This window comes from Tribolium madens, unplaced genomic scaffold (assembly GCF_015345945.1).
Source record: "Tribolium madens isolate multiple individuals breed KSU strain unplaced genomic scaffold, Tmad_KSU_1.1 Scaffold_91;HRSCAF=231;Tcas5.2_LG7, whole genome shotgun sequence".
NCBI classification, from domain to species: domain Eukaryota; kingdom Metazoa; phylum Arthropoda; class Insecta; order Coleoptera; family Tenebrionidae; genus Tribolium; species Tribolium madens.
In genome coordinates this window covers 7,004,502-7,148,680 of record NW_025401063.1, presented here as the reverse complement: position 1 = coordinate 7,148,680, position 144,179 = coordinate 7,004,502, and the positions used below count along the sequence as shown (strand labels likewise).

General features: G+C 32.6%; 2 protein-coding genes and 1 long non-coding RNA gene across 11 annotated transcripts in view; 1 reads left to right on the top strand and 2 right to left on the bottom strand.

Annotated features, from left to right (window-relative positions):
• LOC123012081 (protein doublesex) overlaps positions 1 to 24,254 on the bottom strand; it is a 49,320-nt gene extending 25,066 nt beyond the window's left edge. For all 3 annotated transcript variants that reach the window (XR_006413186.1, XM_044409864.1, XM_044409865.1), the window contains exon 1: positions 23,681 to 24,254. Coding sequence is in view for 2 of the 3 variants with exons in the window: in XM_044409864.1 (XP_044265799.1) it covers positions 23,681 to 24,131 (451 nt within the window). In the remaining variant the exon portion in view is untranslated. The remainder of the gene's footprint in view (positions 1 to 23,680) is intronic.
• Positions 24,255 to 33,312: 9,058 nt separating this feature from the next.
• On the bottom strand, positions 33,313 to 106,090 carry LOC123010786 (homeobox protein prospero). Of its 7 annotated transcripts, XM_044407905.1 has the most exons (8): positions 72,333 to 72,418; positions 66,992 to 67,045; positions 45,463 to 46,589; positions 44,446 to 45,393; positions 44,114 to 44,386; positions 43,346 to 43,527; positions 38,470 to 38,629; positions 33,313 to 38,249 (listed from the first exon to the last, which is right to left on the bottom strand). In XM_044407905.1, exons 3-8 carry the CDS (start codon positions 46,507 to 46,509, stop codon positions 38,070 to 38,072), a joined length of 2,790 nt encoding a protein of 929 aa, XP_044263840.1. In that variant the 5' UTR covers positions 46,510 to 46,589; positions 66,992 to 67,045; positions 72,333 to 72,418; the 3' UTR covers positions 33,313 to 38,069. The 7 variants fall into 7 exon arrangements, with proteins under 7 accessions (XP_044263840.1, XP_044263838.1, XP_044263836.1 ...); XM_044407903.1 differs by lacking the exon at positions 72,333 to 72,418 and adding an exon at positions 106,072 to 106,090 and having other exon boundaries at positions 44,446 to 46,589; XM_044407901.1 differs by having other exon boundaries at positions 44,446 to 46,589.
• LOC123010788 lies at positions 70,763 to 72,063 on the top strand. Its single transcript, XR_006413111.1, has 3 exons — positions 70,763 to 70,896; positions 70,956 to 71,053; positions 71,129 to 72,063. It is a non-coding gene; the product is annotated as an uncharacterized LOC123010788 (long non-coding RNA).
• Positions 106,091 to 144,179: the final 38,089 nt, after the last annotated feature.

The window sequence follows — 144,179 nt, the reverse complement described above, 5'->3', positions numbered from 1 at the left end:
GCGTAATAAACATTTCCTGCGAAATCTTAACTCAATTTTAAATTTCACAATCTACACGAGCATTCAATAGTGAAAATGGAAACAATGGAACAATTAACAAAATAGAGGTCTTGTTTTACCATTAGTCAACATTGTATTGTGAGTGTGGTGGGCAGGTAGAAGGAAATATTTTTTCTGTTGAGTGCCACTTTCAATAATGCGTGTATCCAATGAGAATGTTAGAATGATATTCGCCCCACCTTTAACTGCTATCTAAAATTCTATTGGTTATGGTCGGCGGTATGAACACATGTCCGACAGATACAAGGAAGTGATTAATTGTTGTTGCCTCAATTCCCTCAAATGTAAGGCGTTATGTGTAAGCTTGGAGTGAAAAGTGGGGACTGACACACGGTTTACTCAAACAAACCAGTTTTGCAGACGCATCAATGAAAGCGGCCGTCGGAATAGAATAACTAGGCCAACCAGAACTCACGCATAACATTGACACACTGGTTCCCACAATAATGGTTCAACTAATTTAATTAATAATATAATTTTAAAAATCTGGTTGGTTCCCCATGAAAATTGCAAAATTAATATAAAAAATGTGTCTGCTGCATTATTTTAAAATAACCTGCAATAGACTTTCGTAAAAATAACCGATTCTAATTGAGTCCTTTTTTCCTTTCTCAACTTTTTACCTGATACAAAACTATATACTTGTGGAAATTATTGGTAGATATAGCCAACCAACAGTTTATGGGTTCATAACTTTTCCCTCATAAATAAATAGGATAGTACTATGGTAATTACCTAGTAGTTAAATGTACCTGTATGGAAATTAGAAATTAAACATTGTTTAAAAACCTGTCTACTTATAAATTAATTATCAGAAACATTAAAATAGTAAACGATACAAAAACCTACTTCTTTATAACTGCCATTGCTATGTTTAGATTAACCTGTTCTGCATGGAGTTGTTAAAATAATAATACTTCACTAGACTAGGAATACTGAAAGATGTAACCGTGAGTCATAGAAGTCTTACAATGGACTTGTCGGATTTGAATGACTTTTACAGTTTTCGTACTCTAACTCAAAATATCATCAAAAATTTTAAACTTTTCCAAAAAATACCTATAGGTGTATGTATATACCTAGTACCTACTTATGATATTGTTTAAAACTTGTCCCTGTTAATGCAATGTAGCCCAGTCAAATTAAACAAATCAGTGGAAAAAATCCTGGAGTTGGAATTTTTTTTAAACGCTTTCTTTATACTTGGGTAGACATATATCAAAAATCCCCAAATGTGGTGAGCGAGCTCTTGGAGGGGGAGGGGGTTAAAGGTGTCTTTTTTTGTTTTTTTGCTTATATCTCGGAAACTATCACTCCTATGGGTTTTTATCTTCTTATCAAAATTAAAGCCTACAAAATTTCCTATAAAAACGGTCCTTTGCATTTTTGTTGTATTAAGATTAACCACTCAGCCTTACAAGCGAGTTATAATATAAAACATCATTTAAAAAAATGTGCTTTATCCGCATTTAAAACAGAATTATAGTCTTGTAATTAAAAAAAAACTGACAGTAAATTGAATTTACTGGGTCTAATACTTTATTAAAGGAAGGGAGAGTCACGAGGGTCTATAAATACAAACTCGTCCATAATGTAATTTATGCAGAATTTTCTGTCTATTTCTGACTCAAAATTTCCTACAAAAATGGTTCTATTCATTTTTGTCGTAGGATTAACCGTAGGCTTTTCAAGTTTGGAGTCTACATAAAATTGCATTAAAAATCCTTTCAAACACATTTCATTAGTTTATGGTAAGTACGAGTATTTATATGTGTAGAGCGTTCCCCAACTAAGCTGGTCTGCCTGAAAGATGACTCGGGTGTAAATGTTTAAATGGAGATATAAATAAACATTTTGGAAGAAAGGGAGAATCAATCTCTAAGAGGGTTAAATGGGGGTAAACGTTTAAACAAAAATATAAACATAAATTTTTTTATAGGTGTAAAGGGGCACTAAAATCAGATTTTTAGAAAATTAGTTTTTAAGGGAAAGAAACGGTGTACACATTTAAGACGACACTTTATGAAAATCAACATTTAACATTTATCCATAAACATAGCCCATGCGAAGAACGTGACTACTATAGCTGAATCCCACACAAAACATACCTAGGTAGAGTTACCCAGATTTACAGCATAGCATAGCATAGTTTTGTGAACGGGCTTTATTCCCATTTTATATGCGGACGAAGTCGCAGGCAAATGCTAGTTCAGCATATAAGGATGACCCGGAAGACTTGATAAACCCCCGTGACACCCTCTAATAAACTGTTGGACCCAATACAACCAATTTACTGTAGGTTTTATTCAAATGAACGATATTAAATCATCTATTTATTAATATTGTACTGAACAAGACTGTAATTCGGTTTTCAATGTTTAAGTTGAAGACGAAGATGCAGCATATGAGGACGACTCGGAAGACTTTATAGACACTCTAATGAAGTGTTGCACCCAATAAAATCAATTTACTGTCAATTTTTTCAAATCACAAGATTAATTCTGTTTTAAATGCGGATAAAGCACATTTTTTTAAATAATGTTTTTGTCCTATAACCCTATAACTCGCTTACGGTTAGTCCTACAACAAAAATACAAAGGACCATTTTTGTAGGAAATTTTGTAGGCTTCAATTTTGGTAAGCATGCAAAAACCGTTAGAAGTAATAGTTTCCGAGATATAACCAAAAAAACAAAAAAAGACACCTTTAGCCCCCTCCCCGTCCTCGAGCTCGCCCCCCACCTTCGGGGACTTTTGATATATGTCTACCCAAGAATAAAAAAATAGTATATTATGATACGAGTTTTATAAGAAGCATTTTGTCGCACGCACGTGTTTAGAACACGACGAGAGCAGCGAGGAGTGTCATAAAGCAGTAAGTGCGTCAAAATGCCTTATAAACGAGATATCATACAGTATTTTTTCTACTTTGCACTTTTTTAAATAAAAAAATAAAAATTTTGGAATGTACGGAATTTTGCGGCAGTTGGCGACATTGCGTGGTGGCTAGGTGGCTATGAAATAAATTAATTTGAAACGTCATTATTTTATTCGTAAAAATGAATTTCAAAGGTGTCGAAGACGTTTTGCAATGTACGGCGTTAGAAATACCGACCTTGATGGCAAATACGATGAACAGTTTACTCCCTGTGAGATCACACGCCAATATTATTCAGTAAGTTGACGGCAAAACCTACCTTACCACAAAAGTCTCAAAAGTAACAGTAAGTACCTTTTATTTTACTTTGTCCTATGATCTAAAGGTATGCACCACTGTAATCATGTTCATTCGGAATATTTTTTGCGATGAGTAAACCAAACACAGCAAAAATTTCGTATTTGAATAATTTCATTTGCGTTAGACTGATTGACACTGACAGTTCGATGGAAAAACGGTTAGGTCGCCAACATTATAAGACTAAATTTCCCTCTTTTTAGTAGAATTTTTATGGCACTGTTTTTGTTCATTACGAAACCCAAAACAGTTTCGTAATGGACCTTAATACGAACGCAAAGTAGAAAAACGTATAAAAAAATCCAACTCTCTAGGATTTTTTTCCACCCATAGCCCTATTTTTGTCTAATTTGACTGGACTAACGTTTTCTTCTCCAAATTTATTCTTGTAGAAAAAAGGTTTAAACTGCCTGAGTTTAATTAGGTTATGTGTGAACGGCTAACCACGGGCATTAAAAATAAGGAACGAAAATGCAAAAATTTTAAATTTTGGTGAACGTATTTGGCAGATAGGTACTTATTAAATTTGCAGTTATACTCTTTTTTATATTAATCTACATCAGGTAGATTGTAGAAGTCTAAATACATCTTTAATTTAAAGGCCGATTCACATAAAAAGTGTCATTAATGTCATTCAGAACAAATTTAATCACATCAATAATCTTTATGTTTGCTACCCTTTGTTAATTACGTTTTTAATTTTAATTATTTTTTGCTATCTGGGGTCACATTTATGTGAAAAAATAATTTATGAAAAGGTTAGGATAGTTTGAATTTTTGCATGGTTGCCCCCTTAAAATGATAATTTTCAACGACTACTTCGATGCACATTAATATATGAAAACGAGTAGGTATAATACTACGAAGTGACTGACGAAATTAAAATACTGAAATTTATTTTTATGTTGCGAAATTTGGTTCTTCAACGTTCTTCAAAAATTACTCGTAATTTATCTTTCTTTTTCTTTCCAAATTTGTGTGTCGCTCTTAGAACTTTATTTTCTTTTTTTGAAACCAGGATTATTAGTGACGAAAGATCTTTGTATGTCAAAACGGGTTAAGAGTGTTCTGTTACTCTGTAATTGACAATGAGTACCTTCCAGGCTGGGTGTATTGACTGTAAGGCTTTAATGATTTTTTCCAGAAAAAAAAACACGCAAAAACAAAAAAATAAAAAAAAAAATAAACGTTCAGCTTCGCTACATAAACTATCACTTTTAATTCAAGTAGAGTAAACCAGGGTGATATGGTGATCCGGGTGAAATGGTGAATTACTCTATTTCTTTTTTGGGCAGAGAGATTTCTCTGTAATTCTGTATGACAAACCAGTCCCGTTTTGAAAAGCGTAAGTAATTTGTACAAAACTGTTTCCGATGGTCAATAATTTTTATACGGTGCAGGCGTTTGTAGATGTTGCTTCAGGTAGCCTAGTCCGCGAGGTATTTTTTGATATGTTTTGCCTTTTTAGACTGTTCACACACTACATAAGCTAGACATCGTTGCCTCTAGTATTTTGAACTGCTTGCCGCACTATTCACCGTTTCACCCCTGCCCAATAGAAGAAATGGTGAACTCGGGCATGGGTGATACGGTTAATGACTTTTCTTACATGTACTCGTATTTCTAAGCCTAAGTAAATGTTTTCACTATATCAGCATTGTTCCAGGCTAAGATGCCTACATTTTATAAAATTTTATAAATTTTCATATATTTTTTTTAATTTTACGTTTTATAAAAATTTTGTAAAATAGCACTAAAAGTGGAAGTGGATTGGATAAAATGTATTAGATGCCAACTTTGGTTGCACAAAGACTGTACAAAATATGAGTCTATGTGTGATATTTGGGGTAAACAGCAGAAAATGTATGTTCACCGTTTCGGCTGATATGGTGAATTTGATAAAAACAAATATTGTTTTTTTTTAAATTGTTGTTTTGCCTTTAAGAGGTTATGACACTGTTAAGTTGTTCACTATATATTTTATAAAAGAGTAGTATTTTATTTTATTTTATTTAAATAAACAATTTCTTGTGTTCTACAGGGCTCAATTTTTTTGTTCACCATATCACTCTGGTTTACCCTATATACTTGGTACATCTTATAAATTCCAAGTAGGTAAGTTTGTAGTATACATATTTGACAAATAAAAAACAGCTCTCCTACTCCTACAAACTGTATCTACAGGGTGAATATAAAGTATGGAACCAAGCATCAGTTTTATTTTTAATCATTTGCCCCCAGAAAATAATAATTAATATAAATTAAAGTAATATAAAAAATGTGATCGTATTTTCTGAACAAAATTTTGTTTTGTTTTTGAGTTATGCGATTTTTTGTCAAAATTGCAATTTACGTGAAAAATTTTTTTTGAAAAAATTAAATATAAAGCAGATAGTTGTAATCCTTAGAGTATAGCTTTCATGAGAAAAATGATTTTATAGTGGGTTGCCATTTAAAAAAAAATATTTTTTTGTAGAACTTAAAAACAAAAGGAAATTTCGAAAAATTTTATTCTTCTTAAATCATCACATTTTTATAGTACTTTATGAATCATCAATTAGTTTTTTCAAAAAATAAATAGTTTAAGCAACAAACGATTGGTTCCATACTTTTTATTCACCTGCTATGTACTTAATACACTATATATTCATTTTTTGACCACAAGGAAACCAACATCATAAAATATCATACCACGAGATGAATCAAAACACATTTCGCTCGCATACCTTCCAACGTTATACAACCACAAACATACTTAGCTTCACCTACTCTTGCAAATAAAAGTCGTTTTAAATCATCAGTAGTAAATTGTTAACAACAAATACGCTAAAGAATATGGTAAAATAAATTTAAATGGAACCTGAATTGTACTGTTAGGAAAATAGTAATTCCATTACTTTTGACATGTCGATCACTAAAACTCGGACGACTATAATAATAAAATTTATATAACTTTGTTTGCAATTCTTTGGACAAGTGCCACGGCAATGTGGACGTGATTGGAGTTTCTCATAGAGTTTCCTGTTTAGACTTCATCATATATCACACTGAAGAAATACCATCAACAACTAGTGGCTTCTAACCTAGATATGTATGAAATTAAGAGTTTTTGATATTTGCTTCTTCATAACAAACATTTTGCATCTTATAAATACGAGTAAAAATTATAAAGTAAAAAAACTCCTGTGGATAAAATGTGCAAAACCAGAAAACCACATTAAGAGTATTTTAAAGGATTAATTTTATCGAAATGGCTTATAAAACGTAAAAATATTCAAATTGCAAACGGCAGCCGGGAAATAATTTATGTCCAATACCCGACAGCTTCAGCTTAATAAAATTATGCAAATTTGGATCTGATCCGATGGCAATCATCGGACCTCTTCCGAACGTTGATGGAGTCATGGGGTCAGTGAGCCACCTTGACGTCCCATCTGGTCCCGACCGTCTCACACGGCCATAACAACTAAGTAATCACAGTTTTAGTTAGTTTGGAGTCCCATACGACCAAGTTAACGACAAAGCATTAAAATTTTGCAATCGTAACTACCCGCCGAACGTAAAACTGCATTCTACTTTATTTCTTGGCAGTCCGCGTTGCTCAATCTGAAGTGAGTGTGTTGTGAAGGTAACAATAGAGCAGTCCCGAAATCCATACACTTACACCTCAACGTGGAATGGGATGTCGGGGTCTGCGTTCTGCCGTCGTAAAGATATATTGCCTTTTAATGGGCTCTGTTTCCACCTGAATTCGTGTCGTAGATGTGCATTTTGGATTGCAAGCCAACCTCGTGACTTACAGCCGAGACGAGGGCTTTTTTCATAGTGGAAAGGCGAAGCTAATTGACCATTGGCGTAGTATAGTAACTGAATGTAATTAACGGATCAGACGATATCAGTGTCCAATAAGATGAATGATATTAAATTAGAGACGTTGAAAAAAGAGCAATATCATTAATCAAACCAGCAGCCAATTACTTCGCGTTTGTAAATGATTAAATTAATTTCAACAGAGACATATACCAAGAATAATTGACCACTAACATAACTTAACAATCTTTAAATATAATCACCAGAGAAAATTTATTCATAACTTGTATGGAACAATCAATTACCACCACACGGTTAAAAATTGTTTTGCCAAAGCTGGCATCACCGATTTCGCGACAATTTTTCAAAATAATCAAAATCATATATTTATTTTTTACTAAATATACCTACTTTTTTCGTATGTAAAAATTACTTTTTATTATTTTTTGGAATCTTTTTAGTTGTATGAACACATTTATTCCATTAATTATTATTTATTGTTTACCTATGTATTTGTATCGTTAATAAAATAACCTATTAAGAAAATTAAGTAACAACAAGTGTTCGTGAATGTAATAAACAAAATAATCTGTTTATTTACTGCGACTATAAAAAGTGGTTAATCTTCATTCTTTAGTTGTATGTAGGTGACATAAATGTGTAATTATATAAAGACAGCAATGAAAAATTACCTACAACAAAAAGAGATTTTTTTATTTCTCAATATTTTTATTCCAAAATATTAAACAATTATAACAGAGACGAGTATAAACATGAAAGTATGCATGAGCATAAAGGTATACAAGCTGCTTCACGTAAGATGACGAAATGTAAGAATTTTTTTAACATTTTTTCCATACTCCTGGTATCTTATCTTACTTGGGCATTTACTTCTGAGGTGCAAGTTCTGAAACACTCTGTACACTAATGTATGTATGTGTATACATAAATTATGTTGGGTTGGACTTAATCTTAAATCAACTGGTATATTTGTTCTCACAAAGTAGATGAATTTATGTAGCCATCGATGAGTTAGTTCCTTGAACACTATTTTGACATTATTGAATAGATTGGAACAAAAAAACTTGAAGATAAACAATTGTCTTTTAAACATACGAAACGAACACGAATGACAAGCTTTTATGAAAGATACAAGCACGCAAATTTCAAGAAACAATTTGCTACAAGCATCCAATTTTCATATTAACCGTGTTAAGAATGCTAGTAACACGTGATAATTTAAAGAGCGCCACTGAATTTCGCTATAAGAACAAGCAAAGTACACTCGTGCTTTATAGTTATAGTTGACAACAAAAGGTGGTATTAGACGTGAAAGTCTTAAACAAGAAACTTATCTCCGGTTATGTATTAAATTACGTGTCCTGTGTCTTGCAAGCAAGTTTATGTTCATCTTGTTCGACACGTTGGACAAAACAATCCTTTTGTTGTGATATTTATAACCAAAATTATGCACCTACTATCAGATTGACTTTTTGCTTTGTTGCACAAAGTCAGATCGTAAATGCACTTGATCAATTTCCATTTATATTTGATATTGTGTTATAAAAGGATTTTACGAGCGCTTTTATGCTCATAGCTACGTTTAATTACCTGTATCTTTGGCAACTGCAGCACAAACGACAATAATTAACAAGCCTTAATCAAATCTTGTTAATATGTTTACTTCTTTGAGATTGTTTCTTGCTAAAGTCAGTAATACCAGTAGTCTATTTTTCTGATAAATTTTCTGTTATTTAGGCGAAGAAAAACGTTGGAATAAATTAATACATATTAATTTCAGATTTTTAATCTCATACAGTAGTATAAAATTACATCCATAACCATTTCTACAATCTCCAACTACACAATCACACAACATTAAACATAGCTCCGCGCTATTAAATATAATAAATTTATGATGGGAAAACAATTGTTTACAAAAATATCATTGTCCATTTTTTCCAGAAACTCCAAACTGCGGAAAACAAGTTACATTAATTCGAGAATATAATCGCTAACAAAAAATATTGATGGTTGAATGTTGAGTGTTTAATTGTCTCAAAAATTACAATACAATCGGCAACAGCTCACTTCCTGTATTCAAAATAAAGCCGGGAAGCTAATCTACGAGACAAATTAAAAAAATAAAAATAAAGTAGCCAATCAGACAAAAAGAAAATACTCGTAAACGATTTTTGCAATAATCAATCATCATATAACTTTTTTAAAAGCTCACACATCATTACGTTTCCCTTATAAGTAAGTGGGATGTCTGGTTTTTACTAATGATATCTTAATTACATTAAAAATTTAATTATGTAATTAAAGCAATTATCAAATCAATAATCAAATTAGTATGTCATATTTTCCCGTTTAAGCATAACTAAGCTAAATTTCATTTTTTTCTATTAACTGACAGTGTAAACGAAATAAATCACTTAATCAAAACAAGTGGTTTTCTATGTCAATATAATTATTTAGATCTCACTTCACTCCAAGGAAGACAACCTGTGTCTAAGGCATTTTGTATAATCAGAAGAAAAAATGTTGTCTCCGACTTAAATTAATATAAGACTCGTGACTGATTTTAAAGTTTAAATCAGGAACAAAAAGTTGATTACTGCCAATTTGTGATTAGTGCATAATTGCGACTCAATACACGTAAAGTAAATTAATGTTCTGTATAATGGAAAACATGTTTTCAACTTTTTAAGTACAGGTAGGTTTGTGCTTTATTCAATCAACAAATGAGAAAAGCAATAATAAGACTTACATGACTCTTAATGACCCAATGAGAGGCATACATGTAATTTAATTCATATAATGAAAGACACTTAACTGTTGTAGATATTTTATTACCTTCACAAAACAAATGCATTTTGTCTAGATGCTAGTTGATAATCATGATCATTACCGACAAATAAGGCGGTTTCAGACGTACTCGTCGGTTTTACTACAGCTAATCTTCATAAATATTTGTTTTTACACCTTTAATATGTAGTGTAGTGCCAATAAAAATATACTACTTAAAAGCAACATTCCTACATCTTTTCAAATTGATTTTTTCAATAACATTTAGTGAAAAATACATTATGTAAAATAAAAATCACGATTGACCTAGGTTAGTAATACAATCACTAAAAGCATTGAGCACTTAACAGATGCGCTACCGAGGTGCAGATTAAGAAGCTAATTACCCCTAAACACAAAACCGTCTAGTAAAGCAACCACCCGACCACTGATTACATTACGACAAAAACACTATTTGTTAGCGTAACTGGGCTATAAGCAAGTTCTTACAACAGCTCTAAAATAAACGACACTTTGCGTAATGTTAAAACAACCTTAGTGTTTCACCAGGCACAAGCTACAATAAAACTACATCTAAATAAAAATTAAACAAAATTATAATAAATGTGTTAGCCCTTCAAATAAATTTAGACGTCACAGCTAAACAACATCTGAAGCAAAATAATTAGCTGTGACTGTTGACTGATTAATAAAACAATAAATATTATGTTTCCATAAAATCGATAGCTTTGTTTTTGTAGGTATAACCAATGGTTTATTTACCAGAGCAACAAAAGAATTAAACATTAACTAGTGCATTAACATTAAACTGTTTTAGCAGTCAATAAAAATCTTTCATCACAATGTAATCTCCAACAAAATTAATTGCTACTACAACTTTGAAAAAAAAAATATTGAAAAGTACGATGTTATTATAAGATGAAATGATTCATTCATCAGTCTTATCTCGCGAATAAAATGCGCCCTATTTAATATGTTATTGAAACAATAAAATTAATGAATTGTGGTGTCAAAAGATCAACAGTGTAATTGTTTATTCTTGACAACAACAATGAGACATTGTGTTTATTATGTATGCCCACGTCCTTATCGATATTACACACAATAAATAATTAAAAATTTAATGTTTCCCGTTTTCTTGCAAACCTTATATGCAAAACCGAAAAAATTTAAGCGCTTCCGGTGGCTTCCACTTCACAAGCTCCATTAAATTTTGTGAATAGACCGCAAAATAATACAAGGCTTTAGAAGATTGTCAAATAAACATTACAATTTTTCTATAGCCATTTCAACCCTATACTATACTCAATCTATTTTGATAAAGCTGATTTCTTAGCGATGAGGCAACCGCCTGCTTCTAAAGCTTTCTAGTCGTAAAAAATACATAAAAGTCGATCTAGTAGAACGCATCGTAATGGCAAAGTTATATTGCCAGACTATTGCGCTGAAACTAGCAAGCTTTTCACTATTATCTATTCCATTTTACGTTTTATTTTAATACGCAGTCAACCGAAATATTATTTTGGTATTGAAATTGCTGGACCGACAGTAAAGTTCCTTCCTTTATAAACAAATCGTTGTTGGACGCTGATCAAAATCTCAAAACTAAATCCAGGTAGAAAACTTTTTTTAGTAGAAACAAACTGCAAAATAATTTTTCGTCTTTGATAGAAAAACCTTTACCTTAAGTTTCAGAAGACGATCAAAATCCAGAAACTATTTTTTCATATCACGCCCATAGGAACACAAGGTGAGTTGGTTCTACATTTCTAAAATTAAAATCTTCTCATTATAAAATTCAACATAAAACTTGACGTAATATTTTTAACTTTTGTCGCAACAAGCCAATAACAATTCGTCTTTAATTATTTTAATTTACAAATGAATTTAAACGAACCGTTTTATTATACATTCCTGTATGAGCACAACCACATCATACATCCAGTATATTTTGATTTGGATTTATATTTTCGACGACGCGTAACTTCACGCAACATTAGCTACAATCAAAGTGTTATAAACATCGCACTGTTTCCATCAATTATTATTATTAGAAACTAAAAAGACAAGGTAGAAATTCATTTAATAACCACTTTTCGCACCCAAGCTGAAGAAAAACCAAAAATCTAGATCAAAAAGAAATTATTGGGTTCTAAAGGTTATACCGGGTGTTTGTGGATTGCAAGCAAATATTTTAACCACTAAGAGCATTTGTTATGAAAAGTCGAATTGAATTGAATTCCGTATCCAAATTTTATTTTTGCAATTTCCCCCCTATGATTTTCACGAGCCGTTCAGTGTGTCTGTCCTTGTTAGTTGGAAGTAAAAATATCAATGAAAATAAATTGTATTGAATGTTGACCGTGAAAGTTTTTTACAGAAAAAAGGAAACTTTTTGTCCAAAAAAATTATCACTTGTTTACACGTGTCAGTTTAGTTAGACGTTAATGCGCTTTCGGGTGAATTGTGCACATCGATTTGAAATCAAATTGTCAATCAAGTCATTATGGCCAACTAATCAAACGCCACATATTACCTCAACGTTTAACTAGTGCCGTTTATCTGGATTTTTTGGAAGATGTGTTGTCCGATCTGGTGGAGGACGTGCCCTTGGCGACACATGCGGTATTTACAAGTGGAGCTTTATCAGATTATGCCAAAGTCGTCACCAATGGATTGAACAATCATTTTCCCTAGAGATGGATTGGTCGCCATCAATGACCACCGCGGTCATCAGATTTAAATACGTGTGTTTTTTTGGGAGTTCACATGAAACAATCAGTGAATTAGTGTACGCAGCTCAAATTTATACCTTCGAAGGGCTGTGTGTGCGAACGCAAGCTTCCCTAGCCCGAAGAGTACAAGAAGTGTGTATTGCCAACGAATGACCACATTTCGAGCAATTTTTTATAATAGCAAGTATTGACCCACTAACATTGACACTGATCTACCCTAATGTAGCGATATATTTTTTTTGTCTTTACGCTGTTTACGTTCTAAAGTTTTTTCTTATGAATGAACGCAAACATCGTATTAAGGCATAGGCATAGCCTCAATTTATTTTTAATTTTAACTCAAAAATGACATGCTTTCGACAAAAATTGGAATAACGAAAGTTGCTTCTTTTGCCGAGTTCTATTAGTGGTTAAAATATTTGCTCGCAATCCTCAAACACCCTGTAGATATACTGTTAGAGAACTAAACTGGAATAGTAGAGACATCCTCAAAATGAAATGAACTTACTGGCATGAATTCTGGCATCCGCAACAAAATAACACCAACAAAAAAAAAGTCGTAATAATAATATACAGGCTGATTCACTAAATATGAGTTTCACAAAAGTAAAATGCACCCCATAATACGAGTCCATTTACATACCAAAAATACGTTTTTTTTTTCATCTATATACGTTTTCTTAGTGCCAAATTCACACCAACTAAGACCATAAACATTGAAATAATTTTACGATCTGTTTTTTGTACAAACGAATGACGCTTGTTAATGATGTCGTTAACTATCGAGATTCCCTGCGGTTTTAACTTTCAAATTTTATGTTTTTCAAAATAAATACATTTTTGTTTGCGCTAGACGCGTGATGGTTAAGCACCAGATTACAAGATCGTTAATAAATATATCAAAGGATACCGAATAGTAAAGTATTTTACAAATGAATAAAATGTTGACAACTTCAAAGGAAAAACATTTAAACAGGAACTAATCAAATTATGATAATTTCCGAAACTAATTCTGATTTATGGTTATTGGAAGTTTTAATAAGCAATTTTTTTATATCTTCCTATACGTCCATGTCGTCCAGTCGTGGAGAACTTACTAGGTTATTAAGAATAGAATAAAGCATCTTTTTGGTGGCATTAAATCCTAAACGCCAGCCATCAATTCAACGATCGTGTATTACAAGACGACAAACACATTAGAACAAGCGTGATACTTTTGTTATGTTTTATTTTGTGTTTTACGACCTCGTCTAAGGGTGGAGTAGGGGAGAAGTTGAGTTTCCTTAGTACAAACCATGAAAAGATATTAACGATCATAACTCACAGTTTCGACTAGTAATTCTTGATTCATGTATGCGAGACTTTTATGGTTGCATTTTTTCAAGTGTCTTTAGTCCCGTGACGTCATTTTATAGTCAGTAGGGTGAGAACCGGTCGTAAAAGATCGACCGAACTCGCCGAATGAGGGATGAACGAAAATAAAGCGAACCTGATGTCGACAAAGACGCCCAAAATATTATCACTTTATTCTTATGGACGATAAAAGTTTATGACAAGTGTCAAAGTTTACGAAAAAAAATAGGGCCAAAAAACGTCTTTAGATAATTTTATTGCTTGTCATGATCATGACTTCATAAAATTAAGCAAAAAATCGAGAAGGTAAAAGAGGAGCAGCGTTGTGGAGGACGATTAACCTGAGCCAATTTGTAATTTCCCAACAAAGAGTTTAACGCAATTTCAAAGCTCAGCTGATGAAATAAAATAGATAAATGAAGAGGAATTTAAAGTAACTTCTGTAATACAACATATAACTTGTTGTGGATTTTTCGGAGAAGGTCAAAATCTAACGAGGAGCACGGAAGTCGCGAGAAACGGTCCTGGTGAAGTATCGGGAAACGAGCAGTCGATGGGATTGGTCAAAAAGAAAACTTTTGGAACGAATACAATCCGCTCTGTACTTACTTACAATATAAACTATTTTTCCTAAGGATTACGGTTTTTCATATTATTTAAAAACAATATACAAATTAATGAATAAATAAATAAAAAAAAATAATGCAAAAGAATCAAAAGTTAAATAAACCTTTATCTAATGCTATTCCGGTTGAGCAACAGAGCTTACTATATTATATATTTAACAAATTAAATGCATAATATTTTAAATTAAATTAAAATTTATATCTCTTCTCCTTACTAGACAGTCACTTTCATAGTTGAAAATTCCTTCTTCACTGAAGAATCAAAAGTCAAGAAAAGAAAGCTTACGTAATTTTCTACACTAATTTTTGTAATTTAAATAGCAATACTATTGCTATTGAATCTTTTATATAGCAAGAACTTGCAAATCGATTATTTTATAAACTTGTAGAAAAAAATAAAGTACATGTTGTCAGAAGAAAAAATCTGCCACTAAGTTCATATTGGTTACTACACTGAGGAGTGATGACTGATGACCCCACATTAATAAGACTTGAGATTCGGATATCAACAACAATTGATTCAATACTGTAGATAAGAGTCATCGATCAAATGTTAACTGTTGTAACGTGTGAAACTGTTTCAATGGTAGGCAATGATATGTGATATACTCGTAAGGAACTTGGCCAACAATTTGCGATCAAATTTCTGAATTGGTTGTTAACATCATTACAATTTATGTTTTTTTTTATTTAATTTAAATCATTTTCATATCATAAGAATTTTAGTTCATTTCCCGAAAGACCTTCCCCAGAAAGAAAAAAAATAACTTGATTAATGAATAGTCGCTACAAGTTTACTAATATGCACTGCTATCCAAGAATTTGAAATTAATAATAGCACAAGGCGCCTTTCACTAGATATGCAACGATGTGATACTAACAACCTCTCAAGTGCGGGAATGTGTAAGACAACCAAATTGGTGTGGAATCTTAATAAAAATTGTTAAATTAATTACTGGACAATCAAAATTATCTTTGATACTTGACGAACCAGATAAATTGTCCTTCAATGAAATTTCCATTACACTACTCCACGACGTTAACTCTGCATTTTACTGTTTAAATGAATTTTCATTTGGTATAATACCACCATTTGTAAGCACAGCATCTGCGTGAAGGTAAAAGTTTTTATTACAAATTGAAGATTCCTTGACTCTGCACTTCTTATAGTACTTATAACATATTTATCGACATATTCTACTTAAGACAAACTAACCAACAATTGTTAGCGCAGTTATTTTAAATCATTAAAAGTATCATTCCATTGTGATATCCACAACTGATACTGACATCCATATTTAATTCAGCATAGTGTTTATGAGAGTATTTTATTACTAAAACTTTATAGTATCAATAATATTAAAGCAATTTCTGACATAAACGAATGTTGTACACGTATTATGAATATCAAATTAAACATATTGGCATAAAAATTTAACGAGTATTTTTTCCCACTATTGAAAAAAAAAAACATTTAAACGTGCAAAATTAAATGTGTGCCCTTTAGTAAAAATTGATTTAACGCCAAAATAGTCACAAACAAACTTATCGACTTTTAAACTCAACTTCAGTTTATGAATCATAAGCAATTTGAACTAAAATTAACCGACTTGTTATATTCTTTTTAAATAAGTGATTTGAGTTCAGTTTTCTCTACCCATTCATACGTTTATAAACAAGTGGTTTAAAATTCGAGATAATCTTTAAATAATAGGTATAATAGTGAGTGCATTAAAATACTAAATTGAGATAACTCCGAGATACGCCATAAACAAACTCAAAGTAATTCCATAAACATTATACATAAATTATTTAATTTTTATGCTAAAAAGCCATTCATTATAGCATTGATGACCTCAATTAAAAAATAATCTTTGATTTTCTAAATGGCACTATAAATTGTGCAGTTATGATGACAAAAATACATACGTACAAAGATAAGATTTTCTTATGTACTGAATGCGAAATAGAAAACAGTTTCGCCAAATCCCCGTAGCCAAATCCATTTCTATTTTTATTAATCCATTTAAAAATAAAAACATTGAACTTAATAGACTATTGTATAATAGTATACTAAAGTATAATACGAGTACAGTTAATTTGGATAAATTTTATCAACCAGAAATCAATAATTATATCACTTAAAAAGCTATCGGTGTTACGAAATTAGTTATTACGATTAAATACAGAGATATTTATTTAGCATCCACAATTTATGTTCTTAATGTTGATACACCTTACCAGAAGTAAGTTAATACACCCCTTGAGCACACCTGTATAATTTATTCGATAAAGAAGAATTGATTTCCAAATTTTTGTATTAAAAACCGAAATTATATTCCTAACAAACTAAAATTCGAGACATGATCACATAAGCGAAATAACCACTCATTGTCATATAATTTGCGTGCAACTTATGTAGCGTGACCTTTCAATGTAATAGTCGACTATTTTTTGCAACAAACCCAATAATTTTTCACAATTTACATACTTTTAATTTTGATTAAAATCCTAAAATTGCTCTATTAATTTTTCCATTACAGATTACTCGAGCTTTACAAAATTTTTCTCATAATTTAAATAACGAAAAATTTAAATTCACATTATTCTTCGGCCTGGTGGGTGGCTAGTTACCCCTGCAATGCCGTAAACATGGCTAAAATACAAGACCAAATTACTTTTGATCAATCACATCGTAATACAATAAGTTATTTACATCACGTTTAGTATGTTTCCAACCATGCACCCAAGTTAGTTTTAGTGGATATGCGTGAGAAAAATGTCGCTAGACTAAATAATATCAATGTTGGCACAAGGTGACTTATCTCAACGCCAGCGAATTTATGTTGCATAAATATTTATCCAACAAAAGCAATGTGGTGTAGGTATAATCTCTTTAAAAATTAAATATTCGAAGAGAAATTGCAGAACTAGATAAGTTGTAATTTGGTAAGACTGAATTTGTTTCAGGAACAATAAAGGAAGTTTAGAAACGTTTTTGTGACGTAAAAAGTTTAAGAAGTGTCGCTTAAGGTTATTTATATATTATTAAGTCTTGATTAAAGATTATGAACGTAGGTTAATAGACACTAAGGTGAATTTAAACGTGGTTATGGTAATTTTAATAGCCGCTGCAGGTGGTCATGTAGTCAAAAAAAGTGGTAAACTTTAAAAACAACTTCTTCAACACCATTACCTCTTCCTCTGTTTATAGAAAAGACATTTACAATGAATATTTAAATTATGTTACGCCAGGTAGTGACGTATTAAAAATATAATAACTTTTTCCAGTTATTATAAGTCTCTGCTGTAACTCAAAAATAAGTATTAAATAACCCATAAATTGAATTCTAATACAAGAATCAATTAAGAATTATAAGAGAAGCAATGGCTGCGGCTTTCATTAACATATTTGTCACACTTTAGACAATAGAAATGTAATTTTGCTCATTTTGTATGGAGAATTAATCATTTACTGATTAGTCTAGTTTTACTTTTGGACAAAGCGTTGCTTATTGCGGCCGTTTTATGCAGTTCTTCGAATGCTTACTAAAGCAACAACCAAAATATCGCAAATGGCGCCAGATAATAACTTCTCAGAAACAAAACATTCAAATAATATACACATAATAACAAGAAGTAATAAATACGTATTCCTGGACAAGGCCAAAGCTGTAACAAAGTGGAGAAAATCCATTCATTGATAATGCTCTACAATTTGGGTTTCAATACTTATTACTCAGTATCAACATCACATTTGTTTCAATGAATCAGGCACGCCTAAATAAAATGAGATAAATCCTGGCGAACAGTTTACATTAGTTTGGTCTTTATTTTTTACGTTTGAGGAAAATACCTTATAGAAAAAGAATGTTATTTTTAGTCTGTGGAAACTACAACATCCATAAAAATAACTGCCCAAAACCTTAGGGTAGTTTCAATATCCCATGTAACTCAATTAATGCTTATCTTAGCCCAAGTCAAACTCGATTACGTGCGATCAGTTAGCTTTAATTTCAATTAGACGGCTGAAACAACGAAGAGTGCATCTAACTGAATAGAACACAAGTAGTAATGATTAAACCAAAAAAATTAAATTGCGACCACTTGTTCGTAAAGTTACAAACTAGCAATTTTTATGACAAAATTATTGAGCAGATTGTAAAATCCATATAAATTGGAATAAAATCGTTTATAAAACGTTGAAGATTCAATGAAACATGTCATATATTTACCTTAAAGTCCTGCTTCCCGAGAAAACAAACTAAACATGTAATTTTGTTTTAAATAATTGGATACACTTGACGAAATTAATTTCCTTAAAAATGCACCATGAATTGTAGGGATACAAATGTACGAGTGAGTAATTAAAAAGACCGTTAGTATAAAAGAAAAAAGTACAAGGTCTGTCTAAAAGTCAGACAACACCGTTAGAACAACTTTCTTGAATAACGTTTCGCAAATAAATACGATAACATGAAAAAATAAAAATTTAGAAAAGTATAAACACAAACCATATTTTCATTTGTATCATTTATACAATTGTATAAAATATGAAAAACTAATTAGACATATGACTTCTTAATAACTTGTCAACTTTTTAGTAAGAAAATGCAGTAATCATAAAAAACATAATTGTTACATGTACTGCAATATTCATCAGGTTTTCTTTCCCTTCAAAGAAATATCAAAATATATATTCCATATATTATCATCAGCAATGTCACGTCACATTCATTCGGCAAACACGTTAACAGCTACGAGCTACGGATTGCTATACTTTTATTAATATTTATTTAAGACAAGTTGTACAAGTACTAGTAACAACTGTAGAATTAGAACTTTGAAAAATTATAATAAATACATCCAAACATGTGTGTGAAAAAAGAGAGCTTTTAAAACCACTAAGATAAATCTGTTTTCACAAACAGCTTTTTAGCAATTCTAAGTGCATTATTTCAATAAATCTGTCATAATGGTGACACTTTAGGTGAAAATGTTTACAAGAATAAGTTGTTCAACTTGACTTTTATATTAACAGTGGGAACCGCCGCGCCGCCTAACACTTCGTTAACCTCACTTTCTGTTTCTGTAGTAGACGAAAAAAATGAGCCTCAGATACTTGTTATCTACCTTTTGATCTTTTGTGGCAAATGGTTTGAATATTGTGAAGGAAATAAAGAAAACTATGCTAGGTCTCATTATCAACATAGACTTAAACGAGCTTTTAATTATAAGGGGTTTCTCAGTCGTCAACAAGCTATAAGCATTACATTTTCATAAAATTATGAAGACTAATTATGGTATCAATTTCATATATTAAATAATTAACGATATATTTAATTACCTCTTGAATAAAAGCACAAAAAAAAACGATGGCGTCGTCTGATTTTATTTAATAGTGGCATCTTTAATATCAACTTTTTCTTCTCCAGTTTTGTTTAAACGGTTTATTAAATGTTAGATAAGAAAGTTGGTTTCCCACATAAAAAATTGTCTTATTTTATTAATAAAAATCATACTTGTTTTTTTATTCATGTTTTGACTTAGCATCGTTTCCAATGAAACTATTTACTAATAGCAATAAAGATATTTTGAATTACGAGTATCATTGTATACAATGTTTAGTTTAAATATATTATTGTTAGACATAAAAAAATACCCATTTTGCTTATATTCACCATGTATTTGTTAGACAACTACTTATTAAATATAGAAATTAAATGGAAAATTACAAGCTATGTGTACGAGAAAATTCATAAACCTCAAATGTTGGTAGCATAAGTTAAAAACACAAATCAAATTTTTTCATTGTCACAAAAAATTAAACTTTCAAATAACCACATATGTGAAGTACTATTGTTATAAACATTAAATACAATGTGAATAAGCACAATTCACAAACGTAATTTTGATCGCCCACAAATAGTTTCAAAGAATACAATGCAAAATGTTTTAATTATGCACATTTATTTAGTTTATGGCTTTAATATGCAGTAAAAATATAATCTTAATGGCAAATGCAACAACTATTTGCGATTTTTTACAATCTCTAAATATTGATGCAACTATTGAGACGAATTTAGATACAGGAAACAACAACTGTGCATTAATGTCAAAAGATCAGAACACTTAGAACACAAATTAGATTATTTGAGATAATAAAATCTTTATACATAATTATAAAATATATGTATATGTAAACAATGAAAGGAATGTGCATTTACATACAAAGATAAGAATATCCATATTTTGATATTGCTAACTTTAAGGTAAAAATAAAAAAGAGTCTGAACATTGTTAAAAAATAGTGACACTACACGTGCAGAAAAAAATAGTCAAATGACCCGTCATAAATATGTATTTGAATATTTAAATATTTTAATTTAGAATTGATCATGTTTGTAATTGTAATTACCCAGTTTTAAACGTCGAAAAAGTACATCATTATTCATTTTTATTACTGTGTTATAAAAGTTACCAAAATAATTAATAATTCGCGATGCCCTCCTAACATATAACCTTATTAAGATAGGAAATATCAGACTTTTAATTTTTACAGTAAAACTAAATGTATACAATTAAACTAACTTGTATACAAAACTTTCCTTATATTCAAGAATAAATATAAAACAGCATCCAAATTTAATTCTATATTTTTTTCCAGAAAGAAAAATTATAGTCGTCATTTTTATAACAGATATTACATATTAATTTTTTTATAAAGTTTTATCTAAGTATTAATTCTGTTCATCCATAGAGATAAAACATTTTCTAATATCAGTAGTCAAAACCTTATCCACACGTGGCAGTTTAATTCTAAGCAATTTAGTTTCTTGATAAATTAATACATTCATAGATAGTAACTTTGTGTTAATTATTGCTATGTATTCAAACTATTTCAGCAAAAGAATATTTTTAGGTAGTTTCCTTCAGCACCGACTTTTGGTATAAATAAAATCCAATATTTATTTCATATTTTAGTAAACTCGGCTCAACGAAAGATAAACATGTTGAAACAAAATCTACCGAAAGACGTTCAAATGTAGAAAATTCATTTAGTTGTTTAGAAAAAATTAAATATGTGGAATTTATATTTATTAAAAACTACTGACAATTAAGATTAAAATAAAAAACAAATAATGAAAATAAAAAATAAAAACAAAATAAATAATTAATAGTTATTTATTCGACGAGTTTCAGTGTAAATCGGACTCTTTATTTGACTGAGTGGATTTTTAAACCACGAGTGTAACGAGTGGTTTACCATCCACGACGTGGAATAAAGCGTCCGATTTACACTCAAACGAGTGGAATACAACATTTTATTTTTCGAATTAGAGCCAACAAGGCTTGAACTTGCTTTAAATCTGTTAAAAATAATTTGACGTTTTGTATTGAGAAATGCCAAACAGTTGTCAAAACTTCCTTACACGGGAGAAAAACCGTAAATTTTGACAGTGTCGAAGAATAAAATTATTTTATGTTTTAAATTACGCATTGTGGAGCTCTTATCGACATTATGTTCAGAAATCTTTATACATTAGTGAAACAAATATCTATTTTAACTATTTATTTATTATCATTATATCATATCATTAAAAAAAATTCCAACAGCTCCTTCTATAAACCTCCGCCGCTGATAAGTTATCATCCCCTAAATCTGAAAATAGGCAAGACCGTACTCAGGTTCGTCTTCAGGGCAACTTTATTATTGTGTTTATCTTTCGTTGAGCCGAAACTAATTTATTTTGAAAAAAAATAGTTCTTGCGTTTTTGTGAAGAAATTTGACTTTACTTGTAAATAATTCTATAGACAAAAATTTAATTATGGTTTAGCTTCGTTTAAGTCAGAGACGCACCCAGAAAAAAATTGGAAGTGGGCAAAAAGCCTACATAACATAATAATTATCTAATTGGCAAAATACGAGTATGTACAATTTAAAGATTTTTGTTTCTTTATGAATGTTGTAAACGTATGAATATGTATGCGTAAAAAATGATAGTTTTCATTTTATATTAATATGTAGTTTTATAATAGTCTCGGGTGCGCCACTGGTTTGGGTGGATGGTTATAGCTCCACATATTTTCTATTGAAATCTTGTTACATACATATTTATAAATTATAACTAGAATTCTAAATTCGGATTCTCAAATAATAAGCATTATCCCTCATAAACTACGAGTATTTGTATAGAAAGCACAGACAAAAAACACCACTTCATGTATAAACTACCTACAACAGTATCTCCCCAATTAAAAAGTATTGCAAATAACTTGATATTCTTTAAAAAGTCGGATAGAAAAATTGTAGCAAAAGACATTTAATTAGATATTTTGAATTTATTCTGTATTCTCTCATATTTAGTTAAGATTTGGCAAACTTAATAATACTAATAATACTATTTTGTAGCTAAAAATAACTAAAACTCTTGGAGACCATTTAATTACAACAAATTGCACGCCTATTTATCAACGCCCAACTGTTACAAAATGAGACAATTATAACTAAAAATGTATTGTATTATTTTGTTAATGATATTTTTAACCAACATTATGTCTATTTTGTTGCAACTAAATAATTTTTTTAACAAAAGCAGAAATTCCTAAGTGCGTGATATCTGCACTCAAACAAATTAAGATATGATAAAGAAAGAGCTGAAAAAGAAGAGACCACCTATATTTTAACCAATAATAAAAATGAATAAATCAATAGCTAATTTTATAGCCCAGCGGCATAATCACGTTGACCGGTTACTGCAATATTCCCAAAACCGGTACACTTTAATTAACAAAAGCTCGAAAAGCGAATCTTTCAGTTACAACAGCATTCCTGCAAAGGATTCTGACTTGCCTGAATGTATCTTAAAATAATAAGTTAGGTGAGCATCTCGTTGCAAATTAGCACGTGGTAAGTATTTATGCGCGCCTGCTTCTGCATGTAAAGTGTCAAGCGGGACGATTTAATCTCGTTTATCTCCCTCGCACGCAGCTCGGAATAAACTTCCCACTCAAATCATCCAAATCGCTCAACTTTGCATATCACTCACCGATCGTCCCAATGTTGACGGAAGTACTCGAGGGCACAGCAGGAACCGGAGTCATCTTTCGGATGATGGGCGGCGGATTGGAGCATTGCGAGGAGGCCGAGGAGTCGCAGTCCAAGCTCCTCTCGATGGTGTGGATGGGCGAGGGACTCTTCTGGGGCACCTGCATGATGGTGGGGTCGAGGGCGCTGCCGTTCCTGAGCATGGCCTCGTCCTGGGCCTGGGCCCTTCGGAGAGCCGTCTGCATGGCCATCACCCTCTGGCGCTCAGTGGTCAAGCGGCATTTTTCACACTTGCAAGTGCGGTACTTGCAGTACCGCTTGTGGCCCTTGAGGGCGATCTTGAGCCGGTGGTTGCGACAGCGGGCGCAGTTGGGGGGCGTCCTGGGGGAGGCGGACGTGCTGGAAGCGTTGACGTCCATCTTCGAGTCAAAATCTTGGCTGTCAGAGGACATGTTACTCCATAAGGGGGCACTCACAGCACACCACTGGGAGAGCGCAACAGGTCCTCTTCGCGCGGGACGTTTCGAGTGCGTTTACATATGCGTTATAGTGCAACCTTATCGCGGACTGTCAGTCTTGCATCGGCCAAGTGAAGTGAGTTGCATTGGCATGGCTTGGAGGGGGCAAAGGGTATATCATTTACGACTTGGGCGGTGGGGGAAATGCATGTGCGGAGTGCAGTTTAGAGCCGTGTTTTATGCCGTAATAACTCCGGGAAGTGAGTTTTGATGGCAGGTATTGCCAAGTAGTTTTGTTGCAATTTGGCGAATGCCATGCCGGTTATATTAGCCGTTTATGATATGATACTGTGTTCTATTTGTTATATTCGCGTGCATTGTTGTTTATGAGCAATGTTACGGCCGTGTTGCAGTCTAGTTGTGCCACCATTAAATCCTATATTGTCTTATTTAGATATTAAATTTTCGGAATTTAATATGTGACCTCACTCATTATTTTACAAGAAGATTTTACTCTTGACGCCATTACGTCTTTAATTAAGAAGAAATTTGTCATATTTACTACTCATTAATTTTATCATGCGTGACTTGATATGAAGATGAATGGTTGATAAATGCCGAGCACAGAACTGCTGATTTTTTTGACACTGACTTTCTACTATGTACCTACACTACCTACTGCGCATTTGTTATTACTCCAACTCAACAACACTTTATTGGAACAACATTCGAAGTTTTCATTGATATTGTGTGTACATAGAACTTAATCTACTGTTACAACATATACCTTTGTCATTCATTATAGTTATTTGCGTATTATATGGCTGTTAACAAGACCATAATGATCGAGGTCGTTATGGTCTTTAACAGCACGTGGTAGATACAACGTTTTTCAACGTATTAAATTACCATATTTATAAAAAAATGAATTTTCTAATTTTGAAAATGTCAACATTTGAGGGTTGAAACTGTCAAAAATGTCAAAAGTCGGACGTTAAAAGAAAATCGTATCATTTAATTTACATAAAAAAAATCAGTTTTAAGTAGGTAATGTAAAATACGCCAAAAATAAATAAAAAAAAATTTCGTACAGTTTTTGTATAAGAAAATAAAATAGTAAATAGGATTTTAAACGACACGGACAAAAAATTTCATATTAATATATCGTCCCTTTACAACAACTAAAAAACTTGAAATTTATGGTTTTGAGTAATTGCAGTTTAAAAATTTCAAAAACAAAAAACTACCATCACCCTGAAAGTAATCAATAGTACATTACAAGCGAGGTTTGTACGCTATTTTATTCACAATCACATTATTTTCAGTCAAATTTGAGTAAAATAAAATTCTAACAAAGTTGAGGTCCATCCAAATGGGGTTTAATTTTTGACATTTCAGAAATGTCAAAGAAAATATTGAAATAATGTGTGAATCTGACTTAAAATCGTCGAAATGGGTCAGTGTATTCCCCCAGAAGTAAGAGAAACTGCTACAAAAGCAATTTAGCAAAATATTATGCGTAACTTGACAATTTGAAAGAAAAAATTCCCTATATTTTTTTTAATGTTGGCTATCCTGCATATTACCGCCCAAGAGAAGCAATATTATTACTCCTCATGAGATTTAATGATGTGTTTCCCAACCTTCAATAGGCTAGTAATCGTCATATTACATTAGTGATTGTGAATAAAATTGTTGAAATGGAGCAGTGTAGTCCCCTAGACGTAATTGAATATTAAGTTAGCAAAATATTGTGCGTAATATTACCGCCCAATGGATAAAATGATATTACTGCTCACGGGACTTAATTATGCGTTTCCCAACCTTTAGAAGGTTAGTAATCGGCATATTACATTAGTGATTATGAATAAAGAAAATTACAGTTGTTTTAATCTGATTATATTGCTTTTTTATTATCTAATACATACAGGTTTCGTTTGAATTGTAATGTCTTTTTTTCTGTAAGTCCTCCCCTAAAATTTTATTTGCCTTCCTTGAGCTACATTTTTGGCTAGGGACCTGTTGTGCCAAACTGTACTTCGTAGTTGCAAGAAAGTTTTGCCTACCTATACTTTGTAAAACATGATAAACTTCGGTATTGTTATATTTAGGCGCCACATATCCTTTATTTTCTTCCGTCAGTGGTACTGTTTACTTAACTCGTATTCGCTTTATTTTTTCTCATTACAAACAGTATTAATTAAAGTTTTTTTTTCATAAAAATAAAACTGGCGTTATTTATCTCACTTTCGCAGAAATTATGATTCAATACAAAAATTGACCCTTACATAACTAAATTTTAATCAGGCAAATTAGTTTTACTATTTTATCGTACACAAATTTAACACTTGTGGCGTGTGGTCCATTTACTCCAGACAATTTCGCTTCTTTTGAAATCAATAATTTTACGTGATGAAATCGCCGCTGAAATTGCTACAATTAGACCGCTACCGGCATTTTGATACATTACAAGAACCCGTTTTTCAATGTTCAATAAAAAAATAATTAGGGGCGGGTTAAATAATAGTTAGGTAAATTAGTCACGTGCTTAGAACTTCATGTCATTTATTATGCATACAAAAATTCGTCTTACCTACCAGAAACAAACTAAATATCTGATTGTCGTGAGCATCTGGTTAATTACTCCGGAACCAGCATACGTGGCTAATAACTATTTAGTCAATTTAAAAAAAATTAAACAAAAGAGGAAACCGATCTATATTCTATACAGAATAAGAGATAATAGTTGCGTTTAAAAATACTGTTTAATATATTTTTCTACAGAACAAAAAACAGATAATAAGTAATTTGTGTACCAGTGTACCACCTACTTTAAAAAACAAAGCGGATGCTATCGAAAACGAAACATGCAATTACTTAATATTTCTAATTTTATCTGTTTTGAAAATAGACTTAAACTTATCAATGTAATTGTGTAATTTGTACACTCAAAAAGGATACAAAAATTAAATAAAAATGACAATTGTGAAAAAATGTATCACTAATTTCACAAACACCTTAAATCACATAGAATCAAACTGTAGGTACTATCTGAAATCAGTGCTCAGTATAAAAATTAATATTCTTAAATAATATGTATTATGCAGCAAGAGTTATATATAAACTTATAAATGACACTTCAGTCACATGTTTTATATTAGGCACGAGCGAGGCGAGTATTTAATAAACGAGTGTCTAAGAAGTTTATAAAAAGTTGAATTCTCAGTACCTACTAGATATCAAGCGACATGCTATGAATACAAAATTTCCTAAATAGCAAGGTTTTTCAATTTTATCTTTTTTTTTTACTTGAAAAAATGAAGACAGATATAAGACTTATTGCCGCACTCTTTCGTGCGACAATAGGTTCTCTTATTAAACTTGTTTAATAATAATATACTATTTTCTGTAATTGTGTTCTTTAAAATTTTTAAAAACAAGGTAATATCAAAATATTTTTGTAAATACCTACTGCGATAATTTGAACAAGCCTATTAGACTGTACAAATTTAGTGTTATTTGATTTTGGTTACATACCACACAATTTACTATTTCTACATGGTGAATGTTTTTTTTAATAGAAACTTGGGTTTTTTATTGACTACTGAAACAACAAATATTGTGACAAGTTGAAGAATTGTCGGGGAAGTAAACTAAACGTTGATGATGAATAAAATATGATTGTGAAGAGAAAGAAGAAATTTATGATTGTATTTGTTGTGATGAAACATGCAAATTACTTATTCTTATTACTTTAAAAAAAATTAAAGGAAACGAAAGTTATTATTGAAACATGCATGTAAATTTAATCGCACATCGACTTTAAAACATTGAAAAGAATAAAATTGCCAGGATGGTTAATTGAACATTTAACAATCGATGCATATGACAGATGCGTAAACACATTTGAATAAATGCCATTTGCGGTTATGTTATAATTTATTACACCAGTTGTAAAGTATTGAATTTAAACTTTTATGAGTTTTATGTTTTGTGGATGGATAGTGGATTTTTTAATACATTGCGTTAAAAATAATTACTTAGTTGGCTACGTTTTTTAAAACTTTTTATTTTATTTGATTCTAGAGAAAACGAACAGGTAACTTCATATTTTATAAACTTACGTGTAATGTATTAAACATACAAATGTTAGTGCTACAAATCAGAAAATCAACCAATTAAATCACTATTGCTAATAATAATTTTTATTTAAGCAAATTACCAGGACAATTATAAGCCACTTATTTACAGTTAACCACATTAATACGACTAATTACACAGTTTTATTTTACAATTTTTTAAATAATAACTGTCGTAATTAAAAAAAAATGCAAGTACAAGTAGGTATGTACAGAATTATCGAATTGCTAAACACTTTGTTCGATTTACTTAGGTTTTAGATACTTAAAACTGGTTTTTGAATGCACTAATTAAATCTTAATATAAACCTCATTAAGCAAAATACTAAATTAAATTCAAAGTCTTCCCTTTGTTATGTCATCAAGCATATGTAAGGACAAATTTTTATTTCAATAGTTTTCCTATTTGCCGTTTTTCGATTTTTTGTTATTGCTTGTATCGTAGATCTAAAAATATTTGGAAACAAAGTTATGAGTGTCATCAACTTCTGATCAACCACAAGTAGCCTGCTACCGAGCTGAATCATCATAAAAAGATCCTAAACAATTTTTTTCTCAATACAATGAAGTGTAGAATTTTGACCTGCGGTGGTGGGTTATGGTATTGTATGGGTATGGGTCAATGTTTCTGATTTTCGTAAATTTGAGATATGTTATAGAACGTGTAAAAATATTCCACTGTTTTTTTATTTTTTCAATGTTGAAAAAACAGGGATGTACAAAATTAAGCTCTATGTAAAAAAAATATTTGTATCTAAAGAACAAAAAGACACATTGAAACGATTTTTTTTAATAATTGATATAAGTAGCTACACTACGGACGTGATAATACATGTATTCTAAAAAAATGTTATTAACAAATAATTTAAAAATATATTGTTTAAACAAAAAAATAAACAATTACGGAGGTTTTTAAAATTCTTTAAAAAATTATGTAAAAACTTTCTTATTTTTACTATATCTTCACATAAGTTTCAAGACGGACGTTTTAACAATGGCTGAAAAAAAATATTTTTTTGAGGGCGCTGCATATTGCATGATCCCCTAAGATCGCCTGAAAGTAGCGTTTCCTTGGAAATTAAATACAAAAATTACCAATTACTATCACTAATAAAACTGAAAACACATAATATGCAATAACTTATTAACATTTATTTTTCAAAAAATATCAATAATAAATACAAATTCTTCGGTCGAGGAAGAGCACTCTCTATATTTTTTTATTCTATTTACTGATATTAGAATAAAAGTGTGTAGATTTTGCGTACTTTTTATGAGCTTCGCTCGACTAATCATTAAAAAATCGCAAAGTCTTTCAACTTGTCGATTATATATACAGGATGTATCAAAAGTCCCGGACCAACGTGACATGCCATGTAAGGTAAGATACTAGGAGCATGGAGCAAATGTAAAAAAAATATCTATAAAAGTTTCGAAGTTATGAGATTTTAAATTTTGCACTTTGACTTTATTTGTTTCTGTTGGAAAAATTATTTTCTATGTTTTTTTACTACAGGCTATTAGAAGAGGAAACAAGGAAGCTGTATCCTAAATTGTAACTCTGTCTAATGTTATTTGTGGCTTTTATTGGCAAAATTATTGTACCTATACATATGTCAAATTTCGTAAAAAAAAATTGACATTGAATTTTTTTAACATTTTTTTCATGTTTCTGGTATCTTACCTTACATGCCATGTCACGTTGGTCCGGGAATTTTGGCACACCTGTATAGCAAAACGTAATATGTGAAATATTTGTCAAATATTTACTCAACCGAGAAATTTGTTTTTATTATTGATATTTTTTGAAAAATAAATGTTAATAAGTTATTGGAAATTGTGTTTTTTTTAGAATAGTTTATTATTGACGGTTATTGGCAATTGTTCTATTTAGTTTCTAAGGAAACGTTACTTTCAGGCGATCTTAAGCGACCATACACTATGCAACGCTCTCAAAAAAAATTTTTTTTTCGCCATTTTTAAAACGTTCTTCTTGAAATTTATGTGAAGACATAGTAAAAATGTGATAGTTTTTACATAAATTTTTTGAGAATTTTAAAATCCTGCGTAATTGTTTATTTTTCTTGTTTAGACAATATATTTTTAAACTATTTATTAATAACAATTTTTTAGAATACATGTATTATCACGTCCGTAATGTACCTAACCTTAAATCTATTATTTAAGATAAATCGTTTCAATATGTTGATATGTTCTTTAGATAAAAATTCTTTTTGGTCCGAGATACTTAATTTTGTACATTCCTGTTTTTTCAACATTCATTGAAAAAATTAAAAACTGTGAAATGCGTATCACTTATTTTTACACATTCTATAACATATCTTAAATTTACGAAAATCAGAAACAATGAGTTTTAAAAGTGATCGTTTTGGCTTAGAATTACTCTATTTACGTTCCGCTGTGGGAGCAAATATGTATTTCTAGATGTACTAACTATACCTATGGTAAATTTGAAACTAGTGCTGTATAATTTGGCCGACCAAACTGGCCATAAAATTTAAACAGGTTAATTAGTTTATCAGCCAAATAATTAATCCAAATTAATCGGTTAAAGCAATTCGATAAATAGTTAATAGTTAAATTAGTTAAACAGTTAATCTAAAAAAATTCATATCTTCGTTATTATAGAAGACACAGATTTGTAATAAAGACATTATGCAGGCACTTTTTATGTAGAATTTAATAATGTAGTTAACATTTTTTTCAGTTGTTTGTTTATCCGTAATAAAATAAACTTGTATTTTTTCAAATGGGAATCATAGATGGCTATGTCATTTTTAAAACGCTTGTTTTTTTCTTATCTAAAAAATATATATTTGTAACAAATTATTATATTACATTTTTAGCAAAAAATTATCTTTAATTTTTGTTCGCAGTTGGCCATGAAAAAATGTTGCATCTTCAACTAAAAGGATTTAAACTATATTATTCAACCAGTGTCACTAATGAAACAGTTTTCTAAGTACTAAGTAATGAAAAAAATGCAAAATAAATCGTAAATCAACTTATTGGCGACTAATACCATTTCTTTGTTTTTAAACAAGCTAACATTACCATTGTAACTTCTAGTGATACATAGTGTTGTAAAAAAAGGCTGCTTTAATTCCTCCATAAAATATATTTTATATGACACAAAAATGACGATATGACTATTCAAATACCCAAATTCCGTCTATGTGGAACGTTATCCTACCTCCATTAGATCATCAAAAAAATGTTTTTTTCTAATTGTGTTGACTGTTGACACATTTGTTTTTCCTATTTTTGGATTTTTTAAAAATATGTGATAATTTTGATCTGAGGCGCTCGCATATTTGTTCAATACTTCTAACGCATCGTATTTTTTAAATATTTATAATTTTATCAATTTTTTCATCTATTTTAACAGTTCACAAAACTCTTATTAATTATTATTTACACATTTGGAGTGATATAGTTTTTTCATGGTCAACTATTATCAAACAAAATATGTATTTCACTTTTTAAGTATAATTATAAAAAAATATTCTGTTACAAATTTATATTTTTTAGATCAGAAAAATAAGCTTTTCAAAATTTCCTTAGCCGCCTATGATTCCCATTTAAAAAAATATAAGTTTATTTTATTACGGCTAAACCAATAACTGAAAAACACATCTTAGTTTCGGAGATTCCCTATTCGGACATCCAAAATGCAGCGCCCTGTACAGCACTGTTTGAAACAATTTAAATTTGGATGACTTTTATGTAACGCTTTATTTTCTTTTTCACTTCTTTGTAATATTACGCACCTAATTTTTACGAAGAATATCAATATGTTCCTAAAATTTGACTGTTACATTTGTTTTTCTTTTTTTTCCAATTAGAAAAGATTTATTTGAACTTGAATAAAATAAGTTTGTGATGTCTAGAGCTTTTATTGAAGTTGGAAACATACTCCCATCTGACCAGGAGTAGCACAAGCTTTCAACAGCTGAATTAACCATCAAACTGAATGTGGTGGCGTCCTCTGTTAGGCGCTTGAAAATCTATCATACAAAGACTCCAAAAGTAAACGGACACCTGTTATACACTTGCGAATTTCTAGTTGCCTATACAAAACTCTAACGTTAGTAAATACAGGAAACAACAGTCATTTTATAGGTATAGAAAATATAGTTAGTTACCTATGTTTTTTAATTTTTTAGTTCAAAATATTTTTTTTTATTATATATCTATAATATCTTTAATATCTTTGAGTCTTGATCATCTTTCTTTTTCTGTATGTATAAAAATTGTGCTTGTATCGAGAGATCATCATAATTTGTAATAGAGTCAACTTTGGATCCGAAAATGTATGTCTGTTTTTGAACTAACTGCACGTGAAACGTTAAATAAAATGACAAGTCGAAAGGTAAATCGGCAAAAAGGGCTGAATTATTCGCTGACTTATAATAATAGGACCGGTCTTTTTTGAAGGTAAATCATAAATTTAGTTAATAAAATCATTTTATATTAAAAAAATATATTTATTTTTCGATACTGTCAAAATTTACAGTTTTTCTCCCGTGTAAAGTAGTTTTGAGAACTATTTGACATTTCTCAATACGAAACGTCAAATTATTTTTAACAGATTTAAAGCAAGTTTAAGTCTTGTTGAGTCTAATTCGAAGAATAAAATGTTGTATTCAACTCGGTTGAGTGTAAATCGGACGCTTTACTCCACCTCGTTACACTCGTAGTTTAAAAATTCACTCTGTGAAATAATGCGTCCGATTTACACTCAAACTCGTAGAATAAGTAACTATTTTGATTATACCGTTTCATCTTTCGACTTATCATTTTTATTTGACCTTTCACAGACATACATTTTCGAAGGCAAAGATGACTCGATTACAAATTGTCTTGATCTTTCAATACTTATTTGCTACATTTTAAATAAATTTGTGTTTAGTTTTTTTATTTTAATACTGTAGAATATTGATCATATTTAATAACCGACAGTGTATATTTGGATTGGGACATTACTGTACCAGAGGGATAAATAATAGTCAATATTTCCAAATAAATGTATATATTTATTATACTGCTCAATGAAAACACAGTCACAACATCTCGACTGTCCCATGGGGCCATGGCCCTTCTGGGGGTCGAAACAATTGCTGTACACCAAATAGTAAAATTGTCTAATGTAACATGGATACGGCACACGCTAAATAAACAAAAGCAACGTAGGAAAGTGCTATCATCGCACACTATGAGTACTTTGTACGTATATAGTATAGTATACGTCGCCACGTCCCCATGCAAACGCATATACCGACATAGCACCCATCTCTGAAGCATCCCTCTATATATTATATATAAATTTTTATATACAAATTCATTTAAAAATTCCTAAATCTTAATTTTATTAAATTTTATCAACCTAAAATCTCTACAATAATTTTGTCAATACCAAATTTTGATTTACACCAATATAAATATAAAAATACTCTTAAATTTTTACACATATAAACCATCGGATCGGATCAGAGATGGGAGCGGGAAATTAAATTTTGAGCTATCTCGATTTTTTTCACATTTTTGTACTAAATATACAATCTTATTCGATTCTCTATCGACGCAATGCCTAACCTTATAATTATACTGTAGTTCGGAGCCTCGTGGCGCTTAACACCAGTGACTGTGACCCATCTCGACAACCCGCCACTTTTTCAATCCGAGATTACGCCCGACTGACCAGACCCAAACCGAGTTGGGCAACGAGAATTCGAGTCGGGCTATAAATTTAAACCTAAAATTATTTGTGAATAATAGCCAAATGAGTGGTAAATTCGATTTAAAGTATCTATGCGACTTGGACAGTCGCATTTCCAGAAATTTAGTTGCCAAAATTTGACATATCAGTGGCTTGAACATGACGATTGTCACATAGAGTCGTTGTCGAGTATTAACAAGGAAGACCAAAGAGTCATCTGGTGACGTGAAATTAAACTTAATAGGGATGGCGAGCGCAACCACAGCGGCATTCCTTCGTATTGCACGTGTAAAGTGGAAACCTTTGCATTGTGGCTACTTGCGGTATCACAATTTCGAATTTAGCGTGAATTGCCTCGACTGGAAGGGTGGTGTATGCCTAAACGGAATGCTGTCTCGCACTGTGTGTATGTACAGAGTGTGGCAGTTTCCAAAAATCCGGTGGTCGAAGGAGGCGTTACAGCTGCGCTTGCCTTAACAAATAACAATAACAGCTAACGTAATCTGTGTAACATGGGTAACTGAAACCATTGAATCTGTATGTTTATTATCTACTTCTAATCATCAAAGTTACTATATACCACAAATAGTATAGCCTGGGCGAGAGAGTACCTCGTTTCGGCCACCTTAGCATAACAATATAATATTTATGAAATAATCTTATGTTTATGTAACCGAGTGTCTCTGATGGAAACCGAGTAAAAGTACAGTCGGCAGGGCAAGTCTCCGGGAGAGTTTTGGTTGGGCGTTGTGTCTATTTAGGGCCCTTATTTTGTAATTTTTTCGTAAAAACAACTTTGAAGGCACTTTTTGAACGGACGAATTGGCCCAGTGGAATTTTTGAATGAGTAAGTATCCGGTTTAGAAAATTTCGATAAACTGTATTTTTTGGTTGGTTGCCTTCATTTGCTATTGTTTCAGTTTCAGTGTGGCTTTTTTATGACTATTTCAGATTGAGAACGCTCCCGAGGACCGGCTCTGCCGCAACCCAACGTTTGCTACAAAACCAAATGAGTGTGTTGGAGGTGCTGTTGTTAAGGGATGTCGTGCGTCGCGACGCCTTCGTCCCCCGAATACTACGGTTAATTGGGCGCAGGGGCGAAGGTTGGGAGTCGCGACGCGACCGGACACGGTAAATCAAGACGTCGACGACTAGTGACTACGCTGTAACGCAACGATAACGGTAACGCAACAGAGCTCGCAAAGAAAGCGGGAACTGAGGCGAAGTTAACGGAGACACCCGGCGGTTTACCAACAATTGTACATGTATACTACAACCCACACAAAATTCTATGTATTACATATTGGACTAGATTAGTTGATAATTAATTTTATGGAAACGGTTAAAAATCGTCAGTGTCAGGTGATGAAGAACGATACACACTAGCAAATTAATAGCGCTATAACGGTAGGAGATTTTCGTCATAAGAAAATAGAATAAGGCAGATTTTGGTTATACACACTCATATCATTTTTGCTTCGAAATTTAATTTTAAGGCGCAGAGGTGCTTAAAAATAAGCTTGTACTTTTTTCGTGATATTTTTATGTATCATTTTTGAACCGGTGACCTAAACGTTTTTTCCGAACAGTGTTTTTGAACCTGTAAAGCAGAATCCTCCTGTAACCAAATCAGAAGAAAAACGACCTCCACACGCATACCGTGGCCTCCGCGGAGATGACCCCCCGTGCCAAGATGTCATCCGAATGTGTGTGCATATGGAACCAAACGATGCAAACTTAAAATTCAACACAAAAGATCCTCGAAATGGCCAAAAGTTGCAATACTCAGAATTGAAAACCGAATCGGAATCATGTTGGGGTCCTACCTAAGGAAGGGATACTACACTACCACCCCCAATGGGGCTCTTGGAGCGACCTCAAAAATTACTTAGACAGTCTCATCCAGAAAGCAATGTAATTCCTCCGGGACCTTATTCAGGCCTTTTCTGAATTCATCTGTTGGATTTGTCTTCAACAATTCGGACAGCCCTGGGCTTCTCGCGAATTGAAGTGAGCCGACTAGCTCAATTATTATCATATTTTTTGTGTTATTACAATTATAATCATCATCAGTGGTAAATGCTGTGATTTTTATATCAAAGTTAAAGTTGGGTGAATTGTTAAAACCAACAGTAACTTTTTGAGGTCTTCATTGTCAAGTATACGGACTGATGGCGGAATCATAAACAAGAAGAGAACCCATCAGCTACCACCAAGACAAAACACCGTGTAATCCTATCATTCCTTCTTGCCCATCATTACCACCAGCCCGCCGCCAAGTAAAAATCTGCAGGATTTGTTCTAAACAACAATTTAAATTAAAGCACTTAGGTCTCTTCATTATCCCTTTGTCACACGCCAACGGTTTACAAACTTTTGTACTTGGAGAATACTCGGCTCGCTATTTCTTAATATATTTAAAAATTAACACCGAATATGTGCATCAACTACCAGACAAACATTTATTGAATTGGAGAGAAGCTTATTTACAACCATTTTATATGTTTAATAATAACCATTATTTGGATTTGAAGAGCCGAGCGTTTGCTTGTTTGAAAACCATCAGCATTTACGGGTACTTTACAGTCGACAACGTTATATACTTTAAATCTTAATAAATAACTATTTAGATTAATCTAATTTTTAAATTTTGTTTTTTATTTTTCTTATGTAATGTACCGATATAGGTCCCGAGAACAAACCAAAAAATCAACACAACTTCACAAACATCCAAACGATTAATTTTGAAACGCAAATAAACCCGTAACGACAACAAAACTGCTAAATCAATCTTAAGTGAATGGCAGTCTTACAATTTCGGCAGTATATCGAATATAGGATTTTAGGAACAGCGAAATCACGACCTCCTAGCCTCACCATAAAGGCTAAGTTAAGGGCTCTCGGGACCTTCGATTGTGTATGTGACCTCAACTATTGCGGGATGTGAAGGAAACCATGAGCTCCAAATTTATGTACAATTTACGATTTATGGCTCAAAATTATTGTACTCGAATCATCACACTGTAAACTGTCTTCAAACCAAAAATAAATAAACAAAAATAAAACAAAATAAAGTTAATACATTTTATTTTTACTGACTAGTTGCCTCACACTGTATTTGCCATCGTGTAGAACCTACACTATTTGATTGTGCAAGTGATTAAAATAAACTAAAATATAAAATAAAATTGGTAATTAGGTAGGTATGCTAACAAAAATAAAGAAAGAAAAATAGCAACTAGTCTAAAACTAAATAAAATAAACAGATTAAGGAGTTGTCGGGGTACAAAATAATAAATACAAAACAAGGCATACCTACTTAATACCGAATAAATCACAGGAATTAGACTTCCGAGTTGTATTTGATACAAAGTGGAAGAATAATTGCTGCAATAAATCTTTTTTTCAGTGCGAAACTTTGAAATGTTGTATTGTTGTGTTCAAAGTTTGGTACTGACAGTTTACGTAAAATTATTCAAAAGGGAATAATTTTATGTGGGACTAGTAAAATAAAAACTTTGGTTGAGATAATAATAATAATACAAGGTATAAATAAAATTAAGTGATAAATACTATGTACAAGTCGCTTTATATACAAGGAGGAAAAAGGGGGCAGTTTACAGTGGCACCGAACATAATAATGCCAGAAGTAACGCAATGAGAGTGCAGATTTTGAACTTGATGACTGCTGGTTGAAAAGAAACGAAAGACTTGACGTCATAAAATTCTATCCGGTAAATATTCAGGTAATCACTGGAAAATTGATTGATTTGTGTTCACTGTTCGTTTGAACGAACATAAAGCCTGAGGCGATAAAATTGTCTTTCTGTCAACTAAACACAACTATTTAACAAGAGTGTCCGGAACAAGTTTCGAAGATGGCGTCATAGCGGCGTCCTCCAAGCTCATTCCCGGCAAAACAACATATAAACTGTTGACAGTTTTGTCACGTGTCACCGATTCTCTCTGGTGTTTTTGCCGTGTCTAACGGATGGTACCGCACGGTAACCACTGGCTACCGCTGGATACCGGCTTTTCGGTTCGGCCAACCGGTCACTCCAATTGCTCCAAGAAATTCGGGGATTTGAAGTATTCCGGGACCGGATCGTCCAACCGCGAGATGATCTTGTAGATGGACTTTTTCCACGACTGCTCCGCATCCCGGCCCTCCTGGATGGCCTTGAAAAACTCCCGAAGCGTCTGCTCAACGACGAACCGGAAGTTAGAAGGAACCTGGAACAGGACACGGCGATTAGTCTACTTTGCTTTGTGTCTAAATGGAAACATCAGGAGAAGGAGACTATCAAAATAAAAGAAAACACGGCAGATACGTGACATTGCCGAAGACATCTGCGCTAAAAGCAAACAAAAAATTTTTTGACTAGGAACGATTGTTTGATTGATGGATTGTGTCGGGTTTTGGCACTTTGATGTCTCGGTTAAAATCACGAACCTGAGGTCCCCATACCTCGATGTGATTGTTTCTGTTGTAGTGCAAATTGAGCACCCGGTATAATTCGGAATCACCACCGACATGCAGATCTTCAGCGTTTTTCACACCTTCGGAAACTGCTTGTCTGGCATACTTCTCCATCTGGATGTAATAGAACTCCCTGGAACAATTAAGACGACATTTTAATCAATTATCCTCCTACAAAAATTATTACAATGTACAGAGCCACAATTTTTTTAAACAACAAACAACTTCATAATGTTTAGTTTATTATTTTTTTAAGTATTTAAAATTTAAGTAAAATGTATTGTTACTTTCAAATCCTTTTCTTTTTCTTTGTTCTTGGTTAAAAGCATTTAATAACTCAGATATCTGTCTTTATGTCCAACAACGTATAAAATAGGTAAAAAACTAAAAACAGTCTTGAAAATCACTTTGTTTTATTTTGTTTCTCCCATTGCAATTCCGTAATAGGTTACGCTACTTTTTTATCTATTCTGTTTTTAATTATAGACTTCATTCTTTAGCTAATTAATTTCAGACAGTAAATAAAAATCATTAATTACCAGAATTTTTAACTATTTACTTATCTGTAAGTTTTTTTCTTAAAACATGTTACTTTTTCGATTCACTGATGTAAAGAATATTGAAGATGAGCAATAGATCGATTGTGCAGTCAGTAATAAACAAGACATTTGAAAGTATTGTCAAGAAAAATATTTTTAAAATATGTAATTTTGTAAATGCTCGTCTCGTCTTACGTTAAGTACCGATTATAGTATTTAACATGCCACCTGTGAGCTATGCATACCACCTACGTAATGGAATGTAGATCGATGAATTAAATGGCAATTACAGCAATCATGGTGATGCCATTTGATTCAATTGTGTCACTTCAACGGGCGTCTCCTAGATTGCAGTCCGAATTCAGTTTTCCAAAACTAAAAGACTTGCAAATGACCAAATGATAGCAGTCAAAAGAGGCGTCACCGCATCGGTTAAAGCAATTAGCACTTTGCTTATAATAATAATAGAAATGTTTGTGTTTAAACGGTATTAATATTGCCTAAACATGGTAGTGTCATGTCATTGAATCCGAACGCCAATTATAGGCCAATTGGGCATACATAATTAATATGGTTGTATTAGCCATGTTATATTATTAACGCTAACAACTGTTGCTTTCGATTAAACACATTCGCGGTTTGCACCGTTTCAGAATGGTTTTCGAAAGTGTTTTTACCTAAATCTCTCTGACCTGTAGTGAGTTCAAGCCCGCATCAAATATTTGTTTTGCATTCAAAGAACATCATTCTATTGAAAAATCACCTGCTGCTAGCGTTACTCAAGAAATGCAGGTATGCTCTAAGCTGGTTTTTGTATAGAAGGTGCGCTAAAGACCCCCTAATTGTTGAGGGAAATCTTGCAAGGACTTACTTTCCCACCGAGTAAGTCACACGGCAACGGTTTCTTCAAGGCAAAAGACGTTACGACTTGACAAAAGATTTAACAGCTGCTTTTTGATTTACCCTCCCCAAGTCGATTCGAAGGGTCCCGAAGACCCTTCAAGACGTTCCCGCAGCGTCTTGAGACGCGTGCCTTTAACGTTTGCAAGAAACTACACAGGGATGACCAAAATTCAACACCCGGAGTTTACGAAAAAAATAATTAAAAAAGTCATGAAGAAGGATTTATCAAGGCCATAAAAAAACAAAAACCAACCATAACAATTATACATGTAATATCGATTATTACATATTTCATACATATTGCGGGGTTTGTATGGAAGCTGTTAATTTTAAGAGGTTTTTAAAATTTGTTGTTATAGGAACATCCCATCACCTTTTTTATTTCTTTTTTTTTTGGAAATTACAACTTGTTAAAATTTAAGAGTTTTTTTTTAAAGTTACAGATTAAGGCCCATTACTATTGATGTAATTGTGTCTGTATTTAATTAATTTTATTGTTCTATTATCGCAATGTTAATAAACTCAACACTATTTTATTAGATGATAAAAGAAAATTAAATAGTAATTAATTTACAAAAAAAAAATTGTGAAGCAATCTTTGTGAATTTGGACATCCCTGCTTGGAAAAGAAGTTAACGAAAAGGGCGCGCACATGGTATTTGAACAATACTGGTATAGGTGAGCTTCAGGCAGATGTTCAAATTGAGTGCATAAAACCGTTAGGAGTAGCTATCCCAATGTTTTCATTTTATATTTTGCAAGGTTTGTGTATTGTTCTCTTTACTTTCCAAAGAAAAAATGGAAGCTGCACATTTTCTATTTTTAGTTTTTAATTTTTAGCTTTACTACGGGGAAATGCTTAAGTCAATATTTATTATTATGTTGGTATATTTAGGTTTATCTGATTATTTATTTAAAAAGAAAATATAAACAAGCAAACAGCTTCTTATTTTTTAACAAATATTTGTTATTTATTGTTTTATTTTAAATAAATCACTAATAAAATAAAAAGTATCAAGTATTTTCTTTGTTTTTACCTGAATTGGGAAAAAAAAATTACTTTGAATTTTTTACTGTAAAAAACAAGCTCAAAAATTTCTCAAAATTTTTAATTAAACTGAAAATTCAGAATTGTATCCGGTAGTTTAATTCATTTTTGTAAAAATATATTTTTAGATTGATTTTTCTCGAGATTTTTCTTAATTCAGAATAAATACTTTTTTTTTTACTTCGTAATCACTAAAACAAACTATTGAATTATTGGCTACTTATACATGTATTATTCAAATTACACATAAATTTCACCAAACAATTGTTTCATAACAAGTTGTTTGTACCAATTAACTAATTAACGTGTCATCGATGCTACGGTGAAAGTGATTACCGAAATTACAAATGATGATCTGAAGCTTTTGTGCGCTTTCTTGAAATTACATTATTATTACATTATTATTTTGTGAAAATCTCAGTCAATTTTTAGTGAAATAAACTCGCAATTATTATGAAATTTCAAATTGGATCAAAGTCTGTAATACATTTTGTGAGGATAATAATAAAATAAAATTAATAATGTTTTGTGTAAAAAGTTACACGAAATATTTAAATTTGTTACGTTTTAAATTTTATAACTAATCCTACTCCAACATCAGTTTGGATTTGAAAGCGCGAAATCCTGATGTATTTGCTCATTATTTGGTAGGCGAGGGTATTGATGGTGCTTAGGAGAAAAGTGTCCCATGATACTTGATTGCTAAACTACCTGATAAGTGGTCGAGTGGGGAATTAAAATGAATTATACACTTCTTACTTTTTTCAGTTTGCCATAACACCTTGAAAAGTTAGGTTTATCCCAATGTGTATCGGTATAAAATTTTCACATTAATCAGCCAACCATAAATATCAGATGCATTCTTTGTAAAGTATGACTTGTTAAAAACTTGTTCAATACAGTGTTTTTTAATTAGCAATGACTAATTAGCGTAAACAAACTTAGAGGCATATTCCTGGAATCTACTTAACAATGCAGAATTGTCGTTATTGTTTGGAACGTCGCCCTCTAGAGTTCTTTTCGTAATCCGAGATGTATTATGAAATTGAAAAATTAGACGCAGAAGACGGGAATTTGCTCCTTAGGTGAATGTTCATATTGAGGGGTAAATTGGCCTAAAGTGACCGGAAATGGGGTTTAATGGGTTCGGACCCTGCGTTTTTCACGCCCGTTCCGTTCCCGTCTTACCACATAATTATATCGCAAATTAATTATCTTAATTGGTAATTGATTGCACTGATTGATCTTCAATTACGAACTCACTTACATTAGTGTTATCTTGAAGTAAAGATCTGTTATTTTGTGGAAGGCTTCCATCATTAAGTAAATTACAAGTAATTAATAAATAAATTGTTGTTTGAAGCTTGAAAGCTCGGGCTGCAACTTACGTATGTTTTAGAGGTTGAGAAAAATTAATGTACGATTTACTTCGCTAATGACTAATTTGATGTCAAAGCTAACGAGACTGAGAAAGACGGAACTACATCCCAAAAGAAAAATGCCTACCCTACTAATTAGTCTCAAGACCTTAATTAAGTTATTTTTAATTGAGCAGCCCGCTAATGCTGTAGGGATTTTTTCATTTAAGGCTGCATACTCCGTTGCATAAAGTTTCACAAAGACAGAATGCAGCTAATTAAAAAAAAGTTTAACTATGAATTGAGCATTCTGTAGCGGAGAAGCTTCTTCAGGTTTTAAGGTCTCGTCAAAAATTTTCACTGTTTACTACAGAGTAATTAGAGTGCTTCGCTTTATCATCGATCGATTACTGAAGTAACTTTCAATGTTTTTATGTAAATTCAACGATATCTGATAAACCTATCAAACGCAAGGCAATTTTCATATTCTTTTATTACTAAATTGGATAGATTAAAGCGTGCGATATTGAATTTCTTATCTTATCACTTGAGGTCCATCTGTTTAAACATACAACAATAACTTATTTCTGCTAAGCTTTTGTCGAAGCTTTTGTCCGTATATTTCGAACATTACCGACGAGGTTTATAATAAATTTTATTAAAACTTTAATGTATACCTACTGGATTTTTTTATAATTTAGTACCACTGACACACGAATGCTCCTTTCGCCCTCGAGCTTACATACATGCAGCAGTTCTTTCAACAAAGCGTTGCCGTTTCATTTACTAGTTGGCATGTATTCGTTTCGTTGCTGCTTTTAAATCAAAACCCTCGGAAAAGTTTTTTATCGTCGTGTAATGCGTGGGTTCTTTTTAGAGAAAAGTTTCGTCCCACATAATATTCACCTCGAAGATATTATATTATCAACTCGAAGATGACAACCGAATCTTCTAGCGACAATTAAAACAAAAAATTAAACTAAGTAATAACAATTACTTACCGGAAGTTGGAGAACCATTTGACCAGCTGGGCAGTGTTGTTCTTGTTGAACTTGATATCGGGGAAATACATTTTTAGTACTGCTGAGCTCGGATACCGAACCCAGAAGAACATTAATTTGGCTTTCCTGAGATGCATCGGTGTCAGTGTTGACGAGTGCTCAGGAGTTAAGGAAATATTTGTCTATAGGTGGGAAAGAGAAAAAGTCCACGTAGTACGATAATCAAAAAAATTGATTTTTATCATTTGTATCATTTTTTATTCGAGTCCGTACAATTTAATTCATTTCATTCATTATTCGTTTAAATTGCAGTATTTATTTTAGAAAAAATTGAGATCTCTGCAGAAATAATTGATAAGTAAAAGAGCAAACTAGTAATTTCAGCATGTGTAGTTATAACTTATTCTTTTTCTTAACCACATGTTAGAGAACACGATACTCTCATACACTAAGACGAAGATATCAAGTATTCATAAAGTGATCTAACTCGCCGTTACAAAGCGACTAATAATAGATATCGCGGCGAACGAATCAATTTGATAGAAACTTTTCTGTATTATATAAAATTTAGTTCAAAAATAAGCGTAGCCATCTATGTACTGAATTCTTCCGTTCTGATTTCGATCAAGAATAAAATGGATTAAATCATAGGGATTCTCGTAGTATTTAATCGCGAGTGTTATTATACTTGAGTCGGAGGGGAAAGGTCTAAAAGAAGACCTTCAAAAACCCATACGATTTAAATTACGAGAATAAAAAAATACGTACATGGTGGTTACTAAGATTTTTACTAAAATCTTTGCATAAAAAGGATATAGTAGGCTGCATTCCATCATAGGTGATGTCCCCTGAGTTACAATCTGAATTTCTATCGCCGTTGTCCATGTTCATGCCCCCGGACGGCGCCCTTAGCTGTCCGTAGTCGGGAGAGCCCCCATGTTGGGCCGCAGCCAGGAGAGCGGGGTGCAAAAGCGTCGGGGGGTGGTGAATTGGAGGCGATTCTCGCTCGATTTTGTGCATGCGAGGTGGTGATGACGATGCCTGCAACCCCAAGTAATAATCACATTGTTCCTGAAATGAAAACAAATTCAATCACAAACCTGCATCGCCATGTGGTGTCCGTGACTTGGTCCATGAAAGAAGGGGCTATAGGGCGAGAAGACCTGAGATTCGTGCAATCCGGGGTTGGGAATCGCCACCGAGGTCGGAAGGGAGACGGGCAACATCGGCGGCGGCTGGTGATATGGGGGCGGTCGTGGAGAACTGCACGTGTTGGGCTCCATGGCGGCGGGAGACATGCCGATGCCGTCCTGGCCGAGGATGCGACTGACCGTTCTGGGCGTGATCCTCGTGTCCGTCACCTTGTGCCTCTTTTTCTTAGGAGTTACTACGAGGCTGAGTGCTTCGTTCTGCTCGGGGTTTTCTTGCTTGGAAACACAAAATGGATGTGACATTCCAAAAAGAGGAGCTTGGCTTATTGCCGGGGGTTTCGGGGGCTGGAACATCGGAGGCCTTATTTGGAGGTCGTTGGGTTTCTGCATGTTGTTCATATGAACGGGCATCATCTGAGGGCAACCGCTCGTGCCGTTCACCATCTGGCTGTTGGGTGGCGGCGGCGGCGCTTGTGGCCGTTCTACTACTTTGGTCCGCGGCGATTTCCTGTCAAGTAATTGCGAGGCCATCATCAAGTCTTTGTTGAGTTGTTCGGCGGCAGTCGCCGCCTCCGTCTGTTTACATCTCCGTTGATGAACGAACCTTGATAGTATCGAGTCAATCAAATTTGAAAGAGATGATGTGATTTCGGATTTAAGAGCGTCGGCGAGGCCTTCCAAGTCCGTACCGGTCGGTGTCATGTTTCTCATAATATGTAGTCTGTCTGCTATATTTTCGGGTTTTTGCGATGGATGATGAGACTGATGTTGGGATTGTTGGATTGATGATTCGCTGTTCATTGCTGCTACCGCTGCTTCTTTAGCCAAACGGGCTTCCTGCTCCATTAGGAATTTGTGGCTCACGCCCAAGTACATGGCGGCGGCACTGCTCATGTGCTGGTGATCATGATGTAACATGCCATTATGGAAAGGAGGTCCTTGAGGGCTTATTTTAAGTTTGCTCACCTGTTGTGCTAAGCTTGGCGTCGATTGATTAGGGGTATTACTTGTGGTTATGGGCGAAGGAGGCGCTGATCGTTTACTGTTTTCACTATCACTGGGTATTTCTTCAATTTCTTGACTTTCTTCAGACCCTTGTTCAACGCGCGTACACAATTGCATGTATTTTTGCTGCATTTCTGCCAACTGTTCTTGCATCGTTCTTAGCTGTGATTTGAGTAGATTTTTTTCGACGCGTTTTTGTCTGATTGGTTCCGCACTTTCATCTTCTTCGTCATCAATATACCGTTCAGCGTTACTGTCATGTTGTTGGGGTTGGTAGAGCTTTCGTTTTTTGCAGCCGTTAACTTGTGGAGGCGCCGGACTTGACCGCATACCTGAGACAATATTTTCGACTCGAGCTTTCTTAGCATCTTCTGGTTTGGCCGGACTCGAGGGTTCTACCTTGGGCGAGGGCAGCGACTCGGTCTCCATGCCATTGAGGGCCTCTTCCATGAGTTCGGCCTGCTGTCGGTCGCCGACTCCCGCCTCGGCGAGGCACTCTTTCATCGCGGCAGCGGCTTCGACGTCGTTGCGTTCTGGTTCCGCCTTGGGTTCGTTGTTGTTGTTGTTTATGATGTGGTCCTGGCCGTTGCGCATGTCGTGTTCCAAGGCCAAAAGCTCGTGCTTTCGGCCCTGCAGGATGTCCCGGAGCATGTGATGGGCCAGTTGTTCACCCGAGGGCGGGCTGCCGTCGCACCGGATCACCGAGTCGAACTTGCCCTCTTCGCCACTTTCGCCGCTCTCGGCCTTCTGCCGTCCCAGCAGCTCGTTGAGCATCTTTGCGGGTGCAAACCCCGGTCCGAACAGACCGAACTGCTGCTGTTGGGTGAAAATTGCGCCGTACAGATTGTTACCGCCACCGAGAAAAGTCGGACGCGAACTGAAATTCGGAATCGACGAGTAGGAGTTACGCGGCTCACCGGCGTCTACACGCTGTCTAGTTCTTTTGGTTTTCTTCAGGAGCTTATCTGTGTACAAACCGAATTCAGTCTCCTCCTCCGATGACATCATAAGTTCCAGCGTTATTGGTCGTTCTGTGCCCCCCTCCAGATAGTCGTCCCCACTTTAAGAATAGTCGCCCATGTCAATACCTGCAAGGGAGAAATCGACCTCAGTAAAGCTTCACGGTTGCTCGAGAAAGAGGGGCTCTAGCACCTGCGGACGCGGAACAACTGTTGATCTGCCACCGATGAGCACGAGCCCGTCTTCCACAGCTGCACGATTTGCTTCCACATTAAAATTGACCAAATAAACATTCCTTTCTTTTTCCAATCATAATAATTTTATACTTTCAAAGCATACCGTTATTCCAATATCAATACTACCTAATCTAAATTTCCACAAAAAAGCGGCCTGGTTATTTCATTTTTGCCATTATTCGAATTTAATTAACGTCATTATTTTCAACCTGTAAAAAGAACTCTGCTTATACATCTCCCATTTTGCTATTTTAATTATTTATTATGATTAACCTTTCAGGGTTTAGAAGCAAACAATAGCCTTTGAAGCCGAACAAAGATTGAAACTGTTGGCGTAAACATCATTATTACGTATGTATATGTATATAATTTTTTTAGATAAGGATATAATTTAGCCTGATAAGACAACGAAGCGACAGATGGTAAAATATTGTGAGAATTTCCAGTAAAGTACACTCCAAGGGCCATATGGCACCGCCTATGCGTTCTCGACGTAAAGACGAGCAGCAGATAACAATAGTGAAAAGCACCGGGGTGTCCTGTCAGATAATCGTCCTCATTCCCCACACTCAAACGAATTATTCAAAAGCTAATGGTTTTATACGAATGGTATAAAGTGTTAGCAAACATTGTTAAAATGACTAAAATTGAAAAACAATTCAATCTTCAAAAACAGTAAAAACAATAAAATTCAAATCTCTAATACGCTTTGCCAACATTTAAAAATTTGAATATATTATAACAGAGCAAAATGATCAACAAACGCTCTTCATTTTGCATAATAGATCAAGTAACAGTATAGTCATGTACTATAAATAGATTAACTTAAAGTTTCATTCAAGAGGTAAAGAAACACTTACCGAAAATAATAAAAAAATAAAATGCCACACCAACGGTGTGTCATTTTTAAATGCAATATTTAAACAGTTATTGAGATAATAAAACCCACATTTATTACAATGTTATATTTAAAATCAATTGCTAAATGCATCAGATAATGAAAGCCCAGTAGTGTTGTTAATTGTTTAGTTTTATTGGAGTTTTAGTGTACACGCTAATTAATTTGAAGAAATAGAAATAAAATGTTTATTATTTTAAACACCAATATAAAATTTTGTTTTGAAAAAATGGTAAAATAGCAAAATGGAAACTAATTCAAAATTGTAACGGGCTTTACAAACATCACATGCAGCGTTCGTATAGCTGCACCGCTGATGAAATCACCCAAGGCACGGTACTCTATACATTTTCATCCATCAGTTTTTTCTTCGATTGATTTTAATCTACAATTTTTAATTTGCGTTTTTGCATTTACCATGATGATTATTGATGACTTTAAATGTGGAAAAGAATCCGATGTACATATATTTAAAAAAAAAACGTTTTTGCCTGTTTTTAACTAATGTCAGTTTCAGGCCCTAGTCTTGATGATGATTTTGGTTTCAATTAGCTCTTGCATTTCATTTAAAGCGGCAGTGTCAATTTTTTGAAACCTGTCATTGTTTACTGAAAGCACTTACCTCTCTTCGTTTCATTAATTTAAAATATAAACCCTGCAGTGAGTTCATATTAATTAAGAAAAGGCGCAATGAAACCGTGAAGTAGGTATTCGTATTCTTACAAATAGAAACTCGGGGTTAGTTCGTATTTGCGTCTCGTCCCCCTATTCAAACGCATCATCTTAGAGGGCAAAAACAAAAGACCAGACTGCTCAAGTGGGTACTCTCACCGCCCTACTTATTAATATCTAAATATATGTCGTTACTTTCTTGAAAAGGGATGTGTCATTAACACCGCGATGAACGGAACCGGAAACCAATGGACGATCATCGAGCCCATCTCCGGGTTGAAACAACAATGTGGTTACTTGAAGTGTAGTGATTTTTTATTGAATCGGATGTTGGTATAATTTGAACAAAATTCGCTTTTTCTACTTCCGAATGGGTTCGGCCGTTACGACTCAGATGAGGCACGCTTCCAAAGCGTGACAGGAAATTAATGTGGAGCCTCAAAAAAATTAGACGGCTAAGTGGTGTTAACACAATTTGAATTGGTGCCAACCTTACAACGGTATTTGTCACGATAAGCACGTAGGGATACACTACACAAATTAAGGAGTCTTGCTTGTCTTATCGAATTATAACTCGGATTCAGTTTCCGGTTAACATAACTGCTACTTAAGATAATGGCTTTTCTAGAACTCTGGCAACACTGATAATGTTTAGAAGAAAACCTACACGTCTATAACTAACAGTGAACTGTCATCGCCAATTTTCGAGGGAAAACTAGAGACAGGTGGTGCGATACAATTACTAGACAAAAAGTCGAAAGGCAAACCGAATTAAAATATGTAAACAATAAGGTGGCATATGGCGAACTAAGATGAATTTCCGGTCTTGACGTCACAGTCATGTAACGCGACTGCATGAGTATTTCCGGCCGGTCACGCGAAATGAACACCCATCAAGGGAAATTGTTCCCACCGGTGATATACTCTTAATGAATAAGACACATCAGGTGGTGCTCTATGGATTCCAATGAGGAAGTCACCAGTTACATATTTAAATTATCTTATGACTCACACGAATTTCTCACGATCTTACTTTGCGATAGATAGATAGAAAGCTCCCCTCAAATTCATTTTTGACCTAAATAATATTTCTGGAGTTTTTGCCCGAAAACAGAGACCTCAAATATCACAGCAAATGCATTGTATGGTCTAATTTTTATTATTTTTGTAGTAACTACCTACATAATATGCATCTTTTTTCATTCTATATTTTCTTTTGTATGCAAAAGGTAGAAGTTAAGCGTATTTTTCTTAATTTTTCAGTTAAAAACTTATTAAGATTTAATTTAGTATTTAGTCTTTCGTAGTTGGAGTATACAGGCGCCCTAGAAAAAAAATCAAGTAAGATAAGGTACCAGGAACATGGAATAAATGTTCAAAAAATTCTATCTGTCAAAAAATTTTGACATTTATTTTTTGAGTTTTTAGATTTTATTGTCTATTTAATGGTACTGATGATCTTCTATATATTTTTTTTATAATTCTTTAGTAAAGGTACAAAAGTTTTCCAATAAAAGCCACAAATAAAATTAAAAACAGCCCTACAATTTAGGATACAGCTTTCTTGTTTTCTCTTCTAATAGCCTGTAATAAAAAAACTTGGGAAAATAATTTTTACAACAGTAATAAATAGAGTCAAAGTGCAAAATTTAAACACTCATATTTTTAAAGATAGAATTTTTTTTAACATTTTTTCTATGTTCTTGGTACCCCACCTTATATGACGTTTTTCTCTGAGGCGCGAGTTCTGGCGCATCCTGTATAGTTCTCAGTAAACTTGGAATTAAATAAGATGGTATATTTTATTTTTTATTTTTCTTCTTTAAATGCTTATTATATTAATCGTATTTTAAAGTTTCAGATACAATTTTAAAATTATAAAGAATTTTTTATAACTTTGTTTATTTTATAAATATAGGGTTTTCAAATAATTTAATTGTTGGAAGTTGGAAGGAGTTAGAAGTCTGTAATTATTATTATCCTAATGTTTTTTTTGACGCAACAGCTTTTTAAATTTACTACACTTTTACTAGTTCAGATACTACATTTTCTTGTTTTGTATTTTAATTTTTCTCAAAACAGTAGCAAAAAAAAAACTGGTATTTTACCACAAAATCCAGATATGGTTTTAACGAGAATTTCATAAAAACAAGCATCTTTTGTAGTTAGATAGAACACATGACCAACAGCCGTTGTTTACACAAATATATCCGCCTTAGTTTAATTTACATTATAAGAATACCACAACCGCCTTTCTTATCAAATTTCTTTAATTTTCAGCTACTGTCAGTAGTGTGGATTTTCCTCTTCTTTGCAATGTTGAAATTCACGAGATAAGTAGTTATCCGTGTCCTGTTCCATGAATCACGCTGAACTTTCCGTGTAAATCAATTTTAATTCGATGCGTTTAAATATTTTAAAAGTTAAAGTGGACATAATTGTCGTTCGAAATGCTCATTTAATATCCTGCTCGGCTCCGTATGAGAAAGGAACAAATCAAAGTAAACCCTTGCTGAGAAAATAGTGCCTAAAGGAAGTACATAATGAGGAAACTAGGGAGCGAAATAAGGCGGGATTGTGACGAAGACGGAATGATTGTAAGGTTAATTGGTGCTTAAATGTTGAATTAAAATTGGTAATTTGTGCGCTTATAATAAAATGATTACAGCCACAGCTAGGATATTGTTGATTCAGAACCTTGTGATATGTGGGAACCACCCAGATTTTGATATTTTCCAGCGCAAGTGATTATCTAAAAAATGCAAACCGCTGCAGTTATCAAGTCACATGAACCGCATTTACTTAATTAATCAAAAGAATTTTTTTGAGCAGAAAAACACTAAAAGATTGTTTTTGTTGGACATACCTAGGTGTGTAAAGTAAGAATAGTTGTTAGTACCTACAATGTATAGTAGAAATAATTTTTATTTGGATTTAATTACCTTTTTTGATAATATGGCAAACATAAAGGATTTGTGAAAAATATTTGGGTGATAAACTGCAGACACTGACCGGACAAATGGAAAACGTCAACAATGCTTTGTAAATGAAATTAAAAGCAAATTTTCAAAACAATGCAAGCGCATAGTTCAAAAAACATACCAAAAATTGATTTATACACAGTGCAAGAGATTCAGGATAAAAATAGGATTAAAATTTTACGCAACACATATACTAGATCTAATGATTCCTTGTTAATTATGTAGAGAAGTTGATGGACCAGCATATCAGTGTGATTAACTTGATGCATTTCCGGATTGCAATAGTAATTTTTTTATGCATGAGCCCTACAGGGAGGGGAAGTATGTACACCACCAACTCAATAATTCAAAGTGGACGAAGATATGTAAATAGGTGGCATAATAGCGCGATGAACGTGTCGTCGAGGTACGGAAGGAAGGAAACCCTATCTCCGACATTTCTCTAGGAGACATGGTGGTTAAGAGGATGAGGGAACTTGGATATCTCACGGCGATCAAACTCTACTTGAAACTCAACCGTTTCAGCCTTTCGAATGATCATTAAGGTACACAATTCGATATTATAGTGACTCGTTTTTATTCCATCTCCGTTCAATTAAAATTGAATATATCAATGTCACCCAAACTAGAAAAAAATTTATAAAGCAAAACAATAATCCACTTAATATCGGTGAATTAAATAGATCAATACCGACTTCATTTCTTCACGTGCGTATTATAAACTTATTACTTACACATTTGTTTACCAAGCGTTTATATGTAGTTGTCAAACTACTTTGCGTAATGTTAAGTGACTTAAGTTTTGAAATACAAGCGGGAGCGAAATTTACTACGTGACATCGATAAAATGTCTTTGGGTAGAAGGCGTAAATTTGAAATTACCTTGAGGGCCCATAACCACAAGAATATAATAAACATCAAATGTTTTTAAAGCATTTCTTTTTAAAAGTCATTCTAGCACCCCGCTTCAGATTATAAAACGGGCTAATAAAAAAGACACCTCAATACAATAAAAAAGATCACTTCTCTGATATATTACCTACTTGACATTTGTTCGCTGTTATGACACCTCTATAAAGTGGATGAAATCGTCAAAAGTTTACCCCCGATGAAAGCCAAGAAACTCATCCACAAGACACTAATTTAGAAGCACTTTGAGATTGTGGGTATTTTAACAAATGGATTTTACAACAGCCTTGGCATATTTTTTCGTCTTGTTAGTGCGCCTTGGCTATTCACTTTGCATTTAAAAAGAATTCGAGGAGATATGATTAAAAGCCTCAGAAGACGTTAAATACATCCCAGTCTCCCATCCGTGGTGTCGATATCGACAATGAGTTTGTTATCCTGAATAAATCCCTGCTCCACAACTATCATTTTTCCTGCGCCGAAGCGAGAGATGAAGAAATCACATTTTCCACTCGAGATGGTGTACTCTTTACCCCTCGAGCCCCGAAGACCACTCACAACCCTTGCCTTACAGTCTTAACTACGTGATGCAAAGATGTATTGCAATGAAGCTTTCTATACTTTTCGTATTCATAACGGACTTTAAAAAGATGCTGCGGGATCCTTAAATCAAAGACTTTACGTGTGCACAATAAAGTATCCCCACAAGGGGTGATTTAATGGTATTGATATGCAGGGAAACACCCTCCGGGTAAATCAGATGCGTTGCCACCATAAACGCTGTTTCTTTTTGCTCGTCTGCATTTACTGTGGACATTGTTCCCTCCGAAATAGTCACAATTCTGACGGCCACTTAATAAAATGATCTAATAATGGCCCAGTTAGCGTGATGACTTCGCGTCACACATTCACACTTGTCGTTAACTAAACACATCCGCTCTCAGTGGTGAAGAAAACGGAAGAAGCATTTAAGTTTATGTGAATTATTACGCATCGAGTTTCGGGTGGAAATTCTCTAAAGCCGCGACCAGACCTAATTAGTTTTGATGAGTCGAAAGAGATACACACAAACAATTTTCGCAGGAAATTAAATGATAAGTGCTATTATTAATAGACTGGACTCTTTTGTGATTATGGGAGAGTGATGACAAAATCACTGTTCTAAATATAAGCTCGATTTTAAAAGACCCTCAAATGATACAGTGAACACGAAAGAAAATTACAGAATTGTTAACGTCTGATACAAGTTAAGTGAAATGTAACGACCAAATTGTAGGTTTAGAAGGTAGCATTTGATTTTTTTGTCGCTTTATTCATTTAAGCTTGTAAGAAACCTCTAATTTTAGACACGGAACAAGGCGGTTAGGAAATGTGGAAGTATACAGTTTGATTGTATAAAGGTGGAGCGATTAACGGATTAACTTTTTATGGCCCAAAGCTTGTTTCTCTTATTGATTATTTGTAAGTAAACTTTAACTGCTTTAACACAAAACACATTATCACAGAACATGCAAAGATGTTTCTCCGTTTCTACCATAAGTATGATTTGAAAACTAGATTAACCATAAGTCCAAAATAGAATTTTCTTTTAGTAGACACGCAGATAAAATAAATATTATTTTATTAGTAATGATTATTTGAGACACATCCATCGTTGACGATACATATGAATGGTTATTTTGTGGAGTTCTGACTTATACATATCCGTTTTAATGTAAATGTAGTCAATCGCAATGAAATTCTTTTGTGTAGAAAATGTATGTTTTTTTGTTTTTTTCTGACTGTGTAAATGACAGATTCTATTGACGCCATCTAGCAATAATATTGCAGTATACTTTTTCTGTGATTAAAGGTTTAAAAGTGTAAGTTTTGACACTTACAGAGAACAAAAAAAAATGTATATTCTTTATTATTGTATGATTTTACTGCTTATCTTATTAATACTTATTTATAGTTGATATTGAAAAATAAATAATATACTTATTTTATTCCCTATTTTAACAAGTGTTTTGTTCTATAAAATTAGTTATTTAAAATAAAAAACTTTTAAAATAGCACTTTTACGTAAACATCACTTAATTTTTATAATTAAGGAAGTCAGATATTGATTTTTTTTCTGCAGAAATTGAAACTAGATATGTATCTCTAATCAAGTACATACATGGTGGCACAAAATCACAAAAAATCAGTTTAATAACTTCAGATAAACATATCAGCATTTTAAAGGTCTACACATTTCTTATGGAATAAAAAATGTTTATGTTAATATATCTCTTAATTTTCATTTTAGTACTTTGATCCCTCATTTGCTTCTGACCAGATGGTCAGATGACCCCCTCTTACTTTTTGAGTTGCCTATTTTGTCTAATTTAGTAATTGTGGTTGGTACCCAACAATATATGTTCGAGCGTTTACCTTGAAATTTAAGCTACATTTTTTATGAACATTAATTTATCATTTTGACATTGCTTTGATCTATGTAATTCATCCAATTCTTTTTTCTTAATTTTTTTATTGGACACGTTACAGTACTAAAAATGCGAACGGAAAATGTTAGTTGTTATATACAGTGTTTTTCTTTTGGTTTTCCTCTTTTGTCAAATGTATTTCATTATTTCTCAAAACTATTTCTCACCTACGTCGCTTTGACATTAATATACCAAATGAAATAGTTTTGAGTAATAGTAAAATACATTTGACAAATGAGGAAAACCAAAAGAAAAACACTAATAAATAATAGAAAAATGAAAAAATACTACCTACAGGATTTTTGATAATCCAAAAATGTTTAATTTAGATATATTTAAATTTAGCTACAAATGTATGAAATACTAATTTCAAAATATTTGTTTTCGGGTGGAAAAAAAATTCTTGGCACAATACAATTTTAAAAACAACAAAAAAATTATTCTTTTAATTTATTTATTTGTGTAAAATGAAATTTTTTTTTTTGTTAGTTATCTTGTCTCTATCTAATGATGACATACACACAGAGTAAAATGGCTTATTATTAAGTAAAATCGATTAAGCGCATTTTGGAGCATAATCTTGTGGTGCAATTTAAGAAAGATGCAGTAAATGCAAGGGTAGGTTGTTGACGACTTGAGACCAAGACCATTGATTCACCGGCACACGGAAGGGAACAGCCGAGATCAATACAACCTCGTGGTAGCCGTGTCGTGGTGTGAGGTAGGTTAGGGAAGCAGCCTTCCGTTGCTTACTTATTCGCTGCACTCTGCTGCAGTCTTTGCTTCCTTCACTTCCCCTTTGCCCTAAGCAGGGCAGCGGTCTTAGATCGGGCCCTTGAGCGTCGCGACGGATGCTTCACCCCACACCTGTCGCATTTTCAACAAAAAACGGAAACAGCACACAAATACAGATCATGCTTGATCGATCAAATGCATTAAGACGGTGAATTGCCAAATCATCGCTATCTCGTTTCCTTTGATTAGGGTTGAATGACTAGGGCTTTCTCAAGACATATGTGCTAAATTTAGTGGAGTGGAGATCAAAACTGTTTTTCATTGCGCTGCTGTACATATGCTAATTAGAAAGAGGATGTGTAGCTAAAGGCAAAAAGAGCATTCGCTATTTGGTTTACTTTTTTTGTAAATAAAACAAGCCAAGGGTCAGTATATTCACTCGACCCGGAAAAAAGTTTAGTAGCTCTTTTTCACGCTTGATGACTACTCTCTTTTGCTCTCCATATACAGGAAAATCGATGCTGTTAAACTTGTTAAAGATAGAGTCCAGCGAGCTTTTTAATAATCTTAATCGGGTGCTGAAAACAGCAGTTTTTCGTAAATCCTTCCATTTGGAGTGCATCCTTGGCTAATAATGTTGAACCTCTAACAAAGCCACGGAAAAGAACGATATTTACCCACATGCAGTAGCTTATGAGCTCTCAAGGTATCGATTGTCGTATTATTAACTATTTCAGATTGCACTTGCATATTCATCAAATTGACAAACGCTGTAACTGCGACTACAAACTTAAACCAAATAACCGAAAAAGAGCATTCGTCTGTGTTGCAAAAATTGAAAAGAAACCCTTGTTATATAACACAAAGCTTTTTGTTACAATTTGTCTGTAATTGATCCAATGGTAGGTAATAAATTAAAAGCACACCGTTGTGTAAATAAGACATCTGTACTGTCTTGCACTACAAGAATTACAAAATGCAGCAGTAAATCTTTTTGTCAGTGAGCCCAGCTTGAGGTTTACCGGTGTTCATGCCTTTATGTCCCACTTGCGGTGTTTAAGTGGCAAATTAAGGTAATTTCCTCTAGTAAAAGCACCGGAAGTTGTTGTAAGCAACCATGTAACTTTTCTCCGTTTGTATTCATTATTTCGTGCAAATTTTAGACAGGTGAGAGAGCCCATCTTAAGACACATTATAAAGCTTTTACGATATGGTTTATGGGCAAGATTCTCGAAAAACCAGGTGGTAGGCGTGATGTTTAAACTTGAAAATTTCAAGGCCCCAAATAAAGTTCTTTTGTATCTAAAAGGAAAATAAATAGGAAACGTGAGGTTGATTTCAATGAGGCATCTTAGTTGTGCAATGATATCCGTTTATGGGGCTGCTTTCAGTATCCGGAAGGGCGATATCGACACAAAATTAGTCATAAAATGCATTATTATATGTATTTTTTTGCACGTAGGGCGTACATTTGATTCAAAACGGTTGCACTGTTTGTTACAAAATTGCCTTAATAAATTAATAATACAGTTGCCCTGTTGTTTAGATGTAAATAATTTAAATTCAAAATAAACTCATGACAAGATATTGCGGTACAAGTAAACTTTGGAATAACAAACCCCTACTGGCTACTTTATAATTTTTTATGTTTCTCACTCTGACGTGTATCTAATAATAACATATATTATGCTCGCGACCTAGTAGATAAGTTTATTGATCAATGAATATAAAAAATTGATATAAACAAGGTTTCAAAAATTTTCTTGATTGAAGTTTTATAAAAAAAATGGCATTACATTTTTAATAAATAATAAAACTCTTGTTGTGAATTAAGATATGCAGATGTGAACCCACTCTACGAGAATTGAAGTTTTGTACCTGCGTATTGGCAAGTATATTTTTAATTTAATTAATGTCAATAATGTATAAAAGTGTTAAACTCAATTTTTTGATCATCATATATGTATTTATAATTTAAAAATAAAGCTATTCTTTATGTTTTTATGACTACGTAAACAAAATAATGTAAAATAGACTTCTGGTCAAAATTTATTTAAAAAGCAATAACTGTTGTTGGAATTTAAATGTTGAATATGCAAATTTCGACTGAGCAAGCAAAAATGTCAACATAGGTTTGTTGTTTAAAGTTGCCCTTCCATTTGAATCCAAATTTAAAAATTGTGTTTATCAAAGGGGTGTGCAGCGTTGCTACCCTTTCCGGCGACCTGTCCAAGATGGGGGATGATTTTGCATCCGGTGATATTCGGATGCATGGCCATTATTCGTTTTAATTTGGCACTTTTAGCGTTCTGGCCTGCCGAATGAAAAATAAACAATCCACACCCGAAAACAGCTCTCGCTCCAGGTGAAGCCGCGTTTTCCGGCGATTAGATGTCGGCGCGGCCACCCCCGTCGCAGGGATGATCCGGGATGCGTCCGTTGTTAATCTACGCATTTTTCGCGGTAACCGCTGCAAATTAGCCGAGGATGAGGAAAGGCAGGAGTCGGGGCGCATGTGCTAGCGCCCGATTTAAAGCGGCAATGAGGGAATCAAAGAGCGTACTTTTGAAACGATGACCGCTCGTTCGATCGATGTTTTATAAAGCGAAGCTGTGGCCACACCCAGGGCTAATTGAATGATGCCTGCACCAGACTTGCATGTAATTTTATGTGTGCGGGCGATTTTTGCACGCTGCTGCCGGACGATGGCCGCCAACTTTGCTCCTGCTGGTCGATACCCGGCCGCGACATCCATCAACGGCTCTGTCAAAATTCACTACAATATGTGCAGACACAACGATTGCATTTCATATGAACGCCCGAATATTTTATCACCTGCTCGATACCCCGGATTCCAAGGCCCAACTAGCCCGGAAATTTATTAATTCATTTGTTTCGTTACCACGAGACAGCACAAAAATTTATCTGCGGAACCAATCCACCCAAGATAACATAATTCAATCACTTTACTCTGATTCCCAATCAAATTACAACCAATAATACATCGAATCCGGAGGAATTTCACGCAGCTTCCACAATCATCAAAAAAAAATGAAAACAGCCTTCAGTGTAATCGTTAGACTGGTTTTTTAGTACACCTATCTCAATCTTTAATCAGTTTAAAATGAATTAAATTAAGTTAAATAAGTGATCATACTAATTATTGCATTTAATTTAAAGACGGTGTAATAATCATAATTTCTAATGATTAAAATATTTCTAATAATAAAAACGAAAAACGTTTTTCTACTCGTCTACCGCGCGAGAGTGTTCGGGTTGATAGTTTTCTACCTAAAAAGTGCAACCCTCATCTTCGCTGTGGCATATACCTGGTTGAATATTTGACGTGGCCAACGACCTGACTTTTTGCCGTTACTTAATTATTTACGCCGTCATTTGAAATATTCACCATATGTTTCATTTGGGGGAGGTGGCAAAGCATAGTAGAGGAACGCCGATAGTTGAAAAGTAATAAAGATGATTGCAGTTCGTTACTTGGACTCCAACCCAGCATTTTGATACTAATTAGTCTTAGACATATGACAGGCAGTTTGTAGTCTATTGGACATAGAACCTCGTTAATAAGCACGCGATTTAAATGGGTCTGTACCAAGTCACACACCGTTCCTTTTCTTACATATCCAAAGTCATAAGCAGACTTTGATCAAATTTTCGCATTTATTACTAGGTGAGGGTTTGAAAAATGGTTATGGTGATGTATTCACTTATTATATTATTTTGGTGAAAAATCGAGAAGGGTTCCTACCCTTCCAACCCCTTAGTTTTCGACAAAAGATATTATTTGCAGATGCAAAACCAAGGTGTTTTGCAAGCAGATGTATTTCGTCTTGTAAACACCATCCTCCACCTTCACCCTTTCTTCAAATAGTTGAAAATGTAACAACCAGATTCAGATTTACCTGCAGATTCTCGAAACCTCAAGAATATAATAGTACAAAAGAGACTTGGTAGGTCTTTGACCTGAAAGATTTGCACCTTAAGAAAAGGGTTCACTTCAACCATAACACCGACAGATGCAAAATGACGTCACGTACTTGCCTACCCTCGTGCAATATCGCGATTACATCACAATAAACGTATTTTTAATATGTATCAGTGTGTAATTTTTATATGAATGAACGCAGGGGTGAAATTAGGTTATATTTTAATTAATATCGACGATCAACAGGTCTTGTTCGATAACGTTTTTATTTTGCTAGGTAATTTACAACCGATTTAATATAGGCGAGCACCATTTGTCAATTTATATTATTTAAAATATTTTCATCAATATGTATCACTTTAAAAATGAATTTTATTTTTATTTCATCGCTTTATATTTGTTATTTAATGCCAACACCGGTCGGAATTTTATACACATTGTGTTTCACTTTTAATTTTTATTGATTGAATTTATTGGGACGTAAACTCTTATACTCTCTCAAGATTTTTCAAGCAATTAAGTTATTTATTTTTGGTAAGTGTAATTTATGGTTCCATTGATGAACCACGAGCCAAACCGATGAAATTATACACCGGCCGATTGTATAGTACCAGTGACCTAGTCATCTAACACAAAGCACCCTATTCCCTAACCTACAAACCCTCGATGCATCAAATCCACCCTTAGACTTAGATGGTCGTAATAAAATCCAGTCAGCCAGCACGAGCTAAACAAGTAAGAATTATGGAGGGGCGAAAAATTGAAGTAATAAGGGGAAGAAGGGTAGGTTATGTAGTTTCTATTTATTTGAAGGGTGCCGTCTTTGTTATGCAGCCTGGAGAATAAGTCAGCTGGCTGCAGAAATGAGAAGGGCTCTTCCAGTGCAGCTGCCCTGTCATTCTGCCAAACAGGGGCGTCCCCAAAAATTACGTTTTTTAAACAAAAAATATGAAACAAACATAAAAAGTTTGATACGTCTGTCGTAACAAAAACAAGAAACTTTGTTTTCTTTTACTCATGTGATTAATTTTCAAGATCTACAGTTAGAAACGCATTAATATTTTTTTAAGTTTTTCTATATCTATCTACAGGGTGTTTATGAATGAAGGAAAATTATTTTAGTACGCCCATGCCTCCCGTTTACACTTTTATCTGCACTTCTCTCGACTAAATACAATCTAGCAAGCGCGTGTCAGGCACGGGCCCTGTTTTTTGACCCTCCTTGAACAAAAGAAAGTCGGCCCCCTTGTCGGAGCTCACTACGATCTCGACAAATAATAATAGTACACCGGGCCGCGGCGTAATCTTAATGCTCTTTGTCATGCAAATAATCGACGCGAACATCTGCCGGTCGCTTTATTACGTCACGTGAGCGTCTCAAGTGATGCGTTCAATTGTGACGTCACATGTAAGAAAACGGTCTCAAGGTTGTGAGACGTCCGCTGACGTCACATATTAGGTTTCTCGCTCTGTTTCCTTACCGGCGATTCGCTCCGGGAGACACGTGATTTCCAAGCCTACTCGATCAAGTCTAAGAATTTCATTCATGTAGCACGCCGTGATTTGACCGGAAAATTTTTCCTGCGCCCGGACACACGCAAACGTTATCTTCGAACAATTATTAGCGCAATTACAACGCTGAATATTTAATGGCGTTTATTATTTTCTCTGGTCACATAAGTCACGCTTTTTCTATCAAAATTCCGTGCACGGAATAAAATCAATTATTAATAGGGCGCACAAAAGTGATAAGCATCGACGCCTTGCATGGGGCGAAGGTGTTTAGGTGTTTTCCCATGTCTCGCAGGAGTATCGTGCAATGATAGGCGACCGTACATTATGAATACACGCCACCGGAACCGCTCATTGTGCTCACTACTTACCCACTTCCGCCAAGCACCGCGTTTCCGCCGAACAACTTCCGTTGTTTCCTTACGACACGGCACCCTTAGACAGGTGCGATTTTGTTATCACTGCTCAAGGCTCAATCTTATAAGCGCAACTGTTAACAGTTAAGATATCAATCACCCCCACACTATTTAGCAGAAATTGATCCGGTTGTTTAATTCATTAAAAAGCCGGTGATATTCCGAAACACCTACATAATTTACATGTGCTTTAAAAATATAAAAATATTTATTATTGTTGTTTATAGCACCTGTTACCTAGGCAAAATTATAAAAATTTTAAAATTTTAATAACAAATTAGTATGTAATTTGACAAATTACTGAAAGCACAATTCTACATAATATATTATGTATACTATCTTGTTTGTTTGTTCATAAATCGCCGCTTGTTTGCCTTCTTAATGATTCAAGAAAGAAAATAATGAGCAGTTGTGGCCACAGCTGTAACCTTATTTTCAAGACGTTTAATAATTGAAAGGCTAATAACGTCTTATTAGGGGCGCCGAGTCGAGAAAGCTAATGGTGGGCCATTACTCCTTGTTCGCCGTTTAAACAACTTAAGAAATCATGAAGTATCCACCTGTTGCGCATTCTTCCTCGGGATTTTCTTATAAGAAACCTTACACCCCGAGAAGCAACAGTTGGCTTCTAACTTATTCGCTTCCTTGATAAATCTTTAGGAAGTTCCGACTAAGTTCCTTATTAAATATTCAGAGAGAAAAATTATTACTGCTGTCAAAATTTTTGTCATTATTTATGTAAATTGAAGGTAAAAGGGTTAGCGATGATCGTCAAACTGTCGTCCCATCTGTCTCATTTTTTTGAATAATTTATAAAGTCGAAACATTACGCGAGCTTTAAAGAAACACCGACTGTATACAGGTGTGACAGATAAGCACAAAAGATAAACACCTTGGGAGGAGGCCCCCATTCATACAAAGGTCTAGAGAAAACCTGCATGGACGACTGGAGCGGTTTGTAAAGATTAGCAGGTGGTTGTGTAAGGCGACCCCTCAAGAGTGACGTCTTGAGTGACGTCACTGAGCCACCTGTATTTTTAAAGTTCTGGTATTGCGAGTCCGTCGGGATTAATTAAATTGAAGTTTAAGACTCGCTCTTTAACTTGTAATTGTATCTTCTTGATTAATTCAGGGAAATAGCTTGCGAATCGAACAATTCTCAAGTTATAAAGTAATTTATCTCGGACATGGTTTAATTAGTTAAGAAACTTTCCAGAGGGCGACTGTAATTAATTTTGGAAAAAATCCTTTTTTGCCAAGTTATGTGAGGGGTCTTGGAGTGATGATGCGGTAAGTCGAAGTGTCGCAAACTTTGTCAATATCGCGTTTCTCTAAACTTGGCCTTTGTAATCCTTGAGGAATCTCTACCATTGTAGACTGATCCTAGAACGATAGTCTGTACCTACTTATTTGCACTTGACGTGGTTATTATAATGGCCGAGATTAATCACAACACTGATCCACTTAACTATCTTAATAAATTCTGCAATAATTTGGTAAACTTGTTAAATTGTTCTGTATGTGGGCCCTTGTAAAAAGTGACACAAGCGCCCTCTCGAGAATATCGCGGCAAAGCTCGGAACCAGTCGAGTGCTCGTCAGCGATAATAACCACAAGTAGCTCACACATGCTTTTATGTCCTTTTTGATGTCAAATGTGTAATTTTCTACAAAATTTATCTCGTTGACTCGACTCGATAGTTAGTAAATATTTAAGCTCATTTAATAAAGAACATTTTTTCCAGTCGTAAATCCACACAGAGGCGAAATCCGGAGGCGGATATGATAGGTGGATTTAAGGATATCCGCTAACTACACGCTCCGAGAAGCATTAGCTAGCCAGGATTCACGCTGTAGAAGTCATCGTGAGATGCGATTAATACATTTGTTGTTATGTCGTTATTGTTATCTAACTTCCCGTCAAATAAATTATCTTAACTCGAACAAATCTGAGATAATTATAAATTTTAATTTTTCAAAGTAACCTCATTAAGTGGGGGAGAACGCAGAATATTGTTTTGTTAACTTCTTCACCTTGCTTCTTATGCTAGTTTTGAGAATAAAGACTTTAAAAATTCTTTTGTGGTTGTTTATTTCTATCTGAGGCTTTTATTTTCTGAAGGAGGGCCTCTAATCGGTCATCATCTTTCACCTGAATAAAAGCCACCGACAAGGGCTCAAGCCCTAAGAAGTGCGGCGTGACATAATAAACGTCCAATTGCTGTGATTGTCGTGTTTTCAAGAGCTTTATCATTCCGAGTATAATGGAATTAAAGCTATCCATGTCTGGAATTTGATCGATCATGGATATTCGATATTTTAGTGGTTTCTTTGCGTATTGACACCCATCATCGATTTAAAAAGACATTCTACACCGCATCTGCTATCTTAGAACTACAATATAAGCGCAATCTGGACAGACAAATGGTACGAGCCAAACAAGATTGAATTACGGAAAAACGCAACTTGGATAAAACGTTTTCAATATGTATCTTTTGCGGTCAAACGGCTCTTTTGTATTTGCTTTTGTGTGGTTGAAAACATTTCCTGGTGTTTTCCGACGTCATAGTTTAATTTGTGACGATAAGGAGTCATGTGGTGGCATATGCGCGTGTAAGAACCACGAAGTAGACATCTGGACGCGGATCAGATCGCCCTTGTTTGTAGACCGTGGCACCGACCAGGTGGTAATTTCTTTTAAGGGGAGGGTTACCTAGCAGATGTGTTTTACCCCTTACGTTACCCCTTACTAGTTTTGCCAATAATGCAGACTTCTTATCGGGTCGTATCGGAACAAGACGCGGCGCCGCAAATTGTGGTTGGTGGAATCAAATTGAATGAGGAAATAAGCCTTTTAAATCTGACAAAAAATAGAGGTGGTTATCTGCTTGATTACACAATTTTTATTTTAGAAAAATTAAACAAAAAACAACAAAATTAATTTTTGAATTTACCGTCAAAATACCTAAATATTTAATGGAATAGACTAATTACCTATTATATCTTATTTTTAAAATCCAAACTATATCTCAATTAATTTTTGTAAACGTTTTAGTTTAATTATTTTAAACAACAATTTTATTCATTAAAAAAAATGAAAAATACCCAAATACTTATACTTATAAATACTATACAATTTAATTAAAAACAAAAAGGTGATCAAAGTTTTTTCCAGAAGAAGAACTGCGATACATTGACTGCAGTGGGAACTATAGCTTATGTGAAGCTAGCGTCATGAATGAAACTTCGGAGGCACAGATCACCCGCTTGAAAATATTTGCTACCTGGTTATATACCTACAGTTAGAAACCGAGCAGTAGTGAGATGTAAGGTGCCAAACAACTACATACATGTTTTAAAATTAAAAATATGTACTTATCCAAATTAAATATTTTAAAAAATTCACTAGCTTTACGAATAAAAATAAAAACTTTATAATGTCTAATTTTTTTAAACGTCATTGTTATACCTACATATTTATAAAATTCAGCAAATACATATTGTTAATATGTATTTTAACAAAGATTAAAAAAAATGATAGCCAAAAATTAAAAAAAATTAAAAAATAAGTAAAAAACCCAATGCAAAAAAGTGTTTAAATTAGTAGTAGTTCTTAATAAAAAAATATTAATGTTACCTATATAGTAATTGTAATATTAACTGAACTTTTGCTTAAAAAAAATTAAATTAATATTATTCTGAATAACATATACGATTTTATCCGCAAACAACTGCTACCTATAATTAGCAAGTAAATGAACAAAGTAATCAGGACGCTACAAGTAATGAAATCATAACAACACATAAATCATAACAACAAACATCACGCGTCAGTATTGGGTTTTGTGTTGCGATTTTTGAAAGAGTTTATTAATTTAACTAGTGCATGACTAGTGCAGTTAGTAGTGCAAAATGTTAAATGCTGATGATTTACATTGTACCTCTCCAGAAATTGCTAAAGCAGCGAAATAACAAAAAAGAAACCACATCGGTAAATGTCAATCATGCAATGGTAAAAGCAAACCGCTTAAGCCGCAATAACAGAATTTTTACTCCGTGGCTGAAAAGTAAAACTTTTACTAGTGACATTTAGTCATAAAAGTGGTCACTTTTGTAAGGTTTGCGAATAAACCAATTTAATCCAATAATTGAGAGAAATTGAATTTGAAACAAAGAAACGACGATAAAGCTTTCGTCATCGCTAGGCAAGCCTGCAAATGAGGTCCTGCGCCCAGTTGTTCGTTTGGTCTCGCATTGAATAAAATAAATGATAGAGGCAATGTAGTTGTAATCAACAAAACAGATCGTAATTTAGCGTCCTTATCTCTTTCCTGTTTATAATTTGCAATTTCTTGCTTTTGTTCATTGAATGATCCGAACATTTTTCCAAGTCCCACTTACAATATATTCAAACAATAATGTCTCCATCCTAGCGTGCTTCCTGTCCGGACAACAGGAAATTTACATCTCTTACCTCAGATTTTAATTAGATTTACAATTACGTACGTCCTAGATTTTTTTTACCCAACCATCATGCATCAATCTGTGTGAATCATGACAAAATAACTTTTCTTTTCTAGTAGGTATCGTCGTGAAAAGGATGATTTGTTTAGGGGAAACACTGTGACGAACGTTGCGGATAAAAGAATTGCCAAGTTCAGCTCGGTCGCGGCATTCATTAGCAACGAGCAATTTTCTATAGAAAAACAGCGATTGTTGTCAAGCGATTTCTGTTGGATTCTCATAATAGCACAGGATCTATACTAGATGGTCAACAGGTCCATAACCTTATTGTCACGGCACGATGCTGCGACGCCATACGCTAATCACTCCCATAATAAAGACAACAAAGTAGAAAATGAGGTTTAGCAATGAGCATGTTATGTAAAAAGATTTGATTCGCGCTTGCTGACTCGTTTCAGGCCAATGAAATTCCACCGGAAACTTGGAAGGTGTGCGCTCGACGAGACAGAGAAGCGAAGACGATACGATAAAGATTCGATTCTGATATAAGTGATATAACGATTGGCTCCAAGAAAATCGTCTGGCATTTTTTGGTTGTTTCATACAAACAAAACTATTGATTTTTCTGGCGGACACGTTATAAAATATAAAAGAAACACATTAAGAATTATCTAACATCTTCATAGTGAGACCACGCCTCGTGTCACGGAAGACTTGTCTCCAATGAAAACTGTATAAGGATTCGCTTTATAAAATGAAGATTGCTGACACTTGTGAAATTTTCAGATTGATTTGACTTTTGGAACCGGCGTCAAAACTCAGATCGGTGCAGTCAAATAGCGTCCATTATTTGGTTTATGACCAATTAGCCTTGAACAGATAAATCTGATTATCGAATTACGATATAATTACATTGATTTGGTTTGTATACGGTCGCAGACACTGATACGCCCGAAATTTAGTAAAATTGTGGTGAATTGAGTGCTAATTAATTGCAAAAATTCCAATTAGGAACAATCGCCATAAGTGCGATAAGCGCGACTTTTTCCGTTTCCTTTATGATGGTACATTATCATTTTTAAAAATGTTAATTTCTTCTACGTTGATTATTCTAATCGAACTCGGCCTACATAAAAGTAGCTTCGCCTCCCCGCGAATTCGCTTAAAAGCCTCTTTGGATTCTGCAAGTTTAATCCTTTACTCTTGAAGGACTTGGTTTGCTTTGAAATTATTCGCTTCCGCGAACTTATTTAAAATTAATCAAAACAGTAAAAAATGAAAAGAAACAAAAACTTACCTTTTATTTCAAAGGGAGGGTTGGTATTGATAAGTTTGATTCCATTTACTTAGTCTGGAAAAGAAACGCAAAATTAGTCATTCCTTCAAACTGATTAAAATATATCGAATTTAGTTCCTCCACCCCCTTGTATAGAATTTCTTGTTTTATCTCGATTTATCTGGAGGATGTTTGAGTCAAATTACTTTCGGCTGAAAACTTGCAGATAGAAAAAACAGATGGCTACGCGTTAAAATAAGTGGTGTTGTTGAACCGAAATGTTTCTTCATCCTCATTTAAATTAGGACAATGCGAAATTAACAATACGTGAAAGGTTTCTTTTTGTTTGTCGAAAGATTTCGACCCGCATGATGAGAATTTAAATTTCTAATTTTATTTAATCAATACCGAATTAACCTCTTTAGATTTCTGACGTGTTTAAAGGTGTACAGACTACAGTTTTGTTTGGTCTATTTATAGGATTTTGTGCATCTCTTTCGAAACACTGCAATAACTAGCGCAATTGCTTGTCTATTCATGGCGAAACAAATTATATCACATTTCCAAGAATTAACGACACATGGTAAATATTCTAATGCGGACGGCAAAATATAGATATTTATGTCCCAACAAAGATTAGAACTATCTAATCTCTTTATTGTATTAACAAATTGTGTCGCTAAAAGGATAATTATTACAAGTCGTCAAATTTATAAGTAATTTTTATTTATTATTTCATTAATAAAAAGTTCAAGTCCGAATAAATGTTCTTTTTTATTCTAGAACCAATAAATGCATCATATATAATTCTAAATTACAAAAGTATAAACATTTAAAAATAAAACTATTGTTGAATTAGATTTTCAGCTACTAATATTAACAACGTAATCATATTAATTAAAGGCATTATTTATAATTAATTTAATTAAAGAATTCGGTCATTGACTCTTTTATGAATTACAATATTTTTTGTATCAATGTGGTAAAATAAGCTTCTCATTTTGAAACACTGATATGCGTCCAAGATAAGTCCAGTGCAGCTTGTTAATTTATTATTTTGTTCTCATAGTATAGTGTTTTGTCCAAAAATTTAAACAAAATCTAAGTAATAATATGCTAATTTTAAACCTGAATATAAGAATATAGGTTTTAGAAAGTCTTTTCTAATTTGTTTAAAATGTTACTTTTTACCAGTTGATAACAAAATTTTCAAATCTTGAAATTTGGTAGGAATAAACTAACTTAAAAAAAAATAAATTTCAATTATATAAAATAATTAAGCGATTTTGATTGACGTCGACTTTTTACTTTAAAATAAAACTGGCCAGAAATTAACTTTATACTTTATAACCAAAAAAATATTAGTGGGTGTAATCTGTTATAAATCAGTTTTTAACTATATAATAACTAATAACTGTACAAACATTTATAACTTTCTCTTTCCATACTTGCAAATAGATAACTTAATTCTTCTTTATTTTAATCTGTTTTTTTTTATTTTTTGGTTTATTATTTTTGTGGGGTATATTATGTTTATGTTTAAGTTTATTCATTGTATAAATTGTATAAATAGAAACAATTAATTTTATTTCTAATGTTTTTCTAATATTTACTAATACAAACTCTTTAAATGCTTTAGGCATTTGAAAATGTGTCGTCTTGTATACCCACCCTTCTTGCAATTTAGCTTGATGTGGGTATTATCGCTTTGCAATTTTATTGTAAGATATAGATTATGACATGGAATTGCGTGAAAGTGTATTGAATGTAGTGATGGTTGCTTGGTTATTAATGGAACCTAGCTAATGTTATTCTTATTTTTAATATATGATAATAAAACTTTGTTTGAAAGATTATATTTTATCAAAAACCATTAGTTATGAGCATTATTATCTCAGATTTTATTGGGCAAAACTATTGCTTAATGAAAATTATTTATATATTCCCACGAATAAGAGAAAAAATATTAAATTCTGTCTCCCGTGACCTTCCGCCGTCAGCATCAGTGATATAGTTGTGAATGCAATATGTACATTAGCAATTAGCGGGTGGTAAGTCGAAACAGTAAGTGGTGATAGTATTGCGTGCGCTTGCGTATGGGGCGGGTGCGGGCTATTTCCGCACCGGATATGTTCACCGGTAATTGCAACTAATGCCACGTGAGAAATTCATACATCCATACACGCACCCAGTAAAACCTCATTTTTGTGAACAATTTTAGAGTCGGCTAACGTAGACAACCAAGAGCGCAGTCAGTCTTATCTAGGCAACACATATTACGACTCACACCACAAGCCGCCAGCGCGTTATTACCATTTAAACAAGAAAAGTGGCCAAGAACGCGGCTTACACCGGCGGTGTTTGCATTTCGCACTACACGTGTCATGCACGTGTACTGACGCGTAACATTTAATGAACAATTGTGTGGTTGACCGCAATTAACCATAATGTGTAAACTAGTGACCAAATTATGTACAGAGGGTGGGGGTGTCATTGATGCTCAATGTCGATTGATATCGCCAGTTATAAACCAAAATGCATTAACGTATAGTTTGGGACCCGATTAATTACCCTTTTAATTTAAACATTATTAATTTAGCAAATCGGTTTACCGGCAGGCCAAACAAACGCGTAAAAATTACAAGTCGCAAGTCTTCTCCTGCAAGCAAATATCAGCGACTAAAAGGATTTGCAATCTCTTTTCACAGTCAACTTTGATGATTACATCTGTAAAGTTGTTGATTGCTGTTCTCTGTTTACACTTCACAATGTTGTAGTACACACAGGGTAGGTCAGTGCCAAATATGCGTGAATATTAATGTAATTGAAACAGATATTGTATTTAATAATTAACCCGGATATTGGCCGGCCGAGTAAATTTTTAGCGGCCTGTGTAATCAAAGCTAATTTTCAACATTATTATATGAGTGTATTATCTGTTTTTCGGTTGATTTTCGCACCACGTTTATCAGTAATTTTTTTAATAAAATAAAACTTTGTTTGCTTTTTATTACAGGGGTGTTCACTTCAATTTATTCGATAGAGGTTTGCTTTTACAAGGTCATCCGCTACTCGTTTTACCACATGTGTGTATTATGTGTTGCCTATGTAATTAAAAATAACGACCACAGGCTAAAACAAAATATTTTCACTTCTTTTTTATTTTAAATTTTTTATTTTTTAAAATATACAAAAATATCAGTAAATTTTGTTCCGCCCATCTATTAATTTCTACTAAACAGTTTTAGAATTTTGACTATTTTTGGTACTGAAAACAATTCCGTATTTTGAGTTGCATGCAGAAGTAAACTTTTTGATCACTCAGTCAGGCCGACTCCCCTATTTTTAGACTTATTTTTTAATTTGGAGGTAAACAGGTTTACACAGTGAACACGAATAAAAGCAAAACTACCCCTTTATTCTGTTTACGGCATTGTTCTCTTGATATAACGGACGTTATTAGGGTGGTTCTTACTTATAAAGCCGACACAAGTAAGGGGAAGTCGATCAGTCGAAAATTAGGTGGCGAAAGAAAAACATCAACTTTTTTCCGGTAAGCAAAATAATTGCTTTTTTGTAGTTGTAGTAGAAATAGTGATAGAAATTTAAAATGCGAAAATTTTGCACTTGTTTAAAAATATCAGATTTCGTAAAATTGCATGCATTCAACAAGAACTGAACTACTACAATTTTGTGTTGTAGTTAAATAAAAATGTTTTGATTAGAAATTTTAAAATTGCACAAAAGCATTATTGAGTGGGACAGTTCGTATTCAAATTAAAATGTTTGCAGGATATGGCGATGTTGAAATAAATTCAAGAAAATTCAAGAAAATTTGTTTTAGTTTTCCTGCAGATTTATTGTTGTGTGGTGTTAAAATAAAACCGAGGGGCTCTAGTGGTCACTGCACTTGAACAACCATGCAAGTATTACCTTAAATCTACATAACATAATCCATAATAAAATTCATCACAAAATGTTAAAGTCCATGTCGAAGCCAGAAATGTTTTAAGAAAAAGTCTCGCGCCACACTCCCGAAGAAGGCCGCTTCAGAAGCACAAACACAAGTGTTAAGGATAAGTGGTAAGTCGAGTCAGTCCCGGAGTTAAAGTCTGAATAGAGTTGAGCGTCGGCAAAGTTGTTGGTTATCCTGCGCAGGACTCTGAACGTGTCCTTACGCCACGAAGGATACCGAAGGAGTGAAGGCGTCTAGCTAAGACATGGGTTTAAGGCGCTCCTTTGGGGAAAGACGGCGCCGTTGCAGGAGGCCTGCCGACGACTGACACAAGACGTCGCAGGGGAACGACGCGCGCCGACGTCTGCCATCCCCACCCCCCAGATTCGCCACGCCCCCGGAGGGGAAGCCCTAATTAAGTCGTATTTTTAAGTAGCTACTAAGATTTTTAAAGAACGACTCTCGGTTTCATTGTTTATTAACGCTGTTCGCACCCGGAAAACGACCCGCGCCTGAAACTGTTCCGGGCAGCGCTACGGCGCGATTTGCGCTCATCCTCAGACTTACGCAAAAATTAGCGACAAATCACGTGCAATTTAAATAAGAAATAAATATGTCATCGAGTCATACTTCAGCGTATTTTAGCTTGATGGTGGCATTACTTTCTATGTGTTTCATTGTTTTTATATCGGGATTCTCTCTACAATAAGCACAAAAAACTCGATGCGATAGAAAACTGAAGTATGGTTCGATAACTTTAAATCAGGCTTTTAGTAGTTTTGTATTGAAAGAGGGATGGTTTTGTCTGAATCGATGGAATAGCTATTGGAAAAATATTATTCTAGGATTTGAGATTGCACACTGAATGATAAATGGAAAAGAATTGTGGTTAAACTCGTGCTCGGGGATCGACGGACACTTCACCAACAAGAATCCCTTTTTTTAACGTTACTTCACGTTAGCAAGAGCTATTTAAATATTGTGTATTAAGTTGTTTATTAATTGTTTAAACAGTCTTTTCACATTCACTTTTTTAATAATGTCCATCGTGAAAAATTCCCAAAAAAAATTAAACCCCGAACACGAATTTTAATTTGTTTACTCACAATTTTATTCCTGTTCACTTGATGATTTTTATTTTATAGCCTAATATTGACATTTAATGCCAATAATTTAATTAGCCCAATTTGGGGACACATTTTTTTAATTAAACGCTTTTTAATTTTTGTGTTTTATTGACACTCTCAGTTATAACTAACTTTATTTACTCAGCTTGATTTACCGGCACGTTTTTCGTTTCACTTTCACTTGCGATAAACTTAAGAAGTGTAGGGATTAAGGACAATTTTAAGAAAAAAAATTATGGAAAGTGTGAGGATTTATAGAAAAATATTTCTATTGTCTTACCTTATAATTTGTTCTTAAAGTTTAAAAAGGCGCGAACACTTAATATAGGAATCATGACACTTGGGATACATAGCAATGAATGCCCGTCTTCTAGCACACTATCAGGCATTATCAAGGAGTGGGGGGACGCATGAGCAGCGTCGCGACGCCAAGGATGCCGATCGGTGGCTCCCTCTCAAGTCCTGCGGACACCGGCTCAACTCACAGAATTAACACATGAGTCATGACGACAGAAAAAGCGTGACGGAATCAAAGTTTTGTTTTATTCAATAATTTATAAATATTTAATCGAGGTCAAAAATAAAATCCATCGGAAAATAAATTTTCAAAATCTTGATTCGTTAAATTAAAACTTTTTTAAATTCTGCTGATTCAATTAAAGTTGATTATTTTCAGCTTCATTTAGTTTTTAAAACGATAATCAATTACTAATTTAGATCTAAACAAAACTAACCAACTTCTTTTTGTTATATTTTTTTATGTATTGTATCTACCTGTAGTGTGCTCCAGAACTCGCACCCCAGAAATAAATGCTACATAAGGTAAGATACCAGGAACAGGTTCCAAAAAATTCTATCTGTCAAAAAATTTTGACATTTATTTTTTGGCATTTGACATTTTTTATGACAATTTTTTTACAGGATCCAGCTTCCTTGTTTCCTATTCTAATAGCCTGTAGAAAAAAAACTTGATATAAGTCAACTCTCATAACTTCGAAATTTTTATAGATAATTTTTTTTACATTTTTTTCATGTTTCTGGTATCTTACCTTACCTTCTTTGGAGCGCGAGTAGTTCTGGCGCACCTGTATTTATAAAAAAAAAAACTCTTAAATAAATATCGACTGAAAATTCAAACAAATTTAAACATAATCGGTTAAAGCCTTTTCAACATTTAAGTAAACTAAGATAATACAATAAAAAAAATAATTAATTTATTTTCATCTACGTATAGATTTTATATTTTATTATTTTAAAAAATGTTAACATATTTTTGATTTAGGTGGTGATTTTCAGCAGATTTGCAAAACTTTTGTTTATTATTTGGAATATTGGTCAATGTCTCTTTCCGGCTTAAATTATAGTTTGGGTTTGGTGGGTCATCTCGTATTTCTTGTTGAATGTATTAGTCGCGATTTAATTGGTAAAGTGGCCATCTGGTGACCAAAATAATTCTATTAATTTTCTCGAAGACAAGCTTCGGCTCTTTATTTTATTGAGGGTGGCATCGTATGAGCATCGATATGCAACGTCCGCTTAAACTAGCGCATATGTTAACTGAGACACAGAATATTGATTTCCATCAATAGCAGCCAACAACAGGTGTCCAGAGTTGTGCAGTTAAAAAATAAAAAAGTTGCACTTTTTTCCCAGTTCCACTTTTTCAATGGGTAGCGTAATGACACCTATTAATACATTTTACGGTTTTACATTGTGTTCATTGAGTGGTATAAAAATTTAACCCTTTTTAATTAATTATGCACAAATATATTGAGCAATTTTTTATTTCATATTAATTTTATTTATGTCGTTCGGCCAATTTATTTATTATTTACATTTACTAGTTAATCGTCCTTTTTTGTGCACACGGGATAATTGTTTTGTTGGCAAACAAATCAAATTTAATTAATCATCTCGGACCGCACGATGACAGTTTTTAATTTTCCAATTATTATGTTCAAGCTCAATTTTCTTAATGTATTCCATTAATATTGTTCAAAAGTCAATAATATAAAATAAATATTCAGGTACACACACCTCCAAATGATTTTTTTCACAAATTTACGCATAGTAGCTTAGTAATTAAAAACAATTAAACACTAGTAATTATTTTTTTTCGGTGTGCTATAACAAATTTTGCGCAGACCAAATGCTTATAGTAAATAATTAATTTATTATATATTCACTAAAAATTAATAATGGCCAGACTAACTCTTAAAAATTCTCAAAACAATAAAACTTATACCTACCACACTGATGCTTAAATTAAATTTGTACATGGATAAATTTTAAATTAATTTAATGTTTAGACAATTTTCTATAAATACTCGTAGTTACTGTGAATGTAAATGCAGTCTATAAATGGCTTCAATTAAATTTAAATTATTATATCTTTAGAATGAAACGTACAACCTATATACCTATACTATCTGTCTGAGATATAATTGATAGATAATAAGTGAATGGCATTTGTAGTTATATTTAGAATAAATCTTTGATGAACTGAAATCTGTTTATTTATGTGATGTTATTGATAATTTTGTCAGTAAAATAAATTGTTATAATAGGTACTTAAATTCTTAGTTTATGAGAATGTTGTATTTTATTCAATAAATGAAATAATAATTAAAGAGAATACTTACTGATAATGTCTAATTAAAAACCTACTATCACACATTAAATAATGCACACCGATTTCTAACATTACGTAGAAAGCAAAATAATTATAAAAATGTCTTTCTTACACACAGAACGGTTCTTGAAGAACTAAAACGCCTTGTCCCTTTATTTTTAAAAATCATCTTAGAAGACGCAACCCCCACTTTTTAACGGCTAATTTTAAATTGCCATATGACCTGTTTGAGGCAGCCCTTGAATTACAACATAAGACACGAGACCGTTGAGATGTTCTCCTTCAGTGATTACGATAGGACGCGTGCCCTTATGGTCTGGTGGAGATATACCGATCTAGCAACGACAAAAGTCTTCGAAAAAACTAATACAACAATATTAATATGATTATTTATAGTTTTTTCTAATTTTGAGTAGGAGAGTTCCTATAAATTATAACATCGTTAATAAAGCTACTGCCTCTAATCCTAAGCCATGTGTAAACAGGATAATGATTGACAGAATTTTCCACCGGATTATTGTTGTTATTATTATTGATTACAATTTTCATATGAAAGTATCGGACTTTAGCACCTTTATATTTTACCTGTAATTATTTTCAGTTCAATCAAATTGTTCACGTAGAGATTAAGTTTACTGAATGAAAATTTTTGAATTACACCATCATTAATAATACAATTGTCACAAATAATCACATATTCATTTGGCTTTAGTACTCATAATTATTTTAATTCGGTTGATCTTTTATTTCTAAATTTTTATTTGATGTTGTAACAAGATAAATAATTGTTTAAGTTTATTAAACACATGTTTTTAATTTCTATTTCTCTCAATAGATCATTAATTATATTTCTTAATTATGTCTACATGTATACCTACTGAAATTAAATAAAAAATATTTAAAATATTTTAGCTAAATTACAGGATCTGAGCAGCATCGTAAAATGTTTAAAGCTTTTGTTAACGAGACAAAGTGGCATATGTGTTGAGCTTCCTGTCCGCTTTCTTAAGACGTGCGTCTTGTGAAGGGTTGCGGAATATCTGACGCGTGACGGAGCGGATGCCGTAATCATGCAGCGTAACGTAGCACGTGCTTCGCCACTTCTAATTCTACAATTCCCAATGCCGCCGCTCTCATAAATAACTTTTTTTCATACATTTCCAGCAAAGTTGTGGTGCAGATGAGACGACTGATAGGAAGCGGCGAGAATGTAAGTAAATTAGCACTGCGGACACTACGTAGATGAGGTGCGGCTCCCGTGAGATGTCTCTAGGAGCGGTGGCTCTCTCTAGGCGGGTGTGGGTCCCTTAGCGTGATACAAAGTAAACTAACTGCTGTGGCCTTTTAATGAATTCACCTCATTTCATTTTCGATATAGGTGGGGCCGAGTATTCAAGAAACGACCATAAAACTGTTATCTATAGAAAATATGCTCTGCAACAATACGTATTTTTAATAATCTTGCACAGTTATGCATAACTTCACGTCAACTGCAAGTCTTTCAAATTAGAATAAAAAGATTTAAAATACAAAGATATAAGAATATAAAGATAAAGAATAAGGAAAATAAAATATAAATACGAGGGCAATTCAGAAAAAATCTACCTAATTATGAAACTCACAGAATCTGAAAAATAAAATTTTGTTTTTCAAGGTAATATCCTTGCAAGCTCCATCAAGCATCATTCAATAATTTCCAACTTTTTTTGAAAAGTACCACCCCATCAACAAAATAACATTTTAGAAAGTTCGTAAAATAGTTATCAACACAAGCAATTTACCCTTTATTTCATTAAACTTATTCCTAAAGATTTTTTTTTATTTAGTTTTAAGTATAAGGTAATTAATCGACAAATCATGTAGTTTCATAATGCGAAATAGCCATAGTTCTTAATACTGCTTTCAGTTTTTCTTGTTTTGTAATCCTTGCAATTTTAAAAGAGTTTTTTTTTTGATTGTGGACACTTTTTGACATCTAAAAAGTTTACCGTACAGTATAAAATAAAATATAATTAGACAAATATTTTTTCCGCAAACGTCACAAAAGTAACCCTTTTATGACTAAACGACCAAGTAAAAGTTTTACCTTCTGGTATGGAGTAAAAACTCTTGTTAATTTTAACTGTTAATAATAGTTTATTTATGGTTTGGTACCATTTACAAAGTGTGCTCAATTATACAAAAAAAAAATTATACAAACAAACAATTCTATAACGACTTTAAGTACACGTTTGACAGACATTTTAAAAGATGAGAAGGAAGGATAATTAAAAAAGTCTACATCGTTGGAAAAATTATTACAGGTGCTAAGTGTGTTCTTTAAAGGTTAACTGTTAACTCGCTTAAACATTTTTACTTTTACCCTGACCTTTACCACTGCTGTCTCTTTTTTGTCCCTTTTGCTGCTTCAGAATTTCTGGATGATTGTAGATCATCAGCATTCGAGATTTTGCCTTTTATTCGGTTGAATTATTTGCCTCACTATCACTTTTAATTTTTTGACACGTAAAGAGCTTTAAGCCACAAATTTTAGTAAATTTTTTGACTGAATATAGCAAAAGATTAAAATTAATAAAGTATTAGACAATACCTAAGGATCTTGTAATTTATTTTTTGTATAAAATTTAATGATAAATAAAGGTTTTGACTCTGGTTGACATCAGCATATTTGAAAATACTTGTAGTATATGTATTATGTAGGTTGTAGACTTAACTAATATAAATAATAACACTTATGTAATTATAATATAATAATTGTAAATATTATTTTAATTGTGACTAAATAAAAAATGACGCAAAAACAATGGGAAGCATTGTCCTTTGTAATTATACGTTCTGTATAGATATAGAACAACCCGGTTGAAATGTAAGACAATCATTAGTTATCGCGACAAAATCTAAGTAAAAATCCCACGCAAGCAGTCGACTCACGAATCGATTTATTATTTAGTAAGTCATTTTTAATATTATCCGCCATTAAATGCGACATTATCGGCAAACAAAGCCTTGTCTTAATGTATAATACATGCCCGAGTGATAAGATCGAAAGGTGGCCAGTTGAAGGGTGGCTTTGGGAGTTTTTCTGATCCATATTTGAACCCCTTTCCCTTGACGTTAATATCAGAATTTTGGATAAGAATCCGTTTCATGAGTATCAGACAATAGACATAGTTTCCTCCCTCGCAGTGTTATCTGATAACTGAATAGTTAATAGGCTAGTTCCGAGCGATTCTCGAGGGACAAACTCTACACTTGATTGTTTGTTGCGAGTGAATTGAAAAATAAAATTTTCGTAACCAAAAAAACCAATTAAAGAAACACGAAAGCAATCAAACTTGAGAATTAGTGAAAGAATCGTTTATTTCCGCTGTAAAACGGCAAAGAGCCAAATTAAGAAACTAAAGATATTAGTTACAGTCATAAAACGAGCTGAGACGTCAAGCACCTGTTGAAAGGATATCCTTAACCGCTTTCTTTAAGATGGCGTTTAAGATCATTAATTTTTTTGTGTAATTAAGGAACGAAATAGCGGTCATCAATTTTCTTGTTTGGGGGATATTTTCAACGGCAGTGACACAAACAGTTATTAACTGTCGGACCTAAAGTATGTACTGTTGGTTTATTAAAGATTCATTTACCTTGAGGTCAAACACTATAGGGTAATCATAGATATCTCTTTCTGTGCAATTGTATGACCAAATGTACTTTATATATTCCTATATTATTAAATATGATTTATCAGTTTGGAAAATCTCACATCTGGTTTTAACGCTAAAGAAGGGACACGCATAACGTGATTGTCTCGGGCATTCGACGAAATATCTACAGTCAATTATTTCAAAGATAATGAGTGTATGAAAGTTTAGCTTTTATTGTGATTTCAAACTATCTCAAATATTTCTAAGCTTAAGCTTCCGATATTGAAAAAATAAATACAAGGTGATTTTATTAAAAATGAGTCACCCAGGATGTCTCAGAAAAATAAACAAATAGGTATTAGACAATCCTGAAACAGGTCAATTTTTATTTACAGGGGAACACCTTTTATTGTACTTTCAAAATTTGTATTTTGGTAATACAGGGTGTTAGAGAAAAGAATGTAAAATATTTCAGAAGGTAATAGTATGAACCAAAACAAACCAAAAATTCGTATTAAACATAGGTCCGCAAAGTAACGGTTTCGGAGAAAATGATTCCTTTTTTGAAACATTTATTTGCAATCTGTTCAAAGAAAAAAAAGATGCTTCTAGTAATAATTCTAAAAATTTTCAGTCGATTTCTCCGAAACCGTTAGATACTTTGTGGACTCATGTTTAGTAAGGCTTTTTTGTTTATTATAGTCCATACTGTTACCTCCTTAAATATTTTACAATCGATTTTTAGCACCCTGTATAGACAACCTCTTCACCATCCTCTTTGTGATACTTCAAATGGAAGGTATTTGGACCAGGTATTTTGCTGTGTCTTTTTTTGAGTTTTGATAGTTTTTTATAAGGTTACATAGTGTTCAATTACTGGTAATAATGTAATATGAAATGCACAAAATAAAGTTAAAAGCTTATTTTTAAACTAAAATTAAACTGACATTTTCTCCAAAAGCAATACACAAAAAAAAATATAGGAGGTGTTCAAAATGACCAGGTGCCTAGATGTTGTTCTGCGTAACGTAAATAAAAAATACTCAAAACTTAAACAAGACAGCCGAATTCCTGGTCAAAATACCTTTCATTTGAGGTATTACAAAGTAGTAAAAATTAAAATTTTGAAGAGGTTGTTTGAATTACAAACAGGGGTAATGCTACAAATTTCAAAAGTACACAAAATAGTATTTCTTTATAGTTAAGAATTGACCTGTCTTGGAATTTTCTAATTACTTACTGTTTATTTTTCTGAGATGTCCAGGGTGGCTCCTTTTTAAAAAATCACCCTGTATAAATTGAAGTATACATATTTATTTTAATCTGTTTTGGTTTTAAATAAAAGATGTTGGCATTATGTTAGTCTGTAATATGATAATACATAAATTAATTTGTTCTTTATCGTCCTTGACATAAAATGTTCAAATGTTTTAAATGAATGTTTAATAATTTCTTACCTCATTACTGGACTCTCCATATTGTGTATGCAGTTTATGATGTCTGAAACTAAAATTTAGAACTGAAAGTCATACGCAGTGCTATAAAATATTTACGTGTTTTAATGATAAATGTATGTAAGAATAACACTGGATTGCATTACATAACAACTTGTAAAGAACTTTGTTCGAGGTATGTAATTTGTCTTTTGGTTGTCGCTTTCGGTTCGATAAAGATGTCGTTAAGAGATTTTCCTGTCGATAATATTTCAGTGGGAATTAAGTATATGTTTCCGTTTCGTACATTCATTTCTCACATTGTTATTATTTGCCCAACCATTCGACCAAATAAATAATTTTGTGTAATGTTACCTCATTTTTTTGAGACAGAAGAATCGCAAAACCAATTATTTTGAAATTGATTCTTAAAAATGGGCTTAGGACATATGCCATGCGTTCAAACAATAGGTAACAGAGCAAACTCGACGTGAGTTAGACACCAAACAGAACGGTGGCGCGAATTTTTCAGCAATTATATTGTTTCCGGGTCTTTCTAAAATAATGGCGTTTTTAAGAGTTCTGATGGGCTGTCAGCTATCCACACTTTAGTTGCTTTTAATTTACCATAACTACAGTTTGGAACTGATCCAAATTCAAAGCTATCGCATTATTTAATTAACCAGAACCGTACTATACATAAGATCATGAATAAGTAGTGGGCAACATTGTTTTAATTAAGTAAAGGGATATGCAAATAAGTTAGTCATTTGATGTTACCGAGATAGGAATCTTAGACATTGCCCTCGCACAATAGTGGTTCGAAACTTACGACTATCGTCTTTTCGTATATCCCTTACAGTCACACGAAAGCATTATCTGATCCATCAGCTTGATGAAAAATTTTTCACCTTATGTTATTTATGTATAAACGGAAAATAATTTTTCATTTTTACACTGGTGAAAAACAAATTTTAGCAAAAAGCCCAAAATCTATATTTGATGAGGTAGAACCCAGCCTTAATTAAAAAAAAAACAATATATTTGCTTTTTTTAGATAAATGAATTTACTCATATTTTGAAAGCACAGTAGCAGGAAAGACATATTTTCAACTAATTTGAATATTAACTGCACTTTTGAGATTACAGTTCTATGAAAAAATTTCGAGAGCATGTATTATGTGTGTTTATCATTTTTCAAACGACAACTAAAGCTATTCTGGTTAAAATATAAAACATTTCGTGCTGCACTCAACTAACAAGATTTGTCATTTATGGAAAAATTTTTCAAGTTATAGGCGAAGATAACGGAAGTTTCTCGTGTAGAGTTTAACCGGAATATCAGGGTAATATTTTTTTATTAGTCATACGTTGGTTTATCGTACGATGTTTGAGCATATATCGTCGTAGTAAAGCATTAGTTTTCATTAGTGCCGTCTCGTAGACAAACAGTAATTAAGGTTAAAACAAAAACAGCATAGGTGGGTGGACAGTAAATTAGACAAGACAATGTAAGTGATGGAAGTGAATTATGAATCTTGTGTTGTTCTTGTCACGCGTTGGAGGTGGTGGTCTTCAGAGACATGTATGAAGGGTGTGAGAGCGTCGATGGGCACGCAATGGTACACGTGACGACCATGGGCGTAGCCTGGAATGCCTGTTCAGGGGACGAAAGCTAAGAATACCGCGGAATGAAGAATAACAGAAACGTCCCGTTCTGGCTTTGTGTGTTGAAATTTTAAAAGTTTATTAAATTAAGTCGCGGGTCAGATAAAAAAGTATGCATAAATTATATTTAATTACTCGGAGATAATTTACACCCTTTGTATATATTTTGCAGTTAATTAGACTAATGTAGGGAGCAATTGGTGGAATTGTTTTTAAAGATAAAAGGGAATAATTTAAGAATATTGCATGAGTAATATTAATTCTACATACGAGTATGAGTTTTAAATGAAAATTAATCGTCGGCCGAGGAGCAAAGCGGCCGTTAATTAAGAGAGTGAAGACAGAACGTTATTATAATTATTCCACGTATCCGCGGTGCAAATTGTTACTTCATTTATACTTCAGAAGAAATTATTAAAACATTGCTAACTCACTAATTGTCACTGCTCTTTTGTGAAATTTTTTGTTTGCTCTTTTCTAATTGAAGATAATTTTATCCCAGCGCCTAATTCACTTCCTGAAAGCTTTGACAATAAAAAGCTGTATTATCGGGCTTAATCAAGTTTTTGCTAATAAATTAACGGCGACACTACACTCCCCAAGTTTGGTCACTTGAGATAAGCGGAAGCAATCTTGGGTCGCCGTTTAACTCCTTATCTAAGTCTTATTCAATATAGCACTGTCCTGGATAATATTCGAGTAACCGTGTATAATTTGCAATTAACAGTTATGGTCCATGCAATAATTACGACCAACCTGATACAGTCTTGAAATGAGACATACCACAGGGACGACAAACACCTCGGGGAACCAATACTCAACAGGGAAAACGTCTTCGGCCCCATTTGCATACACGACGACGCAATTCCCAATTTATGGATTGCTTATTTTGATTACTATGTCTCATTTCCTCGTCGAATACAACAAAATTACAGTTTACTGCTCTCCTTTTGGCAACATGTGAATTTGTAATTACTAGGTAGCGTGGTTTTTGCTTTAATACTGAAAACCGACAGCAAGGATTATGCTGTTAGTTTCAGAAAGCTTTCTTTCCGGTAATGCATTTTATAATCTTTTGAAACTGGTATCTACAGGTGCGCCAGAACTCGCGCCACAGAGAAAAATTTCAAGTAATTTAAGATACCAGGAACATGGAAAAAATGTTTAAAAAATTCTATCTGTCAAAAAATTTTGACATATATTTTTTGACATTTGACATTTTTTTATGTCTATTTACTGATACTAATGATGTTGTACATGTTTTTTTGCAATTATTTAGTAAAGGTACAAAAATTTTGCCCATAAAAGCCACAAATAACATTGAACAAAGTTACAATTTAGGATACAGCTTCCTTGTTTCCTCTTATAATAACCTGTAGCAAAAAAACTTGGAAGATTATTTTTCCAACAGAAATAAATGGAGTCAAAGTGCAAAATTTAAACTCTTATAACTTCGAAATTTTTATAGATAAATTTTTTTTAACATTTCTTCCATGTTCCCGGTATCTTACCTTATATGGCATTTTTGTCTGGGGCGAGAGTTCGGGCGCGAGTTCGGGCGCGAGTTCGGGCGCGAGTTCTGGCGCACCCTGTATACCTACTCATTTGGCTGCACTCTAATAGTAGTCTTTATATTTTTTCAAATTCTTTAAAATTCAACCAACTGGCAATATAAAATGAGAAAAACACAAATTTATTTATCTTTTGATGTAATTGCATTTGCAATCACTTTTTGCAAGCAGTGTCGTTATTGAATTATTTTATGCTCGACTAAACATTTTATATCCCCATTATTAATTACGTTATGCTTGTTTTGCTTATAATTGTTATTTATTTTATAGCTAAATCACCAACAGCTACAGGTGCTATAGCTGTATCTCTTAATGTTATTTGAGATAAAAATAAACAAACTAAAATGCGTAAATATTTTATTATTAGAAGTACGAAACAGATCTGTATGTGGTTCAACTAATAGCTATTGATTTAATCTGCGAGATATTAAGGTGGTCATGAGGGCACGAATTGCAAATAGATCGTTAGAAAACACCAGTGGTGCAAATTCCACGATCTTCATTAGATAGCAGAAGCAAAATTTCCCCTTTTGTGAAGATATCGCGTACCTAGTACGCCAAATTATCTACTCATACATATAATGTATGCTTATGTAGAGGAGTAAAGATTGCTGGGAAAGTAAGGACCGCAGAGTTGGGGTTGGGGTAGTGTAATGCATCATATCATTATGGAACGACCGGAACCGCATCCGTGCCGAGTGAATTAATTTCGTATTTATTGATTGAGAGATGGTGGAAAAGCGTTTGGATTTTAATTGAAGTAATGTAAGCAACAAGTGACGCGAAAGGATTTTTATTTACGAATTTAGTACACAAACACATTACCGCCATTAACTGGAAAAACTCAGCGATTGAGAATTGACAAAACTGATTTAACCCCTCTCCCACGGTTAGGTTCATCGGTGTATAGAAATGCCTTGTCAACATATCCTCGTATGAATTGACAAATGTATTGTCAATAAAAAAAGAGGCGGACGCGTCGGCAGCGCCGCGACGCCACGAAGATCAGCCACGGGTGGGAGCGAGAGGGCCGCAAGAGGCGGAGGGTTTTTTGCCCGGATCCGGTGTGAATTCACACTGAATTAGATGGCCCATAAACGTCAGGATATTTTTTGTTTATACGTATCCCTGATTTACCTCAACATTGATTTCGGCTAATAAATAAGGGTGAAAAGTGATTTTAGCCCTTGTTCTGTTCGACAGACAAATTAAATAACCATAGAATTGTGTGTGATCGCTCCGATATTCAATCGCCTCAATTAATATACTTGAAAAAATTGGATTCAACAGCAGGTTAATTGAAAAAAGATCGTATTTTGCCTCAAGTAAAATCGCGCACATGATCTGTAATTGATACGTTTGAAATTGAAGGGATTACTGACAAATATTTACGGATCAGGAATTACAAAAATCGCTCACCTGCACCGCCGGGTACAAACGTCCCTTATTCCCAGGCCACCTTCCAAATCTGCACAAAGCCACCATCTCTCGCAAAAATTGCAGATTTTATCGTTTTGTATAAATTTACCTAACCGTGCATTAACATTAACCACACAGGACAGTAGGTACTGAAGTCTAACATAAATCTATTAAAAACAAGTAGTTTTGTATTGTAAAATTTTTCGATTTTTTTTTGCTTTTAAGTTATACAAAATTGTCTCTTTTTTTAAATGGCAATCCACAATAAACCTATTTTTCTCATGAAACCGTTTGGTTCCATTCTTTATATTCACTCTGTATATATTCTTGTTTTTAATGAATTGCAAAAAGATTAATTTGAATGCCGTCTTAATTACAGTAATTAAAAAAGATATTTTATTTTTATATTATATTCAAAAATATATTTCTACAAAAATTACATTTGGTTTCCTTAATTTGATTGGGCTTTAATATTTTCTTTTGGCTAAATAGCGCTCAAAAAGATGAGATGTGATTTCCATTGTATAGCTCGTATGCATACTATTGTCAGTACAAGATAACCAGTGTTTCAATTGGTAAAAGGTGAAGATTTCGTTAATGTAAGATAATCCCGACTGCAAGTGAACTGGTCAAGCCCAGGGTTTAGCCGCCCCCAGCGTCGCCGTGAATAGGAGTGATTAGGCCAAGTCCCGAAACAACTTTAGTGTACATACACTCGGAGTAAGTTGGTAGCCCTTGTTATTGGAACTAATAACCGCCGCGAGCAGCGGTGTTTGCATGAGCTCTAGGGTGACCACTCTAGAAATTATCGGAAACTTGCCCGAAAAAATTCAAACTAAAATCCCGATATAAACTTACAGCCGACCCTCTTATTCTTGTCGTAATTCCCAAGACGCGATTCCATAATTAATTGTTCGCTTCGATTAGCAGTTAATTTGTTTGCGCAATGTTGCGCTGACATCCTCGTGCTTAGACCACTGTCCACCCTTGATTATTAAACTCAGAACACAATTAATCTCAATTTTAAGACAAATTATTCCGAGAGACCGATGCGAAAGCTCGCCGCAACGGCGGCGAATTTACGACGGAGCGCGTAAGAAATTCGCAACGGGGGGTGGCAAAGACAAGAAAAATCAATCGGAAGAAACTGTGAACGGTAATGTGATCTTACCCAAGGCAATTGGGTAAATGACATGTTCAAGGTCGACACACAATCGATAAGTTGAGGTTGATCGTTTATTTCAGATGGACTTTTAACTAGATGACCACGGAGGGTGACAATACAGAGTTGCAAGTGGAATTAAGTATAGATTTTCTCCCCCAGTCTAATGTCTTCCAACCCCTTTGTTCACATAAATTGCCTACCCTAATTCACAATCTCAAATTTGCATATTTTATAAAGGCGCCAAATGACCACTTGCATCTTATAACTGGAACAAAAATGTGCAACAACGCATGCAGTTCACTGAACTTGGATTTGTCACATGTGTTACATGCGTTATTTTATCTAGTTAGCAAATACTAGAATATACTACTCAGTTATATGAATTATCAGAATATAATACTCAGTTCCGTCTAGTTAATTTTAAGTTTAAATGAGAGTATATACTATAGATACCTATTATTTAAAAAATATTTCAGACGATTTAATGTAACCATGCATCAAATGTATGTTATAGAAGTTGAGTAGAGATTATTTCAAATCAGAACAGGAGACGCACAAACGAAACTTCGTTCGAACCGAGCCTATTTCAAAAATTTTTAAGTGCTTCTCTTCATATGCGTTTGTTATTTTTGGTTCTCTTGTGTTCCGTTGTTGTTTTTCAATAATATTAAATCAATAAAAAATTTTTGAATCCATTGTTTTCAGAACTTGTCACGAACCCACTCTACTTGTCAGGTCGCGATGACTCAATGTGCTGCTCTGGCTTGAAATAATCTCTACCTACTGATGTGATCCAAAAAATATGTATTCAAATTAGTTTTCTTCATTAAAATTAGTAAATTGACGTAATAGCATAATAGTAATTAATTAATTAGCTTTTAACAGAACCAATCAGCTAGAGACAAAAACGGAAAGCTGCTTTTATGATTAAACTCTATTAAACTCTATGTACTGTCGCAAATGCCAGCTTAGTTATATTTAAAATAAATAATTTTCTCAATAGGACTATACAATTCTTTATTTAAATAGTCATGAAAGATTTATTTCATAAGTGTCCAACCGAATGTAAAAATTTTGAGTTAAATAATTTAAATTGATTTTAAAATGCAACAGAAAAGCGTCCTCTGTGTAAATATGCCCTGGCAGGTTATGGGTCTTAGCGGCGAGATGACATCGGCGCCGCTGATTTTTTTATTTGAAATGTAATCAAAGTGTAGGTAATCCGACAGATTTACGGGACGTGGCAATTAAAGCTCTGTTGGAGTCTGAGTCCGGCGGACTAAATACGCAATAAGTGAGGTCGCTGACAAATACCGACTGACGGATAGTGGACGGTAGATGTAATGTTACGGACAAGCGGCTCTCGACGGAACTACGACTACAGCTCGACCATGGTAATGTATGCAACTGGAATTAGTGTCACTTAATCCCATCACCTACCACTAAATCAATGCAAATGCATTGTAAGGACCCGCTCGGAATGAAATGAGGGAACGAAGATTCTTAGATTGACCGTCGAAGCCTTCTCGGACATAACCCCAATTAAGTTCCATCAATTTGCCGGAAGGGTTGTCAGCAAGAAGAACCCCAGTCGAATCGACAGTCTTCGGAAACATGGATTGGTTTTTGGTTCGCCTCCAAAATACCCGAAGTTGCCAACATCGTGTAGTGAATCAAAAGACGCATTTAATTTAACTTTTATTTGTCCTAATTGATCTAAATTGGCATTGGACATCAATAATTTATTCAAAATGCAGAAATTTGCAATGAGAAAATATACAGGATATTTTACGTAATTTTACGAGGCCTGCGCCTGTAAGATGCAATCAATAATACATATTCCGATACGAACTCGATTACAAATATTGAAAAATTGAATAATCTTCTTTAGTTTGTCCACCCTTTAAAAAATTACATCGTTTTTAGTTAGTTAGTGATTAAGATAGATAAACTATAGAATCATATTCATGCCGTCTCTTGTTAGAACAAATGATAATTGTTTCTGACTATTAATTAAGACTATTAATGAAACAGTGATTAGTTTGACAACTATTGTCATGGGTTTCCAAAAATTAAATAGTTAGAAATGTATTTTTTGTATCCAGTGTTTTGTGACTTTTGTATATTTGGGTACATTATGCGCAAGCCTCGTAAAGTTGTGTGAAACACCCTGTACTTATAGTGTTTTTTCCATAAGTTAAACATATACCCAAATTAACACTATAATGTGTTCCATACATATAAAATATCATCGATTCTTTGGTAAACAGTAGGTGCCACTTAAAACAAAGCTCAGAATATTGATACCAAAAACAAATACGTTTATCAGGATAATAACTACTGAAACACAGGAAAATTTCGAGTCTAATATTTTTAATACTGATTACGTGACTAGTGAGTAATAGAGTCGTTTAAATTTATTGTAGTACGATTATGCTTAGGTTAGATACGTAACCACATATCATTTTATGCTATTAATAATGTCTTGTAAACAGTTTAAACATGTTTATACTTCACCGGGTATAGTTACTACTAATGCGAAACAAATAACTACTTAAAAGCTTTAAATGTTAGTAATAGACGAAGATAAAGAAAAACGTGTACAATGTGACTACAAACCCGTAGTAATGCTGGATAAAAAATATTTATCACTTTTGAGTTCTGGTTAAAATTAATAAAATTAAAATAATCTACTAAATACCTATTTTAGTAAAATACCTACAGCAAAAATTACGTCGAAGAGTAGAAGGAAGACTATTGTCCCCGACTTGTGTGCTCTTTGTCAATAATAACTAAAAAGAATAGACAATTTATAAATTGCTAAAGTCTGTTTTTTTTTAAATGGAAATTACCAAGTCAAAATTTTGGTGAAAAAATTGGTAGCAGCTTGTCTCCATAGCCACAAATTTTGTTTGCTCTTTGTTTTTGTCCCCAGAAATTTTGTTAAAAAATTATGGTTATGTGTTCAAATTGAGATGTTGTCAAAATTTTGACATTTTTTGAATCTTGTGTGCCGGTTTGCCCTTTGAAAGCCCTATAATTGAATACCTGAGGACAGACATCATTACCTAAAGTCTAAAGACAGAATTCAGTGCAATTCAGTGAATTCAAGACAGAAACACACCGCAAGTAAGTACAATGTTGTGGACAAAAATGAGATTCTTGCTACAAAAATTTTGAAGAAAAAGGATGTATATACAGAAAAAAGTTATTTAGCAAAAGATACAAGTGGGTATTACGATGATTGGCAATAAATTTTGTGTAATTTATTGAAATGAGCTCTTCAGCTTTAGTTTCAAAATTGTTACTTTTTCAACTCGTTCCTCAAAAACGATGCACAAGACATTAAGTTAATTGCGTTCTTTCCGAGGTTCTTTCTCATTCATGTTTATTTTGTATTTTCGTCAATTTTTTGCTAAAAATTAAGAATGTTTAGCAAACCTGCATTACAAATTGCGTCTACATTTTAATAGGCCCTTTTTCTAACTTCCTGCTTGCCAACTATTCGTTTCCAAATTTCGAAAAACTGTTAGTGTACCGAATTTGTTTCTTTTTTGGTGTTTCGTCTCTAAATTTTCTTTGCCAATTTTTTTTGTTGACGTTTAATCAATTGTTTTCAAATTAATTCAAAAAACCGGAACTGCCAACTTCCTTTATTAAACTTACCAAGAATGAATTTACTAGTGATGCCAACGTTAAGACTGTTTGGCATTTCCATTAAAAAAAAACAGACTTTACTGTTTGTACATGATACATACATAATCAGGATTTAATTTGCTTCCATTTATGTAAAGCTGTTTATGCAATTATGAGTACGTATGTAGACACGATATAATTCCACATGACAAAACTGTTGTCAGATGTATTATAATTTTTAATTCATTATCGTTTTGTGTTTACCTACATTTGGCGCAACAAAATACTACGTAAGATAATAAAGACATTTCAGCGTATATACTGTTCATTCATAACTTATAATTTTAGTGTAACTGTGCATTTAAAAGTTCTTAAAAAAAAAGAAAACATTTCAGCACATATCTCCCTTCTCCATCATCTATTATTCGTGTTTGTTTGCTCATAAGCTCAATTCATGCAAGGGTTAATAACGTTCATAATTAAGCTTGGAAAGACCAATAATAACTCTTTTTTCGTAGCATCGTCTTTTAATTCTTCGTTAAGTATCTTGGCTTCTGTTTGTCTCGAAGAAAATACCGGAGGATTAAAATTACAAGTAGCCATGAAACGAGAAAAGGGTTGACTGCTTTTAAGTCTCGATGCGCTCGGTTTTAATTAAAAAGTATTTAAGTATTCCAGCGACGCAAAAATATAAGCATAGAAAGATTTTAAGTCCGTAAATTAGTTCATTATGTTTCATCTACAGGAAAGCTTAATAAAAAATACATTGTAAACTGAGCAAATATTCACCCCTTTATTTTTTAAGTATATCTGGTTGCCTACCCAATTGAATAATTTGAGCTTTCAAGCTTATCAAGCACAATCGATATTTTCTAAAAGTGTCTTTATCTTTATGTAACTCTTCTAAAACTTATCGTTATTTGTTAGCAGGTGTTTTATTAGTAACCTGTTATCAACACGTAGCATTAAGGCGTATGTAGGTTGTGAGCATATCTAGAATAAATATTTTGCAACCATATGGCAGGATCGCACCGTTATCTTAAATTCTATGTTCCACCCCTCTCACCCCCGCTCCACATGAACCATGCCGATGTCCTAAATAAGAATGTTAAATACGCAAATAGGGAAAGTCATCAATCTCCCCACTTTATTCATTTCTTTGTAATTTTCCTAAAAGGCCGACGTTAATTTTAAAACGCCGGACGTTTTAATCCTGCAAAGAACGACCAACTCGGACAGCAGGAAGCGGATTTTAAGGGCTTTTTATACGTATATATTTCTTTCCTTTGTCGCAGGACAACGAATTAATGGTGACGCAAAAAAGCGATTTTAAACATGTATCGATACACCAAGACATAATGGATCCCAAACCTAATAAATATAAAAGAACGATTCAGTTTTATAGCGACAAGAATATCGGACGCATTCTGGAAGCAATTTTTTATAGTGCTTCGGTTAGAATAAAAAAGAAATTAACGCCGTTATTGTCACCAATAAAATGTAAAAGTTGAGTGGTGTGTTGATCTTATGTGGGGACGTTTATGTCTTAGAATAATGACTTCGCAGAGCTGAACAAACACACCCGATAGTCGTATTATTAACAGATCTTTTAATATAATTGTATACTATTCATGCCAAACATTTAATAAATATTATTATAATTCAAATAAACAAAACTGATTCTTAAAAATAAATTAAAACCATTATTATATGAGGTAACGTAGGGCGTAGTTTTTGCCTGCTTTGAATCTGGCCATCACCTTAAATGTAAACTCAGTTCGCTGGGGTAAAAAATAAAGGTGTCGTTCTTAAAGCACATTGTGAAGATTTTATGTTTATGCCTACATCACATAAAAGCACCTAAACAAAACTTGTCGGATACGGTTTATGTGACAGCAATCAAATTTTGATTACAGAGGGGAAAACGGCTTTGACCGAATCGCATTAATATAAACATAACAATAAAGTGAGAAGTTTAAATTATAACAAAATTATATAAAAACTGAAATTTGAAATAAAAAAATAAGTCATCATGACATTTTAAAAACTTTTCATAAACATTAAAATTATTATATTTTATTTACATCATAATTCAAACAAATAAGTTTGCCTTGTCTAACTTTGCCTTGTTTGTTAGTTCACAAGCATAATTATTATTTATACAAAAGTATTTACATTATGGTATAGATTTATTTAAAGTAGATCAAAAAGTTGAAACAGATTTTGACTTTTTGTACATTTAGTGTATCAATATTTGATCATTAATAAATATTATTCATGATAATAAACACAACCGTGCTCTTTTATCATATTTGTATATTCGCTAGAAAGGGCATCTATGTTGAGTCTCCTCAGCAATTGAATGCTCTCCGCGACTGCTTATACTACATATTATGTAAGTATTCTATTACAATCATCATTACAACATATATCTTTCATATAATAGTATATTATAATAATAGTTTATAAGCAAGCCTTTAAAACACGCATGACGGGTTTAAGAGCACCATGCGTCAGCGGAGTTCTTTTACGTTGTAAGTGTTTTAAAGGCGCTTATAAACGAGTGTTATACGCTATTTTTTATTATACCTGCCCATTTACGACCTTTTATGAGCATTGAAAAAATGTGAATTTACACAATAAAATTATCAAAGGTTGTTTGTGAATCGTTTTCGTAGAGACGGTGACTAGTTTACGTTGTTAAGCACATTTCTTCACGTTGTAATTGGTCCAGACATTTCACTATTTCTTGTTACCTAAACAACTTTAAAATTCAGCGTGCTGTAAAGGCCAAATTACGCATGTTGCAGCGTGTTTTAATTTAGGATTATGGTGCAGGTATAATAAAAAAATATAGAATATCTTGTGCAATATAGACCATTATATTTGTATTAATAAGGCTAAAAAGAATAAATAATGATTAAGTAGTAAGTAATTTTCAAATCTATTTATTGTTTTTATTACATCAAATTTAAATACTATCTTAATTAGAAAATTGTGCTTGATTATCTGTGAGTTCATGTCTATCATATATATACCTATCGGGTGTACTGATCTATATGCGATTATTGCACTCACACTTATTAAGTTGGGATTGAACCAGTTGATTCAGTTCATGTGCATACAGTAGCTTAACCCTTTTTCGTGTGGTAATAATTCCATCAGTAAAATTATTTGTAGAAACCTAATGTACTGTGTGTACATTTTTTATTATGTACTGTAAAAATTACATAAAATACTTATCTAAAAAAAGTAATACAACACTAGAAACAAAACAAAAAAATAGGTATGCAGAAAAAACTTTGAATCTTGGTTACATTGGTTTGTTCATTATTCTTTGGTATTAAATAAATATTAAACAAAAATTAATGACTATTAAAAACATATAAATAACGGTAGTAAACCATGTTATACAGACTAAGTTAGCTTTACGACTCTAAGAAGAAATAAAATTTTAAAAATTGAGGAGTCATTCAATTTTTTTAAGGTAACTGAAAGATATATCACTAATAAAAGTGAGTACAATAACTGGTTGTATATTTAGTTTGGATGGGTCCTAATGTTAACTAAATCACTCTGTAGGTATTTTTTAAAAGTCAAAATTGATCTTATTTAAACATATTATGATTTGACAATATTACAATAGACTTTTAGTTTAACAATAGAACTTAATTATCTAAATTATAAACTAAACAATTGAACATAAATTTGAATATAAAAAATAGTTAGGCAAAAAGTGTTTTTTGTTATAGAAAACACGTCAAAAATCCGGTTCCACGTGGTTGTCTATCACACGTGAGATGAATGGAAATGTATTGATTATATTTTAATTTCACTTACGTCATTGACAATCGTGTATAATTTTCATTCTTCTTTCAAAATTTCCGATTAAAATAATCTCGACGATAGTAGATTAAAAATAGTTGTAGCAAATATTCAGATAAAATGAGTAATGAAAATTGATAGGTATGGACTGGGGTACAGTGCTCATATGCAAGTTTTTTTTTCAATTTAATTTTACTCAAAACTGCGTTTTAGAGAAAGCATTATCGAATCCGGACGTCGACTGAAAACTAAAAATGACAGCTATAAATCAAGCAAGCTTTGAATAATATCCATATGCCAGGCAAGACTGGCAGAAACGGTTGCAACCACTGAGCTCATAATCTACGCTTCGTTGGTGCCCTCTATGAAATAGTAGCGGAAACTAGCGACCCAGCACTACTCGCCTCGTCCAGCAGGACGGAGACAAATGACGGTGTTCAAGCTCGACACACAGCGCCACAAAAGCTCATGCATAATATACGTGAACTAAAACCACAGGCTCCTTCGACGGAATGTGATGAAAAAGCGTCGAGCTTCAGTGAAAGCGATTTTTTACGCTTTTGAATATTGCAGGTTTTTATTGCTTGTTTTTTCTGATCACAATTTAATAATAACAAAAAAATTAAATAAATGTTTTTCAATTTATACAGATATATAAAATATTTACTCTTCGTTATTCAAAATATGTCGTGGTGGAAACCGTTTCATGTAAGATTGTCTCGGCTTGGTTTTTGGATTCTTTCGGTAGCTTTCATCTTCCCATCTTTACACATTTTAAATAACCCGAACTAGGATTAGGTCGGCGGCAGTTGGATGGCGGGGTTGAGGGGGCTTCCATTGTTTTAATCGAACTCATCTCGAGTTCTCATTTCGTGCAAATGTTAGCGGCCATGGCGGGGGAATATTAGCGCTCCTAAGGGCGGCCCGAGTTAGGGGTGAAGAGAAAGGGGTGTCAGCTTTATCGAGCAGAATTCTGCGTTTAATCTAACTTGCGATCTATTTGTTGAAGCCATATTCTCTCTTCCATGAGCTCGTTTGCTTTCAAGCACCAAATGGACCCCAGTAATGGCACGGTTCTGTTTCTATTGTCATATATACGGGAATGCTGGGCCCTGCGGAATTGGATGCTGGTGTTTTTCTTTAATTTACTTTGTCTCTTGTACTAATTAAATAATTTTGTAGAACGTTGTTGAATTTCTTTTACTTTACACTCGCACTCGTATTTCGAGTAAGCCGAATCTGCTATTTCTACATCCTTCATAATGTGGAGCTTTATTCTCTTCAATGTTTGCGTGTTTTTCTAAACGTTTAACCTTAATTTTTCACACCTCTCCGAAAACAAACAAATTAAAAAGCTTTGCTTACCCTTTCCTCCGTTATAACTCCATAACATTATTCAGGTTAAAGGACTTTACGTCCACACGGATGTTTTTATACGCCACCAGAGTTATTTCTTGATTTTACATACATTCAGATATTTATTTCCAAATATTTATTATCAAATGTATTAAGTAACTAAAAAAGAATGTTTTGATTGATTTGAACAACACTTGGAAAAAATTTCGCTACTTATTGTAGAAAATTTATATAACGATGTTTATTTAAAATTGGCGTCATAGTTGGAGGTGATAAATGTGTGTTGCGAACGAACCACAATTTTTAATACGTCCGACGAGGTGTCACATGTCAGATTAATAACTTTCAATACAATGGTTCGTTCACAATCGAACTTTCATGGATAGCTTTGACGCCAAATTTAAAAACACCCGTTATTATTTATTTTTCCAAGGGTTTAAGATTCGCAAATGTTTACATCTAATCCCACACAGTTTAAAATTATGAGCAACGTAATGACTCATTAAATAGTATAAATAATCAAACAGCAAATAAATAAATAATACAATAATTATTATTATGCAGCCTGCTTTTTGCTGATTTGTTCAATATTGATTAATAGTGAGAATAATTTGAAATAAATGAGGAAAATATATTTTGTTTGACATAGACAAAAAATTGTTATTTTTATATTAAGTGTGATAAACAACTGTTTTTTTTAATGCAAAAATATGCCATTTCTTGTATAGACCAGTATATATAGTTAGGTATACTTATCTGTCTAAAAGAGATTTTTTGGTGCATTTATTGCAAAGTTTATGGAGACCTGAGAAGTAATCATAACCACAATTTTTAAGTCCAAAAGATATTTATTAATTATAACGTGTGTTTTTAATTTGATTAGAAATAAGATATTGTGAATAACATTAGTTTATTGCTAACTTTTTTTATACAATAAGACAGCACGTAATTAAAGGTGCACATCAAAATGAAAAAACAACAAATAAAAAAAACAAAAAAATATTGTCTGTTTCAATTTTGAATTTGCGTACAGATTTAAAATTCAAAGTTTTAAACGAGTTGTCTGTACTATAAAATCCGTTTGTATCATTTTCCAACAAATTTAAACGAAAATCATCAGTTGCACCATACGAGAGCTGGGTAATACCTAAATGGTAAAATTAAAATGAGAAGACCAAAAGAAAACCGATTTGTGCAGTTTTTGAGAAAAAGGAATTAAAAACATTTGTTACCATTAGTTTCAATTGCATTGGTACCATTTGGTGTAGTGTTAATATAAGTAGGTAACTACTGACACCGTTGAGATCCAGAATTCAACAAAAAACTGGACCATCACGGTGTATCCCCTGAATTCTTTCAAATAATAAAATACTTATAAAATTATTTTTTAATTTTTTTTGCTAAAAGGTCTTGCAAAAAATATTATACTCGTAAGCATATTATTTCCAACTAACTAAAAACTAATTTATTCAAAAACAAATTTACTCCAACGAATGTGCAACTCTGCTAGTTTAACAAATTGACGGCTTTTAACACAAATCGATTTGTTAAATCCCGCTTTAGTTTACTTGTTATTAGCTAATCAAATTTATTTTTGTTTGTTTAAAACACTACAATCTACAATTTCTTACAGATAAAATTAGTAGTCGACTCTTATGTGTTTATTTTTTTTCTTAACAATATTTCCTATAGGGTGAGATAGATAGATAGATACCAAGAACATGAAAAAAATGTTTAAAAACTTCTATCTGTCAAAAAATTTTGACTTTTATTTTTTGACATTTGACATTTTTTATATCTATTTAATGATACTGATGATCTTGTATATATTTTTTTACAATTATTTAGTAAAGGGACAAAAATTTTGCCAATAAAAGCCACAAATAACATTGAACAGAGTTACAATTTAGGATACAGCTTTCTTGTTTCTTCTTTTAATAGCCTATAGCAAAAAAACTTGCAAAATTATTTCCCCAACAGAAATAAGTAGAGTCAAAGTGCAAACTTTAAACCCTCATAACTTCGAAATTTTTATAGATAATTTTTTTTTTAATTTTTTCCATGTTCCTGGTATCTTACCATATTATGGCAGTTTTCTCTGGGGCGCGAGTTCTAGCGCAGCCTGTATATTGATGACATAAACATGTGTCTATTTATATCATTGAACGTTCGAAAATATAATTTGCACTTTTCGTTTTGTGGAAAATTATTTTACATTTTTTATAGTTAGTAGATAAAATACTAAACTTGCAACTGAAGACCAGTTCATGACCTTCCATGATATAACTTTTTAATATTAATTATCTATAAGATAATCGATCAAATCTTTCGCACCTTCGTTAACTAAAATTATTTGCAGTTTATCAAAGTAAAAAAAATAAATGCGTAAAATCGTCGAATTTCTGATGATCCATAGCCCACACGTGTTATATTCCCAACGTAATTTTTTTTGAGTTGCGAGGTAGCGGTTTAGGGGGGCTGAGGTTACAGGTCAAAGTGAGTTCGACCTCGCAGATTTAAGCCAGCCGTTCTGATCCCACGGTCATCTCTCCTGGACCAGGGATGCTGTGAGCACTTTTATGTCCTTTCTTAACTAACCAAACCTGTTCAAGACGATCGTTACTATGCCATCAAGGGTGGAGAACACCGTCGTGAGAAATACCTCGCTGACCACTTGCATCGCTTCCATTAATAATTATTTGAATTAGGGTGTTTTGTTTGATATTCAAATAAAACGAACAATTTCAAGACCAGACGTTAAATAGCCGCCCAGAAAACAAACTTTACTTTCAACTTCTCATGTTTATAGAAACAATTTTAGTGAAACTGTTTAAAATTGAAAAGAGTAATGTTGCTAAATTTTATTTTTATATTTCTCGGTATTTAATACAGATTTAAGAATTGGTTTTGTCTCCAAGCGTGTTGGGTCCCGTTTAAAATGTGCCCTTTCAACACCCTACACATGGCACGTGTTGATGACACGCGCCCTAAATTTTCAAAAGGGTCCCGTAAGAGGATAACTCTTTAACCTTTGACACTTGACACAACAAGTGATATTCCACCGCTTGAGTCAAAGGTGAAACTGGTTTTCATGTATGGGACGCATGCCATGAAAGTGTTACACTAAACCCGTCTAAAATACTTTACATGTATGGAAAATGTAAAATAAACTGAAAGTTCTACTGAAAGAAAAAAAGATTTCAAATGTATTTCAGTAAATGTTTTTTTTTATAAATAGGTAGCAACTAGGTATTTATTGAAAACAGTTTTGTGACTTTCCTGTGATTTCTTTTGGATATTTGTAAGTGTGATGTTTAGAATCTTGTCGAAATTTTTTCATATTTATGCGAATGATTACGTTCTGCCCTTGCTGTAATAACCGCCGGTTATAACTGGCAAGACAAGTTACACGTAATCCTCGCACCTCGTATTTTGCACAATACAATTGTTGACTACGTGTGTTGTTATGCAAATCCTTAATGCTCTAGTTATCAAATGTAAAAAAAAAATGATTTTAGTTTCATAGATATCGACGATATAGTGGTGGCAGTTGCGCTAAGTGGTGACGATTTGGAGGCCTTATGACTATTAGCAGGAATCGAGGGTGGTGGCAGTTGGGTCGTGAAGCGATGGTATTTTTTCAGGGCCCAAAATTAAACAAGCCATAAAAAGGGCTTTTGATGGAACATCCCGAAATATCGTAATACGCGGCCATTAATTAAAAACGTCGTTTGGCAGCAATTAGCTAGATGAAACCCTCAAAGCAGCAGCGACTCTTCAGCCGGACTGCATTTGACATCCAAGAGTGCCGCGGATCGCTGTGATTAATGAGCGGGACAATTGCCCATCGCCACCCTCTTTATCCTCGCAACCTACTCGGATCGAGAGAGTTAAGAAGAAGGGTTAAACCAATAGCGTCCACGATTCATTAGCGATTGCGACATTTTATATTTTGTAAATAGACGATGGACATTTAGGTGTAAGTGTATTTAGTGGACGATGTTTGATCTGTCAACATATTTGTATTTTTATTAATTACCAATGAAGGCTTCTTGGAATCATAACACTACAATGAAAAAGTGTATGCGGATAGATTGTGTTACTGTTTGGTCATCGAAAGGGTTAAAGACCTTAAAGTACAGTGCTTCAAAATAGTGCTTTTATTTAAACAGCGTTGCTTTGAAATATTCTTACTATTTTTTTTTGTAATTACAGGCAATAGTGGGCGTTTGAGACTTGTGCAACAGTGGTCACATAGTTTGATTGTAGAGGAATGTAATAAAATACTTGTTGCAAAAACTTGTGGCAGCAATCCAAAAGAGCAAACTATTTGGTGTATTTGGATGCGAATAAATTTTCCGGCTCATTGCGCTTCAAGAGTACTTTTATCTTGAATTTCATTGCAGTTTGAAAACTATAAATACCTAAAACTAATAACTAGATATAACTAGACTTTGTGAGAACCAAACGAATATACGCGAAGCTAAAATGCAAAACAACAAGACTCCAATGAAGCATAAACAACTCTAGTCAAACTAAAGTTTTCATGATATAAAACAGTAATGAAGCATGTATCGCTTCTGTATGGTGGCTAATGCTGCTGGAATCCTTGGAGAGATAATTAAAGTCTGTCGCCAGCTAACGAAGCTAAACACACACATTCATCACTCCGCCGCCCCCAACTCATCCTCTCCAATGCCGCCTCCGGACTTTATCCCGCACCAAGTTCTGTGTAATTATCCACTGTGTGTTTATCCAATGAGATTAGATTGAAACCAATACTGATCAATAGTCTTACCGAAAGGTCAAAAGTTTCCTTGAACTCAAAGCACAAACAAAAATTTTGGGTTGAATTTAGCCAAAGATTTACTCGATCTACGTACGGTTCGTCAGATGAAAATAAAAATGATTTTAAATTAGTCAAAGAAACTGCCACTTAAAAGATTTAAAATTGCTAGGTACTCCGTTTGAACAGCTTTTGGACTGAATTTGTGAGCGGTTTGCATCTATGCCTGGAGCTTTCATGTATTTGTGTACAATATTTTGAAAATTTACACATGTTTCGGGTAGAACAAATGTCAAATTAATCGCGAAGAGTTGATTGTCAGAAAGAACCATGAAAAATAATCCTTCCCCAACATCCTACCGAGCAGAATTAATTTCCGGTTCGAAAAAAAGTAATCCGTTATTCTAAAATATCATCAAAAAATCCAGTGTAAACTGTGATAATAAAATTTAAAAAAGTCTATAATTGGATTATTTCATATAGACGGCCCCTTTCAATTACGTCCAGATCCGTTACGAAAACAACTTAAAACAACTGTGTTTTGTTAGTTTTAATTTTTTCCCGATATATCGACAAATTCAACAGAATTAAGTGAGAGTGAATTTTTGCTCGACGTGTTTACGAAACAATTCCGCATTTTTGTTTGTCGTTTTTTCAAAGTTATACATCGAACGCACCTACTGCGATCTGATGATGAGATAAGCTGGCGAGTGGTAATTGTTTCATGTTATTAGTGGCCTATTGGCATTGATTTGTCTCGATTATGGGTTAAGTGGAATGCAGTCGATTCTATTTATGCCCCACGTAGCAATAGTAGCGCCTATCAGTGCCTATATCCCGCCTTCTAATACACATTCCTTTCAATAAAATTCACACATTGAAAGCAATAACATTTTGGTTAATTTTTAACCAAAAAAAAGTTAGGTAAAGTTTGTTTTTTAATTTTTTTAATTCTTTTAATCCTTTTTAGTAATTTTACTAATTTTGAAAAGAGGCAAAGAATCTGCACATTTTAAAATACAGTATGTTCCCGGATTCAGTTTACAAGAGGAAAAAAATGGTATTTTTATTTTACGCCAAAACTGCAAAGGAAAAACATTTTTGCTTTATCTGAAACCAGCAAATCTGTAATTAAAACTTCATTATTCTAACTCAGTAGAAGGAAAAGTTCATTTTTCTCTTGATTTTGGTCTTTTTTCTCTGCTTAATAAGTCCTATTAGTCTAAGAGCCCGCGGTCGCCAGACCTTCATCATTTTATAAAAGTGGAAAATTTGTCAGTGCATACTACCAATACAGGTAGGAACGATGGGCAAGTATGAAGTTTGGGTCATCGTGGCTTTGGGAGATAACACGTAGCAAAGAAGTAAAAAATACCAACTTAAATTTATCAAATAAAAAAGCGTAATTTTTTTATATTGTCTTCGGAATAATATTAGAAATCACTTCATCCATTGTCAGACACTTAACTTCGTTTCAACCCCTTGTCAGACACCTTAAAACTTTAATAAATTGTAACTGTATACCTACTTACGTTATAGTGTAAAGGCTAAATTTTATACATGTTACTTGGGTAACTATTAGAAGATGTTTTCTCCTTAATCAGACAGTTTTGACAGTTCTAAGTGCTAAGTTCTAAATTTTAAATAAAATAAATGTAATTCAGTTTTGACAAAGTATCATCATGGGAGGCCTATAGCTTCCCTATATCTTCTAATAGTTGTCCAAGTAACATGTTTAAGATTCAGCTTTTATAGTATAACATAAGTACAGTAACGATTTATTAAAGTTTAAGGTTGTCTAACAAGGGGTTGCCACGATATTAAGTGTCTGGCAATGGATGGGGTGATTTCTTATATTATTCCGAAGAAAATATAAAAAAAATTACGCTTTTTTATTTGATAAATTAAAGTTGGTATTTTTTACTTCTTTGCTACATGTTATCTCCCAAAGCCACAATGACTCAAACTTCATACTTGCCCATCGTTCCTACCTGTGTTGGTAGAATGCGCTGACAAATTTTCAACTTTTATAAATGACGAAGGTCTGGCGACCGCGGGCTCTTGCTCTATATCACAATGGCGGTTTTATTATTTTGACAATGATGTCACTTTGACAAATGAGTTAAATAACAAAAACGTCTGTGAAATACATTATTTTAATAAATGGCAACTCAAAGAAACAGCCTTAAGATAAAAACCCATGTCATTTTTAACAAGAACTATCATTATTCAGTTAATAAATTAATTGTCAAAGTGACATACATAAGTGGTGTAGTTGTCAAATAAATAAAACCGCCAATGTGATAGGACTTAAAAATCAGGAGAAAAATTTTCTCTGAATCAGAATAATGAAGTTTTAAAAGTACCTACACATGTGATCGTTTCAGGTGAAGCAAAAATGTTTTTCCTTTGCGATTTTGGCGTAAAATCAAAGATAATTTTTTTCCTATTGTAAACTCATTCCGGGGACATACTCTATATTAAAACTTCAAATCATTTTTTGTTAACAATTTTTTACAAAAGTAAGTGAATAAATTACTCAAAAATGTAAAACTGAAGAGAAAAGTAGGTACTCGCCAATCTTGAAACAAGTTTCTCTTATGAGTATTTTGTTACTGTAACTAGATTATACTGGTTTAATTGTCCATTTTTTAATTCTTAATTTTAAGTTGAAAAATGTCAGTAATTAGGACAATTTTAGGAAAATAGACAACGTAATCTGTTGACAATGTTTCGTGTTTTATTATTTTTTTTTCTAGTCTAAACATAAATTTAAATTCCTATACTAGGTATAGGCTGAAGACATTACTCAAAATTCTGAACTCAAAATTGTAATTAGATTTACTGCTTAATTTATTAATATGTACAAAAAGCCAAACAAAAAGTAGTACAGAGTTCAAAGTTCGCCAAATAAAGCAAAAAATATGAAGATTTGAGTTTTGAAAACTCATATTTATTAAACAATATAATTCTATCTGGTTCAGATAATACATTAAACCACTTCTGACCAGATTACCTACGCCCAATTGTACACCCGAAGAATTTAAGTTATTCATATTGAAGAGGTATATTCTCAACAACTAGTCCAGACACCTTATCAATAAAGAAATGGAAGAGCTTTGCAAATTGGATTAAAATTAAATAAAATAAAGACAATGTTATTGTTATGTTCTAAAGATGCAAAGACAACCATCAACCAACGTACTAATTAGTAAGATGTTGTTTTTTGAGATACTTCTCTACTTGTATCTTGAGACAACATTTTAAGACATTTTTTTACAAAAAAGTATAATCTGGAATAAATATTTAATAGAAATTTTGTTAACTTGTTAATAATAATCATTTGGTTCATTCATATCTTTTCATTTGGTTTATAACAATGACGGGTAGCTAGCTTTTCTGTTTGCCATTGCACGCTTTTCATCCAAATTTAAATTTACAATTCCATTGTTTTTATAAAAATGCAGAATTCCTCAAAGTGGCAGCCTTTCCATTTTACCCCGAATTGGTTGTTTGTATTTATTAAATTTATTACTATTTGTATCATACTTAAAAGCGTTTTCATGCACCTAAGTGAAAAATAATTTTTTGTTGCCTTAAATAAAAACAATCACAGATAAACCAGTGTTTAGGTGTGATAGAATTTCATTCAGCAATTCACTTTGGCCCATTTACATCAATTTAGTGTCCATAATTAAAGTATCGTAACAATATTTGTCATTTGATTTAATGCCACCAATAATAAAAATTGCAAAGCCATTGTCGCTTTCACTCCGCATTTTTCCCGAGTTCAGCAAAGTAATGTATCCAGTGTCAACTCATCGATAGATCATTACGTCGTCACTTTTTAGAGAATATTTTTCGAATTCCGGTTTTGGTATGCTTGTGATTTAAGGAATCTCCCATTTTCGGTAAACGATTGCCATGCGGCAAATGCAATTTTGAAAACTAGCGGCACGTTAATAATGAAAAATAATGGTGCATCAGTCTCGGGTGTGTATATCATTAAATTTGATGGAAAGCTAGCTAAACGTCGACCAGAGAGGACAGGATGAACGGGGGGAGTGGAAAGTTAACAGGAGGTAAATATTTGGTCCTTTTGTCGCCCCTAGGGCATTAATCTTTGTCTTTGCGGATACGTCACGTTAGAGTAGGTACACGTCAGTGCAACAGTTTCAACATCGCAGATAAAATTTGATTTTTAATCAGATGCACGATTTTTTGGTATCGTTACTGTGTTGTAAATTAGCCCTAACATAAATTTTCAATTTGACTAAAATTAAATTATTATATTTTCAATTATAAATTTTAGCTCATGCATTATTATTTTGCAGATATTCTACTGAAATGTAGTAATGCTGCTTTTATAGTTAAAAGAAACATAAGTGAAAGCTTTGTACTTATTATGCTTCCAAATAGTAAATTTTTAATCTGTAATGCATTGTCTACTATGTATAAATAAAACATGTTTGAATTTTTCCAATATCACATAAACCAAGTTTTACCATAAGTGTAATTAATTTTGTTAAATGAATTAATCTTGATTTACTTTTACTTGAATTTACTTAACAAAATTTTTATTTCATTTGTTTACAACTTAAACTAATTAGTGAGTTACGAGTAGTAGTTGGATACTTGCTTTATATCTACGTCAAAACAATAATTAAGCCAATTAATCCATGGACTAAATAATTTTGAATCGCACGAGTAAAAACATCAATTAAAAAGTTTTTCGTTTATTTATGTGTTCTTTAATTCGATTTTAAATGCACTTTTATCTCTAAACATATTCAACTAATCGATGCAAAGTTATATTTACAAATAATTAAAAGTAATATTACCAGTTACTTAGTTAACTAAAATCATAATACATGTTTGTACAGTAACGTTTAAGCTAAACCAGGTTTAACAGCGAGAAACACCAGAAAAACCAAGAATGAAAATAAAACGAATCCCGCAAACTGACCTAGGCTAAGCAATGTTCACAAAAACTCATAACTTAATTAAAAAACGCATCGCAGGTGGTTCAAAGTACGGTGATAATAAAGAGAGTTGGTGGAGGCGCTGCCAAAGGTTACGGTAACGGCGGATGTAAGTAGCATGTGTGGATAGGGTTACGAATACATTTGTTAGTCACGTGGCACTATAGTTGGCCAATGAAAAAGCACGCTCGACTGTATCGACTTTTACACGATGTGAGTTTGGTGGCTCTTGAACTAAACTTGATACTTTAAGGGTTTCTAAAATACGGAGAGCAAACTAATTCTAAATAAAAAATTTAAAAAAAAACTATAATTTGAATAATTATGAATTATAAGATAAACATTGTATTTAATGTAATATTTTATTGAAATAAAAAAGTTTATAATAAATTTTCCAAGCAGAAAAATGTTATTGTAAAGTAACTCTGTTCACATGAAACACCCAAAAATTAACAGTCCAGTCAATAGTGAAACAAGTACTTATACATAAAACGCTATAGCATTTTTCATAAAACTAAATGCAGAAAAAATAAATAAAACATATAAAAGTGAAAGAAAAATATTGGAACAGAAAGTGCAATTAAAAAACATCTCTGTTCAATATCTAGCTTTAAACGAAAATAGATGTAGGTATACATATAATACTTTATTCAAGGCCGAATTTACCCCTCTCATTAGAAAAATTTTGCATTTGAAGTTGTAAAAATGTTTTTTTTAGTTGGTTTTAAGGTACAGGTACTTTCTTGTTGAGAAAAATATTACAAAATCACATTTTCCCTAAAAAAAATAAATTTTCAAATAAATAAATCTTTACAATCTATTCAAATTACCTGAAAATATATTAATGTAATACGTGATATTTCAACTAAAACAGATCAAATCTTCCTGATATGGTACCTACATGAAAAAATGTGGTTATACGAAAAACTAAGACCGATAAAAACAAATGAGTTTTAAATTTGGATTCTGCAATACGATTATTATATTTTTTCAGAACAGAAAAGTTTTGATCAAAACATTCAAACACGATAAAAAAGGGCCACTTTCAAAACTTTCTGTTATTTTCTGAAAATTCCTCTAATGAAAATAAAATTAACATTATTCAGCATCTCGAAAAACATAGTCACCAAGAAAAAGTACAGTGTAACGGTGAAAACAATAATTATTAATTTTATTTTTACATAATTATTTAGTAAATAAAATAATAAACCTGTGAAACATTGCGTGCATTGTGAACAGATATCTGTGGCACCAATTCCCACTATCTGTGGTCACGACGACTCCTATACATAATTACAACAACTTGATCAACAGTAGATTAACCATACACTAATTAATAAATCATTTGGAAAGATTAATTTTGTTAAGTTGGTTAAATTAATACCGCATCAGCACGTAATCAAATAATTTTGTGATGATTCAACCTCTGTTCACATTTTGAAAATAAACAATAAATAATTACACTTAAATAAAGTCATTAAAAAGCGTTGGATTTAAAAAAATATATGTATTGACAAGGCTTGCAATTGTGAGATAAAATGTTTTTCACCACAAAACATCAAGTTTTGCTATAATCCCTATTGTTGTTTTTTTTTTAATTTTTAAACAATAAATTCTTGATTCTTTTTCTTCTTATTAATGAACTGTGCTCAAATAAAATTGTACAAAAATATTTGTATAAACTAAAAAGCTAGACTGCTTTACTCTAGCTATACAATTTTTTTGTCGTTGTGGTTAAATTATTCTAACGTGTCACTCTACTAAAATATGTTTGTGATACATATTCAGGTGATTAAAAATTCCTTTACAGCCGGGTATCCAAACTTGGCGGCCGCATTGCACATAAACACATTTAAATTTAATTTGAATAAAACATCTGAGGAACACGAAATTCGTTAACTTACTCACCAATTCCAGTAAAATTCTTCGCCTCGAAACCACCGGGGTAATTTCAACCCTCATTTCTTCTCCCATATCTGCGTCTGAACCCCGACATTCCCTGCAAGTCAGACAAAGAGAACTATAACAACGTGTCGCCAAGGGACCCCAAGTAATATCTCAGGGCGAATTCTATGCTTATAATTAAAACTTTGCAAATTCCGTTGATGTACTTGATGAAAATGAGAGAAAATTGAATCCATAAATTATGCATGGGGCTGAACCCTGTAAGACCTCCGCGTTTCATACTCGCAAAGATAAAAGCGATCGCGCTGCCTCCAAATGGAAAATAATGGAGGATTGGATATTATTGGTCGGTAAATATAATTATTTATTAACAAACATCAAATTTTGTTGTGTAAACAGTAATTATGAAATACTTCATTCATGTGTAATGCCTTTTGATGTACCTTTTATATTTTAATAAGCAAGCGAGCTCGATAAATAGCCAGTTTTTAAAAAATGGTCACTCAGTTTTTCCGAAATGCACAATTTTGAAATCCTCAACCCCATAACTCCACGATATTCAACCCTTATTCTCATCATTAAATTCACTCTTAATTCAGCATCACTCCTTTGATTCTTGGAATATTAAATGTGCAATCTACATATAAAAAGCGCGTCAAATCAACCTGCTTTCAATTCACACGGTGACCACCTTTACTATATTCAAATACACTTCCCAATCCTTCGACTTGTTGGAGAGGGATACAGCTAGAATTGCATCTATTTGAGCTTTGCTTCAGACAAGGATACTTGCAGGAGACAAGACGAACCGGTTAGATAAGGTTCTTGGATTCCTTCCGACTTGATTTTATTAATTTAGTATCAAATTGTACACCGATAGAAAGAAACCTAAAATTCGGAACGCGGCTACCGGATCTAAAGTTGGTTCCTTTAAAAAATAGCCCGCGATTTTTTTAAATAATTGTGTGTGAATACCTAATATCAATCCGATATTTTGGATTTTATTATTTACTATTTTATAAGGCAAGTGTTGTCACATTTTTTTTATATGTTTTAAGTAGTTAACTTTTGCATGTCTATCTTTTTAATTATTTTTTATATTTACTTTGTTTACTTTAATTTTATTTTTCTGTAATTTTTTTGTCATTGAGTTAAACTTTGCGCCATTGAAATCTTTTTGGATCATCACAAGAGGGGAAATTCTAGACGGAGTCGTAATAGAGTTGGTTTAATTGTTATTCAATCAGCTGGAATGATCGATTGGGGAACAAGCAGTAGCAGTAGCAGCAATCCATCTATAATTGGTGATGTTTGTCGTCTGTTTGGATAAACTAGCCAAGTGCAAATGTCTGCATTGAATGTTGTTGATGCTTGAAGTCGGACATGTTCATTATTGATCAACAGCGTTGGCTGTGCCTTATACTCCGTCGCGACGGTCACGATGTGGCGTCCATTTTGTTCAAGTTCGTCTTTTCGATGCATTGACGCGTGAACTTCACAGAAACTGGCTTTAGCTATTCTGAATTTTGTTGGACGAAAAAATGAAACTAAAGAAAAATCTGCCAAAACATAAAGTAAAAAAAATACGTGAATAAAATCCTAAGGATTTTATCTCCTGTTGAAAATAAATGATGTCTTTGTGTTATTTGTATTTAACATATTGTTTAAATAACAAGAGAATTACTTATAAAATGAAATGTTAATTTTACTCTTCGTAATTTATGTATACACAATGATAATAATTTACTTGGGCAAATAAAACGCAACTGCTGAAAAAATGTCGAGAATTAAAAACAAAATTATGTTTACGCTACTCCTCATTGCGAAAATAATTTTGTCAATGTTTTTACACTGCAAAATTATGATCATACAAAAGTCGAAAAACAAACAAGCTTCGTTATCATGAGACAATTTTTTTACTACTCTAATGGAAAAAATAAGATAATAAATGGAAAAAAATAAAACGACGTGATGCTTGTATTTCTTATTTTATTGATCACGATTTTATTTGTTTTTTTCTTTTTAATCACACAATACGATTTAAAATAAAAACAAAAAACTCGTCACACCTACATTTGTATTTTATTTCACAATAAACATGCTTGATTATTTTTTTTTTAGATATATATGTTTTAATTCATTAAAAATTAATAATTAATAAAAATAAACATTTATTAAGTTTGTGATCGAAGTTGTAAAGTTCTGAGCAAATGATGGAGTGTTTTATTCTTTTTTTATTTCTTTTGTTTTTTTTTCCATTAAATTAGAGTTGAGGTCAGTTCATACGTAAATTAAATATTTATTTGTACATGTATACATAGATGAATGGTAGATGCTCATTGAATATAAATTTATCTGATGCATATTCTATGCCTTTTATACAAGTAATACAAATAATAATTAGGCAAATATATGTGAATAGCACATAGCTAGAAGATAGAATAGATAATGAAATATGAAATAGAGACGCGTTTGAGTTTTGTTTCAGTTTCAGCAAGTGAAAAATTGTGACCCGTAAAGCAAACATTGTCGTTATTTCGTCGTGCGCTTTAATAAAAAATTTATCTGTCCAACTTGTTCGACATAAACGCACCCTAAATGCCCTATAAAAAAATGCTGTAAGCCGCTCCGATACGTCCATATCGCCTTTCAAAATCCTTGATGGAACGCAATAATATTCCTGTGCCCATGCATATGACGTGTCCGACACTAACAGGGCCATCATCAGTTTTTATTTTTTGTCGGCTTTTGTAAAGCAACCTCGATGTACATAAATCATAAATTTCGGGCCTGGATGACAGTGGAAAACATTATTGGTATGTTAACACTTACCTGGACAAATTTTTAAACACCATATCTTTTTTTTAATATTGAACGCAATGAGTAGACGCATAGGTGTATAAAACTGCTAATCCTGAAGTTTATGAAACATTACCACTGTTACATAGTCCTGCGAGTTGAATCCTGCGCGTACGATGACGTCGGAAAAAAGGTTTGGCTGCTCAAATCAGCAGGACGAAAAAATGTCAAGGTCAGTTCGATTAATAATTTGTGAATGAGAGGTCGCGGATACAAACGCCATCACAATGCATGAGCGCCAGCCGCAGTTCAAAGAACTTTAAACCCGGACTATAGTATTCTCTTCTTTAAAAATATCGACGAGCCAGTATAAAAGAGCCAGAACCAATAAAAATGCACCTATAATATTACACTTTGATTATTTGCGGGGAAGAATCCGGAGCTTCCGGGAGCTTTCGGCTCAACTTGCCTTTACGCTAAACCGTTCACTTGTGAAAAGTTTTTGCTCGGTCAACAATTAAAAACCGCGCCACAACACGTGCTTTATCATCCACAAACCCTGCACAATTTTTGATGTCACGATAGAGCTTCAGCGAAAATTATTTTTCAATTTTTAATGGATACACAAAAATTGTTATGTTAGAGCTTGACCACTTTTTTTCTAATAAACGTTTAATTGGTACTGTTTTCATTTATCGAACTCGATATTACAGGAAAAAATTCGAAACAAAAACCAAAATTGAAAGCGTTTTTTATGAGCGGTGAAAGTAATCTCTATTTTATTATTATTTTTTTCACAATTAATCATTAATTGTAGTTTACTGATAAAAAACAAACCATAAATTGAATAAACATTTGTTTCTAACGATATTCTCAATGAATTTTTGAGCTGGGTGTGATGTAATTTGAAGCAAGAAGCCGAAGATTGGTTGTGCTTTAAAAATAGGCGGCCAGTCTAAGTAACGTGTGTATTAAAATAGTTTGAGTTAATTAAAAAGCACTTAACCTTTTTGCAAACGAAGTTAAAGCAGTCGCAATTAAATTGTCCCGTCCGTCTGAGAGCGCACGTGCAAGGTTAACAGAATTAATTTTCTTAATTCGCGAATTCCCAAACAAAAACATTTATTTGTATGCCACATAAACGGGGGACTAAAAACTCAAGTATTTTTGCATAAACACGACAAATTCCGCGAATTTGCATATACTGTAATAAAACCCAGGACAAAGACAGGCGTCGTGGGCTAACAGATCCGGAAGAGAAGGATAAAATCGGTGCCCGATAGACGAGGAGGGATGGCGAAAAAACATGTGTCAGACGAGAGAACATGTATGGTCCAAAGCCATAGGGATGAGTAACAGAGATGGAGGATTAGGGAATTTACATAAAAACATCGCTCGAGCGAGATGGCTGTCCTGGGCGGCGGATGGGGGCGATACTCCCCGCCAAGTGCAGGCGCAAGAGAGAGAGTTTTGCATTAATGACCGACAAACAAAGAGGGTTTGTGGGAAAAGCGATGGAGCAAACGGATGGTGATGTAGACAGAGAACGAATTTCCACAGGACTTCGTACAGCAAATCGCAAACGGGTTCAACTTTTCTACCAATTTATCAATTTGTGACAATCATAGCTATCAATTGACTCAGCTTTTTCAGAAATTTCAAACAAAGCTAATGCCAGTTCACTGCCGACACCCTACACTAAAAAAAGCTTTTCTGAAACTATTTTTTTCACAAAAATAGGTTTCTGAAATAATATTTTTGTCCCAGAAATTCAAAATATGTCTTACTTAATCAGAAAAGAGAAAATGCTAACATTGATTAATATGCCTAATATGACAAGGGAATGAATTTTTTTAATAATTACCCGTATAATAACTGCAGAATATATGAGAAAAAAACTACACTTTTTCGAAAAATTCGAAAGGGTTTTTGATTATTCTTGAAAAATGTACAAATAGAATAAATTAAACCTCTTCAAATATGTTTTAAAGTAGGTATGTAGGTAGGTACTTACTTTTTATTTTAACAATAAATATTAAAATAGCTTTAACTAAATAAAAGCTTTAGCACATTACTGGAATAAAATTGTACCTATTTTCTTTTAAATCAAATTGAAAATTAAAATTGTGACTGGTACAAATGATAACAATTTGATATTCAGGTAAATACAATATAGAATTTAGTCGTTTTTTTGCAAATAATTTTTTAACAACATAGAATTAAACCGCCAAAGAATAGCATAAAAGTTGAACTAATTGTTAGTCTCAAAGCATTAATTTATTTAAAGGAAACCAATTACATAGTAGCTATTAACGTTTATAAAAATAGTAGATATTTGGTTGCAATTTGTCTTACTACTAATCACCAAATGATCGGATATCATTTTGAATTTCCAAATTTCTTTATGCAAGAAGTAGGTTTCTGAAACATATTTTTAATTCAGTAAAAGAAATTCAGAAGTTCAGATGTTTTGAGAAATGATTTTGTGTTGCTATTTTCAATTGAAATAAGTTTTTAGTTGCTAAAAATAAGCCAAGGTAGTGAAAAATGACCTGCCTCTTTTTAATCAGCTGAAACGGGAAGCTCCATGCAATTAGTCTTATTTGTCCCATTAATTTTTCAGTTCCCACTCAAAGCTTTGAACACAGAAACATTATTACCTTTGAATTTTTTGTTATGTAATTTTTAACATCTAAAAGCTACCTTTGATTTTTTATTTCTTTTCAAAGTCAAACTGGCAATTTTACAACAAAATGAAATTTTGCCATGCAATTATGTACCTACCAAAAATTCCAAACAAATTTAGTTGTTTTGCATTTTTTGTATTATTAAATAATTCCTGATGGAAGAGTTCCGTGTTTGGTGTGCGTTGTAGAGCCAGTCGTTCGCATATTCAGTACAGGAGTATATCGTGGAACGCAGTATTGAATAGGGAAAGGGCTTGTAGTCTGGAGAGCGGAGCGATAAAAGGGACAGCGGGAAGTAAGAGCTTGTAGTGTGGGAGAGTAGGAGCGAGACGGTGCCAAGACAAAAAGAGATAAAACGGCATGCGCGGAATTCAGACCCTCCCTATCCTGGATCGATCCTGGCGGAGCAAAATGGCTCCAGAATCCAAAACCCAACTGTAAAATCACTAAGGCGGCATCCGCACAGGTCTTTGCCTAAAACTCGCCCCTATTGACGTGTTTTTAGAGTCGACGCGTCGCTGAAAAATTACGAGGTTTGCTGAAACTTCACAAGGAGCAGTTTCGCTCGGCATCCGCTCTGAACTCTGTGCATTTTTCAAGTCAAATAGCCCCTATGTGCAAATACGATCGGGGGCAGCTCTACCCGCATATAAAAACTATCTCTCAAAGCCAGCGTCACTGAAAAATATGTGTACTTTGACGTAAATTAATGTGCGTAACGTAAATTCAACTATTCGACAATAATTTTACATAAACGCCGAGATTAGGACCTCTAATTAAAGGCAGGGCCTGGCGCTGATTACGCGACTTGTTCGATTTTGATTAACCTCTTTCAAGCTGTATCAAAGACTTCGTTAGAAGCCGCGGTTGCGCGACCCAAACCAAAGAAAACTCTCATTAGCCGTTATTACCTACAAAGTTGTCATCCGCCGATAATACGACTTTAATGCCGCTTCCACCTCCGAACTCGCCTAAATGCGCGTACTCTAATTTATTTGATGAGTTTCATTACGCCGCCCGACATATTCACCATAATAAAGGCGATTGCGTTGCGATATTGCTAGGGACTCTTTGGGTAAACGCGAAAAGGAAGGGTTGATGATGGCATCTATTATGTACACATGGAGCTTAGCCTATTCTGAAACTAGAAACTCCAAGTAATATAATACTGCTGCTCTAATGGTAGTTTCAGGAATAATGAATTTTGCAATTTGCTTAAAATCAAATCGCCCGACCATGATGCGGAGCTTCATGTATACCTACTAACTAAAACTAATTTTCCATAATATAATTTTACGCGATTTTAGCATAAAATATAATAACCTCGAATATTTACTGAGAAAACATTCACCGTGCATGTAGAAAAGTCGCGTAATTTTTTTGTTAGAAATTAATCAGTTTTCTGTTAACTACAAGGAAGCACTTCTAGCTTTTAATTAGGTACTGCTACTCATATATTATCTGTTTTCAACGAATTTAACAACTAGGTACCACATGATTAAAAAAAAAATACAAAACAATGTAAGTACAAATTGTAATCTTATAGTAGGTACTAGTAATGTAAATCGGCAATAATTAGATAATACGTATGTTAATATTATTTTGTGGTTCTATTACTCCTTTACGAGTGTTATTTTATGGCTATAATTAAGCTGTTTAACATTTCAGAGCAACTGAACACTTACCTAATGAACAACCGCTTTTCCAACATCTTTTAAGAAGACTGTTCTTACTTCCTAATATTAGTCTTTAATATTAAGTATAACAAACAATTTGATTTGTTTGTGTACTAACTATATTTGCACATTCATACGAATTCGGAATGTTAAAAATTTTACCTAACCAAAGAAATGTAGATATTAATAATAGAATTATTAATTAAAATTTGCCCTAATAAAGACTGCCCCTGTAATATAGTAAAAACAGATTTTATTGAAAATTAACCTTTATTATAGTAAATTACATACAGGGTGAATATAAAGTATGGAACCAAGCGGTTTTAGTTTTAATCATTTGCCTCCAGAAAATAATAATTAATATAAATTAAAGTAATATAGAAAATGTGATGTTATTTTCAGAACGAAATTTTGTTTTGTTTTTGAGTTATGCGATTTTTTTTTTGTCAAAATTGCAATTTATGTGAAAAATTTTTTTGAAAAAATTAAATATAAAGCAGATAGTTGTAATCCTTAGAGTATAGCTTTTATGAGAAAAATATTATATAGTGGGTTGCCATTTAAAAAAATAATTTTTTTGTAGAACTCAAAAACAAAAGGAAATTTCGAAAAATTTTATTCTTGTTAAATCATCACATTTTTATAGTACTTTATCACTCATCAATTAGTTTTTTCAAAAAATAAATAGTTAAAGCAAAAAACGTTTGGTTCCATACTTTTTATTCACCTGGTATATAGTTTCTCTTGAAGTTGAATTTTTTAAACGGTTTATTTTCGTATTTTTTCTGTTTGCGAAATAACAGTTAAAAACTAGAGAATACTGGAGCCTTAAAATAATATATGAATTATTACATTGTTAGTTTAGCATTTAAATGAAAAGTCCGTATGATGTTTTTGCCGTTAAAAAAACAAGTCTGCCCCTACTAACTATATGTATAAGAGATACCTGGAAATATTTTCGGTGGTAGATAATGAGTTTATTTACAAATTAATTATCGTAAAACTATTTTGAGTATCAAGCTAATTATTTGGTAGGACCCGGACCATAGTTGACGAAAATGGTGCGCTGCTGCAGTAGTCCAGGGGAATAAAACCCGTTTTTCAATATTAATGGAGTTCGTCTGCAAAAGCGATTAAATAATTCGCTTCCTCAATAATGTAGTCAAAATGACTGCAGCGATGCAACCCACCTGGCTCTCTTTCTGTGCTTGCGTGCAGAATAAACTGAAAAATCCCGATGCAGACCGCATACATGCATTTTGAGAGAGTGCGACATGCCGCGTTCTATGTATGCAAACGTTAATATTCACGAGGCCTATTTCATATTTAAAAATTAAATGAAACCGACTGGAAAAGGTGCAGCCATTTATTTAGTTTATGGTCCGCGTATCAAAACAGCCAAGCGCCGAATATAATGACGTGTGATTAATTTAGCTTACCAACGATTTTTTTGCTAAAATGACTTACTTTAAATCGATTTTTGCAACTGGGTTTTTGCGATAACTACACGTGTACACATTAAAGTGGTCCAAGGCTCAGCATCAATTAATGCGTTCTCTAATTATTAGTTACTCGTAATTAACACACGGGAATAGCTTTCTGGAATATTAAACAATTTCATAAAAATTACGCCTACATACCTACCTTCCTACTTGCTCCAATTTGTATGTATTTTAATACTTGATAGATAGGTATTTAAAACTGAATCGACTTTACAAAATTATCAATCTGCATAATAGGTACACGTTAACACGTTTAATTTATACAAGCTTTAGTATAACAGAAAATTTTTCATGTATCAAAAAAAATGAATGTGTTTAATTTTTCATTGAATATAACTTTCTGGAAATAAAAAATAAAGCTAAAGTTATCACTTTTCTTCCTCTCTAAATCATATAGTCGTGAGCTCAGAAAGGTTGCGAGGAACAAACTAAGCAATATGTAGGCAAATATATAGGTATACATATTTATTTTTTGGTTATTGGATTAAAAGATAACACAGGAATTCTTGAAGCGGTGTTAACTGATAAATCTATATAAATTTATTACAGTAGTGTCCACATTAATTTATATTTTTATGAATTGTAAACATTTTGCCTGGTTTTTATTTGTTAACCAAATAAAATCTGTTCACTTTGATTTATTGCATTCAAATTATGCTATATTTTAGATTTCCATTTTTATTGGTTTTAGTAGTTGATTTGTTTACTGTTCCAAATTTTTCTATACTACTAAAATATATCTTCAAATTCAGTTTATTTATCTTCAAAATTGTTTTTTTAATAAAACCAAAATGTTTTATAAATTTATCAAACAACTGGTAAATGTCTATTCAAATCTCAAATACTTACCGAAATAATTAATCCTTTTAAAAACAACATTGTGTGAAAGTTTGGCGATGTATTATGTTAACTTTAGTCGAAAATCCTCGTGTTTGGTATATTCGACGAGATTCGTGGATGTTTAAGTATAATTGCAAAATTCTCACCAACAAAATGTTTACCAAGCGAATAACCGTCAGAACGGTGAAATAATTCTTCTCGGCATCTCTAACGGGCAATATTTAGCATTTGAACGTGTTAAATGGCTTAAAGATGATATCGCTTTTTAAAACGGATTGCAAGCTGTTTTGGTAGGTCTGCGCGCATGTGGTGAAAAATGGTGGAGGTGTAAAAGTGGCCTGCTTTTTAAAGCTGCGGTATTCGTTGGACCATTCAGCGGTCTCGACATCCTCACCACTGATATAGATACGGACTTTTTTTGTTCTTTAAACATTGCGTTTTTATTGGGGCTTTCGATGCTTTGTTACCTAATCTCCGACACTTTTCATGGAAAACATGAAAAGATTCCGCTTTTTCAAACAAAGTTCTTCCAATAATTCACCTGCAATGCGACTCCTGCTTTGACACTTTCCCAAACCACAACTGTATCAGAAACCCACTCACACATTCTCACAAGCACTCGAACATTTTTCCTAATCTATATCAAAAACACATTAATCGATCGAAATAAATAAATTGATAACAAAACAATTTCCTGTTTATTTGTTGAAACAATTATTTGTATAAGTGCTCCCGCTTTGTCTAAAGCTCTTTATTTACGGCGTCCCGAGAGAAAAAATCTTCATTAAAGCTCCGCGAGACTTTTACATGTTGCTTTCTCTGTTTGGTCTCGTCTTTTTTATTCGTTTAAACTTTTCGCTTTGGCGAAAAGAATTTTCTTTGCTGCTACGAACAAAGGAATCGTCTTTATGACACATGCGAATAGAGACGAGAGTCGCTGTTTTCCTTTAGGGAGGCATTAAGGAGTGGTTTTGCTTGTAGTGGTAGATCCCGGCCAAGCTAAGCTAAAAATCTTGCAGGAGCTAGCTAGCTGTATTGATCACGAGCTGAGAGGGTGGCAGGTGGGGGCGGCATGCTCTAAGGGTGGTCGAGGAAAGGACAAGGGTGGGTTGCGGTCTTAGTCCCTACCCGATACCTCCGACACCCTACTCTATCGCGTTCGCACTGACTAGGCCCTTTCATACAACCATTAAACACTTGTTTTACATTCAAATTCTTGCAGATTTGTTTTCTACTTTATAAATATTCTTTCAAAACTTATTATATAAACTCCGAGAAATTTAAAGAAGATCTAGAATTTTAAAAACAAAACACTATTTGTATTAATGCATACCTAAATATGACATATAAATTATTGTAAAATGTTAAATAGGTAGGTACTTGTTTGCAACCCACTAATATTTTTTAACAAACGTTTCATTTAATTTAGTTTAAAATTTATTTCAAAGTATCTAAAATTAAATTAATCGGTTAAACATTAATATATTTTACAACGAAACAGTAAATATTGTTTTTGCATAGTAGAACAGCTAATCTCATAATCATAACTCCCAACAAAGTCTTTTAATTTAAAATTGTTATTTGTAAAAAAAACAACTATATTTTAAAAGATCTTTTTATTGAAATTAATAGAGCTATTGTTTAACTTTTAACATTTTGTTACAAGTATAATTTACTAAAATATTTTATTATTTTCTTGTAATTATTCTTCTTAGGAAATTACAGGTTGTTTCAGATATTCCGCCCCAGAGAAAAATGCCGTGTAAGGTAAAATAGGTACTAGAAACATAGAAAAACAATTCTATCTAAAAAATTTCGATTTATGGGGGTTTAAATTTTGTGCTCTGACTTTATTTATTTCTTTTACAAAAATAATTTTAAATGTTTTTTTGCTGTAGGCTATTGGAAGAGGAAACAAAGAAGCTATAACCTTAATTGTAACCATGTTTAACGTTATTTCTGGCTTTTTGTATCTTTACATTCAGTGTCAAAAAATGAATGTCAAACAATTTTTTTTAACAAATACAATTTTTTAAACACTTTTCCTTTCTTTGTTGTATCTTATCGTAAATACTTGGGATTTTTGATCTACAATTGAAAATCATTAGCAAAAATGTACCTACCTACTTATTTTGTATATGCAAACGCATCAGCAATGATTTGTATTACGAGTATGTTTATATTTTAGTATTTCTTCTTTTTATTAGTTTTTTTGATACAGCAAAAGCATAATCACTTTTATGGTATAGTTACTTCGTGAAAATTTATTTGTGCTTCAGTTCGGAAAAATAACTTCTCTTTTCGTTTATAGAATCGTATTTCATTAACTTTGTATTTTACAAAGATGTATCATGAAAATTGCACAAGAAAACTGCGTTAATATTATTTAATTTAAAATTTTGAAAAATCTCTTTTCATAGTATTTTCAGAGTATGTATTAGAAATTTTGAGTTCAAAAAGTAAACTTTAGTTAAAAATGTATAAGATGGTTGAAAATAACAAGTGTTTATTTAAATTTAGCGTCATAGTTTGCAATGATATACCTAAATATATTGTGAACAGACCACAATTTTTAATACGATCGGCAAGATGTCAAATGTCAGATTAATGACTTTTAATACTATGGTTCGTTTACAATCTAACTTTCATTGATAGCTTTGACGCCAAATTTTAAAAAATACCCCTTATTTACCTATTCATTTTCAAAGATTCAAAAATTAATTTTTGAAATCATTGAAATTTATTTAGAGAACTGAAAACAGAAAAACAATTGAACTAAAATAGAATAGACTAAAACATTGTATGTACAACCATGAACATATACGTAATTGTCGATCTCTTAGCCAGTCTTAATTTAATATCATATTAAATGTGTGATTGTATGGTAGACAGCTATAGTTGTTCCGGCAATAAGTTGGACTTTTTTTAAATTGATATCGGAATCACTTGTGGATTGATAATTAAAATAAAATTACGCAAAATTTGTTTCTTTTTGATAACTACTTGCCTATCGCTTTTATAAGCTTTCGAAAGTCCGATCTATTGCTGGAAAAATAATATCAAAAAATTCATTGGTACATTTTTGATTAACTATGGAAATGTAAAGCTTATTTAATTTAATACTGGCTCTGTTTATTTTGATGTCTGAGTTTTTGACCTAATATTTTTAGTACTATTTAAATTTTTATATAAAAATTGGCTTTGCTTTAACAAAGCTTCTAATGTCTACCAAATAGATATACGAGTACCTATGTATGCTTTGAAATTACTTACTGGGATTTGATCTTAAAACGAAATTTGAACGAATTTCTACTTATTTAGGAACTTTTGTGGCAATTGTAAATTTCTGTTGCTGTTGAGTCAACAGGTAAACATTTTTTTGCGTGAAAGCTTGCCGGCAAGTCAATATTGTTTTTGATGTTAATGTTTGTGTGGGGAAAAGGTCTTTTATTTTGGCGAAGCGATTGAGATAGTGTGCAATCTCCGACTGATTGTTTGCGTGAAAGTAAAAAGAAATCTGTGATTTTTCAGACGGATGCTGGTAGCAGGTGGCAAGAGGGTTTGAATGAAGTACGAGTGTAATTCTCACACCAGCAATAGTACCGAGTTATCCGGTAAAATTGCTGCACGCTCCCGGAAACTAGTATTACCAACCTCTCCTTTTTCTCTTGCATTTCCCAAATGCCCCTGAACAGCATCAAAAGTAACTACCACACGTACAATAAATGTACGAATAAACACCGACCTCTGCATGTGTGTATGTGTGTGTTGCAGGGAAGAAAGTATTGAGCCATGAAAAATGGAAATAATTAATTATTCAAGGATATCTGCGATCCTTTGTTGGTCGAAGACAATCGCTATTGTTATTTCAAAGCCTACTACAAACAATTACAGATAATTGGGACTCTTTTATGCTTCGTGCGCGATGTTTATTTTTACGAGTTGGATTTTAGTTATTGCGGCGAGTCGGTTAATACACCCCCCATTAATCCATCCTCAGCGAACTTTTGATGATATTCGAAGAAAAAAAATGAGGGTTCCCCTAATTTAACCCAGGAATGCGGGTATCAAATCCCAAATTGTGAATTTGTCACCGGAGGTCGCAATCTATCTTATCAGGATAATAAGGGCGATATTCGTCCGCTCTTCTGATCATTAGTGGCCATTGCCCCCTCCTTGTGCTTAGTTTGCATTTACAAGTTTCAGAGAGCACCCCGCGCATCCCCCATCAAGGGGGCGAAACGGCTCTGCTCGAAAGGTTCATATACATAGAGGTGTACAGTCTCCATCTCAACTTATCGCCTCTCTCTGCAAGGACTTTGTACACTCAAGGACTAAGAAGTACACACATTCTAATTATTCCTGACGTTCCTTTGACGTTATTCATGACTAGGGCTTTAATTAAGTTTGTCTTACGATTTATTGACACACTCATAAAACTACATCATGGAAAATTAAAAACACATCAAAAGTTGCGCATTTTATTCTTATCTTGCTCTTAAAAACCTTACATGAAATAAAAAATTAAATTTTATAATTATATGCCCTAGTATGGAAGAAGCGAAACATAAATAACTTGGGCACAATGAAAAATGCATAAAAAGACTGAAAATTCTCTCTACACATAAAAAACACAAAACTGTATATAAAAGAAGACAATAAAAACTCATAAACGGAAGGACATAAAGACACACCGACCGTTCAACATCCTAAGTAATTATTTTGGGTCTGCGAAAAACCGAGAGGGTCTTTATTATATTTTTATTTTTTCGCTCAACGTTATGAATAAAACAATGGGTGATAACAATTTCTGCAACTATTTTTCTCGATTTTTTGTCAAATTTTTTTTTTAAGTTTTCCTCTGATACTAAGAAAATATAAACTTATTGTATGACTGTACTGATGCGACAGAGTGCATTTTTCTTGAAATCTTGCGCAGTGGCGCCCTCCAGTATGCGCGGATCGTTATAGAAACTTGAATAACGCATGCGCCTTAAAATTTCCAATATTCAAAGACTAGGAATGTTGTTCACATATCTAAGACAAAGTCAATATTTACCTTCATCTTAGAATTGATACTTGAAAAAATTGTTGGAAAAAATGTAAAAATGCTTTTTTCAAGCAGACGTAGTTGCATGTATTATTTATTAATTGAACAGTGTTTTTTTTCTGTTTTTTTTTAGAGGTGAAGAGACATGGTTTTGTAGTTGGTTGATTTTTAGTTGCTTGGGTTTGATTTCTAAACTAACGCTTTAATTTCAGGTGAACTGAAAATAAACCATTTGAATAACGCTTTGTGTTTTGCTTTATCCCTGCTTAAACCCCCAAATAAATAAAATAAAAGTTATTAGCAAACCGTTGCTTTAATTATTTCCCTTATTCCATCGCTTTTACGCTTGATCCTTGGGAAGCTTTAGCTGCACCCAAAGTGAGCTTTTAGTTTAGTGCATCTGCCTGGCGACACCTAACGGAAAGCGGCTGCATCAGTTATGTATAAATCTTCAGCAAGAGGGCGCTTCGTTCAGCTACCACACTACTTTATTAATTAATGTTTGATTAATGACCCTCTAGATGAGTTTTTGTTATGAAAAGTAGATCTTTTTAAATGTTTTGTATTTGCTGATGTCTGCTCCTCAAGATTGTAAATTGTAAACGACTCGCTGATTTTTTTTATTTAAAATAATTTTGCCAACAAGTTTTTTTATAAATAATTATTTAAAATTTGTTCTGGGAGAAAATTGGTATTAGGCTTTTTAATGCACATACGATTTTGACAGAAAAATTGATATTAATTTGAAAGTATATCCGGAAACGAGACTTCGATTACTAAAACGAAAGAGTTTTAATTGAACCGTTTCAATTATTCTTCGGCTATATCCTGTTATATTGTTGCAGCATTTAGTGTTTTATGACATAATAACTGATTTATCGCAGTATTGAATTTGCTTCAGACATTTTAACTTTTTTTATGTTGAGGTACGTATTTGTATTTTTTTTCTGAAAAAAAGTTGCTTTTTATTTGAATGAAATTTCTGAAATGAAAGGTGATAAGCAAATTAGCTTGAATTAGGAAGTGGGTTCAGAGATACCAATAGTCGATTAAGACAGTAGCCGTTCTCTCGCATAGAACAATATGAACATTGCATGATGGTCTAAAATGAAATTTCTGTTAGAAATAAACGAGATAAAAATTCTCATGACGTTTGCTTAAAACCAAAAGTATAAGAGATATGAACTTCAATCTGCTCTCTTCTATTATGTCTCAAAACAAAACATGTTATTCAATTATTATGTTATCAACCGCAGAGATATTTCAACTTGTGTAGATCTCCGCAAATGTGAGAATATCTCGGCTATAGAAACTATAATTTCTTTTCTTTTGACAGCAGTTTTTCTTTCAAAATTGATTGTTTTAAACAGACTTCTGTTAATTCAGTTTTAGGATTTCAGGAAATTAATTTATGCTTTATTCGACGAATTGTGAAAGAGTACCGTATATGGAAATGAGTTTATTAAATAACGGAATTTAATTTCGTTCCTTGATAATAATAATTGTTTTACTAAAAATTAATTAAAGCCAACGGACCATGAATCTAATAACTAATTTGGAACAAGCAACGTATGCAAAGGCGAGGTTTGCTCTACCGTTTTGGGTTTCTTATGTCAAATAAACTACTGTTTAAACAGAGGCCCCACATTTAAAAGCAACCAAACTCTCTAATTAGAATCTGTAAACTCAAAGGCTACCTACCCCGGAAAATGAGGACCTACCTACATGATGGACGGTGTGTGTTTGTATATGTATACAGCCATCTTGTTTTTAAAGTAATGTCCGCAGTTTGTTGTTATTGGCTGAAACATATTAGAGAGCTTTCAATTACAATTTTTAAATTGTCTTTACTGTCAAGGTGAAAGTACAGACAATTTGCAATTTTATTTCAACAATTAAAATAACAGTAAAAAATACCTATACCTAGTAATGGTCTTGATTGCGTTTATAAAATGTGATGCTTATCCATTTTTTTTACATTTGTTTACTAAATTTTTTTGACAATATTTCGGCTTACTTATTACAAAAACTACAACCACTGGTCCTATTAGTCCTATTACAAAAAGAAAATCTTTTAAGCAACTGAACTCTTTTAGAAATTTATTAGCTATACAAAATCAAAAACAAAAATTTAATATGTATTTTTTATTTAATATTTATTTTTTCAAGTTTTTATTTGATTTGCCTTTTTGAAAAAGCTTTATTTCAATGTTTTTGGTTTAAATAATTTTTATTTTTAAATGCCTGATAAACTGCAACATGCAATTATCTCGTTTCTGATATACTCGTACATTTTTCATTTTTGCTTAGTTGTAATTTTGTATTTTTAAAAACTGTTTAACTATATTTAATTTCAAGTTCAAGTTCTGCCGAAAGATATACCGTGTTTACAACCTTTTAGGGGTTTGATTCTTTAATAAGTTTATGACTACCCCAACATAAAAGTGTAACCACACAAAAGGATATGAAGAACGGGCCTGGACCAGCATTGAGAAAATCTGTTTATCTCCTTTTATTGGGGTCTACAAATTATAATTTGCGGTCAGACCTCCATAAAAATTAGTAAAACTTAAATACCAGATTAAGTTGTAAACACAATATGTATTTTGGCAGACTCTACTTGATATGCTATCTATACGTATGATAGTTAGATTACAATGCTATTTACGGTCTTGAGTTGAAAATTGATATGGTAATACAGGATAATTCAAAAGTGTCAGACCATTTCTTCAAAGGTTGAGTTAACTTTTTTGTAGTTTAGATTATGTATTCTTGAATTTAGTTACCAATTTGTGTTTTATAAATTACAAAACATAACAAACTAGTAAATTCAACAATAAATTAAATCCGACAACATCGGAAACAAAAGAGCTAAGGTGCCTACATAATAACATTATGGAAATTGTCCGTTCTGTCGGCTCTGCCTTTTGTCAAAAATCAAATCTTAAAAAGAATCTGTATTTATTTTTATATACAGGGTGATTTTTAAATAGACCGACAAAATTTTATTCTTGGTAGTATCGAATGAGAACATGCTGGAAAAAATATTTAAAAAATTCTTTGTTTAACCGTTCTCCAAATAAAATTTATTAAACTTATTTTCGAGGTAAAGCGTACGCCACTGATGTGTTCGTAAGCAGTATTAGCACAGGTAGTGGAAACCATGGTATTAATTTAATGAAAATGTACTTAATCATTGCAACAATTCATAAACGACGTAAGTGGCACGGGTCAAGGAGATTTTGCCCCTAAAAGATATAAACGAGAAAAGGGTACAGTTTGTCTCCATTTATTTTTGAAAAGCTGTGATAAAATTTTGTCAGTCTATTTAAGAATCATCCTGTATGCTTAGCTGAAAGTCTTTTACCATAATTTGAGACACTTTTGAACAGAGAAAAAAACACAGAATTGTTATTATTATAAGAATGTTATGTAACTCCAAAATATTGGTTTTAGATCACTGGAAATATTTTTGCATTAATTGTTGCAACAAATAAGAAAATTGTACCTATTCACGGCAGTGGAAGAGAAAAGTTACTTCATAGTTTTGACACCGTCATCGTTTAATTTGCTTTTGCCTTATGATGGATTTTTGCTTCCATATTTAAGATATATCATTTAAGATTTAATTTAAGAATTAATGGATTTAACATTTTACTACATTTTGTAATGTATACTTCTTTAAATTAAGCAAAGCAAAGCACCAATGTATTTTACACAAACATTTGTTAAATTAGTGACAATTTGTGACAATCTATAAACTAAATTTTCTAACAGTTTCGACGAAAACAGCATCTTGCATATGAATTCTAATTATTTCAGAGAAAAGTTTCGCTTTTCAAATAATGTGATTAATGACAATTTTCTGACAGTCACAGATTTTATCAATTTTATTTGTTATTTAACGTAAAAAGTTAAAAGTTGGCGAACTCTTAAATTAAATCAAATCTTAAATACTAAAGCTGAAATGTTAAGCGATTTTTATGTCTACTCGTATATATTTTATACCGGGTGGGGCATCCGTAACGCCCAAAAAGAAAATCCCCACTCCTAATCAAATAAAAGTGTTGAATTTTTTCACACTTACCTGGGCATTAGTAAGGTACATTCTCATTTATTATCCAAAAAAATTAGAAAAATTATCAAATTATACCCTATCAATAATTAGTTAGGTATATAAAATATCGCCAGTTTTAATGAATTTGAAATCGCGATTTATCAATTGTGTGTAACCAATGCTCCACCCGGTATAGGTAGCGTATTAATTTCTTCTACCGAGCATAGGATCATTTCCATTAAATTTCAACCTATACTTTAAACACCCTGTGTCTCCTAGAAATCAAGCAATAATCATATAAATTACTAAGAAATAAAATAACTAGGTATAAGTATAATTTTTGTAGAATACAGAGTGCGCCAGAACTCGCGCCCTGAGAAAAATTTCAAGTAAGATAAGATACCAGGAACATGGAAAAAATGTTTAAAAAATTCTATCTGTCAAAAAATTTTGACATTTATTTTTTGACATTTAACATTTTTTTATGTCTATTTAATGGTACTGACGATCCTGTATATGTTTTTTACAATTATTTAATAAAGGTACAAAAATTTTGCCAATAAGCCACAAATAATATTAAACAGAGTTACAATTTAGGATACAGCTTACTTGTTTCCTCTTCTAATAGCCTGTAGCAAAAAAACTTGGAAAATTATTTCTCTAACAGAAATAAATAGTCAAAGTGCAAACTTTAAACTCTCATAACTTCGAAATTTTTATAGATAATTTTTTTTTTACATTTTTTCCTGGTATCTTACCTTATATGGCATTTATCTCTGGGGCGCGAGTTCAGGCGCATCCTGTATATTAAACTATAAACTCAAAAATGTATAGATAAACTAAACAATTTATTAAAAATTACTTTGTTGTTTGCAACCTGATGATTATTGTGGGTAGAAATTGATAGGTACCAATTAAATGTTTGTCCTTTCGAGTCGTTAAGTAAAGCAGAAAAACCTGCCGTAAAACAGGCATGATTCATTTCGATAACTTTTAGCACTTTTAATTATGCCTTGTCATAACGCTGTATTTGACATTTTTCCAAATACACATAGAAACTTGTAAAATAATTTGCTACCCTGTTCCGTGCACGCTATTGGAATACCAATAACGTGTGTAAAAGAGAACGAATTATCGGCAACCGTCTTTGTTCTGGTTGGTCGGCGCACTTTGTTAAAGAGTTCCATTATTTATTGCCGTAAGCTGAACAATGCAAAAAATATGTCCACTGCCCTACCGGAGGCCAAATGCAATTCTCTTCGTATGCTGCAATATATTGCACCGAATTTATTTAAGTCCAGGTCTGAATCGCTGTAAACAATGACGACTGTTTGCGACGCCAACTAAAGCCTTTAGCGGATTTTATTTTTTACTAATTAATGTGGATTGCCAGGTTGGAAGAATGACAACTATTGCAAAGCTGCTTTCAAGTAAATGTCAAATAAATTTTAGATTTTACACGAAATAGACATCTTGAAATATGCAGATTAGGTTTTTTATCATCTTTTGTGATCATTTAAGCTTTGAAGTCTGAAAGATTAAAAGCAGAAAAACTATCATTGCATTTATGCAGTTTTAAAAAATAAGAAATTATTGAAAAATAAAGTATAATAAAGTCTCCTGCCTTCTAGATCTAATTTTTTAACAATACAACAATAGATTTCATATTTTAGTGACAATTAAAGCCCACTAAAGTGACTCATTTGCTACCTAGTCGATGAAATTTGACATATAGTATAGCGCTGTTTCTGTAAAATTGCCGCTGCGGCCTTAACGCAATCGATTTTTTATAAAATATTTCTACATAGTGTTATAAAAATGAAAACCCAAATGATCAACAAAAAACTTAAATTTTATAATAAACCAGATTTAATGCCTTGGCTGTCATCAAAACCACGATTGTACCTTGGCTTTGAAACTGCCAGTTGCGACATTAGATCATAGGCTTAAAATTCGAGAACCAAACAACAAAATTCCTTCCAGTATTAAAAATTAGAAAAAAATTAATTACATTTAGAAATACATGTTACAAATTTTTCGTTTCTAATATGTATTTGTTTAATTACAATACATATCATAGCTATTACTGTAAATGTTGATTTGGCATAATTACATAATGCCAAACCAACGTTCTAAAAAATGTACAAAGTACCTCGAATTTATCAGATCTTTTAGATCAAAATTTTCAGCTTTTAAAAATAAGAAAAAAGTTTACTAGCCAGCAAATGGTATTTTTCATTACTGCTATAGATCTATAGGTAAGAGTAGAATCGTGTGGTGTATATTGGAGTGTGATGTGTTTGGACTTCTACAATAGTTTACAATAAAGTATCAGCTCTTCTATTTAAAAAAATGATAAATGATAGCATTGTTTTATAAAATACATAAAAATAAAAAATGTATAAATTTGACTGTGAGTGACTTTAGTAAAAAAGTTTTAGAAATAAATTGAGCAAGAAAATTGCATTTTTGTACACAACCAGTGACTACTAGCTTTAGGTATTTACAAACAATTCATAATTTTCGATTATCTTTTATAATTAATAATAAAAATACAGGTCACAAATGCTGCTTTCACATGCTAATAACAAACTGAAAATTTGTAATACCATAATAACTGAGGATTATTGAGCAAAATTTAACATAGAGTTTTACTCAAAATTTTACTCAAAATAATATTGCGGTAACACTCTAGGTTTTCTTACAGTGTAGTGGTATTTCCAAAAGGTATATTTATCTACAAAATACACTTTCCACTAATAAAATTTTTACATTTCTTAGTTTTAGCACTATGCGTACCTATATTGCTAAAACATGATTAAAGCAAAAATTCTACTTTATTTATGGAAAGTAAATTTTGTAATGTTTTCTTTCGTTTAAATATGTAGGTACACCAATCTAGTGTAACAACCTAATTTAAGTTTTTAATTAACAATATCCAAATTTGGCTTAATAAAAATTAAAATAAAAGATACAATAAACAATAAAAGCTGCAGAAAAAATATACAGACTGAGTCATGACCCTAACCTAATTTTTCAAAAATATAAACATAGATACCTCTGATACCTTTGACAGTTTTTATAAATTGGCATCCTACGGTGTCTCTTTCACGGTATAGAGATGTATATAAATATCATGTCAGTTTTTCGTCCTTAAAGCACGTTTTGAATTCATGAAAAAAAGTGATATTGATAACTCTGTTCAATTTAATGAATCACGCATCAACAATTACTTTGATTTAAATTTAATAATCTAAATTTTTCAAACACTACAAAAACCAAGTTATCTTTGAGAATTTATTTTGAAAATCGGTTAGGACTTTACTCGCCCTGTATATGCACTGTATCTATTTGTTTCTCTATTTTATCTAATACACAAATACATACCCCAAACAATATTTTAATGCTACTTTTTTAAGAATAACGTGGGATAATTGAAAGGTTTATTATTTACAAAAAAATTATTGGAACAAAATGTTTGATGCTTAAATCATGTAATTAATTGTACATTCCTTTAAATTTGATATAAAAATGCATTAGGTACTTATACGTAGTTTGAAAACTCAAAAACTAAGGTTTTCTATAACTTTGTATAATAACTAGCTTTCTAGTAGTTCAAATTCATAGGATTAAATAAAAATTGTAGCTCCAAAACAACCTTAAAGAAAAACGAACTTTTAAGACTTCAATATTAATGATATTTATCCGCAAACGTCAGAAAAATGACACAAGTAAAAGATTTACCTTTCAGACATGGGGTAAAAACATTGTTTTTTTGCCTAAGCATTTTTCACTATTACCTCACATTTATTATGACATTTACCAATGTTGTCTCTTTCTTGTCTCTCTTTCACTGCTTCAGCATTTTCTGGAGAGGTACAGTGTTGATTATCAGCATTTGACATTTTGCACTATAAACTACACTATCTACTAGTTAATCAACATTTTCAAAAATCTCAATACAAATTCCGAAACTGACGCGTGAAGTTTGTTATGATTTCATTAAAGCGTTCTGACTATTTTGGTCATTTACTTGATAATTATTGTGTTGCTCTTTTCTCTCTATCTGAATCGTTTGCAGATAAAATAGTAGTAGTATATGCTATTAGCTATTTGGAGTAAAAGTAAGTTTATATGACTCGGCTGAATCATTTGCTTCACTCCGTTCGCAAAATAAAAGTTCAGCTTTGCTCCATAAACTATCACTTTTACTCCTAATGACATAATATACTATTTTCGTATGAATTATAGATCTTGTATACATATTTTTTTATATTCTGAGAGAAATATCAGTTTTACTATAGTGATTCTATAATGCTCTTAAATTATGTAGGTATAATGTGAATGTTGTCTTAACCCTACCATGACGTTACATTTTAAACAGATGTCATAAAAAGTAGTGGTTTGTATGCATTTTGTTCCAGCTAATAAATTCATCTAATATGAATTTCAGTAGCGTAAAATTACGGGACATCTAAATGCAAAATTTGGCAAGGTTACATTGTTATAAAATTAACATGCAAGCGTGTGTAATAAACAAAAAGCCTTTACCGGATTAATTTTGTTTGATGAACGTGTAATTACAATCTAGATATCGGTTTAAGAGGATCGCAATCACAGTAAATTGGAAAAAAATCTTTAGATCCTGGCGAGTGTTGTGTCCGGAATTCGTTGAAACAAAATCCAGAGTGTTACAAATTAAAAATTAAAGACCAGGACAGAGCGTCCCCTCGCAATTGCGCCTCAATATTTCGATTAAAAAGTTTAGTGATCCGGCAGCGGCGTTAAAGCTGTAAATAAGAATGGACAAAGAGCCGAAAATCCTCTAGAAAACATTCCGAAAGCTTTCGTTCAAACAGAAAAGCTCCGCCGCAAAAACTCCGTCGATCAATCCTACCTTCCACAAAAACCCGTGGGGTAAAAAAGCGGCTAAAACTACATTTCAGGCAGCCATTGGAACACCGATGTATTTTTAAAGCCGGGATCTAGAGAGCTTTTTAAGCTCTCCCCACTCGAAAAAAGCAAGTTTCAAGCGCCGCCCCGCAGGAACGCCATTGGTCGGAAAAAGTTTACAATACAGGCATCTCATTAAGAAGACTTTGGAATTTTGCGCACTGGAATTTCGACCCTATTATAAATCAAACGGGCCCTGGACCGACCAAAATTACACGAAATGCAAGGACTCAGATATCCTGCGATTACTTACAGGTCTTGGAAGCTTCAGAATATTGGAGTTTGGTGGCGGATCGGTTCCGGAATTTATCGCCTATTGAGGCGAATATATCATTCAGGGCGCGTTTTATTGTCAAGATAAAGTGCTACTCCACTTACAAGAGCATTTCTCTTTTTAATCGCCTCTTCAGATGCAAATAATAACCCTTTTACAACTTTCTCCTATTGCACCAGATTTTTATTATTTTTTGCCAAAGGTTATTCCGATTTCACAATAGCATTAAGCAGAAATGACTCTCACTTTTATTAAACAATCTCTTACCTATAACTACAGGTATTTTGTGTATCAAGGAAATTACGTGTAATAGGACCAAAATATTTTGTTCTACTTTTTTATAACGAGGCAAAACGGCATTTGAGTTTTACACACATAATTACGTATACTCGTATCATAACGAGAATATCTGTCACACTTGTTTATTAATATACTATTGTATCATTCCGCTCTTATACCTATAATATTCGTAAAAAAGTATCTATAAGACCACAAGCTCAGAAAAAGTTAATTTATTACAATAATGTCTTTAAATATAAATATTTGTTAAAAAATTTCCCGTGCTTATTGAAAAATGCTTTAAATCTATTTTCAAAATAGTATGATAACTGATAAGTTAATCCCAAAATAATTAGACCACTTTTTATATGTACTATAACTAGCAAAATTGTCGCTCTTGTCGCGGTTGAAACAACTGTAACGACCCAGTGAGAAACTAACGATTTTGTTAATAAATATACCACCTTATTTAAATACAAATAAAAAATTGTGTAATAAAAAAAGTTTATTTCGGTCGCTCTGACCGTATAATTGTTCCACCACGCAGTCCGAGTGAGTTAAACTTCTTTAAAGTAAAAATAATAAAGAAACACTTTAATAAATTTCATCTAAATTAAAACATTTTTAATTGCCTTATATGTATATTAAAACACTAACCAATTCAAAAAAGTGTGTTCCTACAAATTTATTCTTTGTAAACATTGATAACAATATTTTCCTGCGACCATATACGAAACTAGATCATAACGCACAATTACATAGGTATGCGCAAAAATTGGCAATATCGTTCGAGGTCAAAAACCTGTGCGATTTGTTTTTGCACTGTGTGTTAGAAATCTAACGCACAATTCACACTCGAATGTTTTGTATTTTTTCATACAACGTATTTTTTTGTATCCATTATAAAAAATGAATCGTTATTCAACGTATTTTTGTATCCATTATAAAAAGTTAATCGTTATGAAAAAAAATATGTTCGTAAGAAAAAAATTATTTATGGTCGTAGGAAAAATAGTGTACAAAACCTGCAGGAAAGTGTCAACGCACTCGCGGGATTGCCTGTACTCGGCTAACGCCTCGTGCGCAACTTTCCCGCTTGTGCGTTATTTATTATTTTCCGTGCTCGTTATGTAATATACTATTTTACATTTTTAAACTAATAAAAATGTCAAACAAAAATTAAATTATTTTTCAATTTGAAAAGTCGTAGATACAGTTTTGCACGTAACACGTACTCGTAGGATAAATAATTTTGGAAATTTGAAATATCCTTCATGTAACCAACGTCTGCAATTTTCACACTGTACTTACTCATCAGCATTAGGTATAATTGTCTGATTTTAATTCACCACATCCTATGCTCTTTTCTCCAATATAATACATATAATTTTTCCTACAATTCAGCAAGAAAAACTTCTAAACTAACAATTTCCCAGTTTTGCCATTTAATGTAGCAGTATGTTTTCGTTTCTATGGAGGGAGGTAAAATTTTTTCCTTCCTGATAGGTTACATATCTTTTTATTGCCACTTTGACAGATGAGAGAGAAATTTTTTTACCTCTCAGAGAAATAAAATGTTTACCCCCTGGGAGGTAACTGGCCACTTTTCTTTATAAAAATATGATGGTGGAAAAACTTACTTTCTGTAGATAAATCAGATATCATGGATATAATATTCTATCCAAAACACATTTATGGAAAGATTTATTTGCATTTTTGTACGGAGGATAATGCTTATTATTAGAATATTTGACACAAGAATACACCTACTTTTATTTATTGAGTAAAGTATCTCAAGAAGTAAGGGCATTAAATAAAAATTTTAATTCTTACATTATCACTTTCACCCTCACCAATTCTCAGAGATAAAGTTACTTGATCAATAAAGTATGTTCAAAAGTCAGAGGATGACTGTTATCAAGAAATGAGAGTCTTCAGACATTTTGAGAACTTATTAATATTAAATCTAAACTCCTGTCAATATTAGTACATAGGATAATACGCATTTATTTGTATTATTTTAATTCTGTTTAATTTTTTTGCATTCACTCTCACAATGAGTGAAAATGTTACAAAATAAACTTTAATTAGTATTGAGGTGGAAGGTAATTTGATACCGGGTACATCAGCAACAAAAGATTATTGGATAATAATTACAAAGCTGCATTTGCACAAAAGCAATTAATTATAGCTATGAAATAAAAAGTGCTATAGAACAGTGTTACATGAGATGAGAATAATTGACCTGGAATAAACAATAACTAATGACCACGACAAACTCGTTTACTCAGAAAACAAACAGAAGGAAATGTTTGTAGAGTGATCCTAAAAATATTCAATTAATTTATTTAAATTTTTTGACATTGCGTCCCACCCTTCTAAAAGAACTGTTTTTTACAGTCTAAAGGAATTTAATAAAAAAATGAAATATGTTTTGTGCGTACTTAATCTAAATTTCTGTCAGCAGCAAACCTTCCACCTCCACCCGCCACATCAGTTACGTTTTATAGTTTAATCTTGAAATCGCAAATCTGGCGTTGGTAGAAGTAATAAAATTCTTGCATTTTATAACCCAGCAGCAGGACATTTTTAATTTCGTCCGTGCTTTCCTCTTCCCAATTAAAACTAAGAAATAAAAGCGAGCATTTATACTCTTGTGCACATATCTCATACATACATTTTTAAAGCTAGTTTCGTGGTAGCAGCTTGACGTTTTTATACGCCTTTCAGGGATTATACAAGTAATTTAAATTCAGCTAAGGCGAAGAGACACCAATGTTATTTTTCACATTTCGCAGAGATTAAAGCAATATTTTACAAGGTTTGCTGGTGAAATTAAAGTTTTTCCGAGGTTTTTCATCCCTCGAAACGAACGTGCAGAAACTGGCCTTATCTCGTGTAATTTGAATTTATGCAACGCATTTTGTCGTATTTAAAAAGTTTTATTTGATATTTATGGGCCAGGATGCAGCATTAGCTTACTTTTAATTCAAAATTAAGTGTTTGTTCGCGAACAGCGACGTTTTAATGGTCACTCATTAAAAATATACATTGCATTAACCGCAATACTAAAATTACGCTCTTTACCTAATGGTTCGAGCCTCAAAAATGGATGTTAATAAAATTTTAAAAACTCCAAAATAATTGCAACTAAATTATATATTTTCCTAAAACTATCTTACTGAGTTCTCTCACATCCTCAAGAATCAACAAATTATAATTAGCAAGCAGAAAACGATACTACTTATTTCATTGTTCAATGCCAGTTAAACTTATCATTTATTATTTCAACACCACCTAAAAGCCATTGTTTTAATTTTTGTTTTTTGTACAAAAAAATCTTTTAAAGCAGTAAAAAAAACATCGGCTTCAATTATGAAATTACCTATACAAAACAAAATTTTTCTTTTTCTTCTAACAATTATTTTAAACAGATTTTTAAGATGAAACGACAATATCATGTTATAACATTAAAATAAAAAAGAACTCGTAAAATTCAAGAGAGGATTATGTTGTTCAATTTCATCATAAAAACGTTTTTTTGTGAATAGGTAGGTATATGAAATATTACAAAAAGTGAATAATGTATAATATGTAACAGATGTTTAGCGTAAGTATTTAGAAAAAGATTAAATAAAAGACTATTTTTGAAATTGCTGCTTAGGTACCTAAGTAGATATTTGATTTGTTAGTTTTTAAGTAATACAGTACCTATTAGGAAAACAAAAGAATAATTGTGATAGAAAATATGGTTACAGAGCGATTTTTATGCACGGAAATTTTACAAACACGGGTAATTAAAGAAACAGTAGTGAATTTACTCTTGTAAATAATTCGGTTTCAAATGCAAATTAGAAATATTCAGAGAATGACAAAATAATTAATGTTGGGTAATAAATTTAATTGCAGAATGAAAAAAATCCGTATTAATAGCCACGCACACATTTGTTCAGTGACACAATTATTTGTAAAAATAAAAATCCGTTGTAATTGTAAAATCGATATCCGCAACTTTCATTTTTATACAATTGACAAGTTACGCCGCCATAAACACAATGTTTATATTTTGCTTTATTATGATGATAAATAACAAAGATGACCAAATTATTTGTAATGATTTAATTCCAATAAACCTGTTACAAATTAATTCCTTTGTTCTTTTATTCGTTCATAATCAAGCCACATTTTAAAATTTTTATTTTCCGAGATACTTTCACTCTAATTTCGTTTAAAAAACAAAAATTAGAAAAATCCGCTGCTATGCCGTTGTTATTTTTTATATTTCCATTACCTTTTATTGACAGCGTTGCCACCTAATAGTGTTTTATTTTTTGTAAAATGTTTTATACGGTTTGCTATCGATTGAATTTTTCACGGGTCCGTCGGCTCCCCGATGCCATTTCGTTTAGCCGACGGACGAATTTTTTCATTACTAACACAAATTTTCCGGGTTTATTTTTATTTTTAGCAATAAAAATTTTTCCTCGCCGCAATTAACTCCTAATTGGTTCATTTATTCCTCAGACTGGAATTTTGCTCGCTCATTGTCCGCCTGATGCGAGAGCAGGAAATTTTCAACGATTCATCTGTTTCATTACATAATTAATACTCTGCACTATTAATTTAACATTATTCTATTTTCTCCAACTGAAGCCTGCGGTCTATCAAGGCTGACAACGTATCACTTAAAGATTTATACTTCGCCCCACGTATATCAGCTTCAAGTCCTTACTATTTTATAAATCTTTAACATGCTGTATATTTTTTTTATCAGAAAAATTAAAATCCTTTAATTTTTTATCAGTTTAGCTTTAATAAAAGTGAAAAAAAAATTTCAATATTTTGAAATGCTTTATAATTTTTATTTTGAAATACAGCAGTAACAAGAAAACGGTGCAGATAACTAAATGTAACAATAGAAATCGAGTTAGTAGTATTTGCTCGTATATTAAATACTCGTAATATACAATTGTTTGTTTATTTCCGTAGTTCCATATCCTCTTAGAGTTTTAATTATAAAAATGAGTGCAACAATAATGGAGTTTAATGAGAGCAGCTTTTAGACATTCTTGTATATGAGAAAGTTAATTCCGCAAATGAAAATATTTTGTATGCTTATGAAAATTTTTAGCCAACGTACCATCTGGGGTGTTCTTGTCGGTAATGGGTCTGGTAGGTGTCTATCTCAAAGGAGTAATGCCTTAAGTAATACAAGTAAAGTTTTAAATGAAATTTTTGCGTGCAATGCGCTTAGTTCTGTGTGAACTCCCGAAGCCCCGAGGTCATCCATCACAACCCCCTTGGACCTCACACTAAAGACCGTTAGAGGGTTGTTCAAACCACCCTCATAAGGGGGAGATCTGACCACCAGCCCTCCCACTTCTCATCCTTCTGGCGGCCGTAGCTCGCAGAGATACAGGGCGATGTGCAAATTATGCGAGGGAGATGCCATGCAGACCAACTAACATGGAGCAAGAGTGGAATACATTAAAAAGTTCAATGCGAACAGAAGTATGGGGGCGCCTATTAAATATGCATAGGTAACGTTGTCGAAACGGGGTCAATATTCCACTGCGAGCGGGCTGTTGACGAAATTCCCAAATTAATTTCATCAGACAACGAAAATATTAATCGGAGTTATTATCGGCGCCCTCGAGTGGCCCTAAGTACGAGCCTGCGAAGCTATTAACCTTCTCTATAGACATTGTTAATGTAAATGTATCTTTGGGGTATTGACAGTGACCAATTGCCTCATTCTAGCTAAAAATTCATTATCCCTCACGAAATTGGAAACTCCTAACTACTTCACGTTCGCCCAGATAAATTACTCCATTGTAGTCTTTAATTAATACTCCACCAGATCCAATTTGAGAAGAACGTATTGCCCCGCGATCGAATCCATAATTAGTGGAGCATTTGGATGAAATTTGAAAACACAGACCAGAGCTGGAGAAGTCTATAAATTGTAACAAAGCAGTCTTTGTTGTATAATTTATTGGGCGGAAGCCGCTGAAAGTAATATTAAGGCAAAAATGGTGGTATTTTGCATAAAACCGCTATAATTCCGGGCATTTCCTGAAATTTTCAAGCCGGGTGTGCTGAAAGTCCAGACCAATTAACTGAAATATTCCTTTATGCTAATAGGTCTGAGCATAATAGCCTTAAAACTTTATATTCTGCAGCATAATGAAAAGTCCTTAACATTTTACTCTTCCGAAAATATTTATTCTAGTCCGCAAATTTATGGCATCCAAAAATAATGTTTGCTCTTGCTTGCCGTTCCTATTCCAGAGGGAGTAACAGGCATTTTTTCTGTTTTCAGCCAATGAAAAGTTTCAGCGGACACGCCCTCACATTCTGCATCGCTTTTTAACATCTATCTCTTTTTGGACGTACTTTTTAAATGCTCCTGCTTAGGACACTGGAAAAAATATGAGAGTAATTTAATACTCCGCCCGCTGTTTAAACAAACTCAAAACCACGTTTACGGGGCTTTAAAAAGTATGTTCGAAGCGATCCCGAAAAATTGCTACTCATTACGCGGGAAATAGTTAAGCTAACAAGAAAATAAACAAAGATCAGGAATTTAACGACTTGGTGTCAAATACAAACGCATTCATTAATTGACCAGTATCCAGGTACACCTGGAAATTGATACAACTTCGCCTAACTTCCATCCGGATAAACATTTTAGCTTGATAAACATAATTGCATTTATACCGCTTCTATATATTTTTTATTTGCCCACTGTTATTTTTACCCCAACATATTTTATTGTTATAGCTCTTCCAAAAATGTTTATAAACACTTTTCGGGAACAGATCACAATCTCTTTTTATGTCACGCGTTCATACAAAAATTATCCCAAATACTTACTAAACAAAAAATTCAAAATTTTAAAACAACACAATTATGTATATTTATTTGCTTGTGTATTTTTGTATTTTAAGCCTTACTATTTCTATTTTGATTAATTACACATTAATTTTTTTCAGGTTACACCAATAAATGGACACATCGCAAAAGCAAATCACACTATGAAATCAAGAAATTGAGTATGTTAATGTGGTATGTGTTATATTTTTTCTGCACAATATAATAAATTTAATAAATAAATTTAAATAAGTACATATTCTGATTCAAAACAAAGTGTCAACATAGATATGCAGATGGGCAAAATAAGATCCTCATGTAATGTTTTGTAATTAAATTTTTTGTTGTTTGTTGTGTCCAAGTTGCTGGTCGCCTGTTTTGTTAATATAAATTTCTTTAATATTACGTCGCTATATCTGTAATCGTACCTTAATCCTTTTTGTGGAGGTCCTGAAAATAAAAACCGGCGGTTTAACTCGTTTACGATCTTTAATTAAAGCCGAAATCCCAGTTTCGATATAAAAACCTGCAGATTGGAAGAATTATCGACGATAGATTTAAGCAAAACCAGTTATCTTTTGATCAGAGAAGAGCTTTATCAGCTCTAAAGCTTTAGGGATTTTTCAGGAGTATTCGACGTCGTCGAGGCAGAAATTTCCGACTTTTTCCTGTATCTAACCCAGATTAATAACAGAATCAACCCTATTAATGGCTAATGTCTTTGAACAGATTACAGAGCTGGATTAAACACACTAAGCTCGAGAAATCTACGGGTTTCCACACAAATTGGAGGTTTTTAAGCAGATTTAACGCTACTAAATTTTTATTTATTTATTATAATAAAAAAGAAGTATTATTTTTATAGAATGGCAACAATAAATAAAGTTTACTGTGGTGATTCGCTAAAATAAACTTTACGATTTTACAACCAAAGTGACATGATGTAAAACATCTCACGACCAATTAACATGCTATTAATAATTAATCAATTATCGAAATTGTACCAAACCTGTGTTATTTCCCCGATTAACAGATTATCATGACGAAACGTTAACATAAACTGTTCGATATATAACATTACCTAGTGTGAGTAATAATTTGATCTATTTTTTTATTTTATTTCAGGTATTATGTACTATGTAATACTCAAGGTAATAAGAAAATAACATCTTATAAGAAAAGTACGAGTATTTATTAAAAACTAAAAAAACTCACTTTTTTAACTTGAGTTTTTGTCAAGTAGGTAAATTAGCTACAATACAAAAATATTTTATTCCGCGAAACCAGAAGTTTATTAGATTATTATATTATAAGCATAAAGTTTTAGGCTAAAACTTTTATATGTATTCAAAATAAAAAATAATTTCTTAATATAAAAATAAGTTTAAAGAACATTTTTTAATAATAATTGAACAACACATCTACTCAAAAACCATTGTGATGTTTTTATCTTTTTTAACTCACTGAAGATTAAAAAAAAACAGGTCACCATAGGTGGTCATAAAAAACTGGCACAAACGTGACAATTGTACCTATAAGTTAAAAAAATCAGAAGTTTACATAGAGCAGGTAGATTTGGCTTTTTTCAAATAAGGTTATTATTATAACATATTGTCGGAAACATAAAGTTAAAGTTTAGTTTTTAATGTTGTCTACATTTACAAAAGTTTTACTACATCTTCCATCTTCTTTCGAAAAAATGATGACAAGTTAGTATATAAAACTCGTGAATATTAAAGTACGTACATTGTTTTAGTTTAAAGTATGTATAAAAAAACCTGAATAGTTGTAATTTAAAAGTATATGTATAACTTTAAATTAATTAAGGGAGTTACTTCGTTTTTTTACAGGGCAAAACATTTTTGAACAGAAATAATTTCTTAGTTGTGAAGGGTAATATAGGTATTAATCTAACATTTCGACATTATAATAACGTATTCCATAAATCAGTGCTATTTGTATGCAAAACCATTCGCTGTGGAAGGAAATAAGATCAATTTGAGACAGAACTCGGTAGTGCATATGCTGTCGATGTGATCCGTTCGTGCCTGGCCATAACTGACAGTAATCCAGGTGGATCCAAGCCATCGGATTGTGATTTGTATCGCAGAATGCCTACAAATGAAACGATATGTTTCGAAAAAATATATATGACCGGGTCTGCAAAGCGAGCTATTTAAAAATAAATTTACCAGTAAATCGCTGCTACATAGGTCAGGGCACAAATGTAGTTGCGTTATAGGCTTTTATGTGTGGGATTAGAATGACAGTTTCGTATGTTTTTTGGTCGATGTGGTGGCTTTTTTTCAATATTGTGTGTTTTAAAAACGATGATGTAGACAAGGTATTACTTTTTATTTACCAAAACGAAGTTTTCCCGTATTTTTTCATAAGCCAGACCAACTTTTCGGCCCAATTTCTGGTATAGAAAGTTAATATTTGAAATAGAAGAAAAGGGAGAAAAAGAAGGTTATGGCACCGTAACTCAATATCTGAACGATACCAGAGGCGAAACCATAACTGTTTTGCTTTCGCCTCTGGGATCATTCAGATATTGAGTTAAAATAGTTTTTTTTAAACAATACGAATAATATTTAGTTTTTGAAGAATTTACCGTAGAGACTAAAACCCTCTATAGTTCATACTTTAAGTTTAGTTTCTGCTAGTATAACTAGTATAAACATTCACATAATTAAATTATTAGAAAAAAATTAATTATTTTTGCTTCTTCTGAACGCTGTTATCACCTTTTAAAATTTTTACCTATTAAACCTACCTGTGTGTACATATGTGTTGCTCTAAGTTTTCTGGCATAAAATTGAGTAGTTTATTAGTAAAAAAAAATTCGTATTTTTTTCTTATCACACATCACCCTATCAGTGTGAACTTTTTTTTCAGTTCTATCCAATGGAGCTGGTTTCAAATTTGTATTTCAATTAGAAGCCGAGATATTGATAATTGTTAGTAACAATCATTATTAATTGTTAATCTATAAATTATTAATTAAAGTAAATATTATTATATGGTTCAGTGAATTACGTATGTACGTGTGTATGCAAATTTTGAACTTGTACGAAATTTTTTCCGTCTTGGAGCTGATTCATTGACTCGCAAAAAACAGACAACAAAGCAAGTTAAAAAAAAGTTCTAAAAATGATTTGCCAAAGAACTATTAAATTCTTCATATGAAGAAAACCTGTCTTCAGCTTCTGTTTTGATTGTTTAATGTTATGGAGTTGACAGATTGAAAACTGCCACCGCTCACAGCGCCAAAATAATCAGGAATCTGAACCAATGAGCGCGGCGACCATCCTTCTATTTCCTTTTTTGGGCACCGTTGCCGGCAGCGATAGCATTGCCTTTTAAATGATTATTTTACATATTGAAGAAAAAACGTGTCTACATCATGTGTGCGACAGTGTTTTGTGTCTCCATCTTCGAGCTCGAAGAAAAAACAGCATATTCTCGCGTCAAAAAACCAGTTTTTATTTCAATTATAGCCATAACTTACGCATTGGAGCTAATTTAGGAAATGCACTATAACAAAACGCGAAATAATTAAAATTATGATTTGTATAAACATTAAGCACATACTTCAGACTTTATCCTTTAGTGAAGTTTTAATAAGTAAAGCCCTATTAACTGTTGTTTTAATTTATTTTATATTAACGCTATTTTTTTTTATAAAACTTATTAAAAAATTTATAATATTGTCAAAGTCGGAACCACCTTTATGGGAGACGTACAAATACGAAAAAGGGTGTCAGAACTCGCGCCCCAGAGAAAAATTTCAAGTAAGATAAGATACCAGGAACATGGAAAAAATGTTTAAAAAATTCTGTCTGTCATAAAATTTCGACATTTATTTTTTGACATTTGACATTTTATGTCTATTTAATGATACTGATGTTCTTGTATATGTATACGTTTTTTTTTACAATTATTTAGTAAAGGTACAAAAATTTTGCTTATAAAAGCCCCAAATAACATTGAACACAGTTACAATTTAGGATGCAGCTTCCTTGTTTCCTCTTCTAATAGCCTCTAGGAAAAAAAACTTGGAAAATTATTTTATCCGCAAACGTCATAAAAGTGACCACTTTTATGACTAAATGACACAGGTAAAAGTTTTACTTTTCAGACATGAAGTAAAAACACTATTTTTACGCCTAGGCGTTTTCACTTTTACTTGACACTCACTTTGACATTTACACCACTGTTGTCTCTTTCTTGTCTCTTTCGCTTTTTCAGCATTTTCTGGAGAGGTACAAGGTAGATTATCAGCATTCGACATTTTGCACTATAAACTACACCAGTTATTCACCAGTTAAATCAATCAACACTTCCGAAATCTCAACACAAATTCCGAAACTGACAAAACTGACGTGTGACGTTTGTTATGATTTTATTGCAAAGCGTCCTGATTATTGAGGTGATTTACTTGATTATTGGTGTGTTGCTCTTTTCTCTCCATCTGAATCGTTTGCAGATAAAATAGTATATGTTATTTGGAGTAAAAGTGAGTTTATGTGGCTCAGCTGAATCCATTTGCCTCAGTCCGTTCGGCCAAATGAACGTTCAGCTTCGCCACATAAACAATTACTTTTACTCCTATTAACATAATCTACTATTTGCAACTGAAATAAATAGAGTCAAAGTGCAAAATTTAAACTCTCATAACTTTGAAATTTTTATAGATAAAATTCTTTTAACATTTTTTTTTTCATGTTCCTGGTATCTTACCTTATATGGCATTTTTCTCGAGGGCGCGAGTTCTGGCGCACCCAACAGGAAGTGTAAAAAGTTTTAGAGTTAGTAACTAAATACGTAAAAAATGGTTACACTTACCGGTTTTGAAACGTTATAGCTCAATTACCGGACTCTTATTACATATTTATTGGTTTTGTTAGGTATTAGAAAACCTGACTTCTCAGAATCAAAGTGGAACCGGGGGGCTTAATTTAATTAATACTGTCCGGTAAATTAAATTTCCCGGCTCCATTTTAAGTCCGAGAAGCGAATTTTTATAGCATTATAGTATCGGTATAATGTACTCATTTCGATATTCAACTTAAACAATAACTGATTATATATTTGTATTGTAATATTTAACATAACAACTTCTAAAAACTTTTGAATATCATTTATTTTTACCTACTTTGTCAAACATACAAATAACAACAACATGTTATTATAACAAATAACGTGTTTAAAAAAAACTCTGAGTTAGCGAACGTATGTCGTCGTATATGATATTGTCCAGAGTCCACTAATGAGTTTTAATTACCTATCATCTTAACAAGTGAATAAATGAATAAATCAAAGACATGCAAAATTTTTGTCAAAGCAATGTTAAAATTTGTTTAATGATCACACGTTACTACTAACAACACAAACTGACATTTACAAAAAAAAAAAAATAAGTAAACTTTCTTCAATTGATATAATCGCAATTATGCAATTTGTATTACATTGTATTTCTTGTTTTCAGTTTAAGATCAAGATAATTCCTTGAGAATTGAGTACCTTTAAGTCTTTACTTAAATAAATATTTTGTCGGCGCCTGCGTCAAAATTAGGGAAGGTATAGACAGACAATTAGTATAAATTAATGTGATACTGTTACGGCTTTGCAAAGCTGTACAGAATGAAAACCAACATAAAATATATACAGTATGTCCCCGGATTGAGTTTACAAGAAGAAATTTTTTTTTATTTTACGCCAAAACTGCAAAGGAAATACATTTTTTGCTTCACCTGAAAGGAGCAAATCTTTAATTAAAAATTCATTATTCTGATTATAAGTGAAAAGAAAAGTAAATTTTTCTCTTAATTTTCTCTGCTTTTTAAATCCTATCACATTGGCGGTTTTATTTTTTTGACAACTACAGGGTGCGCCAGAACTCTCGTCCCAGAGAAAATTGTCATATAAGGTAAGACTCTAGGACCATGGAAAAAATGTTAAAAAAAAATTATCTGTAAAAATTTCAAAGTATTGAGAGTTTAAATTTTGCGCTTTAACTCTATTTATTTCTGTTGGAAAAATAATTTTGCAATTTTTTTTGCTACAGGCTATTAGAATCAAGGAAGCTTTATACTAAATTGTAATTCTGTTCAATGTTATTTATGGTTTTTATTGGCAAAATTGCAAAATTTTTGTACCTTTACTATATAATTGTAAAAAAACATATTCAAGATCATCCGTATCGTTAAATAGACATAAAAAAATGTCAAATGTCAAAAAATAAATGGCAAAAATTTTTGATAGATAAAATTTTTCATGTTTCTGATATCTTATCTTACTTGAAATTTTTCTCTGGAACGTGAGTTCTGGTGCATCCTGTATATGTCACTTTGACAATTAATTTATTAATTAAATAATGATAGTTCTTGTTAAAAATGACTTTGTTTTTTATCTTAAAGCTGTTTCTTTGGGTTGCCATTTATAAAAAGTATGTTTTTTACAAACATTTTTGTTATTTAACTTGCGTAAACTCATTTGTCAAAGATACATCATTGTCAAATAAATAAAACGGCCACTGTGGTAGGTATAGAATAGAAAATCAAGAGAAGAATATTTTTTTCTTTCTACTGTGTTAGAATAATGAATTTTTAATTACAGATTTGCTCGTTTCAGAAAAAGCAAAAAATGTTTTTCCTTTGCAGTTTTGGAGTAAAATTAAAGATAAAAAAATGTTTCCCCTTTTTCAATCCGGGGACATACTGTAGATATCTATTATCTATACCTAATTGTTAATTTTAGTGTAGTTAGTTATAAACCTGAAAAATTTGTGGAATCCGTTCCGCACTCCTATATTGAAAACTCATGTTTATTTTCCAATAAACGAAAAACAGCAGGAATTAATTAACCTAATAAAGGTTCAATAATTACAACAACAAAATCATCTGCTGCGTAAACATGCAACGTTGCGAAAATCCCAATGCATCAAAATACTCCGTTCAAAAATTCACCTGGCACATTAAAAAAATACAATCAAAAAGAAAAACCCAAAAAAATAACATCAACACGTCACACTCCACACACACATGCCCACACGTACACACGTGTTTGTTCAGAGTTTTAAAAACGCGCATTCCAAAATAATAATACTCAATCAATGA

Bases quoted from the DNA above. Each gene is read 5' to 3' on its own strand.
- LOC123010786 (XM_044407903.1), bottom strand. From the start codon at position 46,509: ATGATGTCATCGGAGGAGGAGACTGAATTCGGTTTGTACACAGATAAG. The intron at 44,387-44,445 runs GTTTGTGATTGA...TTGGGGTTGCAG, and splicing joins GACACCACATGGCGATGCAG to GCATCGTCATCACCACCTCG. The intron at 38,630-43,345 runs GTAAGTAATTGT...TAATTGTTCCAG, and splicing joins AAATGGTTCTCCAACTTCCG to GGAGTTCTATTACATCCAGA.